Here is a 120560-nt window from a genome sequence, read left to right on the forward strand (position 1 = left end):
AAGAAAAAGGTCTGGGCTACATTTCAAATCATTTCCCACACTCCTGGACAGGTTGGCTACAATTACTCACCATTTATCCCAGACATGAGCTTTCTTTTACCATCTCCTGCTTATCTTATCATGGTTCTGGAGTGAAGTAGTATCTGTGCTGCCCACGACACCAGTACACAAACAGTGTTGGGTAAGGAAAACAGAAAAAAAATAGGACATTGGTTCCTTATGTTCACTCTTAGCAGCCTTTAACACTGGTCACTGACTGGATCCAGTTTTATTCCCTTGTCTTCTTCCACTTCGATACAAGTTGAAACCACTTGTGTATCTGAAAGCTCAGCTCAGGATCAAAACACATACTCCATGAAAATTAATCCACACAAGCAAACAAAGAGGTGTAAATATTAAAGATAGCTCCTCCAAGATGTCTCAAAACAGCAGAAATAAAGCCACAAGTCCGAGTTTCCCCCGATTGCATTAGTCAAATGTGCTGTGACATCACATGAATGTAATATAAGGCTCCCATTGCTTGTGCATTTGAGGCAGGACTGAAGATCACCAAACAACCAACAAAGAGCACTCTGTCGGTCCTGAGAGAGTTTGCGATCGACTTGGCTACAACATCTAACTGGTAAGTGTCAGCCGCAGCATATGATAGGAGACCAATATTATATGAATCTCATCGTAACAGGAATGAACTGTCATTAGTCAGGCCTGTGCCCCGCTTGTTGTGTGACCTGAGAAAAAATGATAGTTTGTCTATTTTCCAGGAGTTCAGGCTTTGTGGTTCGTGGTTCACTGGTTTTAAAGTCCTGTATGTTTGAGTATGTTGATGCAACAGAGCACATGGTGATCAAGTGATCCTTGGGCTTGGAGGGAGGATGAGACAGGAGAAAGGAGTAGTTGTTAACAGGGACAGACTGGCTGAGGGGAAGGGGCTCCCCACAACTGACTTACAGAGTAGGCGAAAGATAATCAATGAATGCAAATTCCATTGAGCTCTGCAGTGGAGTTAACTGTAGGAGTCCACATGACCTGAAGGAGAAGAAAAGCCAGTTTTGTACCGTGTTTTATCAATGCCTCACACCTCTGTGTGATTTTGCCTTGTATTTCTGCTCCCTCTCAGTATCACAGCAGAAAAAATAACATATTGGTGTGTTCTCACACAGCTGCGCCACCATTATAGGGTGATAACATTAGCTCCCTCAGCCATGTGTCTGGCTAGCATGTCAGATGATAAGACAACAGCAGTTATATGTTGTCAGACAGACGGGGGATGAGGCCAAAGACAGGAAACAGACTCATGGTCCAGATCATTGTTCATTGTTCACCATTTTCTGCTTACTGGCTGAAAACTCATTAAACAATTAGACAATCTGATGGAAAAGTTTATCTCTGCAACAAGATAATTTAGGTTTTGCCTTGTAACAACTGCTATTATTCCACCTCCTCCCACTGCCACTAATAATACACTTTTTGACCACGAATTATCATCAGCACCATAACCATCAACATTTTATACATGAGAGTTGTAACTGCAGTCAACAGCACAGGACGATGTTCTTCAAGGAATTAAATACAAAACATATCCAAAGTTAGATTAAATATGATGCAGGGCTTTTATAAAATTCACACTTTTTAATCAGTGAATGGAGCACTTATATTAACAGGCTTTGAAATGCTAACATCATGTCTTCATCATATAAGCAAAATATGGAAACACAAGGAGACTGGATTGGCACGGCACCTAATAAATTTATCAGGTCACATGAAACCAAACTGGCAAAAGATGTGTCATAAGACCTTGTAAATCCTAACAGAGAGGAATTTATCAGTTTGTCAGGCTCAGTTCTGCTGTGATGCTGATTATCCTAAAACAATGATCACAAACACCGTTCTTCTAAGGGTGAGGTGTTATATCTTAAATTCAAATAATCCATTCATTTTGCACGAGTGATGAGAAATACTGAGGTAAATGCTGCTGTAGTGATACAGCTGTATCACTCTTCCGTACAAAACAAAGGATTTAACTTCACAAATTGCTGCAAAATCTTGTGACTGTAATTTGTTGTAAAGTTGAGCAACTGTGGACATTGCAAGTGCGTGAATAACCCAACAGAGGCTATACTATAGCAGTTAAGGTCATAAGATACTCCAATTCACCGCTTCATGAAAACGGCTCCTGTGTGACGAGGAGTTGTTTACTACATGCTACATGGTCTCTCCTTAACACTGAAACCACTTCTAATGTGCAGACAGTGATGTTAATCCCAGGTGTCTGCTCCTCTTCTCTTTCAGCAGCTTCCAGTTTTCAGTGTATTATTCAAAACAGAAAATATTAGTGGGGATGTTCAGAATAACAGAGGCTGCGGTGGAGAACAAACCTCTGGGCTGGCATTCTGAACACGTGGCATGACTGAGGGGAGGATTTTGTCTTTTGTTGTGACGTTAACACCATGATTTTCTCCACAGAACAGTATGGGACAGAACCAGGATAAACTGGAAGGGGAAGAGCAGGCCCTCAGTGAAGGGCTGAGCCCTGACGCTGGAGGTGCAGGCAGTCAGACAGGTGATGTCATGGAGGGAGGAAGCTCCTGTGAGGAGGAGGCTGGTAACGCTGGGAAAAATTCAGGGGAGCCAGACGCTCCGGATCTGGATGGGAGCCCCAGCCAGGAGCCAACAACACCTTCTAGAGAGAAGCACATAAATCCGTGTGCGAGTCCTTTCCCTGCAAGGGAGGTGAGACAGGGAGGGGCTGCAGGAAAGGAAGGAGGAGGAGGAGGAAGAGGAGGAGGAGGAGGAGGAGGAGGACAAGGAGGCAGGACCACTCTACTGGTTCCACAGGATACAGACAAGAACCAAAAGAGTAGTGTGAGGACTGAGGAAAGAGCCAGATCATACAAGCTGTTTGAACAAATCAAAAGAGAGGAGAAGAAGACTGAGGAGGAGCATCGCGCATCCTCAGAGATGGAGTATCAGGAAGAAGGAACCGTCCCACATGAGGAGACCCGAGACGAAAGCTTCTCAGCTGGAGTTTCATTTGAAAAGTGCGGCCTTGCTGTTACCTCAGAGGATGCAAACCCACTTGAACGCACTGAAGAGGACTGTGTGATTGTTAAGATGAACAGATCTGGAGCTCATGCAGGAAGTGAGTTACCGTCTCTTCAACAAGATCAGAATGACACCGACATGGGTGAAGTCGTGGATGAAGATATAAAACTCTGTGCAGGAACAGAGGGCCGCTTGAGCGAGAGGAAGGGACCGCCCACAGCTCAACTCCAACATCCTTTGAAAAACAGCCCGCAGAAAGAGTCTCTATCAGACATGAGTGATACCATTCACTTTAGACCTCCGCAAGAGAGAACAGAAAGCAATACAAAAGAGGAAACGCCACCACGTGAGGTGAAGCCAGTTTTTAATGACCACTCTTCAACAAAACCAAAGGTCACTAACGCTGATGATCACAGGGAGTCAGTGAGGCCTCATCTACAAATGGACACAACTGCAACAACCACAAATCAAGAGACAGACTCACATTCAGCATCAGATCCAGCCATTGAACCCAGTTCTATCTTGGAGAAGCTACTAAGGAGAAATAGAAAGGAGGCAACCGAAGCTCTTTCAGAAATAAAAGAGGTTGACATGAACGACAAGGAGAACATTGCAGTGAGGAGCCCAGAGAGTTCAGCAACAGAGCTATCCACTGATAAAATCCATCAGTCAGATGTAAACGCATCTTTGTCTGTATTCGACATGGGGGGGTTGAAAGAGAAACTACCTGAAGAGAACCTCCCAACCAAAGATCATCACATGAAGGACCTGGACACCAGACAGACAGACGCTGCTGAGAGTATGACCTCAGACGTACTGTGTTTTCAGCCTGGAGTGATTAGAAACACTGTGTGTGAGAGTGCGCTCACAAAATCACATCATCCCAAAGCTGATTGTCAGAGTTCAAAGAGGAACATCAACTTAAAAGATGCTTCAGATGTGGAGTTAAAGCCTGATAAGACCTTCCCTGCAAACCTGCACCCAGACAGCTTACAATCAGCTGTTTCACATGAAAGAGCGTCATGTGAAGTGAGCAGTGTGATTGCTGAGGAATCTGCACCTATCATGGTGTCTCCACCAACAAACACTGATATGCAAATAGCAGACTCATGCCGATTACTTACTGCTGAGAAGACAGACATCAGTGCTGTAAGACCACCTCTACAAATAAAAGGTAACAGTGAGAGCAAAGCTGATCTGCCATCATCTGGCTCTGCGGGCTCAGATGCTCAATCTGTGAGGAGGAAGAAGGAGAGGGACTCCTCTGAAGAGACTGCTGCACCGATTGTGGATGCTGGCTCAGTTTTGGTTGCAGCCGACACAGTGGTCTCAGAGGAAAGCCACCAGGTCACAGCAGGCATGAAGCAGGATCTTCATTTGACGCTTACCACAGAAAATACCATGTCAGAGCAACCCGATAAAAAACCTGGCCACGAGAGTGATGACAGTGTCTCAAAGAGGGACACATCCCCAAACACTCCCAGATCGAGGCCTGTCTCAGAACTCATAAAGGAGACCATGCAGATGCATGAGAAGCTGCAGCATCAGGAGTGGCCAAAGCCAACGGAGGTTAAATCTGATGAGCAGGGCCAGTCGGTGAAGGTGGCACAGATGAAGGCGGCTTTCGACTCAGCTCAGAAATCCCCAGACAAGGCAATCGAGAGGAAACCATCAGTGAGAAAAGGTAAGGGTAAAATCAAATAGTAGAAGTAGTAAGTGCAGAACACACAGGGACACCAGGGCAGAAGGTAGATTAATCAGTGAGTCAGTTGTTATTGAAAAAAACAATTAACCAATGAAGTGTGCTGTGCTGGTCCATGACCCATGAGAATTTGGGCGGACAGATTCACCACAAACACTTGCATCAGCCCTCATCTACAAGACTGAAGGAGGGTGAAGAAAGCACAGATTGGATGATGGGATACAGCTGTTTTCTTCTGTCAAAGTCTGCATCTCTGGATTTGTGAAATAACGCCATCTTGTGGTGCTGTAATACACTTATGGTACACTGTGTTCTTCAGGAGAATTTAAACACATTCTTAATATTACACAATGGTATTTCGGACAGTAATCTAATATAAGCACGATCTAGTGTTTCATTGCCTATCACACTCTGTACGTTATAGTTTTTATTGATTAATATTAGAAGCAGCCTGCATAAGGGATCAAGAAATCACCATTCAGCCATTTACACTTGTATTTCTCTCCACTTGTATGACTCACCCACAACTGCACATTAACACATAAACACGGCCTCTCCCTACCCAATTATTACCCCCTCACCCTGATTTTCTGCTTTTTAATACAATGGGTCCTCCTGGCTCATTTAGTTGCTCCTAAATCCTGAGAGGTGAGTGAGTAGGACGCACTTATACATGGATAAATCTTATTAATTGTAATTTGTGTACACAAAATGCTGCTTTTCTACATTACACGATTATAATAAAACAGGGAGATAATGATAAAAAAAACAAGGTAAGAGATGATCAGAATAATACCAGAGGAGATTAAAATGTCAGAAGGGGACACAAACACTATCGATGGTGATCTCTTCCTCCACTGGGAACCTGAAGAAAAGAGGCGTCAGTGCTGTTCCTTGTTATCCGACGCGTCGCTCTGATTGGCTGACCGAGCTGTCCGTCAAAGGCCGCCGGGCCACTCAGGGCTCGCCAAGCCGAAGCAGTGGGCGTGGCTGGCGGCAGAGTGAGGAAAGAGCACCGAGCGCGAGGGAGCAAGTGGTGTCAGCAGCACAGCGGCGGCTCCGGCAGAGGGAGGACCACAGCGGGATACGTGTTGGGCTGTGTTATATCATTAGGATTCCGGGAATACTGACATTTTCCTCTCAGGAGGTAGGTTACAGATTATTATTTGGGCTGTGTAGGGTCTTGTTTTTCCCTCTTTAGTTGGGTTGCGGCGGTCTGCGCGCGTCCACCTCACGTTACAGCCACCCAGACGGGAAAGTGCATGCGCTAGCTAAAATGAATCAGGATAGTGTGAAACGTTACAATGTGTGTGTGTGTGATTTTTAGCTAGCTGTAACTTAATGTTAGCCTCCAACGGCTGTTAATCGGTAATGGCAAAAAAAAGAAAGTTTCTAATCGATTACTTAAAAAAAGAAGCTGTTTTCCAGGCAGGTTTTTGTTCCCTCCTGGTGCTGGGTGGGTTTCGTGGACGTGAAATGTGCTGTTGTAGGTTATTGAGCGGGGTGGGGTAGCTAACCACGGTGCTGCAGGAAAACTTATCTCCCAAACGAAAGGCACACATACACGGAGGTGCAGGCAGCACAGCCGCGCCCTGGCCCCTGGCACTCACACTCTTTTAGTATGGACTCCTCAAGCTGAATATTAGGATCCAAACATTAAACATGTCCAAGAATTACCCCTTTCATTTCAGCAGAGAGGGTGTATTTAGATTAAAATCCAGTATCCGCAGTATTCAGTATGGTGCCATGCTCAGAAGTGACCCACTAACACACTGGTATGGAAAATACACGGAAAAGGGTCAGAGCATAAAGGAAGACGCTGCTTCCAAGCTAGCAGCTTCAAATGTGACCCGAAATGCATAATCGGTGTGTCCTCCACCACCTCTGCTTGTTTGGCCACAACACGTGGAGAATCGTCAGCATGAAATTATGCAGAAACCCTGCAGATAGATTAACTACCTGGACCCGATCTATTAGTCAGAGCCAATAAGGGCAGATATAGAAATGTGGTGCTGCAGCTGCACCTGAGTGTATGTCTGAGTCCATCACTATTATGGTGACAGCTGTTTTTAATTACAGTCCTCTTACATGAAAACATATGCTGCAATTAGATGGAGTTTGCGCGTTAGTGGATGCTTTGACCGAGAAATTTAATCTGGGAGTGTGTCATAAGTGGGGCTGCAGCTAGTTTCATTATTGATTGACGTGTCCAATATTTTGTTTTATCCTGTTTCACCATCAGTCCAAAGCCCATACATGTTCAGCTAACAGTGGTACAAAACAGAGAAAAGCAATTCACCCATGTGCACCATAGAGAGCTGTTGGCTGATAAAATGACTACTCCTAAGCTAATCAATTAAATGACTTAATTCTTCTAGCCTTGCTCAGAAGTCTCATGAATTTGTCTCACCAAAATTTGACTTGGAGACGCAGCTAATGTGTGTCTGAAATGATAGTGCCATTCTGGGAAAGCAGTATACTGAAAATTGATCCAATAATGGAGGTTGTGGGAGGATCATTAAGGACTTGATGGCGCTTCCCTTCCAACTTGGTAGTTGTAAATAGTCCCTGCAGTCGAGTCCTGGTGGCTGGGTGATGACCCAAGTAGTCCTTTTGTGTGACCCCTCTGTACGCCATCACCTGCTCATTTGCTTGCTTGTGACAATAGGGCAGTTTGATTTGTAATGGCCATGCTTGGTGTGCCAAAAGGGCAGCATGATTTGCATATTTGACCTTTTTGGTTTCTCAGTTTCTGTGCGTGATCAGCTTTTGAGTTGCAGAAGCTTCCTTTGCTGAGACACGCTGTGGGATGCAGAGCAGGTGGAGGCTGACAGAGCGACCCTGGGGTCGACAGTCAACAGTGCTACAGCTGTGTTTGGGCTTGCTAACCATTCCAGACGCATCAACCTCTGCTGGTTGTGCTGCAGTGTACGGTCTTTAGAAGTGCGCAGCCTGCCTTCGTATGGCTGGGCTGAGAGAGGAAGTGGGTCAGGAAGCAGAGGGAAACTAAGCATGAGATGTGAAGGAGTGCTGGTTCCTATCAACTGCAGCAAGGCATGCTGGAGTGGGCTGTGGTGAACCCTTGAGTGCATTTTAAACAGTTTGAATTGTTATCAGGAAGATCATTATGATTTATATCCAGCATATCTATCCATTCCATTTATTTATTCAGTGTTGATGGAGGTCTGGCTGCTGTTCCCTGCTCGCCATCTCGAGTCCCTCTTGTCCTGCTGAAATTGTGAAGAAGTAGCACATCAGGCTCGGGCTTTGGTCTGTGGACTAAGGAGTCTGTACATTAGATGTGAAGTAGGTCAATAGTAGTTTGATATCTGTTCTGTTATAGTTGGTTCTCATGTCACTCTGCTGGAGTAATCAGCTTCCCGTGGAAAGAAGCTGGCCCACAGTTTGGCCTCTGCAACTCTGTTCGATTCAAAGATCGCATTCTTTCAACATGTCTGACGTACCTCCGTTTGTGTCCAGTCCTGTCTGTGCAAGCTGTCTCAGTCCACACATTCAGGAGGACTCTCTGCCAGAAACTTTCAGGATGACTTGCCACAACTTGAAAATTCAACAGATTTTTGGGTTTGTAGTGTGACAAATGTATTTATTTTTTCTAGACAAGATGTTCTGCATTTGTTTTTGTTTTTTTTCTGAGGACAGGTGGGAAGAAAGATCTCATTAACCAACCACCTGCTTAGTATATTAGTGTGCTTGCTTGTTTGTTTGTTTGGACCAGCCTCGTGATGAAGAGGATCACATGTCTAAATCCGTGCCACTGCTCGCTTGTACAATAGAAAACTGACACACTGTCAAACAATTTGATTTATTTCCCTCTTGTATCACTGTTTAAGGGTTTTTATAATTAAGTTTGTGTGGAATCATAATCAAAGGTGTCGTTCAGATGCAGTTGCTTCTGTTTTGACGAACCTCCTCCCAACTTTCTGATGCCTTGTAGGTTAGGAATTCCAGCAGATGCACACAGACTAATACCATTTCTCCCACTGGTCGTTCCCACCACAGCTGACAACATCTGTTGAAATGGAGCAGTGGTTAGCGCGTTGCTCATTGGGGGAGGGGGAAGTAGCTGATCAGGAAGAGGAAGGGACATGCTTTGTACTCTCAGGCTGTAATACTTCAGGGTTGACTTATTTTTTTAAATTGAACAATAGGCAGGGTTTAACATTTGCCCTGTTGAGTTGTCACCTGATTGGAGTTTGTGTTGTGGATACAAATATACCCCTACACACAAACACACACAAGAACTGGAGCATTTCCTGTTGTGAGTAATTTCATAGGATTTCGAAGTGGTCTCTTTTTAAATCTTGACTTTTTAAGTAGGATAAGAAGTTTAGGAGTTAGTCTTTTAAGTCTCACAGCAGAGTAATTGATAGAGTTGGGAATGGTGCGGGGGTGCTGGAGTACAGTTTAAGGCATGGTCAGCATCACACTAAACACACAGACACTTTCCGACACATTTATGTTTCCTATGTCTGAAACTAAGGAGTCAGTTTTTCCTGTTTTGGAATGAGGAAGTTGGCAAAAGCTCATCGTTTGGCTTCTGCTGTTGAAATCTTTTCATCTGCACACACCACATGCTGTGGATACATGTACATAACCTTTTTGTAGTTTGATGAATTTGATTTGAGCTAAAGTATTTGGTTCTGTGTACGTGTAACTAAGCACTGAGTGGGACTTTAATTCACATTGCTCTTGTGTCTGCAAATCTAATTTCCTCTACAAAGTGTAAGAGAATACAATAGCATTCCTTGAAACACTGGTGCGTAATGTATTGTGCTCCAGTAGTATTTAAACTGAGCAGAGCACACACTGCGTGGTCACTTTGAGTTGGAGAGAGGGGTGAAAAAACAACACCTTATCTCATTGTTGCAAAAAAAAAAGCACTGGAATGCAGCTGGAATCTGATTACAATGGTGGTCCGTGGCCTTGGTTACAGGAAGGGGATTTAGGTGGCGTCTCATGCGGTCTTGGTGACAAAAGGCAAAAGGCAGCCAGTGTATGGGGAGCAGTGAGGCGACATCACTGGTGTGTGTGTGTGTGGGTAGTGGGGTGGCATGTGTAGTAAAGTGTGGGAAAGAATAGTCTGTGACCATTTATAGCATTTGAGTCACTCAAGTTACAATATAATAAAACTTTCTGTGTAAAATACCAATACTATAGAGGGACGTACCTCACAAGCATGGCCAGCAGCGACCTGGACCAAAATGACGCTAGCAGCTGCATTGCAGGGAACAACAACAACAACAACAACAATGATGAAATGAACTAACAAAGAAAGGAAAACCAAAACCAAATGTAGCCGATAAGACCTTTTGGGAAACGCAGTTGAGCCTTGTTTTATTTGCTGATTGCATGCATCCGCTGTGACCTCAGCTTTAGAGTACATACCATTTTCAAGATGGAGACAAACAAGACAACCACAGGAGACCCTTCTGCTTTACAGTCAAAAGATTTTATTTTGTTTTAAGTGTAATTGTGCAGCAGCAGCTGTTTGTATATTTTCTAGAGCAGAAACAGTCTGAGTCATCAGTTAGTCAAGCACTTATTCTGAAAAGGTGTGGTTTTTTTTAGTAACCAAGGTAAGATCCCAACCGTGCTTCTGCAGCCTCAAAGTTCTTTTTTGTTAATCACTTAATTTGTCATTGTCTTTGCTGCACCTTAAAGCTGTGGGACGACTACAAGGTTTTTGCTGCCTAGTCGAGCTCAACTTGTTGTAAAAACAGGTCTATTTTTCTGTCAACATTACAGCTTATACCCCTTCAGGGCAACAACCTTGGAGAGAACCATTTGAGAAATACTTACAGTGGGCATATTTAAGAAAAAATGATTATGGAATAGTAATGGGGATGCATGCATGCAGTCAGTTTTTCTAAAATAACTCTGCTTTGGAGACTGTTTGGGCTTTCTTATAATTCTGCTCTAATTCTGCTGCCCCTCCCTCTCCCACATCAGCTCATCCCGATTTGTGGCTGGGATTTTGATGTTATGTCACATCTCATTCACCAAGCGCACTATGAAAACACCAAGCATCAGGGACAGTCTAGCACCCCAACAACAAGCTGGTGAACAGATATATAAATACAGAGTTCACAGTTTGTATTGACAAACCCATTATGTTTGGGTTTCACAGAGCCGTAGCAGGCAATGAGTTTTAATCCTGGATAGGCTGGTTATCTGCCGTAGCGGGGATCTTATAGTCCAAGTGTTGTAGGTAAGCAGTTTAGTAACTCTCATCCATGTCCATGTTTTTCTGTTGGGACTGAAGTCCAAGTTTTGTCCCCTGACGGCTGTGTAAACAACAACTTCTTTCCTACCACTGTGTCTTTATCTTCAGGGTGGGGCAGTGATGTGTAATATTTTTAATTGCCTATGAGCACTGTCGATGAGAAACCAGTAACCACAAATAGCTGTTGACAGATTGGGGTGGCCCCTTGTTTTAAATGGAATGTGCGAACATAACTGACTGTGGCAGGGATAGGCGGCATTAGATGTCATGAAAGTGCCATAGTCTTACATTTTTATGCACATACTTTTAAATCTGTATGCAGCCTGTTTCCAAAGGCCTAATATCCCAGTGGTAGGGACCTCTGATATCTCAGTGGCACTAAGTGTGGGGACATTTTTTTTTCTTTCCTCTGGACAGTGTTCCCCTCCAAGTTGTGTCATTGATCTTAGCATTCAGTTACTGAGGTGCATCTATGACCGAAAGTGACAGAAAAGGTTTTCTTTCAGCAATAAGAAGTGTTATAGGAATGACATTCAGGCACACAGACCAGACATGACCCCTTGCTAGGCTTTCTTAACTTGTTTCCTGCCCGTAGCTGTTTTGCAGTCTTATGTCAGAGCAAAACAATTTTCCCTTGGTTTAATGGAAGGCAGCACTTTGTACTGTGACTGTGAGTTAGAGGTGAGATGGGAACCTTCCATGGCCCAACACAGTGGGCTCAATGGTGAGCACGAAGGGCCTAAATTCTTCCCCTATCACCATTTCCTGTGCTCCTAAAATGTCTGATTGTCTAGTATATGTTGCTGACACACGACAAGACTGCCATTTAGAGGTATGATAATTATAAGGAGAACCACAACCACCATCATTTGTGTTTGTGCTCTTAAAGTATGGTCAGAATAACCAATTAAAGTGTTGTGCTCAATTTGCCATAAGCCTCATATATCCTCAACAGAATAGTCTGATGTAAATGGGGTTGAGGCATGCAGGGAAGGATGCTAAAAACTGTGTCACACTGGTCCCATTTTTCTGTTGGTCATTTCCTTGGGCTGTGGGGTCCTCCTTCTGTCTCTGCACATCAGGGTCAGCTCCACTGGCTCAGGAGGCAATAAGGTGCATGGCTCTCCTTTCATCTGGTTTGCCTGACAGATACTCAAGGTCTTTTTGCTTGAATTACGGCTGGATCGGTGAGCTGTAAGTCTCAGGAGAGTGTCACCGACTAGCATAGCATTCCCCCAAGGTGTGTCTCTAGGGCCCTGTGCAGACATGGCATTAACATGTGTCGACAGTGATCTGATCACAAGTGGACACTTCTAAGCACAGGTGTGCTCCTGAGCTATTACACTTTTTTTTAAAAAATGTAACATTTTAAATAATTGTTCACACTCTTTTTTACATCTGTTTGTACAAATGATGTATATATTTACATGCACACATTCTCCGTTCCATATGCACATGCTTTTTAACACCAGGTTTAAACAGATGCACTTGGATCACTTGTGACTGGATGACCCGAGTTGCATGTTAATGCCGGGTCTGAAAAGGGCCTATACGCCAGAAAAGGGCCAGAGAGAGCTCTGGCGTGTTTATGAGGCTGTCAGACTGGTGCCAGGCTTTTACTGTGTCAACACAGCCCTGCTGACAAATGTCAGCCATGATTATTATGATGATGTTAATGTTTTGGAGAGTGAATAGTAAAAACTGCAGCAGTTAAAACTTAACATTAAATAATGGATTAACAGGATTCAGGATTGACCCTGTAATTTGGCTCCTACTGTTATTTAGTGGCCTTTGTGTTTTATAAATACATTTTTTGTAATTTTGACACATACAAATTCCTCTTTCTCATACAGTTTTAATTTTAACTTATTTATTGTGTCCTCCACCGGATGAAGATAACCACTTGTTCAAATGGTGGTTCTTTACAGATATTTCCTTTGTGTTGAGCATGACTGTTCATAATTAGTCTGGGCTGTCAGTGGTAGCCACAGAAGTGTAACAGGAAGTTGGCCGTTTGGATAAGGCCTATGCCAGTTTTGAGCAGAATAATCCTGCCCCTCTGGATTCTGTGTGGTGCTCTTTAAATGCGTGCTCTTCATCTGCTTAAGTATAGTCAGAATAGTACAATTAAAAGTGTTATGTTTGCTTATTTGTGGTGCATCTTAATTTTTAGAACTGGTTTAGGCTGCAACTACAAGCAGTAGATGGAAACATGTTTTTTTCTTTTTAAGCAGAAGTGACACATTTAATGCTGTGATTTTTAGTGCACAATCAGATCACTTCCGCTGAGGTGATTCACTTCAGCTATGGCAGTCCTGCTGTACACAAAGCACGGTCCAACACCTCCGCTGGTGCAGCTGCCTCCATGCTTCACTAAAATCAAAGACAGTATTGGCGACAGGACAGCTTTGCTTGTCAGTGGGTCCATCGTGCATCCAGTTTTGGAGCAGTTTTACCAACACTTACCTTCATTTGCTGCCCATCCTCGTCTTCTCTGTGGGCTTACTTGTTTCAGGCTCATCCCATCAGGTGCAGGATAAAGATGTTCTTATGTAAGAGTCCTGCTGGATAAGTGAGTTTTTGGTTTGGCATTTGCTCATGGTGGGGTTAAGATCTATCTTTCCCAGTGAAGGATGAGAGATTTGTTCGAAGCCTTAGGAAATTCTGCCCGGGAGGCTCAGCGCAAATCCTGTCATGTCTAGCTGAGTTTCGAGGTGGCTGAGTCCTCTGTGTTAAAAGTGATTCCAGGCTTGTGTTGAGCCTGAAGTTATCAGCATCTCAGTGTGGGTCCAGGACTTGAACAGAACAGTAATGGGTTTATGCACAGGTGCAGTTTATGCAGATTGTCAGGATACACCATTACCACACAACAAGGCTCACTCACTGAGCCTTAGTGTTGCAGTCAGTTGCAGCCCCACCCAGTCTGCTCTGACCTACAGCGTGTACTCTGATAAAGCCCAACCTTCTCTCATAAAGGTTTCATATCCAGTGACTGGATCAAGTTTGTCCGGGGTGACTTTTACACGTATTACTCAATCTGGTGTACATAGTTAAGTCTTTTTTTTTTTTCTTCAAATATCTTTAACTTTAGTGAAATTTGTCAGTTTTGGCCACAATGCACAGGATTAATTGTATATTTTCTGAAACTATATCCTAAGTAACGTGATCTTGGCCATATTGGGAAAGAACAAGCCCTGATTTTTTTTTTTTTCCTTCTCCAGAGTGGTTTGTTGTTGCAACAATAACATACAGTATAATATTGAACATTTCCTGCTCTTTGTAGGGCTCAAGGATAGTGTGACTGGGGATCTTTGTGCAGGCCCAGACTGACCTCAAGAATGCGGTGATTGTTTTGTCTTGGCTAGTCACAGTATTGTGGTGATAAAACAACACATCTTATAAAGCTCCCCAGCATAAAACAATGTACTATTCTGCAAATAATTAACAGAGCCACAGTATGTTTTCAATGCTCGTTCTCTATTAAGAATGTGAAAGTCTTGATAGCATTTATGGGGGTTAGTAATTTTATCAATTGAAATGACCCTGTAGATGAATGGATGAATGGAACAAAGGGCTCAGCGTCTTCTTGAACCTACACTGCACTTGATTTGATCAGATTAGATATACTTTATTGATCCCCCATAGGGGGAAATTTACATATTACATTTGATTGGTTATTTTTGTGTTTTTCTGCCATGGAAATATGTGGTGGCTGTCTGGAAATGACACATTTCATTTGAATAGTCCACCAAAATCAGTTTACATATCAGATGAGAAATAAGCCATGCAGTCATGCTTCATTTTATATCTAAGACGCCTAAGTCATTCTTCTCAAGGTCCAGTAGCAGAGAGGCAGCACGTCAGTGCTCTCTAAAAACTCCAAATACAGCGCTGCTTGTTCTCTTCATCATCTCAGCCTCTTCCTGTAGCTCTGATTGGTCTGGCTTGCAGCTGCTCAGCAGTCCTTTGTCAATGGATGTTTTCCAGACTAAAATCTTGTAGAGAAACTTGAGCTATGGCTTAAATACTGTCTGGATTTGCAAGGCAAGGATTATTTCCAAACTCTGAGATGTAACTAGGTTTAACAGTTGTTTGCATTTTTGACATTATGAGTAACCTTTTATGACATTAGTTTGTATTTTTACTGTTGTATTGTGTTTCTTTCCTGGGTTGGTACTTCCCTGATGTTGCTAAGCAGCGTGTCTGTGTTACTAAACATGTCTGGAGACGGATTGAAGTCGACCAAACACTCTGCAATTGCCAGTGGCATAAAGTGATTTTTTTTTTTTTTAAACCATTTACACATCTAACCATGTCTCGTGCTGCTGGAGATTTAATTTACCGTCGCCCTTACCTGTTGCAGCAGACTAGATTAACCATAAAACCAGCATAAAGAGCAGCGTGCCACATTCGTACTCATTGAGTTAAGTAATTTAATACATTTCACATCTTTCACAGCTAAATTCTATGCAGCTACAACACACTTAAGAGGAAAATGATTAAAACTTTGCCTTTGTTTCTTGTGCCCACTTAACTGTTGATGAACCGGCAATAGCCTCACAAGTTGGTTATTGCTTTAGTCCCCCTCTTTTCACGCTCCTTCCCTTTCAGTAAAGAGCACTCAGTTGAGCCAAGAGAACATATGGTTCCATTAGACGACCAGTAGGGACTGGCTCTAATTGACCACATGCAGTGGCCAACGATTTCTAGCCTGTCAGACACTTGACAATCATTCAATTTAAGATATATGCCAAATTCAACTTCTTTTTCCAATCCCATGGAATATTTTTCTTCTATCATATTTTACAGGGTTTTTATTCCATGTTTGCTAAATTGAGTCATGGAAAGAAATGTGAGATGAGGGTGGTCAGCTGAACAGCCACCCTCATGGCGTTCCTAGTCATCGATGAGTATTTTCAGAAAGACCGTGGACCAAATAAATCGTGGCTTGGTTGATTTGGTCAACTGTTGCATGTGGCAAGCTGGCTGAAGTCCCAATCTGTTCTTTAACTGATGTAGCGTTGTCGATTTACCAGGGGAATCGGTAGATCTTTCAAATAACCAAGGGCCTTTTACCACCGCATCTATCACAATAACACCAGCATATTTTGTAGAGGGGAGTTACTACTAAAGGGCCGACACCATCGTGTCTAACCTGTCTGATTCCTAAAGTACACACACTTTACTTTGGATTGCTGGTAGTACATTTCATTCCCAGCCATCAGCGCTGTGGAAGGCTGCCCTCTGTATGTCAATAGGACAGTAACAAAAGAGGAAAGACTTTACGATGTACATAGTACAATAGTATTCACTATTTTACCTGTAAATAAAAGAATTGTGGTCATTCACAGCAGTAAACCCTGCAAACCTGCAATAGCAGAAAGCAGCAGCAGTATTTTGTGCGTGCAAAGCCTCCCCATAGACAGGTAGCTGATTTAGGTGTCTGTTCACATGTAGCTTCTATTCCAGCCTGATTATATGACAAATCCACAGCTCCAAAGATGAGCAAACAAGCCTCACTCCTCATGACAAAGTTGTCCTTGTTGAGCGTTTGCCCCAGGCCACTTTCACATTACTGTAATGAGGAACAACTCTTCTTTTCCCATTTTTGACATTCTTGAAAAGTACTTGTAACTGATTGATGTAAGGGTTTCACAGCAATGACAAAAGGCTGATTCTTGTCTGTTCTGTCAAAGTATCCAATTCTTGCCATCAAAACTTTTAACTAGTATATCTACTAGGATTTCTGGAGACTCTTGGGTGTCAGTCAGTTGCCCTTGGTCAGAGTCAGCCTTTCACGGAGTAATCAAATTCAGTTTCCTAGACAAATGCACTTCTCATCCAGATAAATTCAGAGGATCTTATGTAACTCAGTGAAAACTGGAAAATCTTCAGTTTAAGGAAGATTAACACTTGTTTGCAACTCTTTCATCCAATTTGAGTAAAAATCACCAATAGCGTTTGGAGACCTCAAAACTAAATATGACCTGACGTGTTGTACCGAAGAGCCAGGCCGTTAGGGCACTCCCACATCCCTACAGGAAGAACTTCCTGCTTGTGTTTTGATCTTTGTCCTGTCGGAAACACGCCATACAAGTTTCTCACTCCCTCTCGTTCTCTCCCTTTTTGCTCTGTCTCACTGTCTCTCTTACACACTCACGCATGCACGCGTACACACACACACACACACACACACACACACACACACACAATGGAAAACCACCTCCAAAACATATCCCACATCCTGTGCTGTGATTTTATCACATTGGTGATTCAGGCTGGGAAACGGTTACCATGTGCTGTGTCAAAAAAAAAAAAAAAAAAAAAAAAATATATTTTAAAAAAAGGTTTGATGAGCTTCACCCAGACCACTGAAGACCTTTTGTCTTTCTTTGTCGTAGGTTAGATTGGGCTCTGGTTCTGGTCGTGTTATGTGAAACTGGCCAGCTTTTCATTATCTTTGGAAGTGGTTTGTTTTTGTAAGCACAGCACTTGGACTTGTAGCTTTTGAATGGGCTTGTTTTCCAAAGCTCTCTTTTCTGCCAGCAGATTCTTGTCTTGGTGAAGATTTTAGCTGAACCAGCTACAAAGTCTGTTTTTGTTTGGTTTGGGTATGTCCCATTTTCCTTTGGAAGTGGCTCTTTTTAAGAGCGCCACATATAAAGAGTGTTAATATTTGAGAGATTTTAATATTTGGCACTACTAAAGATGAAAAGGCCCAAATAGGCAGTGGAAGTCATCAAACATGTATGTTTGTTGTTTGAACACATTTTTATCAGTTTTTCTAGGCTATCAATACCTTGTTGGTGTTCTTCAGAATATATTGTCACACACATGCAGACTAAATGCTCATTATGTGATCACAGGGCCAAGGAGAAGTGAGTGTGTGTGTGGGGGGGGGTGCTGGCTTGTTTTTGACTTGAAATGATCTTGTTCTCCACCATCCCCATCCTGTGTACTTGTTATATTGTTACAGAGATTTTTAAACCAGTCACAGATGCCTTCGATTCAACTCTCTCTTAAGTTCATTTGTTCATTCATTCATATGTAAAATCTCTGCTCCTCTCTGCTCTTTGCACAGATATGAGACGAGTTGTACGGCAGAGCAAGTTCCGTCATGTCTTTGGCCATGCGGTGAAGAATGACCAATGTTACGATGATATCCGGGTGTCAAGGGTCACATGGGACAGCGCCCTCTGTTCAGTCAACCCCAAGTTTGTTGCTGTAATTATTGACGCCAGTGGTGGTGGAGCTTTCCTCGTTCTCCCTCTTCACAAGGTAAGTTTATGGTGTGTCATATACGAGTTAATGCCAGCTGGCCTCTAAGACAACTGTATGGTCCCAGATAGGAGATTGCTTTGATATTTGTAGTACAAGTTCATGCCCTTTTTTGATTTTAATGAGCAGGGCAAACTGCACACTGAACCCCACTACTGGTAAAACTTTAAGGATGACAATATTCTCAGTATGTTGTCTTTTATATCTAAAAGCTTCTTTCTGTAGAGTGAAATTAACAATTGTTGATGTTACATTCGTCACCCACAATCTGTCTGCATATTGGCCACCAGGAACACATGGGTGATCAGCAGTGTCTTAATGATCTTGTTTTTTGGTAGTTATGTTGACCAACAGGCCGATCACCATAAGTATTTTGATAGAAAACTGGTTTGAGTGTAATATGCTCTGTCCTTTTTATACTGTGAAAAAGGCTGCATTCAAATGGTGTAACGCTAACCTTTTAAAGGCATTGTGTGTCTTTTTAAGTGCAGACATGCATGTGATGTTTTTGTTACAGATGATTTAAGTGGATCAAATTACGTCTGGATATTTTTAGATGGGGGCTGCTGGGGGGTGGTCTTGATATTGTCCTCACGTTGGTGATGACAAAGGGAAGAAAAGCCATGCTCTCTGAGGCATCTTATTTGGACCGACATGAATGCAAACAGAAAGCACTTAAAAATAGAGTTGAAGTAAAAAAATCTTGATTCCTGTCTTGATGCTTTTTGAGGCTGACTGCCTGTTTCCCATGCGTTGTGTACAGTAAACGATCATTTGCATTGAAGATTGAACCTCTTCCAAACAGGACTGTTGACTCGTCTTGTCATTGTACCTTTGGATTAATGTTTATCAGTGGGATGTTTCACACACCCTCACGTGTACAACAGAAACTACTCCAAAGCCCTGGAGCGAGCGGTCTCATGATTCTTGCCTCCATATAAGGAATCGCAGCTCTCCAACCAGAATTACTTTTGGGTTGGGCAAGACAGCATTTGAAGAGCTTTTAGCCGTAAACAAGCTGGGTGAATCCCTTTTGTTCTAACCTTGCTGTCATAAATGGGCTAATTAAGGTGCCATAGAGGTCAGAATTAATCCAACAAGGGTCTCTGGCATGTGCCCCAGAGAGCCCTTGGGTGCCATTATGTTTGATAGTGGTGCATTGCAGGCTGCTGGTGTTTCTGTTTGGCAGCTCCCAGCAATGGCCAAGTGGCAGGTCCCGACACAGTGAGTGACATAAGTACCGCAATACTGTTGACAGATCTAACCTGGGCCTGTAATTAGTGTACACCAGTGCGCTGCCATGTCATCTGAGAAGACTCTGGCATTGGGGACCGGATCCTTAGGCCTGTCATCACACAGCTTAAACCTCTCAGCGCCTCATTGAATACAGAGCTTGTACTGGAGGTGGGCTACGAGCTCGACTGGTTTCACACTCCTGCTGCTCTCCTTTCTGAGCCTGCGTCTGAATGAGCTGCCCTCTGCATACCATGGCCCAGTACAGTAATGGTGTGTCTGCTGAACAAAGTCTACTTTCACTACTGCACTAAAAGCTGTGAGAGACTGTGGTCTTTATGTGCAGAGCAAACCTCGGGCAATTTCCTCAACTGAGAAATTAAAAAAGGTCCTTGATATTTTATTTTATTTTTTTTTTAGATCTTCCCACATGCAAGCTGGCAGCCTTGACACAAACTAAGCCTTCAGATGTAGCGTTTTCCTCATTTCAACAAGCCGTGCATTGAGACACTGGAACTGAATACCATGTTATTTAAGTTTGTTATAGTTTGCTGTGTGTGTGTATGTTATACTTTGGACAGTGTTACCAGTATATGTTACCACCAAACCAGTTTTACAGCATAGCATGTGAAGAGAGAGCCAGTTGCTGGCATGTTGGAACGACATTAATATTAGATCTTTACGAATGGACATTACCTTTTTGAATTATTTGTTTTTTCTTTTAACATCTGCTTTTGGCATTCATCACCAATTTCATTTTCCTCAAATGGGTATTCTCAAATGAATTTTTTTTTTTTCTGACAAAGCTGGTCCATCTGGAAATCTCAGTATAGCCTCAGCTGGCAGTGCAGGTCTCAAAAGTGGGGCGAGTCTGTTGTTGGAAACAGCATGCCTAGACTGCACTGCAGTGGATCAGTAATTCAGAGCTGCTCTCAGCACCTGAGAACATTTCTAATAGACTGAATGGTTAAATACATTTGTAGGTGGATCAGAAAGCCTTTCCATTTGTTGTGGTGCGGCTGTTCAAAGTGTCTGTCTTTTCGGCCATATATTTATATTTTGCTATTGCTATTTTTTCTTTTACTATTGCTTCTTTTCACTCTCCCTGTTCTATTGTTGCTGCTGTAACATGAGAATTTCCCCCTATGGGAGATCAAATAAAGAAAAGTCTAAAGTCTTACTTTGTGAGCTTTTGCCAGACTCGGCTCTGCTTTGTGGATTAAACTGCTGGATTTAAGGACAGTTGCAGTTTGAATCACCTGGACCTCATTTCATTTTTGTTTCAAGGCCACACATCTCCTAAAAAAACCCCACCCTACCACCCCTCCCCGTCCCTAATGTGAGGGTGCATCTGTCCGGCTAACCCATCTGCCTATGCTGTGTCGCTCCCAGTCTCTGTGGGCAGCCAGCTGCTCAGGGCCTTTGTCCTGCGCTTACTCCCAGAGCAGCCCTTTGTCGTTACCACACTTTGGCTGGGGGGAGGCAGAAGTGTGATGATGCTCCTTCCCCCTTCACAATTAAGCCATATGCAGCCGTGCACTGCCTTTGTTGAAGTGACGCAATAACGGTAGGAGAATGAATTACTGAAATTATAAGCCCTCAAAGAAAGCGTTGTGCTCCCCCTGCTTACATTTCGTCATCAGATTGTGTATCTGGATGGGAAAAGCATCTCTCGGAGTTCAGAGGTTGATGTTGTGGATCTGTGACTTGAGCTGAGGTCTGAAGCACATTTTGAGGACTCAAGTATCGAAGCCATCTCTTTGTGTGACTCAGTAGGGTGAGGTTAGTGCGGCAGGCCGCTGTGACTCAGCACAGCCGAGCGTATTGTTGCTCCCTCCTGTCAGAACACAGGGATTTATAGAGAGGGCATCAGATGTCCAGCTCACCACGTCATTCCCCTGCCTCATGCTCTCAATCTCCCCCTTTCTCTTTCCTAGCAGGATGCCTGCTAATTTATTCCTTGATTTCCATATGAAGGAAGCTGTGGGAGTGAATGCAGCAGCTAGCAAGTGTTCAGTGAAACATTCCTGATAATTCCTCTCTGTTTGCTCTGCATAAGAGAAGGGAAGTCCCAGTGAATCATTACAGTTGCTGTGATTTGTGTTACAGAAATCTGACTTATCCAAGCATGCCAAAAAAAAATCCATGTCAGTCTACCCTGTTTTTAGCTAGTTTATTTTCCATGCAGACTGTTAGTCCCTTTGTGTCAATTGTTAGCACACATACAGCATTGCTTAATGTTGAAGGCATGTCCCACGTTAGTGCTTCAAACGCTGCCTCTGTACAGAAAGGATGATCAGATGTGGAGTGTGTGTTTGATTTGGAATCAATCCCTCAATGCACCATTCATTCAGTGCTCACCCTTTGGTGTTAGTAATCCCTGGGTGTGTGCACAGTGACACAGTATTTCTGTTCTGTCTCAAATACACCAGTTCGGCTGCTAACTAAGCTACGCTCTGTCTTTACAAACAGAAATACACTGGGTGTGCATAATGTCCATGGTCTTTCCCCATACTTTGGTCAGTTTGTGTTCCAAGACCTCTATACTGCTCAGCTGCCTCTGTCTCTGCCGCTTCTGCCGCTCAGTCCTGCTGACTGCAGATTTTACCATATATGGTCATTCACTGCTCCCTGCCTGACAGCCTTCCAAGACCATTTCCTCCCTGCCCCGCCATTGGCTGCTTCATGCAGTGTCGGTACACATGTGAATTCTGGGATAGGCCGAAATGTGAAGAGCGGCCAAGATGAGAGAACTGGGTTGAAGTCAGATGTTGTCTGTATCACTCTGTGTCTCAGTGCCATATTAAAATAATTATTCTAATGTGATGATCACTATGACTGCTGGATTACTGAATAATATTTGTAGTATGATAATATAGAGCTGTGGGCCCTTTGAGGAAAACAGACGTCCTTTAGTTTCCCAGTTTTAGTCATGTGATGCATTTTAAAGTCTACTGCAAATGAGTAATCAATTCATTAATTATGGTTGCATAATCTGGCAGACATAATTAAAAAAAAAAATAAAAATAATAATAATAATTGTGGACAGCCTTAAATATGTTCAAGTTCTTTCTAAAGATATCTTTTCATATGCTCTCTGTTTCTCCAGTTGGTCATTTTTCAGGCCACAGGTGCTGGACTGTATCACAGCATGCACCGGCGAGACAGGAGGATGTGGAGACATCCTTCACAGGGAATACAATATCTACTCTAGATCTAGTGTGGTTTTGAAGAGATGACAGGGCTTGTGTGGATCTAATCACTCCTCTTGTAGACATACTGGAAACACTGATCCCGTCATCAGCCGTCAGCAACTACCGCTTAGACTGAATACACTTTTTTGTTCAGTGGCCTGATCTTGCATTGCAGGAGTGACCTAGATTCACAAGCCCATGTACCAGAATTATAGAGTACCACAGTATACACTACTCACAAAAAGTTGGGATATTTGGCTTTCAGGTGAAATTTCAGGATGAACCACCACCAATACATTTCCTGGTTCAGTTAGAATTGGTATTTTAACAGTCCTCCTCATGCTGTTCACATTCTGACATCATGAGACCAAGACGACACCTAACAGTTGATCAGCAGCACCTCAACACTGGAGGCTTCAAACAGGAAGTCCTCAGACGGAGGTGTTCACTGAGCTTAGAGGGTCACAGAGTGTCATCAGGAGGTTGGAACAGTGATACAGAGACTGGAAGAGTCACAGAGAGGAGAGGAGTGGACGTCCTTTGGCCACATCCCAATTTTACGTTTACCCTCGTTTACCCTCCACTGTTAGATTTTCTTTCAATAAATTGTTTAAGATGGAGAAACTACCATTGGATGCTGATACTAAAATGTCCTACTTTCATGATATAATATCACTGTAGCATTAACTTTTTACATTTTCCATAAATTTCACCTGAAAGTCGAATATCCCTAACTTTTTGTGTACCCTGTATCTGTAGTACGTCTCTGTGAAGCGTATGTCTGCTTTATCTCTTTATCTCCATATAGCTCAGGTTTCCAGGCGTTCAGCGGTCTGCTTCACTGTATTGTTCCTGCCGTATCATACAGATGCAGAGACTTGTAAAAGTGGAAATTTCCATGGAGCTCTGAGCAGCACTGGACAGCATGCAGACCCTTTTAGTGGTGTGCATGTGTGAATCACATGTTGAGCTGCAAGGAGAGGAAGTGTGCAGGCCTCTTGTGTGAATGAAAAGAATGTCCTCTCTTGCCTTGAGGGAATGTTGTTCATCCATTTTTGTTGTGTTTCAGTGCTTTGTATGTATCGCCGTGTGATTCACTCTCATTTTCTGCAAGCTTACTTGTTGCTACGCAACTGGTTGTTTTCTAGGCATCAGACATTCCTGTTGAGGGATACAAATGTCTGTAGAGTAGTTATGGACATGTTGGGTATTCCACTGCTGAGTTTAGCCCGTTGGTGTGGGTGGTTCTTTTTTTTTTTTCACAGTGGTGCAGCTATTTTTATTTATTTATTTTTTCTTGTTCTGGACAAAATCAGTCGCAAGTCTTGCTACGCACGCTACTCATACCTGTAGGCTGGTTGCCTTGGAGATGATTTTCTTGCTTGGTTGGTTTACTCTGTTAGGGCCCATTTTTTTTTAAGAAGTGTTGTGAAAGTGTAATGACAGTCCCATGTAAAACTGTTCACCTGCCAGCCAAGATCTTGATTAATTGTATAAACCGTAGGTCCAATTACAACACTAGAGGAATGTTCTCCAGTCAACAAGTAAAAACATGAAGTAAAATCGATATTTATGACTTATTAAATCAGCTAAATTGGAGGTGATTTTCTTGTTATCTAGTTTGGTTTCTTATATAGTCAAATAATTTGACAAGGATTGGCAGCAGGATTGGATTAACAACATTTTAAAGGAGAATCAGAATTGATCCCTAAAATTGTATTAAGATCAAAGTGAAACAAATCTGTTAAACAAGTTTTTTTTCAGTTTTGTCCTGCATTCTTAAATCCACTTTTATTAGCAGTTGCAAGGATTGCTGTCAGATGTCCTTTGCTGGTGAATCTGTGGCCATTTGACACTAATAGACCTCTTCTAGCAGTCAAATGCAGGTTGAATGTGTTCAGTAGAGCGTGTTATAGGAGCTCCTAATATGAGACTCCTGTCATGTTAATCCCTGGTCATTACTTTCCGAGTCGGAGTCTGCAGCTGTAGTTTCAGTTAAACCACTGAATATTGGCATTACTGCATTACTTAAATTAAGTTTCAGTTTGGTTTGACACCTCTCTCTCGTGCTGTCTTTCTGATTTCAGTTTTCTTTAGTCAGAGTAGGGTGTTACATAAACTTTGTTTTTAAAATGACTGTAACATTAAATCTCCCAAGTGAAATGATTACTGGAGCAGAGTGTTGTCCAAAACGTGTTTGGCTTGATGTGAAAGCAGTTTAAGTAAGTCAATCAAGACCTGTTCTAACCAAATCTAATATATTCAACACATTTTGTAGAGCTCCACTGGTCTCAGGTTTTAGGGAGAACCAAGGCTCCAAACATTAATCAATACTTAAGTAAAAAATGAAGCCATCATTGAGCTCCCAGTTGCCCACCAACAGTTTTACAATTTGAGTGTTTGACATAGCCTCAAGACTACTCATCCCCTGGTGATTAGTCACTGTTACTGTATCTGCCTGTCCTGCGTGACTTCTCTCTCACTTGTGCTGCACAAGTGAGAGAGAAGTCAAATGTCTATTAAAATGTCTCACTTTAAGACAAATACAGACTTGCAAATTAGCTTGAAGCTCTGCTTTTCCAGAGGGCCGGGGGGGGGGGGGTACAACAGGTTGGCACAGGTTGGCACAGGTTGGCACAGGTTCACTCACCTGCACTCCTCTTAAGTGATCCCACTGCAGTGATGCTTGTGTTGGGAGCTACCTTTTGTAAAACTATGTTTTTGTTTTTTTTCCCGTTCGACTATTAATGGGCAACGCTAACCACTGTAGTGACCTAACTTCATGCAAGCTGCGTTCCTGCCTCGTGTATCATGTTATCAGATGTTTATGCAGGCCTGAGGCGAAATCCACTCACTTTGCTCTTCAGACCCTGGAATTTGTAATCATGTATATCAGACACAAACGGCATTAACACCTCAAAGGGTGTTATATTTGACACCTTAGCAGCCCTCCTGCTCTCATTAGTCATGCCCATACCAGAGCTGCCTGGGGCCGAGGTGTGGAATGTGAAGAACGCCTGGCTCTCTGGTCGAACTGCCGCCCTCCTCTGCCCGGCCCGGGCTGATCAGGGGGTCAAGCCCCAGAGCTTAGCTCAGGTCTTATGGGGGTTTTGTGGTTCATTGCTACAAGTCAACCATAGAAGCTCTAATTTATTTACATAGTATAGAATTATTTTGCTTTTGCTAGTCATTGAAAAGGGTTGATGGAAAATAGTGGAAAACTGAGACTAATAAGAGTCTTTATAGCGTGTCCGAACTGGAGTTAACATGTGGGATGTCTCTCTTGGTGTTGAGCTCTAAACACTCACTGCTCCCAGAGGTGGTCTTAATCTTTCTGGGCTCTCTCACCCAGGCATCTGCAAGCTGGGACAGACACAAAACATGAATGTTTGCTCATCAGAAATATTCTGTTTACATAATTGCGTGTATGAACAAGAAAAGTCTTCAATGCTTCATCAACAATGAAGTCAGCTTCTTAACACATTGATTGCTGAGGTTCAGATAAATGAGTTTACTACATTTGTAGTAAACAGTTAGTCGCCTCGCTTTTTATCTATATCTCTTGCAATTATACGACACAGTTATAGATGTCAGTTTAAAGCATGGTTTGCTGAGGACAACATCCACCCATCTGGGTCATAAGCCATCGTAGTGACAGACTAGGGACTACTATAGTAGTACTGCGCCAATTGATGTTGAAACAGTTAAATGACAGAACTGGTTTGACAGTGTTGTTGATAATGATTAGATAAGAGTGATGCGTGTGTTTTGTGGGCGAGCGAGTTTTTAACTTGGCTGAAAATGACTGACTGATAATACTTTGGATATGTTGATGTTGTGAAGATTGTGTGAGGTACTGTACTGTAAAAATAGTGGCATTATTGAAAAAAATTAAGTTAAATGGAAAATGGCTTTAGATCGTCGGCTCGTCTCATCTCCGTGATCAGTTTGCTCTTTGTCAGACTTGTTCCTGTTGCTACACCTGGTCATCAGTCTTCCTGTTTTACATCCTGTCCCCACTGTCTTCAGGAAATCATGTGCAGGAAAACTCTGAAGTCCTCTGTAATGTACTGTCTACTGTCTATATCTGTACTGTATGAGATAAAATTAACATGCACGGATATCTATGTGTCCAATATTTCGCGTTTTGTGATCCACTAAATAAAACTTGGGATTTAAAGTAGACGCTGCTGCAGAGACGTGGTCACCAGTCTCATATTTAATGACAATGTTATCTTATACCAGACGGTGGTTCATAGATCCCAACTGACAGCAGTGTCAAAGTCTGCTTTCTTTACGCTCAGCTTCAGGGTATTTTTCAGGGTGTGTTCAGCAGTCACGGTAAGGTTTAGACAAGATCTTGTGATTTTCACACACACACACACACAGAGTTCATTCTCACATACACTGGACTTTGATCACTAAACTTGGAGTTGGAGTATGTGTCACAGTCCAACTCTGTATCAGTCAGGTGACTGCGTGGTTACAGGTCCTATATTTTCATATAGCACAGAGTCACTCTTTTATTTGTATGGGTGTCCAGCCATTGTAGGACTGTAGTAACCCAGTGAACCAATGCCTCTGTCCAATCTCACAGAGATATGATTTGTGTTATTCAGAGATATCAGCCACACCCCTGTGGAAGTGCACTGTAATAGCAGCCAACTTTAAGTGCCCACTGCTAGGCTGACAAGAGCAGACATACCTGGCCAACTTGACACTCATAACCTGGACTGAGCTGTCCCTCTAAGGCCCCGGCCACCATCCTCTACTAGCCTTTGGGTTTTTGTTTCTCACCCTGTTTGTTGCCAAAATTCAAAAATATTTGAGTCACCCTGTCAGAAATGTGTGTCCCACAACCACACGTCAGGTTAGTTTAATCCAAACTTTCTCCAGTTAAACAGTTGATGTTAACATGATCTGTTTGCTACAAAAGCCATTTTCTGCTTTCAAATTCAGTACAGAGTCCTTGTGTGCTGCAGACAGTGAATGGCACTAAGAGGCTAACGGGCCATTATTTATACCGATCTCTGTATTTCTCTCTCTGACAGGTCTGTGCCTTTGAAAGCTTTAAGCCACTTGTAATCACTTGGCTACAAAAGCCATAATGTACAGTTTGGGATAATCCTGGTCTCTTTAAACTTTTAGACTGTCATTTTATTCATACCAGTAGCCCTTCCTTTCGTAGCCAGGACTCGCTGACTTCAGTAACATGCAGTTTTTGTGCTAGTTCACGCCACTGCTGCTTTACAACTGGGATGTAATTTAGCTTTTTGTTAAACAGGTTTTGAATATAATGCTGCGAGTGAATGCTGGTGTACTCATTGGTGTCCACACTGGATGGAGGCCAAGTGGGAGAAGACACGACTCAGAAGTTTGTTTTTTCTTGGTTACAAAAAAAAAAAGATAAATAGCTTCCAGCAGCCACTAAAGAAACTGAAACAATTGCATAACATGCAGCTGCAAGTAAAGGTGTACCGGGGGTAAAACTCATCTGCATTCTCAGCTGATGTCCAGTGCAGGCCTTCTTCTCAGTCAAAAAGATGTCATTTTGCTTATGGAAACTCGAACTGTGTTTGCAGTAAACTGTCACTGTAAATTCTATGAGCACGCCGTTTGTACATTTTGTACTTCATACACGGTACGAGAGGTACTCTATTATTTGCTTTATCATTAGTAATGGCTTCGAGTTGCGGTTGCTTAAGGTTTAAGTCCAGTTTTGGTTGTGCAGTTGTTAGATTTAGTAGCTCTCTCAAGCCATTATTGTTTCTATTCCATTATAATGGCAGAATAGCTGTGAGCAGTGAGTGATTCTTCTTTTTGTATTAGGGATGCCATCATGCTTAAAATAGGGCTGCTGCAGCAGGACTCTTTTCTCAGCAAGTGACATCATCTCTCCGGCCCTGTGGTGGTACTTGCAGTCAGCAGCAGGCTAGGGTGTGCCTCAGGCAGCCATCCACTACAGCATGGGTTTTGCTGGGGTCACCTCACCATGTAGAGAGAGCACCTGGCTCTCCTGGCTCAGTGCTCAGAGGTCAAGTCCACCTTCAGGCTGATTTCAGGAGGATAGAGGATGATGAACAGTATAAATGAAGGTGCTTGTGTATGTGTGTTTGTGTGCATTAGAAATTCATCCAGTCCATTAGTTGTCTAAGTAGGTTATGTAAAGGGACAGTTTAGTGTTGGATTCAGAGTTGCCATTTTAAAGTAAGGACATGCTTTGGAAAAACGAAGTATCTGTTGGCATGCGTCTACTGTATAATGACATCACCACTTATAACTTTCTTTAATTACGATGGGTGGTCCAACAGAGGCTAAATCTAATCTCAGTTTGCCTCTGTGTAGCACCAATAAAAGTGTAGCTTCTTATTTGGCTGGTGATTCTCTGGCCTTAAGCAGTCGAGTTTGTTCGTCTCTGTGCCCATAATTTATTAATCAGACATGTAAGGAGCCTCAAAATGTGGATTTTAATGTTCAAAATGTGTGCTCGTCTACAGTGCTTGGCTGGAGTTTTTGTGGGACTGGGATTTCCACTCACATCTGAAGAAAATTTCTAACCCCACACAGTTCATAAAGTGCTCTCACCCAACTGGGGTGAAATGTGGGTAAAAATGGTTTGTTGTGAAATCAAATCCTAAACGGCTCATTTTCCGTATAACATGATCTGTCTTCAAACATTTTGAGCTATGATTGTGCAGGAGGTTTGTTCTGGTTTCTTTAAATACACTTTGTTTATTAGTTTATTCTTATTAAATGACTTTGCAAGGCTCAAATTGAAAATTAAATTAAATAGAATTCAATTGAAGAGGTCAGCAACATTTTTTTTTTTTTTTTTCAATGTATTTTAGACATGCATTAAATTCTGCCTGGTTGCCCTCAGCTCTCATTCTCTGTACATGTAGTTTCATGAATGAATCTGTTAAAATGTCGTGCGTGTGTGATCTTAATTTTGCAGGTGAGATTCAGGATTACACTGTAATTGTTCTGTTCAGCATGGACAATGCTCTCTAAGCAGGACCAGACTAAGACTAATCTCATTACTCTGTTGTTTATCTTTGTCTTAACAGACGGGACGCATTGACAAATCCTACCCCACCGTGTGTGGTCACACAGGTCCGGTGTTAGACATTGACTGGTGCCCCCACAATGATCAGGTCATCGCCAGTGGCTCTGAGGACTGCACAGTGATGGTAAGGTTTGCCTCCCCTTTACACCTGAACTCAGACCTTTTTGATTGCTCACATTCTTGAGATGATAGGTGACAAGAGAATACATGCTTTTATTGCGAAAGCCCGAGCTGTTCTAACACAGGGGTGGCTGCAGATCTTACCCTCTGGATTAGATTAGGCTCAAATATGTGTTGTAGGAATAAGAGCTGGGGAATGATGTAGCTGTTTATTGAGCTGAGGTCACTGACTTTTTTTTTTTTTTTTTTGAGACTGTAGTTGTACTTTTCTCCATATGTCCTTATTTGGGCTGTGAAACGCTAGCAGTTAACGCCTGTTTGTGTTTGCTACTACCATTTCCTCACCTGAAAGTCCTGACTTCCTGTTAAACCCACTCTGAATCACTGCCATATTTATTTCATGTTTACAGAAGTATGAGCCATGAAAAGAGGAACCATTGATGGTTCCTCTCTTCATGGTATTTGACTTTGAATATCAAATTTAAGAGTTCACTGCCTAAACAGGCTCTCTGTGATGTTTTGTTAAGATTAGATGGGAGTGGGCGGTATATCTGGTGTGCTTACAGCAGACTGTACGACGAGTGCTGCTGTTAATGTTGGCAGTGCCACTGATTGCCTGTTTAAAAAATGTGAGCATAGGGTATCCTGAAACAAGCCAATATTAGCATGCTAAGAAAGGAGACAAATGCTACAGAAGTAGCTCTAAACAATGGGGGGGGAAATGGGATGCCTCAGCCATAATTTGGCCTTTGGTGAATAGAATATGCAGTTGTTGCCAGAGACGGTATATAACGGCAACCTTTTTATCACCAAACATGTCCATAAGTACAAAGGCTTTTCCCCAGAATGCCTTTTGACACAAGTAACTTTACTACATAAAAGTAGTTTGAAGGTGATGGCAAAACACTACATAATAACCCGCAAACATTTAATCCAAAACAAAATCCTGTTGTACAGCAGCTGAGAAGGTGGAGCACATCTGACTGTACATCCCAGCTGTCAATAAATCATATGACTTTGTTGGCAACTGAATTGTTGGTCACTACTGCCCCCCTCAGGCACCTTTTGGTAGCTACCATTTGTTGGCGTCCTCTGTGCAGTGGTACATCTGGTAGTTTGGGGTTGATGGATTCACAATGAAGTCATTCATCATTTTGTCAAATGCAAAATGCTAAATCCTGTCCTGTTCATGTCCTCCACAGGTGTGGCAGATTCCTGAGAATGGCCTCGTCACTTCCATGTCTGATCCAGTGGTGGTGCTGGAGGGCCACTCCAAGCGTGTTGGCATCATCACATGGCACCCAACAGCACGCAACATCCTTCTTAGCGCAGGTAAGACTTCCCTGTCTGTAAAGCTTCAAATCAACGCTTCAGTTATTCTCAGGGTTAGCCTTCGAAAGTTGCTGAAATTTAATTTGAACACAGTTCTTCAAGCTATAACATCTCATCTTGATGGCAGCTTAGACAAAATATTGCGTGTGACTTAATTGTGCTTCTATCCTGCTCACCATTACTTCACACTGTTGTCAGGTTGTGACAACCAGGTCATCATCTGGAACGTGGGCACAGGAGAGGCTATGATCACCTTGGACGACATGCACCCTGATGTCATTTACAGTGTGTGCTGGAACCGCAACGGTAGCCTCATCTGCACCTCCTGCAAGGACAAGTCCATCCGCATCATCGACCCCCGCAAGGAGGCCATTGTTGCTGTAAGCAGTCTTCAAAGATTTCTTTGTTGTGACATTTTATTGTATCTGCAGTAGCTGTAGGTGCACTGAAATGTGGTTGGTGTAGGGACACCGGAGCAGGAACCCTTTCTAAATGAAGAGCCTACGCTGTTGAACAATAGTCATATATAAAGACATCAACATAGGAATTACAATTAAGTACAAGTTGACCAGTGTCGTAGGATTAGCAGTAAGAAACATAAGTAAAGTGAACAGACTGAACTGGCAGACAAGTGCTAACTAGTGTAAACTATACTTCACAGGAGAGGGAGAAGGCACATGAGGGCACTCGACCCATGAGGGCCATTTTCCTTTCTGATGGCAACGTTCTCACCACAGGGTTCAGTCGCATGAGTGAGAGACAGCTAGCGCTCTGGAACACGGTAAGTTCATCAGTTTAGTGATTGTGGGTTTTACATTGCGCACGACTGCAAAATTCAATTTATGTAAGCTGTGAAGGTCTTGAACTTGCAATGCTTGTTTTCTACCTCATTCTTTAGATTATTCTGAGAGAAATGAAACAATACATGCATGTTAAATACAAAAGCCACATTCATAACTTTTGAATACAATGATGTAGCAACAGAAAAAAGCAGCTGTTAGCCAAAGTGGTTGTGTTCTTTTAGTAGCTGTGAGTAATGTAGCAGTTTCTCCAATATACTCCAAATAATAACTCCAATACTTGGATTTATCATTGTTTTTTTGTTTTTTTTCTTCAGCAAAACCTGGAGGAGCCCATGACTGTTAATGAGATGGACACCAGCAACGGCGTGCTCTTACCCTTCTATGACCCAGACACTAACGTTGTCTACCTCTGTGGGAAGGTATTATTCTAACAGTGCAAAATTGGAAGCCTAAATTTGATTTACATATAGCTGAAAATGGAAATAAAACGGATCTTTTTTTTTTTTTATTGACAGGGCGACAGCAGCATCCGTTTCTTTGAAATCACAGATGAGGCTCCATATGTTCACTACCTCAACACCTTCACCACCAAGGAGCCCCAGAGGGGCATGGGCTACATGCCCAAGAGGGGCCTTGACGTCAACAAGTGTGAAATTGCGAGGTAAGCTAAGCTAAGATGGATGACTAGTCGTCATCTCCAACACCAGAATTCACTTTGACTTTTGATGTTGGTCAAAGTGGTCTAATCTGGAGTTCATAGCTTCGCCACTAGGAGGCAGAGCGTAACCATGACATAACTTCTAATCTCTAAACAATTCTGAAAGCCTGTCTGTTGCCTTTGTTGTTTGATAATTCATTGAAGTGTTTGTAATTGGTTTGAATTTGTACGTTTCCAGGTTCTATAAACTGCACGAAAGGAAGTGTGAGCCTGTTGTGATGACTGTACCTAGAAAGGTGAGTCCTCATCCCAAGTGACCACTTAGCACAGTTACCAGACCTTTAATCTGCTTGTTGAAGCCAAGTGAGGCCTTGTCTTACAAATATCCAGGTTGGAGAGTTTTCCTCACAGCTTGTCACTCTGTCCCTCCCCTTCAGTCGGACCTGTTCCAGGACGACTTGTACCCAGACACAGCTGGACCTGACCCTGTCCTGGAGGCTGAGGAGTGGTTTGAAGGGAAGAATGGAGACCCCATCCTCATCTCCCTCAAGAACGGCTACGTCCCGCTCAAGAATCGCGAATTCAAGGTTGTCAAAAAGTGCAATTTGGACAACATGGTGACCAAGACCTCTGAGAACTCAAGCCCTGCCAACAAGTCTGCCTCCCCAACTCCATCGATTGTGAGTATTTGTCCTTTCTGATAAATGTAGTGCAGAATACATTAAACAGTCGTAGGAGAGATGGGCAGCTCTGACATGCATCTCACTGTCTTTAAAGATTCATGGTGGACTGCAACTAAAAATAGTTCTCATCATCATTATAATCTGCCAACTATTGTGACGTCTTGGACTATTGGTCGGACAAAACAAGGATATTCAGTTTATTGTCATAGGGGGCAAAGCAAAGCAGCAAATCCCTACAACTAAGAAGCTAGAATGAGGGAAAGTTTGGCTATTTTGTTTTATTTTTGTTGATTGATGAACTGTTTCAGCTCTACACTGCTAGAAGATATTGGCAAGTCTATGAGGACATGTCAGCTTTTTACGCTGTTTTATTTACACTGTGTTCATTTAGAAAAATAATAGTCTAAGAACAAGTCGTCTGCCACGATCCACCACCAAATAAATCCCTCACATGAGGAGGATAATGAAACCGTTAATACTAATATAATTCCTAGTCTTACCACTTAGATAAAACTGTGAGTCAGTAGATATCATCGTCTGTTATCCTGAGTCAAGTTAAAGCCCCTCGTCAGTGCCTTCATGTCTTTTGCTGGGCTTCACAGTGTTAAGCAGACAAATTGTATGTGTTCAAAGCAGGGCAGATTGCTGGTTGTCTTCTTCATGAGGTGGTTTGTAGATGTTGTTCAGCCCACTCTCTGACCCACAAACTGAGGGGTCTGCTGCCGCTCTGGGCGCCTGCTCCCGGGCGTCCTGCCGCACCTCACCCACAACACAGCCACCCGCCCGGGACCCAGCCCATGTGTGTCTCTCTGGAGTCCTGCTCTGTAATCACAGCCCACTGGGCTCCAGCGCTGGCGAAACATGTTAACCCCCAGAGTACCAGACCCTACCGCCTGGCATATACAGTATAATCCAAGACTATAGGTAGCGGTGTTGGGACAGGAAATGTCTTGGACACTGGTTCAGATGTGACTGTGCTGCTGTGTTTGTTTCATTGTCATGGTCTTTTTCTGTCTCCCACAGAAATCTGAAGCCAAGCTGGAGGAGATCTTGAAAGAAGTCAAATCCCTCAAGGACCTGGTCAGCAGTCAGGAGAAGCGAATCATCACACTTGAAGAGCAAATGTCCAAAATTGCCATTTAGGGACCCTTTACCCAACCCGCTACAATTCAGGACGTTCCATTGGCTGGGGGGTGGGCGGGACCAGTCACTGCCTATCTCAATGACAGTGTTTCGTCTGAGGCCTGCCTAGCAACGATCCCTAGCAACATTCCAGATGAACTTTTTCTTAGCCAGCCCCCGACCCTCACTTTAACACAGGTGGAATAAGGACGTGTGGCAAATTTAGCAGAAAATACTCTCACTTTTTGGTGACAAAATTATGTGGCAGTCATTTTTTTTTTAATTTTGTCTACTTGCATAAAAAGAGGTCTTCTATATTCTTTTGCATTTTAAAAATATGACCAAGAAAACTCAAGTGTCAATAGTCCCCATTTACCACTGCAAACCCCGATATTTGAAGTATCAGTGTTTAATCTTACCATAGCCCTAAATTAATAATGTTGCCAAATTAGACATTTTGTTTACACCCCCTTAACAGTATTTCTTTCTCTCTTTGTGGGAGGATTCAAAATGCAAACAGGAAAGCTCAGTGCAGTAGACTGGTTATATAAGGAGGATAATCTCATCAATAATTTACAATGAAATTAAACTAATTTAAATAAATTGCATAGTCATGCAAGGAAGACTGAAATCTCTGTAATTAGGAGGAAACAATTCTGATTGAAGACACATTTAGCTGCCACAGTCTTCACCAAATACACCAAGACATTACAGAAATGACAAAGCTGCACAAACTAACTCCTGCTCTCTGTCGTTTCTTCTCGTTCCTGCTGCTTCCTGTCATTCTGACTGTGATCAACAGTCCATGTAAACATGCATTCCTGTCTCTCTTGCTTCATTAACATTCACTATGTGCTTTTTGAAGAAAACGACACATTCCACAGATCTCATTGGCAGTTTCGTGATGTGGGGAAAAAACGACTTCTGTAAAGTTCCTCTTTCTGTAAACACTCTACTGTAGTGACTCATTTACACTGGTTGGTTGTCATTGTGACATTTCTGTGCTGCTCATGAAAAACTTGTGGATTTTCAACCTCAGCTCTTTTGTTTTTGTGAGAGGTTCAGCCACCAACCTCTGTGTTGGGTATCCACGGGTTTGGTTTTGCCCAACACACAAGTGCAGTCAAGTATTGTGGGATTATTTTTTGTCTCCCGTCCTTTGCGTTGTATGCCATCTCAGACCTGTACAAACAAAATGGGAATATATATGAAATGACACCAAGTAATCACACGTTGACTTGACTGCTCAAAACCAACTGGTGATAAAACTGGAGATTGCTACAGAAACTGTTCATGATCGACTTTAAAGGCCCAGATTGTGTGTGTGAATATGTGCCTCATGTCTTTGGTCTTTTGGGTACCCGTCACTATGAATATTCCTGCTTTGTTTCTTATTTTTGGAGGGGAGGGGGGTGTTGCGAAATGGACTCACAGTAGAGTGTCTAAGACTGGCCTCTAACTTTGATGAATTGAATAGCCGGGTTATTGCTTCACTGTTAATTTCAGCCTGTTTCTTGTTCCAGCTGTGCTTATATCCCTCTTAGCACTTCCACTTCTTGGTTTTTTTTAAAGGTTATTTCTCAGATGCCCCTATCCAGTGTAGTTATTACGAAATCAAGGAACCATTGAACTGTCCGGTCTGAGCTGCATCGATCAGACCGCTATGATTTAAAAAGAAAAAAAGAAAAAAAAACTCTTCCTGATGTTTTAGATGTGCTTCCCAGTGGGAGGCTGAGACGGGTAATGGTTCAGTCTGTTGTTTGCCTTTAATATTTGTTACCACTGTAAAGACCTGAAAGTGCCATAGAGGTGACCACAGAAGTGTTTGCAGGGGACTATTGTGAGAGTAGATGTGTGTAGTAAGTGGAAGAGTTGATTGGTGCCCGGATTTAAAACCACTTTGAGGTGCTATCCTTAGTGCAAACGCTATGTTCAAAGGACCCTGTTCCGAAAGTACTGTATGTCAGCCTGCTGGGCGACATCGAAAAGTCCTGCCAGTTCATCCCACGATACACCAGGCAGCATTACTGCACCTAAAAAGCATTGTGCCCCTGGCATTTTGACACTTTCCACCTCGGTACGGGTATTCAAAACATCTTGAGAAATGATGTCAAACCGAGGCGCTGTCGGCTGAACGCACAGCCTTAAAAGTCACCGCGGCTTCAATATGCAGTTTGAGCAGCGAGTCGTAGAATATTAGTTGCAAGAAATCTATAGAGTGCTACAGAAATGTGGGTCTGATGCAAATTGTACTGCCCCATCTTGTATATCAGACGGCCACTCTATGGATTCTTTATAGCACTGTTGGCACGAGAGCTAAGTTTTGAGGAGTAGTAGTGAATAGCGATCCAAAGGGACTCTGTAGGTTGGAGAAATGTGCAGTTGAAAGATAGATATGTTTGTAATTAAGGTCTAGAGAAATGAGTGAAAGCTGTGTAAATAACATGACCGTATTTTTCTTTTCTTTTTTTTTTTTTCTTTTAATTATTTCATTTTGGTTTTGTGGTTGTGCTGAAGAGGGTCTTCGTATGGGAGGTGGGTTTTAAATGTTTCCCCTAGTCTGTGTTCCCTGCACCTTGCCATAATGCATCATGAGAAAAGCAGAGCCTCTGTTGCGTTGGAGGTCTTATGAATATCGAGAAAGAAAATCTGATGTAAACGAACCGAGATGAAACCTCGTGTGGAGGTCTGCTCAGCATTTTTGTTCATTATTCTTGCTTCAAGTATCAAACATTGATTATAAGGAAAAATAATAAAGAATTTTTAAAATGGACTCATTGTACAGTTTTGAATTGGAAATGTAATGATTTGCTTGTGTCTTCTTTTAACATTTGTCTAATATTTGTCTACTGGCTGCAGGGAAACGACTACACACATAATGAAAGGAGTGAACAGTTGCCTGAATTTGAAGCTTTTTGTGGTCTGCAGTACAAAGACAAGATCCCTAGTAGACAGTACCAGTCAAAGGCTTGTACACACCTTCTCATTCAATGATTTAAAAAAATATATCTATTTTGATTATATTATAGTATCAAAGACAAACTATGCAGGAACACATGGAATTATGTAGTAAATGAAAATCAGAATATATTTTAGATTCCTCAAAGTAACCTTTTGATTTGATGACAGCTTTGCACACTTGGTATTCTCTCAATTAGCTTCATGAGGTCGTCACCTGAAATGTTTTTCAATTAACAAAATGCTCCTTGTCAAGAGTTAATTTATGGAAGTTCTTGCCCAGTTAATGTTTGAGACCATCAGATGTGTTGTGCCAAGGTGAACAGTCCTATTCGACTGCTGATCTAATCCATATTCCGGCAAGACCCTCTCAACTAAGTAAAGAGAAACGACAGTCCGTCAATTATTCAAGACATGAAGGTCAGGCTTTGCTGGTGATACCGCTGGTGGTGATTTATTCAAAATTCAAGGCACACCTGACCAGCATGGCTACCACAGCATTCTGCAGTGACAATGAGCCCAAACACCTGCTGCGGTGGTATTTACAACAACGTGTGACACAAAGTAATTAATCGCAATAGAATCCGTGTCTCTAGTTTTCTTTACTGCATCCAAAACCTGGAAGAACTGCTACCTTGTTCACACTTACGGTAAACCCTCAAACTGACCAGATATAATACCAACATCTCAGACCGGCTGTCAAAATAACTGAATGAAATAAGAAAGGAGGCATGAGCAGCCTTAAATAGACACCCTGTATCCAGAGATAAGTGCCTCCATGACCAAGACCATGAAGTTTATATGTTCACCCTGTACATGTGTTTTGCAATGAAAGGGGTGCTTTCTCTCTGCGCCAATCTTGTATGCCCTGTAGAGACAGGCTGTAATCAACTGGGACTTAATTAGAGAGGACTCGGTGGGAGGCAGAGGAGTCTTGGGACTCGCCCCGCCAAGTACAGAAATACCCATTTCCCTACAACATGGGACGGATGGACCAACTGCAATGTCTTTGCACTGAGATTTAAAAAGCACAATGCTCAGTTTATGCTATGAATGATTCATCACACATTGTGGCAAATCACTCTTTCAAGCAAAATAAACCCCCTGTTTTAAGACACTTCAGCATTGCTCCATGTCTGAGAAAAAGTCACTTGGTGCAGAATCACGTCTACATGACTGTGTCCCTCTATCCAGAAAAATGTTTACGTTAAAGAAATAAAAAAAAAAGTTCAATCCCAAACCCCAGAAGTGCAGGAGGATGAAGAAGACGGGGAGGCTGGGAAGAGGGAGGAGAAGCTGAAAATAGAGGGATGGATCATCATTTTGCAGGGAGCAGACTTTTTAGAGCTCAGTAAAAAACGCAGCAGGGAGGGCGGATGCTTGGAAACCCTTTTTCACTTTCCTCTCATTGCTTTGTCTCCCCTTTATTTCCCTCTCTGTCTCCAGCTCTGCCGTGTGCTGCTCAGAAGATAAACCCAGGATAACACATTCTGTAAGTATGTATTTAGATGTGTTGTGTATTAAAAGTAGGTGCTATTAACAAAGAAAAAGAAAAAAAGTACAGTCATTGATTTTAATGATTTTTGGACAGTCTGTGAGTCCAAACTGACAACATGCTGAGTAAAGTTTCAAATGTTAAAAGTTATTTAGTAAAACTGTGGGATGTAACCAAGTACATTTACTCAAGTACTTAAGTGTAATTTTAAGATACTTGACTTGAGTATTTCCATTTGATGGTATTTTGTATTTTGTTACATTTATTTGATAGCAACTGCTTCTTCACAGATTCAAATCCTTCACACAATAAAGTATGGTGCATTGTTACATATTAAACCACACAGCGGTTAACAGGTAGTTAAGATGTTCAACTCAAATCAACACCACAACCATTTAATTTAGCATAGCAAGTACTTTTGATACATTTTTTTGTATTTTCACTTAATTCATAATGCAGGGCTTTTTCTTGTCATGGAATGTTTTTACATTGTTATATTGCTTCTTTTATTGCTTCTTTCACCCTTGCTAACATCCAAGTTTTTCATCAGTTCTATCCTGTGTGATCTCCACTCTTTCTTAACTCTCAATGCAAAGACCTGAGGGACACCAACTGTAGACCAGTTTTATGAAAGAATATGCCTGTGGTCACATCTTTACAACATTTTGTTGTCAACTTGGGCAACCTGCTTACCTTCATCTTAAAGGTGGTTGAGAGTGCAGCTTCTCTAAAACTGCCACGTGTGTCACACTGAGTGTTGGGTAAATGTGTAATAAATGATGGCCAAGACATCAAGGACACTTCTATTTGATGAAAAGATGCTGCCATGAAAATGCGATGGATTTGAATATTTTACACGTTGCAAGCTTTACCGTACAAGATCATGTCTGAAACAGCCGTACAGTGTGTAAATGTAAACTCAAGGAGTTTGAGACATTAAACACTGGAATGTCATGAAATGAATTGCACATCTGGTGTCTGATGGCCTTTGGTTGAAGATAATGTGGATCCTACGGTGAAATACCAGTAATTATAGGTGTAATTATGAGGATTCAGGGGGCAGTGCTGACCCACAGGCTTTACATTCAAGGATGAAGACCCAGCCTACCATCTGGTCCAGCAGAGTACACACTGTATGTTCGACCACACAGGGAGGGGGGTTTCGCGCTGTACGGTGTGAATCAGAGCAGCAGCAGGTTCTCTGTAGCATGATGCTGATTAGAAGCTCGTCTTTACGGTTTAGCCCTTTGTAATTACACACCATGTCAGACTTAAGCAGGTTATGAACGGTAGCAGTCTGAGCTCCACTGTGGGCAGTTTTCATTGTTAAAGCTTGGCCTCACATTGAGAAGGATGGAGAGAGAATAGTGGAGGAAAAGTCATGTTGGACCGAGAAGTTTGTTCAGTCAGTTGTACTGTCAGTAAATGCATGTTTGCCTGGAAGCAGAAATATCTTCATCAGGTCTGTGCTGCTGTGGCCTGGTGCACAGCAGCTGCTGCCCAGTGTAAATATAGAGGCCACAGCCACAGGTCTCCCACGCCTCTGTGCTCCCTCTGGAATATAGCTTCCTCCTGGCTTTGGTGTGGTGGATGGGTGGCCTCCTTCTACTTTACAAATTATAAGGCCTTCAGCACCAAACTCGCTGTCTCCACCCCAAATAAGTAATGGCTACTCTGCTGCCTGCTAAAATAGATCTGTTGCAGGATGGGGAACGGCAGAAAACCTGAGTCAAGATGGATACTTACATTTCAGATGGAAACAGCCCTGAAAAACACTGTTTCATTTTCTCTGCATGTGCCTGTTGCATGTCAGACTGCTTGACATCAGTTAGTAGAAACATCCAAGGGGTCTCTGCTCTCTCAACCATGAACTCACATGCATTATGTGACACACTTTAAAGAAGTAGTTTGACACTGTGGGAAATGTGCGGAGGAAGTGAGTATCTTAGCGTAGTGGAAACGCACTTTTCTGTTCCTGTGCAGATGAAACAAACTGGCTGTGATGTGTTAATTAGTGAACTTTCGATGTGCTGGATGTGTTTCCAGACTCTTGTAAGCTAAGCTGCCCCCCCGGCTCCAGTCTAATAGTTGATACACAAACATAATATTGATCTTCCAGTCTAATTCCAAAAATGTGAAACTATTACTTTAAGGGGTCTCAGGCTTTTTTTGTTAGAGGATCCCTGTAATATTAGATTTGGAAATATTTCCACTTTTGATCCTGAGCTGATTCTCTGTTGTTGCTGCAGGAGGATGAAGTCCTGCTTGGTTTGCCTGGCCGCCTGTGTGACCCTGCTCTCACTGTGGAGTAGTGTGTGTCACGCCACTCCTCTGTTCTACAACGTCTCCATGGACGGCAGTGGGGATGAAGCCGAGCTGGAACTCCTTTTTCCGACCTCCTTCTCCACCCGAGCACCTGTTGATATCAGCGCTGCGACTGGACCTCCCACCCTCACCAACACCATCACCACCACCATGATCCGCCTGAAGGACTTTGTCCTGACCCGAGTAGTGGATTTCCTGCAGGAGAATTTGCTCATCATCATCGTCGTGACCTCTCTTCTCATCGTCATGGTCTTCATCATCTGCTGTGCCTCTGCCATGAGTCATAAGCGCAAACTGGAGGCCTACAAACCCCCTCCCAACCCACCCAGGAAATATATGGCCGATAAAACGGGTGCACACAAGAATTCAAGCGAGTTCCAGGAGAGGCCGTACGCTGTGGACCACGTCAAGAGGGTCCAGACTCAGAGTATGGCCTCCCCCAAGAACCTGCGCACACCCTCCAAGGCTCTGGTGGGAGAGAGGGGGAGAGACGTCAGGTCGTCGCCTCGCCAGGAGGTCAGGAGGGTCAGAGCGGCAGAGGAGGTGGAAAAGCGGAGAGAGGAGCCCAAGCACAAAGAGCAGCCCAAGCACAGGGAGGAGGTGCAGCAGAGCTCCTCCCCCAGCACCAGCTCCAGTCCGCCAACCTGCACCTGCCACCTGAAAAAGGCCCATCACTAGGCCATGTTCAAGGCTGATATTGGTTGAGAGGTGAAACGTTGCAACTATGACATAAAAAAAGAGATCAGACAGGTTGGTCATACCAAAGAGATATGAAAAAAAAATACATATGAATGCATTGTGATTCGAATACTTTTTTACAACTGCCAGCAAGAAATGCATTTCTGAAGCTTGTGCCCTTATATGACAAAACACCCATCGTTCAGTCTGAACGGTTATGAAAATATGAACCATCACCTTGTTTATTGTCTAAAATAAAAATAAATAACACAAAGAGTAGAAATTATGTGACAAGAATTCAAAATACTCAATTATGTTGCTGCATCTCAATGTTATTCATTAACAGTTATAAAAAATTTATTGATTTATTTTATTGTTGCATCCTCGGTAACCACCGAGTCTCAATCATCAGTCACTGCTGCCAAAGTAGCATCACTAGGAAAGGTGGCATGTAGGTTTTATAGGAGAATGACAAAAAGTTACCCTGTAATTCTTTCCAAATCAGAAATAAAAAGTATTCATGTGTTTTTCATATAGAGATGTTTTACTCCATATGCCTGCTAAGACAGAGGAATGAGTCCTGCTGTCCTCCACGGTATCATTTTAGCAGCTCACAGGTTTCGCTGAACCAGTCTGCTGCCATTTAGGGCAAAATCTTTGCTGCTGTAAATTAAGCTGAACGAGATGCCAGTAAACTTGATTTGTTGGATAAGTAGCAAAAACATTCTCTTTATATTTACATTCATATTTACTAATGTTGTTTTATGTCATATCATAATTGTATTTTACTTAAAGAACCCTACTTCACATAGCTTTACACCAAAATTTGCAACAGTGTTCTTTGTGGTGAGCTAAAGTTCAAACTTACATACATCTACAATCTATCTGTCCTCATATTTATTTGGTTGATAATTTCAATTGTTTATTTTTTTGGTATAAAAACTTTGCGAATCAGGGTTTGAGTTTTTTTTAAATAAGTAATACATATATAAGATAACTTATGGTTTTTGTTTTTAATGTCATCATTTGTAATGAGGCAAAGACTTGAGTACAGGGATAGATAGTATGTAATATGTTTAAAGTTGAAGGTACTTCACAATAACAGGCTGAGAAGTTTACATTTGCCGTGTTCATCTGATTTTATTTGATTAAACATTTAAATTACACACTCTCGGACTCACTGTACTCAAGTTATTGACTCAGCATCTGAACCAAGTGTGTGATTTGTACGATTTACCAAAACTTTGTTTAAAAAACTCTTTTCCCGGTGAACCTCAGATTGTTGTCCTCAGATGTTTCCAGACAGATGCTTCCTCTGTAAGTGACAGTTTTATTGTTTACAAAATGACGATGTTGTTTTGCTTCTGTTGAATAAAATTGTTGATAGTGATGTTTCTGTCCTTTTTGAAACGATGTTCCACGGTGAAGGACAAGCACGGCCCTGAGGAAAGCTAAGATTAGAAAGGCGAGGACAGTTTGAAATAATAGACGACGCATTATGTTCAACTCGGGAATCTGTAATTTTGAATTGCGTCCACTCAAGAATCATGGGTAACTATTTTTAAAGTAATTACCCAAATGTCAGATTGGTGATATCTGCTTTTTGGAGACACACAGCTACATCTCAAGGCTGTTGTACTGTGCTATGTACTATGTGTGTGCACACATATAAGACCCACTCCTCCACCTTTTTAGAACTGGCCTTGGTGAGGCAGCTGGCACCTTCACCCCCAAACACAGGACTGCAGAAGGTATTAGAGCCTGGAGATGTGGAGAGCTCCCTTTGTCCCTCACTGGCTACTGTACAAGATTGTTTAAATAATTCATCAGCAGTAAACCAGATATATAGAGGGACCTTTGCTCCAAAACAAAAGCTCATGATTTATCTGTGCAACTCTTGGAGACACTGATTTGTTCCAGAGAAGTTCAAACAAAAATTCATATAAGTTTTGTTTCCCATATTTTGAGCGAGTGATGAAATACTGCCCTCATGTGAACAGTGAAAGTATTGATTTATCAGCTATGTATTCATCTTTGCATCATGTCCCCCGGCTTCATCTCGTGATGAGTACATTAGGACCACATGTGAAATCTCTTGTTGAATTCCATTACCAATGTGTTAAAATGTGATTAAATGTTACTAAAATGGCAGAATTACAGGCCATGCAAATTAAAAAAAAGTTTGATCTGAATCATAGGAGTCAATTTTCCAAAGACCAAACATCAAAGATGACAGCACAACAGCTCAAAAGCAAGTGTAACCCTGCGTAGACTGAAACTTGAGCCCCGACACAGCTTCTCACTGGGGTCAGATTCCCCTCTCTTTGTCAATGAGGTGCTAAATAATTCGAGAAAATACAACCCCTTCACTTTCACTCTTCCCACCAGGTGACGGGAATGCAGAGGGCTGCAGGAACACCCAGAACGCACCCTGACTGAGGCTTGTTTGCTAGATTCACTGACTGTTTGAGTTTTGGGAACCTCAACGTTTGGTAACCTCAGATAAGGGAATATTTGGGACACCTGTGTTGTTACTTTCTTTTTTTTTTTTCTTCTTACACAACATCTCTTGTATTCATGTATTTTGACCCTTTTCACTGTCTGCCACTGACAAACAAAAGGACCTCTCAATCAACTTGACCGGTGAAGAGGATCCAGAATAGGTAATACAGCACCTTAAGGCTGTCGTTAAACTTTGATGAGCATCTGCCTGGAATTCTCAGCAGCAGCGGTGGTTATCTTTAGAGATCATGTAAGGACCACGGGGTGATGAGCCTGCCCATCTCTTCGGAGGAGCAGAGGATACAGGAATATAAAAATGGTAAGTGCATGGGCCTTTATCTATTTCTTTAAATAAATCACCTCAATAGGGTGTTATTATGGTGTTAATAATGGCTTTATAAATGGTTTATAACTCATTCAGTGATCAGAACAACTTTTGATGTCAGGCTATAAAAAAATCTTTGTAGCGAGTCATTAATAAATGTTTCTCCCTTTCTAAAAAGTTGAAGAGGAGTACTAATATTCACATCACATAGGTGCAAGGCTATCACCAGACAGTGTAAATGAACAACATTCACACTTTCTATTAAGACATTAACCTAGTTTTAAATGCTGATTCACTGTTAATTCATTAATAAAGGCTCACAGGTCTCTCATGTCTAAGAGGCCAACAGCCAAAGGTACACTCCTGATCAAAATCTTAAGACCGGGGGAAAAATTACAAGAATTTGCATTTCGCATTGCTGGATCATAAGCAGGTTGGCAGGTTTGGTGCTCCCTAGCAAAGTCCAAACGGGCAAGTTTGTGGCGTGGGAGGAGACGTGGCCTTTGAAGACGGTTTTTGTTCTTTAAGCCCTTCTCTCGCGGATGCTGTCTTATGGTTATTGGGCTGCAGTCAGCATCAGTAACGGCCTCAATTTGGGTCGAAGATCGGCCTGTGTCTTCATGGACAGCCCGTCGGATCCCCCGGCTCAGCGCAGGTGAAATTTTTTTGGGTCTACCACTTGACTTTTTTGTCCCATAACCCTCAGGATCCTTTAAGAAATGTAAAATGACTGTCTTACTGCGTCCAACCTCGGCAGTGATGGCACGTTGCAAGACACCTTGCATGTGCAGCTCAACAATCCTACCACAAGACAGAAAGCCTTTTTGCCTTTGCCATCAGGAGGTCATGACAGTGTTAATGCCTGAATGAAAATGACATGAAAGCCAGATTTTTGTACAGATTTTGACATTTTAAGGCTATGGTCTTCAGCTGAAAACAGCCTGTTTGAGTTTAGATGCAGTTTTCAATAAATTGCCTACTACTTCTTCTTTTTGTATTTTGAAGCTCTACTTGCAACCTGCTTACGATCCAGCAATGCGAAATGCGAATTCTTGTAATTTTTCCCCCGGTCTTGATTTGATCTTTGATCAGGAGTGTACGAATTCATGTTGAGTTATTAATGTTAATCAGTCATTAATAGATGTTTTGGAGCTCTTAGGAGGTCAAGGGTCAAACAGTCCATCAGAGCAACATTAGAACGCCATTAATTACCTGTTTTCTTAGCTAGAGTGAGACATCAGCATGTTTCCTGGTAGTGTTTGCTGTGTCTAATGTGGTTGTTTCCTCCATTCCTTGCAGTGAGTCATGCTTTGGTGCAGATGTGGTGTCCTACTGATTCTCTGCATCTGTCCTCTACCCTGCCTCATAATGTCTCCCTGTCCTCCCGGCTGCTGCTGTCCTCGTGCAGGATTTTTGGTTTTGTGCGAGTCCCTTGGTCTTAGGTCACTTCCTCGTTCGGTCCCTCTCAGTACCTCAGCTCTATCTGTGGCCAGAAACCACCTCTGTAACGTGGACCACCTGCTCCGGCCCTTCTATGGCCTACAGGAGCTCAGCCTCAGTCACAATCTGCTGGCCCGCTTCCCTCGGGGCCTGCCCCCCAGCCTGGACACCCTGCTGCTGCAAGAAAACCGCATCACTTACATCACCACAGGCGCCCTGCGCCAACTGGGCAACCTCACTCGCCTGGATCTGGAGGACAACCGCATCCGTGCCATCCAACCCGGGGCTCTTCAGGGTCTCAACAAGCTGCAGGTTCTGACTCTGAAGGGGAACCAGCTTACACGCCTCCCTCTGAATCTTCCTCCATCGCTGACCCATTTAGACCTCTCAGAAAACTGCATCTCTGTCCTGGACCTGCCCTCGCTGTCCGCCCTGGTCAATCTGCAGGTCCTGAAGATCAACAGCAACTGTCTCCGCTCCGTCCCAGAGAGCGCCTTCGACAGCCTGCGGCTTCTCAGGTCTGTGGACCTCAACAACAACCTGTGGGTGTGTGAGTGTGACATTCTGTATCTTTACCGATGGCTGCTGAGCGGCAGGCTGAAGATGGCCACTGACCTGGTGTGCACCGAGCCAGTCCATCTTGCTCACCGTCTCCTTCTGGACCTCTCTGTCGTGGCTATTTGCCCTCGTGTCCTGAAGCCAAATGAGAGGACACACCAGCTGGACCTCCACTCTGCACTGGAGACGCTGACAGTGAAGCCCACGGGATCAATCTCATTTGATAACAAGAGATATTTGGGAAGCGCGTCACAGGACGTCACTGTTGGACCCCCTTCCAAAGATAAACCCAAGACTCGTGTATCACTTGCACACTACTCTTTAGAGACCCTTACCTATGAGGAGTGTTTATCCTTAAATAACACACAACCATTCAGCCTACCCCATTTAAAAACCACTACTTCTGTCCCCGATGAGGAACACAAATGCAACATCACAGGTCGGTCCCCTCAGATTGATGCAACCTCTGCTGAAGTGACACGATCTTTGCTTTCCACAAACAGAGATGCACTCTGGCCCACTGCTGAGCCACGAGAGCTCAGACAAGAAAACTCTGCAGTGGTCATTTCTCTGCTCGCTGTGTTGTGTGTATTAGTTGCTCTCCTGATGCTGGCAGTGCTGCTTGTACTGAAAAAGGTACTTCTGCGCCAGCAGAGGGTGGCCCCGCTCGATGAAGGATCTGGTGGATGACATCAGCACAGACGCACTGAAAATGTTTTTAATTATTTAATTCACAATAATCACACGTCTCATACAATATTCTGTAGTCTGTTTTTGTATGTGTACTTAAGCATGTCCTTGAGGGACCAGTGATTTTATACACTGGAGCCAAATAAAGCCTAAATGCCAAAAAAATATATATATTTAAACAAAAAAAACACCTCAACCTATTGTTTCTGATTCACGACATGTCTCATCTGTGTTTCATGTAAAAAGCACTGCAAAGTCAGAGAGATGTTGAGATCTGATGAAACAAATCAATTCCATTAACATCTGGCACTTGAACAACATGAGAATCTTAGCTTGAGTTCAGCTTAGCTTGAGATTTTTAGAGGGTATAAAGCTCCCGGAAAGGTGCAAGACCTGATGTATGGCTATGGAAACCAATCTCCAAAACAGCACTGCAGTGAATCATTTCAGGGCCCAGTTAACAATGACGTATTAACCGCTGGCTTGTGCGCGCTCCTCCTTCTTGTCCTGTTTTAGTCGGTAGTCTGACAGCGCTGCTTTTATGGCATCTTCAGCAAGCACTGAAAGAAATGACGTGAGGTGGTGTTAGACGCACTTTGAGTGTGAAATGAAACGGAAAAAAAGGTTTCATCTTACTGAGAAATGTACAGTCAAGTAACAAATTACAGGAAAAACCTGAAACGAAAGTTAAGAAACGTCAAACTGAATAGTTTACACATGCTGTTTTTTTCCATTAATTAGTCATCCGCCCTCATGTAGAAGGTTTGAGGTGTGTGAACAGCTCTGGCTTTGTGTTGGCAGCAGGTTGTGTAATTGTATTGCTTTGAACTTACTGGAGCAATGAAGCTTGACTGGAGGAAGGCAGAGTTCTTTGGCAATGTCTGTGTTCTTGATCTTCAGAGCTTCATCGACCTACAGGATGACAGCAGGCTTGTCAGATCCTCAACAACAACAACAAAAAAAGCAGGGTTTTTGTTCAGCTACTGTTCTCATTCCCTTTTACATCTGCAACACCGACTCACCGACTTCCCCTTCACCCACTCTGTTGCCAGAGAACTGGAGGCAATGGCTGATCCGCAGCCAAATGTCTTAAATTTTGCATCAGTGATCTTGCCATTTTCGTCCACCTGAATCTGAAAACGACACATAATCATACAGGTGTGTATATAATAGTAAGCTGAAGGTGATGGCAGCAGTAACTGAGCTGCTCCTGACCGGTAACTCACCTGAAGTTTCATTACGTCGCCACAGGCTGGTGCACCCACCAAGCCAGTCCCCACATTCTTGTTGTTTTTGTCTAGAGAGCCCACATTTCTTGGGTTTTCGTAATGGTCCACCACCTTGAGGAAAGCCACAAACAGATGACGATGATTTATCGCTTTGTTGTTGAGAGTCGTGTGTTAAAAAGGCAAAGTTAGTTAGCATACAGTGCACCTTACTCTCTGACAGCACGCGCTAAGCTAACTGTTGCTAAAACTCGGGTGGCGTTGGCTGGTAACGATTGTGAATTTATGGTTAAAGACATATTAGTTACCTTTTCGTGATATGAACAAAGAGCATTCAGCTGCGGGTTGAATAACCTCCTGCTAAGTAACAACAGCGAGGACGCAGAGTAACGTAAGGACATCGTCGCCATATTGAGATACCGATGATGACCGGAAATGCACGAGTGAGTACGAGTGAGGACGACCGCTTTGTGTTGATAAACAAGTGAAGACGGAAGCTTTCCCCGATAAAGGAGCCCCTACTAGCGGCTAACAGTTGCTGCTACACTTCCTTGGCTCCACGGTGAGCCCAGTGACAGGCTCCACCTCTCACGATACTCCTGGCTTGTTAGGTTGTTACCAGGCAGACAGCCTTTCCAACATGGCAGCGCCAAGCAACGCAGAGCAAACGCAGTTGCAAGACATGGAGGAAGAAGATGCAGGGATGGAGGAGAGGGAGATGGAGTCGGACGAGGAGGACGACGAGGAGGAAGAGGGCATGGGAGAAGAAAACTCAGACGACGAAGGGGACGATTCGTCGGAAGATGAGAAAGAAAATGAAGCCGAGATCCAACGGCTGGAGGAGCAGGTAATTAGCCCACAACCGTAGCCGGGCTTATGTATCGTTAACTATCGTTAGCCGACGAGCTAATGAGAATGAATGGGTGGTAAACACGTTCAGATACAGCAAGTGGGCAGCTCCAAGGTTGTGAGCGACTCTGGTTCAACAATAACTAAAAACACATTAGTGCTAGCCAGCTGTTGGCACCCAGAACAATTAAACGGGCGCGTATGAAACGACGTCAATAAGACAGCAGTCGTGATTAGCCGACATGCTAATGTGTGATGCTAATGGATTGTCTCGTGTCACGCGCCTTTTTCTGCTATCTCATTACAGCCTCCAGCGTAGTTATAAAGAAAGTACATACATGCGTACACACAAAGTCCATGCTGTCCCAACTTTGTTTGGAATCAAGTATTTAATCTGTTGGCTTGATCACATTTCATAACATAGTTTATAACGTTAGTGCAGCGTTACACTCAGGTACCAGTTTATTAGGTGCACCCAGCTGAGAGCAGTGTATCCTCCCGTCAGTAAGGTTATATTGTTGAATTTTTGTTGTAACTAGTAAAGAGGTGTTCATTCAACTTAATGCTGTTGAATAGTTCTGCATTATTATTGATTAACAAAATAATAGAAACTGAACCTTCATGAAGATAGACTTCATTTTATTAGTGGTAACTTGGTCACTCTTAATAATTGTGTTGATTGTTAAACATGTTATATTGATAATAATGCTTTTTATTTATAGGCGCCTTTCAAGGCAGTCAAGGACGCCGTACAGTAAAAGCAATAAAATACATTAAAATGGCAGAAAAAAAAACTAAAAACAGGCAATGGAAAGTGCAGCGAGTCATAGAGAATATGTAAGTTGGAGAGCTGAAGAGTGAAAGTGAATCAGAGTTGCTGCGATCAGGAGGGAGTGAATTCCAGAGGTGGAGTGAATCCCATGGTGGTGAGGCGGGCGGAGGGGACAGTGAGATGGATGGAGGAGTAGGATCTGAGTGTGCGGGCAGGTGTGGTGATGTGGAGGAGGTCAGAGAGGTAGAGAGGGGCGAGGCAAAGGATGGCTTTGTAGGTGAGTAGTAGAATTTTATATTGAATACGGTGTGTGATGGGGAGCCAGTGGAGCTGCTGCAGAACAGGTGTGATGTGATGAATAGATGGTGTCCTCGTGATGACCCGAGCTGCTGAATTCTGAACCAGTTGTAGTTTATGGAGGGTTTTGTGAGGAAGACCAAACAGAAGAGTGTTACAGTAGTCAAGGCGGGAAGTGATGAGGCTGTGTACAAGTATGGCGGTGGTGTGAGGTGTGAGGGAGGAGCGGAGACGGTTAATGTTACGGAGATGGAAGTAAGATGACCGGGTTATGTTGATGATTTCATGATCTAATCTGTGTGTAACAGAAGTGAGATACGACATTTTCTTGGGCAGTGATACCAAATCCGTGCCAAATATATACATGAGAAGCACGAGTTAATTAATGAGTTAATGTTAAAGTAGATTGTTCACCATCTTACCCCCCTTTCATCTTTGTGTTATTTCAGCTGTCAATCAATGCCTTTGACTACAACTGCCATGTGGATCTCATCAAACTACTTAAGCAGGAGGGAGAGCTTTTCCGTCTGCGAAAGGCAAGGCAGAAGATGAGTGAGCTTTTCCCACTCACTGAAGGTTGGTGTCTGAGGTGGTTTTGGGGTCAGAAGAATCAGCTGACAGCAGCTCTACATCATTTGCAACTGAAAACACATTTTGTTCAATCCTACAGAGATCTGGCTTGACTGGCTCAAAGATGAGATCCGTCTGACAGAGGAGGAGCCAAACAGGGAGAAAGTATATGAACTCTTTGAGAAAGCCACAAAAGACTATATCTGTGAGTGTGCTGCGCCATTGTTACTGCCTTTTATTTGATATTCAGTCATCACAGACACTAATATTTAATCCTTTGTCTTAATACCCAGGTCCAGATATCTGGCTTGAGTTTGCTCAGTATTCAATTGGTGGCATGGGCTCACCAGGTGGGATCGACAAGGTGAGATCCATCTTTGAGAGAGCTGTGACAGCTGTGGGGCTTCACATGACCAAGGGACACGCCGTGTGGGAGGCGTACAGAGAGTTTGAGAACGCCATTCTGTCCACGGTACAGGTCTGTGTTTCCATCACTAGGAAAGATCTTATCCGTGGTCGGACATATGCTCTGTTTTTGTTACTGTTCGGTCACTTACACAGAACACAACTTTTCTTCTGACATAAAGTCAACTTGTATGCCTACAATGTTCAGTTAGTGTCATAGAGATGTTCGTTCTGTGTTTTAGCATTCAGGCCATAGTTAGTGGTAAACATCTCTCAGTATAATGTAGTCCAGTGCAACACAAACTTAAACTAGGAGCTCAGTTATAAAAATATGATTTAATTAATGCAATTCTCACAATGTTCTCACTTTGTAAAGGTATAATTTATAGCTGAGCTGTTATAGATTGATAGGTATGCCCAATAAAGCGGCCACTGTGTATATGCCAGAGAGACTTATTTTGAATGATGAAATTTCCAAAACGGTATAAGACAAAAGAAGATAGACAATTGGTGAATTTAATGATTTAATTAATGAGGACAGTAGTTAAGTATGGTAAAGTTGCAGGCACTATCAGTCTGTCTCTGTCACAATGGCATTGTATAAAAGCATGCCATTGAATTATAATCCACTCACTTACTTTAAAAAATACTTGAATTCTGAATCAAATTCATTTGATGTCAAACGTTTGCTTAATTTTGACACCACTTTCTCTGCTGCCTTCCCTCTCAGCCTCCCCCTGGCAGGATTCCCACCAGCGAGGAGCAAGAGCTGCTGAACACACAGCTCGGGCGAATTCATTCACTGTTTCGCCGCCAGCTGGCCGTCCCCTTAATGGGTGAGCATGACGCCTCTTCTGTCCAGACAGGCTGCTGTGAAATGGGCAAGGTTCCTGTTGTGAGGGCCGTATGTTGTGGCCCACCTGAGCAACTGTGACTTACCCCATTTATAAAGACAACACCGCCTTGTGGGACAAGTGGAGTGTGATGCTGCTTTTGAAATGCCATATGGATTTAGAAAGACAACACTCCTCTCCAGGTCCTGACTACGCTTTCAGTTTGTTGCAGGAGTGGATTAGAGATTGCCAGATGGTCTAGGACTGTTTTTTATTTCATTTTTTGTTTTTTTTTGGTTTGTTTTTATCCTAGCACAGCTGAATGTTGAACTGCTCACTAAAGTATGGCACTAAGATTAGGCAGCATACATAAAACATTTGCAAATTTACACTTTAACCTAAGATCTATACTTCTCTTTGCTTCCTGTAAATACTGTAAAAGTGCCTTTAAACTTTAATTGTGCTCTGCTGCTTTGTAGATATGGAAACCACCTATGCAGAGTATGAGGAGTGGTCTGAACGTGGGGTGCCTGAGACGGTTGTTCATCAGTACAAAAAGGCTTCGCAGCAGATGGAGAAGTGCAGGTCTTTTGAAGAGTCACTGGTAACTGACTTACATTTATATTCTGTGTTCTCTTTGCTAAAAAAACAATATCTGTCACAGTTGTCCTTCCTTCTGACTTTAAATAATGGGCACAGTTTTGCAATGTGTAACATGTGCATGCTGTTTTTGTGCTGCAGCTGGTAGCAGAGCCTCCTAAACTGGCAGAGTATCAGACCTACATCGACTTTGAGCTAAAGGAGGGCGACCCAGCACGGATCCAGATCATTTTTGAGCGGACTCTGGCAGAGAACTGCCTGGTACCAGACATGTGGGCAAAATGCACCACCTATCTTGTGAGTATTGGTCACTGTTTGTGGTGGTGATGTCTTCAAAGGGCTCCCAGTCAGACTGTCATGTTTGCTGTGCAGACTCTGGACTTGTTTCACATGCCACGACCTCTCAGTCTGATTGCTCTCAATCAGAACCTCAAACTTGCCAACTCCATTGTCTCCCAGCAGGGGCCCAACAGCTGTGATCACTGTGTTGCTCTGAGCTTCTTGATTAATTACAGTCAGTTGTTGTCCAACATCTCATTCACATGTCTTTGAACCACTGAAACAACAGATTGATAAATAATTTTACTCATATGAAAAGAATGAAATTATTGCATTTGAAAGGTTTTTTTTTTCAAATGGGCTCTTCCATCTAGTAATGAAGGAAGATCTGATGGGATGTTAGAGAATGTTGCTCATAAAAGCGACTCTTTAAACCCTCAGTAATGTGTCTTTCAGCTTGTTTAGAAGATATTCTAACCATGTTACTTGTTTTATCTGGGCTCTGAAGGATCGTCAGCTGAAAATCAAAGATTTGGTTCTCCCCACTCATGAGCGTGCTGTCAGGAACTGCCCCTGGACCATGGGTCTGTGGAAGAGCTACTTGCAAGCTTTGGAGCGGCATGGAGCTGACCATCAGACTGTCTCAGGTAACAGCTAGAGTGCGGCGGGAAGCTGGATGCATGTTGTCAAGCAGTTTGTGTGTTTTGAAGTTATGTACACATTTCTCACAAACATTATTGAAATGGACCCATATATTTTGCTGTAGGGGACGGGGATTAATTCCAAAGCCTTGTCATGTAGCGTCTTTGTCCTCCTCGCAGATGTTTTTGAAAAGGCGCTGAATGCAGGTTTCATTCAAGCGACGGATTATGTGGAAATTTGGCAGGCGTACCTCGACTACCTGAGGAGACGTGTGGATTTCAGCAAAGGTGAAGCAGTTGTGTGTGTGAGAGAAACAGAATTTGTGTTTGGAAACTATTCAGCTCACCCATTGTCCCCTTGCTAATGGTGTTTCCATTCTTTTTTTTCCAGAATCAAGTAAAGAGTTAGAGGAGTTACGAGGATCTTTCTCTCGGTCTCTAGACTACATGAAACAAGACGTTGAAGAAAGTGGGTGAATTTGAGACAGAAAGGGATCCGTTTTCCTTGTGTTGTTAGTTTAGTTCTCATATAATTCATGGTCTTGTGTCACTGCAGGGTTTGGTGAAAGTGGAGATCCTTCTTGTATCATAATGCAGATCTGGGCAAGGATAGAGGTACACAGTGTTACTATGACAACCCTTTTCTGTTTCTGGTTGAATCATGTTTAACCCTGTATTTAGTCTGTTTCTTTCTGTGTTATTTCACCTTTATTTATTGTCTTATTTTTGTGGGATTTTAGTTTATGTAACTCCTGATATAAACATTGAATCATAGGACAAAGGCAGTGAGCCTGTCCAATTTAAACTCAGTAATAGCTCTCATACTTAAGCTACCATTACCATTACAAGGTAAAGGACTGGTTACTAAACTATCGCAGGAACTGTACTTTTCCCAAAATGTGACAATTTTAGTTGAATTATTCTGTTAGAAATGATCATTTATGTCATAATCTTTATTTTGTTAATTCTGTGTAATTCGGGGATTAAAGGTCTTAGACACCATGCCTGATTTCAAGCATAGAGCAGTTTTAAATTTGTGTAATACTTAATTCTATACATTGTGCACATTTCTTCCTGGACAACTTTCAGGTTCACAAATAATTCCTGATTAAATCCCTCATATTTTTTTTTTTTCTCCATTTCTAGGCCCTCCACTGCAAGAACATGCAAAAAGCCAGAGAACTGTGGGACAGTATCATGACAAAAGGGAATGCCAAATATGCCAACATGTGGCTGGAGTACTACAACCTTGAAAGGTTTGTCAGTCCACGTCTGATGGCTTTGTGACTGATCCTTTTGCCAAAACGTGTATATGGTATCTTTGATTTTTTTGAATTTTTTTTTTATAGGTCTTATGGAGACTCTGTTCACTGTCGGAAAGCTCTCCACAGAGCAGTTCAGTGCACCTCAGACTACCCTGAGCATGTGTGTGAAGTCCTGCTTACCTTTGAGAGGGTGGAAGGTGAAAAAGAAATCAAAGTTGACATTAAATAAATAAATGAATAAATAAATGCCATGAATTACAGCACGTGCATTTTTCCTCCTCGCCAACAGGTTCTCTGGCAGACTGGGACGTGGCAGTGCAAAAGACGGAGAGCCGGCTGAACAGGATTAATGAGCAACGAGCAAAGGTAGGAGCACATATCGGCATTGTACTGAGCGGGTGCATAATTTAGCTGCCTTTGTCTAATGTTATCATGTTCTGTCTATCTGCTAGGTGGCTGAGAAAGAGGCCAACATGGCTCGCCAAGAGGGGGAGAGAGCTGATCAGCGGCGGAAGGCCAAGTTAGACAAGAAGTCTCAGAAGAAGATCCAGAAGGGAACTCGAGCTGGGGAGAAGAGGAAAGCAGAGCAGGATGATTATCAAAATGACTGGAATGAGGACTCGGGTAAATTAAGTTTGTATGATAGACCTTCTTATTTTTGAGTAAAAATGAGGCGTTTCTTGACTTTTCTTTCCCCCCTGTGACAGAACAAGCTCCTAAACGGCACAGAGGAAATGGGGACCAAACCACGGAGGAGTACATGGAGACAGAGACGGGACTCTTTGGGAGAAACGCTCCCCCTGGCTATAAGCCTGCTGGCACTAAAAGGGCCCAGCAGGGAGCTGAGGCCGCTGCCCAGAGGCACAACGATGACAAGCCAGAGCTTCGCAACGATAACAGCAGCGTTTTCATCAGCAACCTGACATACACCCTGCAGGAGCCAGAGGAAAGGCTCAGGACGCTGTTTGAGACCTGTGGTCCCATCAAGCAGATTCGCCCTGTCTTTAGCAACAAAGGGAGCTTCAAAGGCTACTGTTATGTGCAGTTTGAATCCCCAATGTCTGTCTCTGAAGCCCTGAAGCTGGACAGACACGAGGTGGAGGGCAGGCCCATGTTTGTGTCACCCTGTGTAGACAAAAGCAAAAATCCTGACTTCAAGGTAAATATGACCACAGACATAAAGGATTTTCATCCATTTAAATCACTAATTTAATGACATCTATATGGCATTATAATAATTTAATATTAGGAAGTATTACTCTCTGGCTGGTGTGACTGTAACTGTGTGATAATTTGCTATACGAGTGACCACTTTGTGTTAATGTCTCCGAAGGTGTTTAAATACAACACATCCATGGAGAAACAAAAGATCTTCATATCTGGACTGCCGTTCTCGTGCACTAAAGAGCAACTGGAGGAAATCTGCAAAAGCCACGGCACCGTCAAAGAAGTTCGTCTGGTCACATATCGTTCAGGAAAACCCAAGGTGAGACATGAAGAGCACAGCGTCCAGATGTTTGGCTAAAAACAGTCCCACTGATTAAGCTAATGAGCACCACCTATGACCATGCAGATGCTGAGGCCTCGGAGTAGAGTCTGTCGCTGATGTGTTAACCCTCTCTTGCTGCGTGGCTCTGCAGGGTCTGGCATATGTCGAGTTTGCAGACGAAGCTCAGGCTTCTCAGGCAGTTCTGAAAATGGACGGCACGGATATAGAGGACAACAAAATCTCTGTTGCTATAAGTAACCCTCCTCGCAGAAACATGGATAAAGCTGGTTCCAACAGGCCCATGTCAGACATGGCTCCTCGCCAGGTCTATGGATCGTAAGTCTGTCGACGCATTTCTCTGTCATGCTAACTAAAATAAAATCAGCTGCTGAAAGTCAGTGTTTTTTTTTTACGGTAACAAAACGTTCTTTTTTTTTTTTCTAGGAGAGGAAGAGGACGCACCCAGCTGTCATTACTCCCTCGTTCCCTGCACAGACAAGCCGGGCCTGCAAGCAAAGTGGAGAACGGGACTGCAGCTCAACAGGTGCCAGAAGCAGCCAGCGCAGCATCGTCTGCAGCTGGAGAGACGAAGCCTTTGTCAAATTCAGACTTTGCCAGGATGCTTCTCAGTAAGTGAGAGGATGAGCGAGGGAATTCCAGCCGACTTCACACTGAAAGCCATCTCGTGTCCTTACAAATTAGTGTTGTTTTTTTTCCTGCGTTTTGTTTACCAGGCCTCCCTTTAATCTGAGTCATGTTCTCATCATCCCCTCTGTGAGATTTGCCTTAATCGCCGAGCTCCATCACCAACCCTCCTTCAACCAAGACTTTTCACCAGTGTGACGGATGGTTTTTGTTTGGTTTGTCTGAAGGTGGCTGACAGGCTATTTTATAAAAAGTGTATCATATTTGTGTGTAAATATACTGTATCTAAAATTGTACGCCTCATGTTGCAAAGTGTCTTTTGTTGAGTGATGCGAAAGGGATCGAAGAGAAGCATATGGGAGAGTATTTTTTTAAATATTATGAACAGCCAAACGTGTGAATGTTGCTGAAAAGGGTCATGCAAAAGTTCAGATGTGGTGTAATATAATTGGTGTGTGTGTGTATATAAGTGGGATGTGCTACAGTGATGAAAAGATATTCTCCAGATGTTTTTAGAAAAACTTCAGATCTTTGTTGTGTAACTTATTTTGAGCTCTGAGGACACAGCTAACAAGGCTAGCAATGGTTTTTTTCCTGACTGTATAACACAACTAATCAATTAGTTTTACATGTTACCATCTCTCAGTTACCATCAGCTATTAATCACCAGTTGTGTGCTGCTATGGACTAGAGGGGTCTAGCAATTTATTTGTTTATAGGCTTCATCTTGGCCTGAGGGCCTGTTGTTACATAATGAAAACTCCCCTGACGTCATGTCACACTGTTAACGCTTGATATCGGTTATAGTATTTACAGAACTGCTCTCAGTATACAGTCTTGTGGTTTCTCTGTTTTCATACATGTCTCTCATCTCTGTTAATGTGACCTGTCTGTTCAGGGTAAAAACATCCATCATCAAGTCGCAGATGTTGTTTTAGATATCAGTCTGATTTGTGTGCTGTGGACCGAAAGAGAGGTCCGGAGGGAAATGAACCGTATTCCCTTCGCCTAGTGAAATTCAAATGGTGCACATGTAACCGTGGTGGTGATGATGCTGAAAAAATGTGTCTAATTGGCTGCTTCGGTAACCGTACACATCCCCGACTCGTTATTGTGTGCTGTAGTTTGGTTTATAAAAACAGTCTAGAGCCAATTAATTGTTTTGTGGAGTTCCAGCTATTTGCTACGTCCAGCATCTCAGATGTGGGAATTATTTGCATTTCCTTTTCTTACTGTTAAATTGAATGTATTTGGAGTTTTTTTTTGACAAAACAAGACATTTGATGACCTGACCTTTGGCTCTAGGAAATTGTGATTTTTCATTTTTCTGAGGTTTTTGAAATGGCGGTGAGTTGAATCATAATTGCAATAATTGGCAGATTAATCAGTTGATGTTTAACAAAAATAACAGCTAATTGCAGCCCTGCAAGAAATAAATGAAGACATGTATAAGGTGTTAAAAAAAGGTAGAATATGGCCATAAATACTAGGAAGTACCAGTGGAACTGTTGTGTGTGTGTGTGTGTGTACACTGTAAAGGTGAATCCTTTGTGTGTGACAACCTAAAACCTAAGTCGTTTTATAAATGTGGTCTTTACTGGTTTTGTCTGTTCAGCAGAGTTGATTTCACCCTCTGAATGAACTTGGTGTAATATGAGCCACAGTTGGCTGACAGGTCTTTGGTATTCTGGTTAAGAGGCTGTTTCTGTCATCTCCATATTATTATATCGGTCTGCAGCTCTCTTCTTCTACACAAGAGAAGAGAATCTATGCAGTTTTTCACCGTCTGTTTTCCCCATGTAAAGCGTCCACCATTTACCCATTTGTCTTGTTTGGATATTAATAATTCTGTGTGTGTACATAATCAGTCCAATATTTCAAGAAGGTCACCATAGTTTGTAATAAATATAAATCTTTACATCTAAAAAGTTTTCAAAACAGATGGAATACAAGCTATATGTATTGCTCTCACCACAGTGGCCTAATCTAAAAAAAAAAAAAAACAAATCTGAATACGTTGGTCTCTAGAAGTCACCTTCTGTTTTATGTCCAATACTAAAGGGTGGTATTTGTGCATTGCTGTTTTGTATAATTTCTATAGTGCGTGTTTAAATTTGGAATAGCGTTAAAATAAATGGTTATTTGGGGATTTTTTGTTCAAATACAATATTCATTTTCCTGCTTGTGTCATTATCTACCCTTGTATTTTTGGGTCCTGTTAAAAAAAAAAAAAAAAGATCGTCAAAAGTTATGTCATTTTTTTCTGGTCTAAAACTTGTTTAATAAAATCCTGTATATCTTTGACCCACACAGCTTTGTTCAGTCTAAACAAATTTATATATACACATCATGAAAGTTAATAGAACACTTTTATTGTAAAATAAATAATCAAATACATGAAAGTCCTTTGCAGTGTGATGAGAAACCATCTTTATCCCAAAGATGATGAACTAAACATTCCTGCACTTCACATCTCAAGTCAAACGACATGATGGTAAAGCTTTCTTTCCTCCTCCGGTCACCACTGGTCAAATTTCAGCCCAATGGGATCATGGTTACAAACTAAAAGTGGGGAGAAGGTTTGTACGAAAGCAAAAATCACATTTAAATCAACATCCTGCAGCAGTTTGAATTAATTCAGCAGGTGAAGAACCCAAACTGAAGCACGGGGACGTTAAGGAAAGAGACAATTCAACACATTTTATGATAGGATTGTTATTTAAAATCTTAAAAGCAGTCTCCCTGCTTTCTAAGTGTCTCGTGCGCCCTCTCTCCTCCCGCCTCCAGCTCAGTTGTGGACCGATATGGTCTGTTTGCAGTCGGGACAGGCCTGGTCCTGGCTGGCTGCTGGCAGCCCCACAGCGTGCTCTGTTGTCGAAATCAACAATGTGTCCAGTGTCATCTCTGTACATTTGGCTATAAAGCGAATGAAGGGCCTTACATCGCCCTCATTGGCTGTGTCTAGAGCTGCATAATATTCAGCCCGTTGTTCTTTGCGAATAGTGATGGGTGGGTATCGTGCCTGCATGAGCACAAGGTTCATGAGCAGTCGTGATGTGCGTCCGTTGCCGTCTACAAATGGGTGCACATAGACCAGTTTGTAATGGGCGAGAGCTGCGTACTCCACAGGGTGCAGCTGCAGGGCGTCCTCAGAGTTGAGCCACTGAACGAGCTCCTGCATGTGCCTCTGCAGGTCCCGAGGGTGTGGGGGAATGTGGTGGCCCACAAACACCTGGTTGGTGCGCAGCCTGCCTCCCTCCACAGGGTCCACATAGCCGAGCACCCGCCGGTGAATCTCCAGGATGTCGCTGACAGTGATGGCTCCTGTTCTGGACAACAGCGTGGTGTTGATGTACTTCATGGCTGCGTCCACACCGATAGCCTCGTTCTGCTCCAGCAGACTCTTCCCAGGGACGGCGTAACGTGTCTCGATGATGTGACGGATCTCGGACAGAGTGAGCGTGCTGCCTTCAATGGCCACTGTGTGGTAGATGTGGTGGTAGTAAGTCTCCTCCATCACTCGGCGGAGTGCAGAGTTGCCTTTAGGAATAGACATAAGCCGGCGTACTTTACTGTCAATGATGCCAAAGTAACGCTGGTCGATCTCTTCCACTAAGGGAAGAGTTCGATCTCTGCTGACCAGAGCTCTCTCATCACATGGCGAGATGGCCAAGGCTTTGGTGTAGAGGTGGTCTGCCTGGACCACATCCTTTTCCTCCTCCAGAATAGTTCCCAGCTCCGTCAGGGCATCCACGAAGTCTGGATTCATATTGAGTGCATGCACCAGCAGCTTGTGAGCCTTCTCCCTCTTCCCCAGTTTCTTCATCTCCAGAGCCTGCTGCAGTGCCGCTTTGGCCTCCAGCTCCATCTCTGCAACCACAACATGGTGGACAGCTTTATTAACATTAACATTAACATTAACATTATTATTATTGGCCTTATTTTACAGTGAAATCACAAAGCAAAGACAAACTAGAAGTGGCATTTTCAACAGATTCAGAAAACTAATATCCCAAAATGAGTTTAATACAACATATGAAAAGTTGTGATTAATTCATTTGCCTTATTAAATGTAAGGAAATTGGGTGAAAGTTAACAATCCCAGACAGAATCATCCAGATTTACAGATGGTGTGTCTCAGAGGAAGGCTGATCTCCACCTCTGGGTGTCTAACATATGGTACTGAGCTGAGCTGAGCTGAGCTGTGACTTGAGTGAATCTGTACCTTTGCTCGGCTTGGACTTGTGAGGCAGCAGGTCAAGGGCAGTGAAGGGGACAGTGAGGCTGGTGGACTGCACAGCTGGAGGCTGGTGAGAGCTTCCCCAAAGCTGACAGCGGAGCTGAGCGATGCCCTTCAGGGCGGCGCAGCACTGGTCCTCCACCCCCACCAGGGGCATCAGGATGGCCACCAGAGAGCCGAGGACGACGCACAGCAGCGGGCCCCATCCTCCCAGGACACGGCCGCTGGTGTAACGCCACACCGACACAGCAGCCATGATGACCCAAGCTTAAATCCTCCATCCTATAATAATACGGTCCCCCATGTATATCCACTCCAGCTAGGAGAGCCGAAGGGCGGCTGACAGCAGGGGAAACACGGCAAACATGACAGCCGGGAGTTACCAAAGCTGCCGAGGAAATTCAATTCAGTCACCCGACGGTTACAGCTCCTTCGTTAACCAGGTCTCTGTCGTGTCTCTGTGAGTCTAAACTGGAGGCTAAAACACCGACAGAACTGACGTTTAGACGGCGGTTTGTTTGTTGTCGGCGTCAGTACACTTGTGCACAAAATATACACATCATCTACTTCCTCGGTCTGGACGTGTGAACATCCTGGAATATGATTGGTCAGGAGCACATTGAAGGGCGGCGCTGATTGGCTGAAAATGCAGCAATACAACAAATGGTTCGTAACCGCCTCTGATTGGTTGATTAGGTTCATTGTGCCCTAAGTTTGGTCTGTCAGGCACTACTGACTGCCACACAGCAGGAGCATAATGTACTCAGGCAGCCTCATCCTAGATCTAAATTTGACATATTTTCTACTGATTTAATAAAAAAAATAATTTGCCTTACTGTATTTATTTTTGTTTATATCGAATTATAAATTTATGTTTCTTTTATCTTCTATTTACAGTTCACATTTTTACTTTTTCAAAGATTTCTGCAGCCTGTCAGAGGGAGGTGGGATTTGTCCCAAGTTCACATGAAGGTTGACCTGAGAGGTTGTGCTCTGGGATAAAGCCCCTAACAAAACCTGCAACACTTTGAGAACTGAAATATTAAAATAGACAGCTCTGAATATTTATGGAGCTGGTCTGGACTGATATTATGAGGCTGGTATTTACTTTAACAACCCCAGTTCAACACAAGTTAGCCAATGGTTTTACCAAATCATCCACAAAACCATCCAATGTGACTCTTCATGCACTGCAATTGATCATCATTGGCACCCCCCCCCCCCCCCCAAATATGTTCCAAGTTGTTTTTGCTATGGTATTTCTAATTGTTAATTGACAGCTGCAGCTTCACTGCTGGTTGTGCCGTCATTTTAGTTGTCCATCTTTTTAAATGTAGTAACAAACAGAAGAGGGCAGCATTGTTCTGTTATACAAACATCTCAGTGCATCACATCCTCTGAAGACTGCAGTAGCACTCTTGGCCTCAAAATCACTATAATCAAGATTTATTCTTATGCCATCCAGTCTTTAGGAGTCTTTATGTGCCTCATGTGCAACCTCTTTCTTCTAACATTGGGTAACCATTCAGTTCCATTTATTCTTGTCCTTCATGTCACTGGTACTTTGATATTCAGTTTGTGTATTTTTATTTGCTTGCAGCTTTTAATAAAAAAAAAAAAAATCTATTCATAGTGAATTTTCCTATTTCAGAAATGACCACCAGCTGGGTACAGCCTGTGGTGATGAGGATTGATTCCTGGCCGCATGCCAAAGCCAACACTATTAGACACATCTTCAGCAGATGGCGGACTACCAGCTCTATATAGCTGATATTCACACACAGCCTGAGACTGTCTCCACAGACAGTGCAGATAAAGTTATGAATGAACAACTATGTGGATCATTTTGTGTGGAGTTAGAGATAAAGTAAGTCTGTCATGAAATGTGCAGTTTTGAATTTGTCAAGTTATGTTGCACATTGTGCTCACAGTGAGCTCTGGGGCTGCTCGCTAACATCATTTACCACAGAGTCCCTCTGTGCTGCTCTGACCCTCGCCAATTTCACCTTGGAAGATAATGGAGTAGCCTGTTCGAGTGTGCTTGAGCTGCATTATTTCCTTTCTCCTGTTATTCATGCACTCTCTCAGACATTTTTCAAAGCAAAGAGGAAGCCAAGAGTATTTTCATTCAGATTTCTCATGCTCAGAGAGAAAGAATGAAAGAAAGAAAGACTGAAAGAAAGAAACCATGGGGGAATATTTTATCAATATGCTGCCAATGATTAACTGTAATGGGAGGAAGGACGACCAGCCGCTGCCCTTGGGATACAGGGTCTGACAGGCTCAAATTACGCTCAGAGTTGTATATGTTTGCCACCACCAAGACATTTTTATTGTTTCCCTTTGACTCATAAGCAGCTTTCATTCCACATTGCATGAAACCAGGCCTGTAGCTGGTTGCGGTGAGGCTTCATTGATTTGGATTCACATATTTGTGAAAAATGAACAAAAAACAAAAAAAGTTTTCCAATCCTCCCCTTCCTGAAAACTAGTCAAGATGATTTATGGTCTTTAATGACTCACTATCAGTGCCAAATTATTGATTATTTTTTATACATAATAGAATGACTAATTTGTAGTATACAATGTACCAATGTCACGTTATGAATGACAGTAAAAGCTGAATGAGGTGCCAGCATAATTCAATATGATCAGTGTGTCAACAGTGAACAGTGTCTGGGGGTGTGCAAGTGCACTGAAACTGATCAAATATTATCATTTTAGAAATATGAGTAACATGATCAGAGGGTGTCAATATGATTATGTGTATCGCAAATTATTTTAATGATCTAAAACCAAAGATAAAGAAAATAAAAGCTGAAAGACACATGGTTTTAAACTCAAGCTAAAAGTTACCAACCAGTACATAAGTGTTCAAAATAACAGTGTCACATGTTTAAACAGTAAGCCAGTCAGGCTGCGATCCTGAGATGTCTCCAGTGAGGCTATAACTCATGAAGGAAAGACTCCACCTCGGGGGGATGGTGTTATCGTCCAGACTCTGGCCTCCAGAGCCTCACAGGAAGGGCTCGACCATCAGTGATCTGTGGCAGTGCAGTTTGTATGTTTACCAGGTGTTTGTTGGATCGGTCACAATATCTCAGCTTCCTCTGTTTCAGTTTTAATCTAATCTCTTGTGAATCAGAAGTTGACTGTAATTGAGATTTAGTTTCTTCAAAGTGAAAGGTCCATTTTTTTTTACTGATGTGGTTTTCCCAAAGTGAGGTGAGGAGGAAATTAATTAAGATCTTTTTTCCTTAAATTGAAGGTTATAGCTGAAGCTTGCTCTTCACTGAAGGCAAAAAAAAGCGGCAGATTGAACTATCAGATGTGTGTGGAGCCAGTGTGTAACCTTGCTGTGAATGAATAAATGAAACAAATATAAAATCCATATTTATCTATCACGCTTTCTAATGTTTGCATAACACTAGTGGGTAGAATTTAACATTAATTAGCATTTTTATTTCCTTGTTAGAAACCTGGCTAGTGACATCTTGGTCACTTCCCCATATAAACCTGCACAACAACTGAGTTTAGACCCTGTTTTAGCAGACAGGCAAGGACAAATTTGGCAGAGTCGGCGACTGATGAAGGAAAAATGATGGCATGAAATGAGCAGCCCTCAGGTCATATGTGGACTAATTCTGTGCCCATCTGGCATATGCTCACATGAACTAAAAACCCCTCAGCTGTGGAAACAGCCAGAAAATGCATGAGTCTGAAGTTAAAATCATTGATGAGTGCAAATTCTGTTTTCGCTGTGTTGATGCAATTAAATGCCTCATGTCACTTTGGGATTATTACCAGAATGGAACAGCCTCATGAAAAGTTAGCCGTCTGTTATCTTGAATGCATTCCTAGATAATGCTTTTATCTCGTGTATCAGTGTTGTGAAATAAGTGTGATGCACAGAACATGAATTTACAGACTTTCTCATGATTCTGTGTGAAAACAAACTAGTTTCCACTTGTTTATTATTTGCAGATTATTTAAAGGAAAGTGTTTCTAGATGCATCAGCATGATCCTCACACCAGCTGACATGTTAACTTGACACACACTCCAGAGATCTCTTGTCACTAACTATTAAAATAACACCCTGTCTTTTCACTACTTGCAGGAACTGTTCTTCAAGTGGAAGAAAATCCATCTGCCCACCTGGAAAAAAAAGCAACCTGTCAGGGCGGGAAATAAATCCCTCTGGCGCAGACGCATCGCCTCCTCCCCTACTGGCTCGTGCTCCCCTCTCCAGCCTCTGTGGAGCCGTCAGTCTGCTTGCCTTTCTGTCTGAGAAGAGGCTTTGTTCTGGGTGACAGAGTTGGGTGTCAGAGATAGAGGATCTCGTTAGAAAGTCAGAGGGAGAGGGATGGTGGCTCTCTTTCCACTCTCTGAGTATGGATGGCTCAGAGAGCAGGGATCAGGGGGCTGTAAAATGAATGTCAGAGTGAAGGAGAGCAGCACTGGGAGCAACAACTGCCCTAAACTGTCAGCATCTAAAATGCCTATCTAAATGGAAGGCTTGTTCCAAAATGCAAGATCCACACACTCATTGGGCAGACTGACAAGTGCTGTTACAAGACGATTTGGGAGGTCAGGACGTCTTTCTTCCTCCATAGTGATGGCAGCGAAGGACACAGCTGCCTTTGGTGGCCCTCAGCCTGTCCAGGAGCTCCTCCATGAAATCAGAGAAATTAATGCACCTGCATGAAAATAATTAGTTTACAGGCTATGGTAATCTGATGTTTCCTCCTTCTCCTCCTCATCCAGCAGCCTGGAGAGCCTCACAGTGCCTGCTGAGGATCAAATGGACACTTACTGGATCTCTGTCCCTGCAGTTTTCCTGCATTGCAGTGTGATGCTACATATAGAAACAGAATTTATGAATGATTGATCAAAGATGCTGATCCTTGTTTGTGTGCGAGGGAAATATTTGTTTTGTGGCAGTAAGCTACAATAGACAGGCAGGTCTTCGTATTTGCTCTTAGGTCTTGGTGATAGGCCTGATGCATTTAACACTGTCATGTTTGCCTGTTTGTCAGCTGTAGCATATACCCTCAGATTGGATACTGTCCCTCAGCCCCAGTCTCACATGCTCCATCAGGTCCTGCTCGAGGGCCTCAGCACGGCCAACCGGTGAGTAAATGATCTTGTGGAAAGACAGGCGACAGAAATAATTAGGTCTCCACTGAGGGGCAGCCATTACCAGGGACCTTCCTCAGGCACTTCTTGATGTTTCACTTATTATCTCACTTCCACACTGGCCTGTGCTGTTCAGCGAGGTGGGTGTGCAAGCCGCCAGCTCTGTCAAATGCACCAAATCCCCCACTAACAGGCATATCTTACAGCACGCAGCCATGACTCAGCAAGTGTGGGCGGCTCATTATTTTCTTCACCCACCTAGAGATGACTGGCTGTTGACTTTGTTTGGTTTCTTTGGTAACGTACAAGGGGGAGTGCAACATAAAATGATTGCACCTTATAACACGATTAAATACAACATGGTCCATCGGATGACAATGTTTGCTTGTGTGTCGCCTGAGACTGCTCGCCTGTAGCTGTCCTGTAACTTCTTTATGAGACTTAATAAATGCAAGCTGATGATTTTGTGGCAGGAGAAACTAATCACTCCATCTGAGTGGAACTGCTCTCACAGCCACAGTCTGGATTTCTTTTTAAATGCAATATCATAGTAGTCTGTCATGTCGTCTGCATCAAATGCCTGCTGCCTTAAAAGTCACAAGTCAATCTGTGTTACCAATCATCTGCCCATTGATTAAGTAAATTGTATGATGTTGATTTTATTGATGGTTTCTTATTGCCGTGGTGACCCCCACTTGCAGGTTAAAACTCTGATTTCTCCAAAACTTTGATTTATGACAAAAAAAACCCTGCCAAACTATTTGATCAGCCTGAGCTGTACTGTGCGTTTAGTGCTAATCAGCAGATGTTAGCATGCTAACATGCTGAACTAAGATGGTAAACAAGGTGAACATTATACCGACTAAACAGCAGCATATTAACATCATCACTGTTAACATATTAGCATGAAGATGTACGATCAAAGTTACATTTCTTTACATTTGCACAGAGCAGAGATTTTTTTTCATATCTCATTTGAAAATAACATTTGCAGCTGTGAATTGTTTTGTGGCATTTTCAAATGTAGGTTTGCTTAAGTTTTATTTTCACTCTGAACCACATCAGGCAAGAATGCCTCATGAAAAGGCTCTCATATGAAAACCATCATGCTCCTTCACATTGCAGAATGATTCGCATATGCTGCTGGCAGGTGGTATTTGTGCTCCAGAGGCAACAGCGTCCACATCTGATTAATTATGCTGGGCCCATGTGGTAATCATACAAGGACCCCATCTGGAGGCTGACTTCAACATATTAAACAAAAAGCAAATAGCCAGCGGCACCTTCCTCTCCATCCTTTCCCTCCAGCTTCACGAGCAGCAAGTCCTGCATGTCAGGATGTGGGTGCAAGAGCTTCATTATCAGCTGCGTGCTTCAGAGGCCTCGTCACAACTCTTCATGAACTCTTCTTATTTCTTCTCATTGAAACTTCTACCAGATGACCCTTTTAAACATAGTAGCATTTAAGAGCCTTGGAGTACTCTAATTCATATGATATCACAGATGAACCAATTATTATCATCTAACTGATAAACCATCTGGGCACACAACCTAAAGCTGGCACTGTGATAACAAGCCAAAATCCCATGACCATGAGCCTGGATCACTGTGAGGATTAATGTGTTAATTGACTTTTTCAGAGCCATAGGATCTGTCTGATCATTTAACTGGATTTAGATGGTTAAAAGCAGCGTGGATGATCTCATAAAACCACAGATCCTGGACCATATTGGATTATCATAGCTGCATCATTTATGACATTTCTGTTTTATCCCATTAGTTCAGTTTCTATAATCTAAAAGCTAGTTTTTCTAACGAATACTTCAATTTTTATTCTGGGATACGTGTGAAAAACTGGAGTGATAAATGTGGATATGTTGCATTTATGTAGAACATCTGTCTTATCTTTTGAATTTACTCTGTGCACAACTGCAGGAAGTATTTTAGTGTGCTCAATAACATGAAGTATACTGGTGTAGTATAGTCCAAACATTTTTACAGGCAGATTTTCCAAACAGTGAGTGAGGTGACATGATATCTGAGCTTTTTTTAGATGCAAAGATAAAGCAAGGTAATGCTAGATACTTTACTTGATATCTTGAAAGATAGAAAAGCTCCTGATATATTTTGCCTTTATCATCAAGCTAATGAAGTAAAAAAACATCCAGCAAGACAGAGGTAAAAAGATGCAACAAATGTGTTGGAGCAGTTTTATATTATTACAATACAATTCAAGACAATACAATTACAAAACAATTATTCCAGTTTTGTACTAGCCGCAGACTCGAGCTCTGTATTCACTCTCCCTGAAGCTGTATACTGATATGAAGGTCCATCAATGGTCACCATTACAGACCGGCCTGTCTTTTGGTATCAGCCCTGCTTTGAAGCTGTATTTTCCTTTAAAAGCAAAAGCATCAACGGCACCAGGTCAGTGAAGCAGTCAGACTCTTGCTCTTTTCCAGCTTTTCAACCTCTTGTCAACCAAGTGTTTTCTCTTCAGCTACTCCTGCGTCATATGATCTCCACTCCCGCAGGGGAGTTCACAATCTCTTATTGTTCAGACATTTCTGGTTTGTCACAATGAAAGGACAACAACACTTGCAATGTGAAAAAAAAACATGCTCATGCCTGCTATATACGTTAGTGAGGGAACTTTTCATCTCTCTGTCAGATGAAAATCTTATTGTTGTCATATAGTGGGTAAATAATAGTAAAGGATTTACTGTGTCTCGTCTGAATGAGAAGCAGACATATCTCTGAGCTCTTCTTATCCATCTGTGCCCTTGATGGATAAAACCCTGTAAACGTAAAGATTTAACATGGATTCATGTTGGTCCATCTGTGCATATCACTGTTGGCATGCAGCCAGCTCTAATCCTCCTGAGCATAGAGTGTGTATGTGTGTGTACAGCCACATATGTCAATGCGTGTGTCTACTCTTTTCCCCTCTCTTCCCCGTCAATACAATATCACATAGAAAAGACAAATAATCACTCATGACTGAAGCCTCTTGTCACCTTGATTTTCTGAAAGTGTATCATTTCCTCCTTTATGACTGATGTACAAAAACAATAAAGTATCATTGGATTTATCAGCATTCATGATTTTAGATTATTTAAAAATATACAGCTTCTATTGGGCATCAGAGGTCAAGTAATGCTAAAATGACTATTGACTAGTATCAATGATCAAAGTTATTACAATTCATCCTCTGTGGACCATAAATGTTTTATTTTTCCAAATTTCACACCAATCCTTTGTTCAAATCTTTTGATAAAAACCACCTGATCGAGCTGGAGAAAAAGTCAGAGGTTCACCAAAGACAAACTGATTCCTCCTCTGGGGAGCATGAATGTTCCAACAGTAATCCATCCAACAGTTGTTGAGATAATTCACTCTAAACCACCAAAGTGGTGGACCGACCAACCAGCACGCTGACATTATCCCCTGAGCCACGTCATTAGCAAGGCTGGAAATAGTCCTGTGGCCAATGGCATTTTTCAGATAGTAAACAAAAGCTAATAAGAGATGTTGCCAAGGTTTAAAGGATGACTTTTTTCCACACAACATCCAACTACCGGCCTATTTCAATTTCGGCCTACAGTCAATGACACTCATGTCACATTCGGAGGAAATCAATAATTCTGTGGTCAGTAGTGAACTGGCATCCAGTGATTGACTTGCCTACAGTTGTATTGATGACAGGCTCTCATTAGTCAGACATCCATCCACCCACCCATTGTCTATATCGCTTATCCGTCAGGGTCGCCAATCCCAACTGACTTCAAGAGGCGGGGTCACCCTGGACACGTCGCCTGCCGACTCTATGCAAACTCTACCCAGAAAGACGTGTGTCCAGGTTCAAACCGGGATTCGAACCTGGAACCTTCTTGCTGTGCCGCAACAATGCTAACCACCGCACCACCATGCTGCCCCTTCAGTCAGACATGAGTGCAATAATATATGCAAATAGATCTTGACATTTGTTTATCAGCAGGACCCTGGAAACACCTGAATGTTACAGAGTCATTTTTAATGTTAATTAATGTTATGTAAATGTTGGCTGTGAAAAAGGTCTGTTAGAGCCCAACTACTTCACACATTCAAATATGTGCTGTGTTGCATCGCTTCAGACAAAAATGCTGCCAAATTATTGTGGATCTAATAATAACTGGTGAGTGATTGAGACGTATGAAGTTATCACTTCCTGAGATTAATGCCACTGCTTTGTTCCACAGATCTTTTCAACATGATTACTATCTATTTCTGATATGGTGACTCAAAGTCACAGTCCATTTTAATCCTCATTGTGGAGGTGGATTTTAGTTAAACAGATTTATGATGCTGAATGGAGCATCTCTGCTACGCTCTGATCCATTAACGGGTTGCAAGCAGAAGACTCTAATGTAGTGATAACGCTCAAGTTACTTTTAAATACAATTTAGAGGGCACACTGGCTGGCAAAGAGTGGAACCTGATACTGTACGGTGGAGACCAGCAGGGGAGGAGGTAAGGACCCGTCCTGATTGCAGGAATAAAAAAGTGTTCAGTGGCTTTTTGCAATGTGTGAAAGCTTGAAAAACACAGTGGCTGATTGGCATGTTTCACACAGGAAGGTTTCATAAATTTGTTTTATTCTTGTATAAGATGTAGCTGTCATGGCCAAGTTTGAGAAGAAATGGTTTAAAGCATAAAATCTGCCAATAGATGAGTTATGCAGTGTGTGAACTATTATTGTAAACCATGGAAACAGCAGATTTAAAGTCATGCAGTCAGAGCTTGTGAAACAGAAATAGTCACTTTCATTTGGTGAAAATATTTCAAGCCAACACTGACTTTTATAATCTGAGGAGGAGAAGTTAGAGTGCAGCAAAGCTTGATGTTCTCAAGGACGCTCCATCAGGGTACAGACGTTGCTTGAACTGAAGTCATGTGCAGACCCAGAGAAAGATTATACCTTTTTATTGTGTGCATTTGATTATTTATAACCTCGGCCTTCATCAGGAAATCTAATCTGCAGGGCGCCAGCAGGTCTGTGCATCCTCTGCAGTGAAGGTGATTTTGCTAAAATGGATCTAAATAGGTCAGGTAGGCAAGCTGTATGCAATTAAATATTTCCTAATTTACTAGAGAGCTGTATGTGGTTCAGGATTGACACGCATAAGCTCATTTCATGAACATGTGTAATTTACTTGTTCATTATAATAATCAAGAGAATGTGAAGACACTCAAGGAAACTCAGAAGAACTTCGCAGGGTGCGACGAGGGGCTCCGTTAGTTTCACAAAGAATTATTTTCTCCTTCGTGTGTTAGAATAAGGTTCCACACTTAATAGTAAAAATGCAATTACCCTGCTAATTTGAACAAAGTAAACTGTAGTCGAGCCAAATGTATATCAAGCACACAACATGTACATGTTAACTGTATGTGATTATTGAATCTCTAAACACATAGAAGAAACAAATACAAGTAAATAAGGTTTCATCAGTTTCACCATAAAGGTTCTTCCTGCCTGGATAAGCATTCTTGTCAGTAAACCAATGTTACACTTGAGAGCGAGGCTGTCCTCCTCTCTCATTGTAACATCTTTGCCATCTGTGGTTCTTCATCTTGCTGCTTCAGATGTATGACTCCATGATGCAGGAGAGAACTGATTCAGTCTGCAATGACGGCAGCAGTGTTCTGTGTTTCTGTGTGTGTGTGTGTGTGTGTGTGTGTGTGTGTGTGTGCACGTGTGTGTTGTTATTAGAAACATCTGCAAGAAAAACTGGAGTTGAAATATCAAACTAAAACCAGTGTGTTTATTGTCTGAGAACGCTGTCGTTTCACCTCGTGCTTTATGGTTTTCTGAATTCTGTGGCCTACATGCCTGCCTCCCCTGACTGCTTTGAACAGTTACATCTGGCCTTTGACAGACGCCTGGCAGAGAAAAGGGTAACATCATAGCCTTATCACTCACTAAAAACATACTTCTCTTTTGCACATTCTGGCAGAGGAACTTAAAGGTTCAATAAAACAGAATTAATATGAAGTAAAGCTGTGATTAACAACAGTAGGAAAATGACTGAATACGCTTAATAACAAAATCCTTTTTGTTTGCCGGGATTATGGATCAATATGGAATTTAATATAATTTCTAAGAGCTTTAGTTTGATGTCTGAAGGGCTCGGCGATATTCTTGTACGCTGTCACTATATATATAAGTATAACTATAAGTCCGCTATCGATCATTTGCCATGTGCAAAGTGCATTTAACACCCACAATACTTAAACAAACATTCACAAAACAAATGTTATACAATTTTAAATGTGAAAATGCAGTACTGAAAGTATTCAGGGGGTGTTGAGAAATCACCCGGTCAGCTGATTGCTAAGCAGATGTGTTGTGTGGTGTCTCTTAACACGTTTTAAGAAAACACCAGACCGAGCTCTGGACACCATCAAGTCAGCAGCAGGGGAAGGTCTGTGCTGCAGGTATGACGTCTTTCAGTGATCTTAATATTATCCAGGAGTTGATTTAGAATCAAAAACATTTTTCATTTAATAACTTTTTGTTAATTGAAGTTAAATTTGATAAAATGCTGGTCATTTATAATATTTTCCTTTTTTTCCCAGAGAAATCTCTTAGACTGTCCTGCTCTTCAAGCTGAAATGGATCATACAGAATATGCAGAGTATAATTATAATTACAGTTATGATGAGACTTTTCTGCATGAGGAGCCAGTTTTTCAACACGAACCGAAGTGCCTGAAGGAAGTCTTATGTGTGACTTTACTCGCAGTCAGTGTGGTCATTTTTCTACTGGGCTTCTGTGGAAATGCCTTGGTCATCTGGATCTCTGGATTCAAGATGAAGAAGTCCATCAACACCACCTGGTACCTGAGCCTTGCGATCTCTGACTGCGTCTTTTGCACCTTCCTACCGTTCAGCATCACCTACATGGCAATGGAGGAGTGGATCTTTGGCTCTTTCTTGTGCAAATTCACCTCCTTTGTCATGTTCGTCAACATGTTCAGCAGCATCTTCCTCCTGGTCGTCATCAGTGTCGACCGCTGTGTGTCAGTCATGTTTCCAGTGTGGGCCCAGAACCATCGCACCATTAAAAAGGCGTCCATTATTGTTCTCCTGGCCTGGCTCCTTGCCATCGGACTGAGTATTCCCTCTGTGATCTTCCGTAATGTTGGCACTCACCTCGGTAGGACCATTTGCTTCAACAACTATACATTAAGCCCAGACAGTCACAAGATAGTTGCACTGTGCCGCTTCTTTGCAGGGTTTATTGCCCCTTTTATCATCATCATCATCTGCTACTCTATCATCATCCTCAAACTTCGCACCAACAGGATGACAAAATCCTCCAAACCCTTCAAAGTCATGAGTGCTCTGGTCGCTGCTTTCTTCACCTGCTGGCTGCCGTACCACGTGTTCGTCCTGCTTGAGCTGGACCACCAAAACTACGACCACAACCTTTTAGCAACCGGACTCAAAGTAGGCACTGCCATGGCAGCAGCTAACAGCTTCCTCAACCCAGTGTTATATGTTTTCATGGGCAATGACTTCAAGCGGAAGTTCAAGAGCTCTGTGCTCTCAAAGATGGAGAACGCGATGGCAGATGAAGGCCGCACCACCAGCCGATACCTGTCCAGAACCAGCTCCATGGACGGCAGAGCTTCTACGCACATCTAGAGGTGTCAATCATTAATCCAGAGCTGCTTCACTCGCTTTACAACAAAAATCCAATTAATTAACACAAGACTTGAAATATTTTGTTGCCTGCGAAAACACACTCATGAATCAATCTGTACAGATTGACTGTGCAAATTAGCCTTTTTGTTGCAACAGTTGGCAGGATTGAGAAAGCTGTTGCCAAAGCACACTCACAGACATATAATGTATTTGCAGAATCTGCAAACTTGAGCCAATATCTAAACATGTACTTAGCTCATTTTGCATTGCAGGGTGGGTGACATCAATCCCATCCAGCAGGAGTGTTTTCAGAGCAGTGTCTGTGGAAAGTTTTGCAGGGAACTTTAATTGCAGTACATAGAGGTCGTAAAAAAACAAGAACTGTATATTTTCTGATAATAAATAAAAAAAATGCATTATCATTATATTAAGCACTGTCTGAAATTATATTAAGAAAATGAACATTCGAAGGGCTCCATTCATCAAAATATCTGCAATCAAAAATGTTGCCAGCATTATGTTTCACAAATGTTTGTTACTTGTTAATTACAGATTGCATTTGTTTTGATAAGGGAATGAAGTTAAAAATCAACAGGAGAGGAAGTAATCTCATGCTGAAAACTGCAGTTTGTATGTTGCTTGTGTGGCTTCCGGGAGTATTCGCCCCTTTTGCCATAGACCTGATTGTTGTACGGTTTTAATTTGCTTCCCTTCACCTCCAAACTGATGCCTCGGACTGATCCATCGGACTGATCCATTGGCCTCATCGACTGCTGGACTCTTTATTAGATTGTTTGTTTGCTTACACTTGTTTATTTCAGTGAACTTTGTAAAGCACTATGAGACACTCTGTTGTGATATTGGGCTATACAAATAAATTGAATTGAAAACTTGAATTGAAAACTAAAATAATAAGCACAAGGGCCCACAATTAAATAAACCGAAGATAATGAAGTGCGCTAGTCAAAGGAAAAGAGCTGATAAATGATTACTTCTCTTCCATGCACATAAAACCTCAAAACCCTTCACCCAGAAAAGGGATACTCTATGTGCAGTGTAGTTAGTTCTCATGACTTGTGGAGAAATATCTAGTGTCTTCCACTGCATGCTACAATCTATACTGGACAGCTTATTGTGTGAGATTGTATAACTCTAAGAGTACAAATACCACTCATGGACATCTGTTTGTGTTATATCATGTGTGAGATCTGTGCGGTAAATCTGTTTTGTGCAATACATGTATGAATGTGTTTCTCTCTTTTTTTTCAAAAATAAAGCTGTATTACTATTACAATCTTTGACGTATTCATTACTCAAAGCTGATTTCCTCAATAACTTGAAAATGTTCCCATATTTATTTATAATTTATCCAGAGACATGGTAGTGTGATCACGTTCAGAGGAGAACTTTAATAGAAGTTAAATGACTTAAGTTAGATTGGACAAATAAGAAAATGTAACTATATTTATTATCACTTGCAGTAATAAATGTGATGCTATGACTCCTATCACCACTGCTCACCAGCAGTCAGTAGACTAGTGGGACCTCTTCACGCAGCATATTCAGATATATTACACAGATAAAAGCAGAAAGTGGAAAATATGAGCTCAGCTTGTTTTTAACAAAAAAGTAAAATGTTGCAACATCTCCAGAGCAATGCTGCTTTTCCTGAATATGTACAGGACATGGTGCAAAAGATAGATTTTATGAGCATTTGTTGTGAATAGGGAACCTTTGAGTGGAAGCTCTCTCAAGTAGCTCACTTTCTGTTCATAATAATATATGAGGAATCATAACAAGAAGCTTGCTTGGTGATTTTTTTTTATGTTGAAACAGTGGACGGAGGGGAGGAGACTAAACTTCAAAGGTTTCATGAGACACTGGCAGTGAGTCACAGGGAAACTTTGAAAGTTTGCCTGCATTCATCAACCTTTTAACAGCAGTTTGACAACATGGAAGTTAGAAAGGGCACTCTTGAAGTGACAAACCTAAATACATAATCATCTGCAGAGCAGACAGTCACCATCTTGTCGGTGAACACGGTAGATTATCGGTGACTGAAGAGTCAGATAGCTCCATTAGTAGCTGGTGGAGACCAAAACAGGGCTAAAAGGAGAGTGGGTATTGGACTTGTATTCATAAAGTAGTCAGAAATACAACTCCAAATGAGCGCTAATGTTGCTCCACATCTGCTGGATGTGTAGATAGACAAACAAAAAGAGCATGTTTTTATAGCAGGCACTTACCAAAAGTATTTATTGTAAGTGACCATCATGTTTGCAGATAAGATAAGATAAGAGCCCACATCATGCTGAAATATTACCTTAACTGTCACCTGTGTACTTTTTGCCATTTATCCTCATTCAAGTAGGGATGAGTTACCATTTGTTAGTTGCCACAAATTCAGATTTTTCTGATCTGGCATGACTATTGACTATTGACTATTGTGGATGGCAATATCATTCAGTCTGTGGATCACTCTGTCCTCGTCTTTGTTGATTTGAATGGATCACCATGGTAAATTGGCACCGCCAATCATGTTCCTCTCAGGATGACTTAAAATAACATCCCTTAACTTTTTAACCTTGATCTCACACCACCAGGACCAAATTATAACTTGCTCTATAATTCGGTTTATAGCCAAATGGCTGCAAAGCAAATGACATTCACATCAGCCATAATTGTACTTTTGTGTTTAGTGTCATCTTAATTCCAAGGTTTCTTCAGAAATTCAACTGTAGCACATCATTTTATGTATTCATTTATTGGGTCTTATCACGTACATTCATTCCATAGAAAATACATTCAAATGTGACACCTATGTTCAGAAAGTGCCGCCTTGTCAATGAAAGCAAGAGTCAATAAAGTTTAAAGCATGTGTTAAAAATAGAAACAACCTCTCCCATTTACTTGTTGCAATACAAATATTGTGTCAGGTACATGTGTCAGCACACACTATAAAAATATATTTATATGAAAATGGAAGTCAATTCATGTTTCCTGGCTCTCAGTCACCAGTGTTTTATGTTCTATTTATCTATATATTCCGTATTTATTCATATATTTGTTTATTCTAAGCATATGGCATAGCACATTGAGTACTGTTATAAGACGTGCTGCTTATAAAACCGGAGCAGATTTTTTCACATTTCTGTGGTGACTGTTTTTTTTTTTTTTTAATTCTGAAGAGTAAGACGATCAACAGCCTTTAAGTTTCATAGCTCTTCTTACAACAAAGCAATGAAAAGAAACAGTTTTCACATTCAGTATGATTAACTGTAAATAAACGATCGCTACTGCTAAAGGTAACTTCCAATCTATAACAACAGTGTAATGCCTAATTCCTCGGTGATCTTTGGGGCAAGTGTTGCACAGCGAAGTGCTTTTTGGATTTCTGCGTCAAGTCCAGTGTTAAGAAAACATATTCACAACCAAATTAGTCAACATGTGCACTGCACACCAGAGATAAATAAACGCTGTCGAGATAAATCCTCTTCTCTCCTTGAGTCAGTGCCTTCAAGAGGGATTATTCATCTTCTTGAATACGAGGAGCTGAGAATTGAGTCCTTTACCTCTTCATCATTGAAACATGACTTCTCTTACATACAGTAAGCTGAATAACTTATAAAAACTTGGAAACACACAGTATCATTATCAGGTAGTTATAGCCTGCATATTGCATTTTTCCCTCAGAGAAAGGGCTGAACCAAGTTTTCAGTAAAGTTCATGTATAAAATAGTATTGTTCTGTAACTGTGATAGCAGCAGAAGGTTAGTAAATGTTTTGATTTCTCTGAATCCTTCTACACAAAATAAGCTCATACCACACATTATGCAGTATTGTATAATATCTTTTGGGTCAAATGTTTTGTCACTGGCAACAAATCACCCAGCACAGTCAGAAGAGCCTATCTGTAGTCACAGCTATTGTACCATCTTCATATTAAGGCATGTGCACATGCCTACGCTGCACATGTGCATAGAGCAGAATAAGAAGCTGCTGAAGTTCAACAGAGAATGAAAAAAAGATTAATATAAAGTAGAAAATGGGGGGGGGGGGTAAAGAGAATGCATTCTTCTCACTACAGCTTCAACCTATGTGACTTCAGAGAAAAACAATTGAGAAAACTATCAAGGTCATGTAATCCTACAAAATATGGCGCAGAGTCTGGTGACAGTCCAATTAAAAGAGGAAAGAAAAGGGAAAAGGGAAGTGAGGAGATCACGTATATCATCTTGGCATATATTCCTCTGGAACTCCTGACATCTTCCTTTTCTTCAAAGCAGCGTCTACTGTTCTGATCAGTTCATTGATGGTCGCTCGCATTTCAGGAGTATAGGGGTCATATTCAAGCTTCCGTAGCCCTGATCGCTTGAAGTTTCCATCCTTCTGGCCTTCGACGCAGAGCAGGCGGTCCTCAGAAACCTTCAAACCCAGAAACTCGACCATCCCCTTCAGCTGGGAGAACAGGTCCCTCTTCAGATTCTCAAAGTGGACCACCTGAACAGTCTTCCCATAATTCAGCCAGTCCAACGTGTGGGACGCCCACCAAGGAGCATAGTTCCTCACAAACTCAGGCCACTCTGCAGGACAAATGACAGTACAGAAAATGAACAAAGACCGCACTGAATAAAGTCCATTATATTGTGCAACAGAACAAACACTCAGGCCGTATAAGAATTGCACTTTGAAATGCCAGTAAAACATTCGGCTTCTTCTCTTTAGTGGGCACATTAATCACATGTATGCCCTGAGCAGGAATAGTTCATCTGACATCTACTTTTTTGTTCATTCTAAAAACTCTTTCACGGTTTACTCTGCAATTAATGTGTGAAATTAACAACAATCCAATAGATCTATAAATGTATATAAATGGGGACCAAATACTAAGAAATTGGCTAAAAAAAAAGGGGGAAAAAGAAATCCAAACTCGAACAGATAAGAAATGTGTAAAACAGCTATCAGGGAGATCATACAACAAGGAGACTTCATCACCACTGTGACTAAACACAGACAATGACGATGCATGGAATGTGACTGCAAACAAAATCAATGCAATCTTTATTCTTGTTGAAATTTTAAAAAACTAATGCAACAGCTTTTGCAAAGAAGCTGTAAAGATGAATATTTGCAATAATTTGCAGCTTTTCTTACATAGGTGTCTAAAAGTCTAAAATTGCCTTGACCTCGTTTGAAGAGCAATGAGATGTAAAATAAATAAATTAAAAAAACCAATGCGGGGGCTGAATGAAGGGAAACGAGAGTCACGATAAACAAACCAAACACTGATGTCATTTAGCTCAAGAGGTGTGTTGCAATTCATGGCTGGGTGTATGAAGTCATTTCTAAGCCGTGTGGACAGTAGAGTGGACATTCCTGGTTGTCAAACTGCAGAGGTGCTGTAGGAAAATCCTTTGCTTGCAACTTTTACTCATTGATAATCTACTGGCCCATAAAAGCAGCCGCTGGCAGGAGCTGTGCTGCATTAGCATCTTTACTGTTAGGGGAGGTTGTCGTTAAAGTTTAAAGCCTGCTGAGTTTGGAGTGCTGTCTCAGAAACCAATGAGAGAGACAGCTTTAGGACCACAGAGGACAGAGTATTATATACTGCATCCAAAAACACAACCGGCTCTATAGAAACACTGAGGAAGTGCATCTTTGACCGTACCAGGTCTGACCTCCATCTTATCAGATTTCTTAATAAAACTGGAACCTAAAATAGGAAGGGACAAAACATTTGTCGCTCTTCCCCTGAACACCCTGTTCTGTTAATGTTTGACTGAATATCATCATTTAGTTAAGATACTTATGTTCTTGTTAACAGCCTCTAGCTCCCTCAACCAAATAACACTGAAAACTCCACTTTGTAAAACGACATGCCCTTCAAAATAAGTTGCTCGTGCGCCTGAGTTGACCTTATGGGGCCACACTGGAAGGCATCAGTGTCTATAACATCATCCGAGCCCCACGATCTCCCTCTGCAGAGGTGAGTGCATCAAATCGTACATGTGGCTCCCCCGAACACAATGTCATGCTGTCTCTCAAACTGGATCCTCTTGCTGCGTATTCGAAGTGGCAGCTGTCATAAAGCCTTTCTCTTTACTGATGTCACTGCATTAATTCCCCACCGACAGACGGAATAAACATTCATTGGAGATAGCAGGCCAAATGTGCTGATGTTCTCACAAGGACAGGCAACTGCTGGGTCGGCAACTCTCCAGCCTCTGGAAAATCGATTAAACCTCACAGAAAGTCAGATAGATGATACGTGAAAAAGACAAAACCAGTTGCCATGGTTACCAGGACACACCGAGGTGGATGAATGTATTCAGAAAAACAGATTATGCATGAAATATAATTATATTTTAGCACAGCCCAGACATTTTATAGACAAAGAGTTACTGGACCCAAAGGTTACATTCCTTTAATCTAATAACCTCTTTAGCCACCAAGTGGAATTTAACTTGACACATGACACACAAGCGGTTGCTCAATGCAACGTGCACTGTCTGAATATAGTATATAAATCAGCAACATCATAAATCAAGTAAATAATTACCATTATTACAGAAACGGGAGGGTGTTTTGTTTTTCCTTTCTTATACTTGGATACGTATAAATGCTGGAGCACGAAGAATCAGTACACAATTTAAAAAAAAATCTGTTCCCACTTGCTGGCAACTTTCTTAAAGGAACAGTTCGACAAATAGATTCACTTTGTGACAGAGAGTAAGATGAGAAGACTCATAGAAGCGCAGAACACTCACTTCTGTCCTATGAAGCTGCAGCCAGCAACTCATTAACTTATCTTAGCACAAAGCAGTAGTCTGCCTACCAGTAGCTCTAAGCTCGCTAAGGAAAATGCCTCATTTGTTTGATCCGTAGAAAAACTGAGGAGAAAACATCGCAACTGGCCGTTTGAGAAGGGCTGATGGCCGGGAGCAGTGACCGACTGAAGTCTCTGTGGCTCAGAGCCAAAGATATAAAATGTTAATAAAAAATGAGTGAGGTTTAGAGGTGCTGGACAAAACCAGGCTAACTGTGTCACCCTGTTTACGCTAACTAGCTGCTGGCTGTAGCTCAGTAACAGCCAGATGTAAGACTTATGTTAATCTTCTCAGGAAGCCAAAAGTACTCATGTCTCATCTACACACACACACACACACACACACACACAGTCCATACACACATAGATTTCCTAATTAAATGCAGCACGAGAGTCTGAGGAAGATGCTGGATTTACCTGGTGATACACCCCATGACACAACTAACTCAAGTGACTGAGGCTGTGGTTCATTGACTAACAGTTTCATTTCTCTTTTCTGAAAACAGAGAGAGATTGCGCCTGACGTTCTTCAACTTGAAACGTCGTGCTTTGCCACACTGGTTTATAAGGTCAAACCCACTAAAACAGCCCTCTGTTTATTGCTCATTTCCTTAATTTCCTGACCATCCTACGTCACCATATACCTAGTTTCTTGGATATTACCACATACTTCCTGCGAAGACAAATTTAGTTTTCCATTCAATTACGTAGGGCTGGGGGAAGTTTTCAGAGTTTTTGTCATGTAAGGGTTATTTTAGGGGTCCACATGTGGAAGTATGATGGCTGGTGGATGATGGCCGAGATTTGGATGGAGAGATTCTGGAGAAAAAGATATCAGATATTCTTAGAGTTTGTTTTGTAAACTGTAAAGAAATCTCAACTATCTTGCTTTCAGTTATGTTTCCACAACACAAAGAGTTTTTCTCTTTCCTTACATTACTTTGCAGGATACATTGGTACAAATACCGTATGACCCCGTAGGTACAGCAGCTCACCTTTCCCTTTCCAGTGGGCCTGGGAAGCAAATCCAATGTGGCCGCCATACTTTCTGTTAAATTCTGCCATGAGGGCTTTGTAGGGGTTTCGGATCATGAGGATGCTGGAGTCAAAGGATTCAATCTCTTTCTTGCCGCTCTCATGAGTCTTGATGCAGATTGTCCTCCCGCTCCGCCAGTGGTCCCGCTCCCCTTTAAATCCTGTGAAAACATGACATCCCACAGTGAATATCTATATCTATTTAATCCACGGAGGTGTATTCATGAATTAATATGTTTGCGAGTCATGTCAGCTCAAATGTTGAAGCCTACCTTTATTGTAAAGGGAGCCATCAAAGTAATAGCTGCCGGTGTAGAAGCCAGTGGTGAGCTCTATGAGGTGGCGAGCCCAGGTGTTGCCGGCTCCGGGGAAACTGGCGAGGGCCACCAGCTGCTTGGCACGAGTTGGGAGGAAGTGCCGGTCCATGCAGCGGTTATCTGACAAAACACACAGACCTACAGGTTATAGTACTGATTTATTGTATGTGTTGAAACATCTACATTGATAAAAACAGGAATGATCTGCGACGGTGTCTCCGAACGTGAGGTGAACTATGACTCTGGATCACAGTCAAGCTTCAGACAGATACTGAAACTTAGTCACTTTTGGCTATAAATGCTGATGTTAATGTACTGGAGTAAAATAAACAACAGGTGCAGTTTCTGAGAACAATTGCTTTAGGTTCACTTCCCACTGCAGCTTAGCACTGAACCTCCTTTTTTCAGTTACTGAAACTGTGTTTTTTGCTAATCCAAGCCACAGCTGCCTGGTGCATTGAGGAAACACTGCCCACAACAACACATATGCAAGAGAGAGGCAGACTTTATATAGACACAAACAAGCATAACAAACATAACAAACAACAAACATGTTTTTTTGTTAAAACCTCTGAAATTTGACTGTTAAAGGTTGTGATCAAAGTATACTGTATAACTAAAGTAAACTAAAGCAATAACCCATTATCACAGATGGCAGGAACAGTAACTGTATAATGTAAATCATTATTATATCATACATTATTGTAAATGGTTTAAAACAGAAATAAAAGTAAATAAAGATAAAGATGTAGGTCAGAGAACAATGAGAGTCAGGTATTTGTTAATTTACAAGAAGTCAGCAGTTGCTACTTTTTCACACACTGTGCTGTCAGTAGATGTTTTTCCTGCACGCAGGGCGCAGCCTACACTCCGGTTCCCTGCCATGTCTCTCATTCGACTGTGCCTTCGATATAATGCTTTGACTGCGCTGCCGGATGTGAGCCACCAAACATCTACCTTGAACCTGCGTCTGGTACACCACAAAGTACTCGCTGTTCCCGCAGCTCTCAAACTCTTCCCCGTAGCAGCGGTGGAGACACATGCCCTCGTCCTCCAGCTCATGAAGGGTGAAGAGAGGAGTCGGGAAGCCGCAGTAGCATCGATCCCCAGCCAGGACGGCCAGTGATTTCTCCTGAAATATAGCAGCCATTACACCCTGAAGACACACTCATGTGCACCAGTGTACAATGCATGAACACACTCACTCCCTCACCCTCTCTGTGCACAGGTCCACGCACTTGTCCACGGACATGTTTTGGATGACCGAACTGAAGGGAAGTGCCAGAGTGACATTGTCTGGCCTGCGGAAGCACCCTTTGAAAATGGCACTGCCATCTGAAACAGACAGAACAAATGTGATTCACCAGTAGGAGGAGAAAACACAATATACTCCAGTGTTATGGTTTCTGAGCACAACTTGGCCTCTCTTCATTGACCCCTGATGAAGAGATCCCACTGGAGCTGTCCCCGAGTCTACTGAGGCCCTGACCTGCCGACGGACTCGACCAACAGCAGCACTTACATCTCTGCAGTATGTTGATGACCTTTAACCTCCTGTCCTCACTCTGGTCTGACTCATGGCCATATATCACAACCATCTCCTCTCTTTTTCTGCTGCTTCTGCACATTCATCTTAGCTTAATAACAGAATGACTGGACAATTATTAGTTTTCAACCTCACGACTATTCAAACAAAATAACCTGAAAAGTGGTTTTAAAACATTGGCTCAATTGTTTACGATATGCAGCCTGTGACAGGAGAGCAGCATCCGTTTGTTAGAGGTTGAAAACCATTGTGAAAATTTAAATATCCATTTCACATTTATTTCAGGCTGTCAACGTGTCAGGCGTGCTTATATATATATAAAGCCGTCCCTGCTGTCTCTCTACATCTGACTCATTGCTAACAGAGGAAGGAAACCAAGCACTTAAAGCTGTTTACTGTCACCGTGATGAAGTCAGCATGCTTATGAATGCAAATTGGGCTGTGCGTCTGTCGTATTCCTTCCTATTTAAGTTCATGCTACCAACACCTCACCAAAGCCGTTGAGATGCTGTATGACTATCAATGCTGTGAGGCATTAAAATAAGGTAACACCTCTTGTAAATTAGCTCTGGCCATGTGTGTGTGTCTGATGTTTTATTTATTTTTGACCTTTTTCTCTGACTAAAAGTTGCATTTTTAATGTCATGTCCATGTTCTCTCCATTTCCCTGCAGTATATCTTCAGTGCACCTTCTTTCTGTTGCCCTTCTTTGTCCTCACATGTGGCTTTTTAAACAAGCTGAAATGCTTTTTTTGTGCTCTGTTGACTCATACATATGCAGCATTTAAACATACAGTATATCATAAACGAGGTCTTGAAAGGCAAATAATAGATCACTGAAGCTAACACGCAGCTGAGTGAATTCTTCATGGTTTTACAGATGGGCTTTAAAACAACGAGGCAAAGGAAATAAATGCAGAATAACATCTATGCAGAATTGGCAAAAAACAGCCACCTCGACACATTTCCTGCATTTCCTCCTCACATGACGGAGATCAGGGTCAGAGGTGAAAATGCAGACATGAAGAGCTTATTCAGCAGTCTGATATAAGGCACAGAGGACAAAAAGCAGAAATGAGAACAATAATAAACAAACAACTCTGGACCGGACTAGGAAAGATAAGTTTGATAGATTTAGATTCATTTAGCAGAATATTTCTGTGAAGTAGCAGGCAGATAAGAAAAAAGAAGAACAAAGGGAAGAAGGTCGTTGCGCAAAGTTACCTCACCTTGTGGACTTTTTTAAATCTCGCAGCAAAAAGCACCAAAGAAAGGAGCCCACGCTATCTCGCAACAGTCTTCAACAATCTCAACACACAGATCTTTTTCACTTCTGATTATCAGCCCGTCCCTCACTTCCCTTTAGTTTTTCAGCAGCAGGGTGTTTAGGATGCAGACCACGGCTGGCTGGGCAACGTAGGTAGCACAGCTCTCCGGGGAAAGAGGTAAACACAACAGAGCAGCCTGCTCCCAACTGTGGCATTAACCCAAAATAAAGCAAATATCCTCCCTCAATACATACAATTTGTGTCTCAGTGGATCCAGTTATACAGTAAACTCAGCTCAGATTTTTTGGACCAAATTGTCATTGAAGCTACTGAGAGAAATGATTAAAATCTTAAATGTGATAGTGCCCTCGTATTTGCTTGATAGGCCTGTGTGGAGCAGCATGTGGTTCCTACTGTGTGAGGCCCGGGGGAGGTTTTTTTTGTGTTGCAGTGCATCCGACTCACAGCGGCGCGCTGACTCCTGGCTCAGCTCCAGCCTATAGATGGACAGTCGGTTGGCTCCTCCGCACATGTTGCTCTTCTCTCCTTTACAATCCATATTGCATTCACTCTCTGAGGTATTGGGTGCCTGGATCTTGTGGCCACAGTAGCACTCCGCTCCGAACTCCAGACCCGCAAACATGTAACCTCTGGAGGACAGAGGGAGGAAAAAGGATTAGCATCGTTAGTTAAGGACGACAGAGCGGTTGGAGATTGGACGTCGATTGTTCTGAGCCTTCATTACGTGTCTTAATCCTTCACAGGCCAATAGAGACGACCATTCAGAGCAACTGGATGAGCAGAACCAAAAAAATTATGCACAGAGGATGTTGAAGTAAAGATGAAAATACATCCAAATATTACTCTGGAATAACACGTCTCCCTTTGGTGAAGATGAGAGAAATTGCACAAGCACAAGAGAAATTGCAAGGCTCTAATGCAAAGCCAATTATACATATACTTGAAGATTGAATCCATCAGAGAGGGCCTCCTCTCTGCTTCCTTTTTTTTCATGGAGGATTTGACTCCCAAGAGGCCGTTTGGATGCAATTAGACGTCTAACACCCCCCTCACACAGGACAAATCCCCTGGGCCGTCAATCAAACCCAAACCTCTGTGCGCTGCTATGTGCTGTTGCCCCTCATTTGTTTGTCTGTTTTTATTAACTCGCTGCTCTGAGAGAAGCACGAAGCAAGAGGAGGAAGGAGCTGCAAACAAGCGCCTCTCTCTGTTCCTATTCTCCGCTCTGTGAATCAGCGATGGGTGTAATTCAATGCATTCGATAGAGCCGTCCCTGGTATTCCTCAGGGAGGAAAAAAGAGGTGAGAGAAGAGATAGGGAGGCAGCAGAGAGAGAAAGACAGGATGTGAGGAAACTCCTCCAAATGGAGGAGAGGAGCTGTGAGATAAATGCTTTATACAAAATAGTTGCATTTAAACCCCACACAGAAACACCGGGATCAATAAATATTGGATTTTTCTGTCAATACAGATATCAACAGAAAAAATTGAATTATAAAGTATCATCAGATGTTGTTATGTATAAATACATAAATTAAAATGAATGGATGACACCCACATATGACCAAAAACTGTGGGTGTTAATACAACAACCTCAACTCTCAAGAAACAAGATGTTTGGAAGCTGGCTGCAGGTTCAGTCGGTTCTCCAGTTCGTCCCAAAAGTGATGGATACAAGGCTGGACCATCAAACCGTTAAGGCAGGCAAACGAAGCCAAAGAGAGGGCTAGCACTCTTAAATCCAGGCTTTTCCCAAGATAGTGTTGACTGCATGTGGCCTAAATCCACAGTCCCATTTTATAAACAAATTGTTTGCACACTGACAAAAGAAGGTGGCACAATGGCGACACTTTCTGGCACAATGTGTTAAACTCATAAATTGATGCTTTGGTATTGGTTGGACAGTACTGTTACTCTTCAGTGTCGTGTTTTCTGTGCAAATTGGCAATTCAAATATCAGCTTGAGGCCCATTAACAAGCCGTCCTGAAGCTTTCTTATGCATCACATGATCGTCCTCTATTGACGCATTTGGCTCAGTTGTACACAGATGTTCAAATTTCCATTCTTTTGAGATTGTTTAAGCCACATTGTTGTTGAATGCAGTTTTCAAGGTCAAAAACTGTTCAAACTCAATGATGTAATATGATTAAAAGCCCCACAACAGCTACCAATTGGGCCTTGAGGTGAGATTGTTTGTTTTTTTCCTCCACTCTAACCTTCTTTTATTATTAGTATTATCATTATTTTGCACATAAAGATATATATCGATGTTAATATCTGTGACAAGCCTGTATTGGTCAATAGCTGCCATCAGATCGTGAGGAAGGACCCTTCAATCACTGTCAGTGTTTTTAATTTCCACATGAACTCTCCTGCAGTTCTGCTTTATTTCTCAGCCTGACAGCAGAAATAGAGAAAGAGAGAAAAAAGGGAGGGGTTTTTTGGTTATTTGCTGCTCTCATACCTTTCTGCACAGTTGTCCTGGCATCGGAATACAGTCATTTTTTTGTAGTCAAAAAAGGAAACTCCTCTCAGCGCTCTTTTCTGTGTGTCATCAATGTAGCAGCCGATATACTTTGCTGAAAAAGAGAAAAAATACACGTTAGTTATGGATACAAAAAAACACATTTTAAAAAGAAAATCCATAGATACATACAGTCTATGATGTCAGTGTCTGCAACGCTAGCCTCTGTAGTAACAGAGCCCACGAGGAGTCCAAACTGGGGCAGAATCTTTATTTATTTATGAAGACACACATCCCCTTCTAGTGGCCTGTAACTGTAGTGGCAGCCATCTCTCTGCATTATTTCAGAAGTGTGTGGGGGTTGGGCTTCAGTGAACCTCTGCAGAGGCAGCAACCCTTCACTAGCTCCTTCCCTCCCATTAAAAACACTGGTTCTCTTTTTAACCGAGCTGCACAGGCTCTACTGTATCTTTAACAAACAAACCTCTCACCATCTGCGCTGTGCCATTACCCCTCTGAGCCTCTGTTAATAGCTAAATGAGTCCTAGTCCCCTGCATTACTTTAATTGTTGTGGTCTGAAAGGCCTGCGTTTTAGCAGCATGTGGTGTGCTGCAGGACTCGGCTGTAATCTTCCTCCTAACTGTTGTCGAGCAGGAAAATAATCTGCTTTGCGATGAAGGGAAATGCTGATTTAAATGAAGCTGGAGGTAAAGGATGAAACAGCAGATGCAACTGATGTGTTCATATTATTATTAGCAAGTCTGTTTTCACTGTGCAAACATTGCACAGTAGCCTCCCTGTACCTGGTGCAACACATTAACTAATGTCAACAGTCTACTCCTGTTTTCCCTTCTGTACAGTATGTTTCTGTGCTACTGCATCACACAGTGCAAATGTGTTTATGTGCTGCAGTCGGCATCTTATGCTGCAATATTTCCTCCAAATTAAAGTCAGAGCCTGTGAGAAGAACAGCGTTTGCAGTGAGAGGAGAGGAGAGAAAAAAAATCAAACAGAACAGGCTTCTGAAGATGGCTGAGAGTGCTGAGTAATGAGTGGTGCTGGATGTATGGGAGCAAATTAATGCTTTGAAGGTACTAATTACTCTATTATCACTTTCAGCTGCAGTCCTGTGAGGTTAGCGTTTCAGCGAAGGGAAAATGGGAGGGGAGGACAGAGCCAGACTGAGAGAGACCCTCATTTGATCAGATAAACCAAAGCTTGAATTGACATTGTAAACATGTTTGTTTTTCTGGCCCTGTATTGTGAAGAAATAGCTCAACACTGTAGTAGTAAAAACATTGCTTTTAATATTCTACACTCTAATGCGCAGCAGGATACTACCCTGTACTATGACTCCGTTTTTGTAATAGAATCACTTATTTATTTTCTCTTCTGGCTTGACCCTCTTCAGGCTCAGAGAGGTTGGCGTCGGTCCCAGAGTAGAGTGTGTTAAAAATCAGGAAAAAGCAGCCTCCACATTTTGTCACAGCACTAAAACAGACAGAGCAGCAGTCACTCAGACTTATGCTTCATATTTATTGGCGGTTTTGACTCTCCACCTGCCTCAACTGCACTCTGGAGGGAAACCAGAAAACCCACATAAGCACAATGTATTTAAAGTAAAACCCTGGAGTTATTTATGATCATTCAGTGATTATTTGAAGACATTACTGATATGAGTGAATATTAGCACGTAAATAGCATGTCCTGGTTTCCTGAGGATTCATCTCCATTACAGCTGAGTCATATCTGGACCAGATGTTGGAATACTGGTGGAATAAAAACTAGGAACATTTACACAGGCATTGTTATTACTTTGCACTATATTGTATTATTCTAATCATACTTATACTATAATACATTATACTCAGAACATTTGTCTGAGAGCTATGGTTACTTTGCAGATTAAAATTTACATTAAAAAACAACAACTGTCCAACAGTATGTAAAATAGTTAAAGTATCAATACAATATAAAAATGCTGCTTACATTTTAATGTATATAATACAATATAATATTACTATATATACATATATAGTATTTTACTCTGAAAGGAGTTATTCTGCATGAGTGCTTTAAGTATATTTTGATGAGAAAACGTTTTACTGTTGAGAATACTGTTGCATGGTGTGTGTGCATGGTGGAGATCCACTGTTGACTTTGTTTTCAATAGTTTATACTTTATCCAACAGTGCAGAGAGGGTGTGATAGGGAAAAACAGGGAGCAGGAAGAGGGAAGTGAGCGAGCAGTAAATGATATCCTCTAATCAGCTCTTTGATCATGTTTCAAAAGGAATAAGTAAGCAGGATATTCATGCCATCCAAGGTCAGAGGTCTGGACAGACACGGCCCGTCCTCATGCTGTTGTTTTCAAAACCTTGATGTGATTTGATAAGATGTCTCAGTGCCAGTCAGGAGTTTATGTGTAAACCTTTTCTGACAGGACTGTGTAGTCACCGCTTATAAACAAACAGAGGAAAAAATCCCACCATCATGAAACCTCTTGGACGTTGTGATTGTGTGAAGGCTCCAGTGTGGCTGAACATGTGCTGAGCAGCACTGAGCGAAGCTGCAGCTGCAGCACTGTGGGTGAGACCCTTGAAGAGTTCACCCTGAGACACCACAGACGATTTAATAATAATCATCATCTCTCTACACTCAAAAGAGATTTCCTACAGTACCAATTGCAGCTAGAAATTCTCCATCTCCAATGCCATTAAGGCTGTGCAGTTTGTAATCAGGAATGGCTTTGGGTCAATTTCATTTAAGCATGGAGTTTTGGAGGGACAAGTGCTGTGTGTTTGCCAGTGGATGTGCAGCATACGTCAACCAATAATCACAGTTTTATTGGGATGTTATTATAATAAGTGTTCTGATAACAATTTACACAAGAATCCAGTTGTGCAGGCTGAGAAGTCATTATTAGTGTTGCAACACTGCAATTATTCTTTAATAGTTGGCACATAGTGTTAATATTTCCTCATTCAATTTACTCTATTGTACCAGTAAATTCTATCTGTGCCTTTGGTGGTCTGCACAGGTGCTCACTGCATTGCAAGTTACCAACTGATTTTGAATTTTGAGGCTGCTGTTTAAACTGGAAAACAATACCATTGGTACAGCATAGTTAAGTGTGTAGTCTTGGTGTAACCCACCTCTTCCGTCGTCCATGTCTTTGGCATTGCGTCCTTTAAGTGCACGGTTCCAGTTATTGGTGTAGTCCCCCCCCCTGCGCACCGTCTCATGGTCCGCATGCCTGGTCTTTCTCATCCACGGGGGGCCATACCTCCGTCCAGACCTGCGTGTCTCCTTAAACACTCTACTCATGATGCCAAGCCCCCGAGTGTCTGACATTGAAGTCCGGCTGCCCATCTCTGCAGCTACCACAGAGTCCCGGCCCCCTCTGGCTCCAGAGCTGCTGTCCCCGACAAAGCCAGAGTGCAGGAAGACGAGGCTCCCGGCGGTTAGGTAGAGGAGGATGAGGGAAAAGAATCTGACAGGTTTCCTGCGGAAATAGCGCTGTATCTTCAGCAGAGGCTTGGCCATGCTGGCTCCCCCTGCCACTCAGACACACTCTGCCAGTGACGAAAACTCATACAGCAGAAGAATCAACACCAGCTTTCCCACCACACAGCCCCAAACTAAATGAAGAAAAAGTCAGTTTAAGTGTACAGTAATCCTGTTTGAGGGTCATGCACACAATAGCATGACTTTCCCCTCATGTATGCCTCTTCAGTGTCATGAGGAAGATGCTTGACACCTGTTCACTGTGTAGCTCTGCCGATCTTGTCCACGTGAGAGTCTCCCTGCCTTCCCGCTGACAGTCCAGCCCTGAGAGCTGGCTCGGGGGCCACGGCATGAAAGGTGAGTGGCTCCAAGTGAAAGATGATCGCCCAACACTGCTTTCACTCCAATTATCAGCCTACAGAGATGCCTCACCAGCACAGCAGTGGCACTTTCTCCCACGCTGTGCAGAAGGAAGAGGGTTTTATTTAGCGGCTGAGCTGAGATCCTGTCGTCTTTGTGGGCCCGGCTATTCACTGAGGCGATCCGGGGGAGAGAGGGCGTGACTCACCATCTGCAGCAAAGACAAGCACACAAAAAAAAGGATGAATAAGCGTACACCTGAGTAAGCTGTATCTCACGTGGAGAATAACATGAGCAGGCTACCAAAGAAAATACATCTCAAAGCTTCCTGCTCAGCTTTAAGACAATCTGAGAAGTGTTGTCAGAGACACAGAAACTGTGCATTCACACAATGTTGTTCAAACAATGTAACATGGACTCGGGCTAAATCGTCCTCATTCGTGCTCTGTCAAACTCACATTAACAACAATATAAATTGGTACAGAGATAAGAAAAGGAAAAAATAGGATTAAAAGCAATCAAAGGAAACTTATCTCTGTTGTTAGTTTGTTCACCAAACAGCTGAAAAAGCTTCACGACAACAAGCTCACAGCTCCACACTATCTTTAATAAATTAGGTTAAGCCGAAAGGGGAAAAACAGAGACAAAGCTCTACCCTGCAGCATTTTCACTGATGTCTTTGGAAACTAATGTGTGTGGGAATTGAAGGGAATTAAAAACACTACTGAAGATGATCTAAGCTGATGATAATTTGTGTGAATATGTGACAGGAAAGAGCAAACAGGCTCACTTTCAAAGAATGCAGAGGTTAAAAAACTCAGTCTACTCATCCATTTGATGTGGACCAATTTCTCAGCATAATTCTGTTTGATTGCTGCATTTTTTATGATGGTTGAATCCAGACTTCCCAAATTCTCTGCAGCCTCTCTCAAAGGAGTCTCTGTTCTGGGACGAGCCTGGGAGGCTACAATTGGAAGGTGTAACGCAACACTCCTTGGGGGTCAGGGAATTTTCCAGAACATTCGAGGGGACGCTCGCCCTTGTGGCTCTCTGTCTGCCCCGAGACAAATCCGCAGAATACTTGTCACCTGAAACCTCAAAGGCACTGTAGACCCGCCTTGGCTTTCCACCCCTCTACTTTTCCCTCCGGTAGTCTGGGAAGAGTCTGAAACGCTCAAGGAGAAATGGATCACATTCTGCTCATGAGCTTCAACCTGGGCACAAAGACAATCCTCATCCTGTCTGACTTCTCAAAACTTTGCCTCTGTATCCTGTTCAGTCATTTCTATATACCTGCAAAGACGGCTTTCATTACCGATAGATATCTTTTAATTATTCAATACTTTGTTCATTTTCAGAGCAAATCTCTTTTCCCAAGTCGGATCAAGTTCCAAAATGACAAACACTAAATGTTCTGAGGTATAAATGAAGGGTGTTGCTGCTCTGATGCATCAAAGTTAATAGAAAACTAAGTATAGTACTACATACAAAACCTAAAAGACAAAAAAAGGTTTATTGCAGGATTCAAAGTTTAAGAATGAGGAGACAAGTGCCGTCAGAGAAATAAATGTGCTATGGTGTCTAATTGTTAGAATAGAGCAAAAGCTTACAAATTACCCAAAACATGCACAAATAAATTTGCAACATTTTGAAGGAATTGTTTAAGACTTTCGGATTTGCATTCGCTTTTTTGTGATATTAGTGATACCACTCTCATTTCCATACGCTAAATTTAAGAGGAAACAGCTCGCCTCGATCTGTCCTAACTTCAAAAATACCTTTAAGGCTCCCTGATTACCATGTTACATTGTGGTTTTAGTGGGAGTTTGTATTTCTTGTCACTCTGTATGCTAAGCTAAGCTAAGCTAATCAGCTTCTGCCTCAATGTTTATATTACACATAGTGGTATTGATCGCTAATGCTCCTCCCAAACAATTAATTTAAACATTTGTATTTGAAATGTTTCATTCCCATCAAGAGCCTCTACTCACAGGGACTCACACAAACGCATTGATAATTCTTCATTTCTGCAGCTCAGCAGCTGTGTAAATAATAGTGACCCACAGGCTTATCTGTCACCCTGATGATTTTTCAGTCCAGTGTCAGGATTTTGCTCCTTGTCGATTATTCATATTTCATGATGATACAAGATACAATAACTCTCAAACAATCTAGTCTTTGTTTCAAACTGAATAATCTGTTTGCCGTAGAGAAATACAACCATATGTAGGTTAGGTTCCCCACAGGGTTACAAGGTCTAAATACAAAAATAATACTGCTTACTTTAACTTGCCTCTTACTGCTAATTCACTATGGAGGGAAACAGTACACCAAAAATGTGTAGTGGCATCTTGGTGGGACTGAATTGCTGTCAGCAAAGATGCACAAGAGAGCATTGTGTTACGGTTGTGTGTGTTTATGTCACGTTACAAAGAATACAGCTAAGATGAAGAGAGGCCCTTCTGTTCTGACACAGGACGACAGCAAGCAGGCTTATGAGGGTGAACAGATGGAGAAAACGCCAACAGGGCCACACACAGGTTAATTACTGGTGTTAATAATTCATATCCCCCCTCAATTAAGAAAATGAAATTGAACTCGTGGCTAATTCGCAGGTTCAAATGACAGTAACAAGCGTGTGGATGTACTCTTGTTGCAGTTGTATGGAGCCTACATATTGTATGAGAGTGAGAGTCTATCTGTGACACTGAGCTTGTAGGCACAGCTGTTTCGGTACTTGATTTTAAAATACCCTTAGCTTTACGGGTATGTCGTCAGAAAGATAGTGTATTGTAAAAGTGTTGATGATGACACTAGATTTAGTTTAGATTTAGCTTTTACACGTGCTGCAGTTCATCCTGTGGAGGATTTTCAAAATCATCATTGTCTGGAGATCATACAAATTTTATGGGCAGTCCATCCAATAGTTGCTGGGACGTTACAGTCTGAACCAAAGTGGTGGACAAAGCGACTGACAGTCCAGTTTTTGCTATTAATGGGACCAGTGGCTAAAAATCAGGTGTCACACTAGCAAACAGACAGATAGATGAAGAGGAAATGCAACAGACAAGAGATGGGAGGTGCTGCAGAGGTCTATTTACCAAATCATGGCAATTACTCAAGTAGAGCGGACATGAACTCACTGACTGACCATTAATACACATTCATATTAAATGAGCCAGCAAATATTTAATCAGGGTGGATTTAGGGGAGGAAACGTCAAAGTTAATCTTTGGTGAGCAGGCCAACAGCCAGCTCAGCTTGTGCTGCAGGCAAATGTGTCCACCAGTCAGTCCATAAATAATCTTCATATCTGTCCTGGGACTCATTGACCGGGGACGGGGTTAAGCGAGAACTGTGGTCAACTCTGTGACACCTCTCGAGTTCAGACAGAACACCTTCAGCAAACCAGGAGTCACCTTGAGCACAACTGTGACGACAGACACAATAGCTGCAGTAAAAAAGCTTTGTGATTTTGCATTATTTTCTGTTGTTTGAAGGACAGAAACTTCCAAGAAAACTGATGTCATATGTGGTAAAAAAGACACAAAAGAGAAGGAAAACATTAGTACTATTACTAATAGCACTAATGTTTTTCTTCTCTTTTGTGTCTCTTTTAGTGCAAACACTGTTATACAACACTCCTAAAACAAGATGTGAAATCTGAAGGGGTTGGATACTGAGAAGTTGGATATTTTGCCAGGATCGAAGCGGATAAAATATTCAGTTTTGTTACTAGGTTCTACAGATGTAATCCATTTCCTTTCTCTCATTTGCCAAAAAGCATTTTTCACTTGAACGTGGGTGAGGCTGCAGTGCAAATCACATCAGCTGAAATAAATTAACTGTGATATCTTCCCATGGTTTAAAACTGTGTTTGTTTGCTTTGTTTTCACAGTGGTAAAAGTTACAAAAATACAAGATAACGACAGTATAGTGAAATGTCACTGAGGTTATGTTTGGTTCACAGTAAAACCAACATTGATAGTCATTACCAGTGGGTTTGTTGAAGGAGGAAACACACTATTGCGGTAGAAACTGTCAGTATTAACAGTGGCAGGAAGAAGAGGTTATCCGGTGCCTCAGTGGGAAAGGAAACCATTTGAGTCTTGTCTTATTGTCCTATTTTCTAACACCATGTTTGCATTATGTGCACACACACTCAACTTTAAGCCCCATCCTGTAAAAGTACTGTACTGTAACATGTGTGATGTCTTCAGCAGCAGAAGGGTTAACAGCGTTAACCACAGCAGCCCTGACCCTCCGCTCACCCCGGGGCCTGTCTTTTTCCGCTCTCCTAGTGTGTTTGGCCTGCCAGTGCGCATTAGCTGTGTTTGTCAAATCAAATCAAACTAAAGATCACATTCCTCCCCCGGTGATAACACTGGTGATAACACTGGCCATGCTTGTGTTTACGGAGACTGTTCCACGCCATCCTACTTGCAGAGTTGTCTCACTACTGATCCAGGACAAAACTCAAGAACACCAGACAGCAGCAAGGAGCATCTCTGAATGAGCACTGAATTGTTTTGCGCTAACATCTTTAATACCTAAGCACAAAACAATAAAACGTGTTGTGCAGGTGAACCAATAATATTAATGAGAGAAAGACTGCCGTTCACACGTAAAATGGAGAAAGTAAAAAAAAAAACTAGTTAGAATTTTTGCTGCTCTGCAGAACAGATTTGAGCATCTTGCTCAGAGCAGATGGCAACTCTTAGGAGTGCGTGACCCCTGAAAACTGGAGTGAGGCACAACTTCTTCCAATAACCACAGGATCACACTGCAAGCAGTTTTCTTTGCTTAGCGTTTGGCAAAAGTTACCACGGTATGCGCAACAATTTGGCTTCCCATTTTCCTTTCTGCCATTTTAATTAAGCCTGTGTTTGATCTCAGTGTGTGCCCGCATTAGTGATTGGCTTGATGCCCGATACACTTAATTAGTGGTGGCCACTCCAAAGGAAGCTCATCAGCAAAGATGTTTGCAAGAATCTCTGTACAGCGACAGATTATATGAAACTAGGAGAGTGGTTTTCAAGCTCCTGACAAGGATTTTGCCACAAATTGTTCCTTGTTATACAGACAACATCCACTTCCGCTTCAGTGAATACAATTAAGTGCCACTCCACAAACCCTGTGATGAAACTTGCGTTCCACAATACAAATTATTGTTTATTGTGTGTTATTTATCGGTAGGTCACATCTGAGCATCCTTCCATTAATCCCTCGTTAACTGTCTACTTAAAGGTTAACTTTGCAACACGTGATTGAAAATGTCTTAATTTTCAGTTTAGATTGCTTGTGTGGTTTCATTTTATGGGATCCCTCAATCTTGGCCACCAAACTGCTGAATAAACTTGTAAAATTTTAATGTAGATAACACTGTACAACTGAACAAGTTGTACTGCACATTAGCAAAAAAAGCAGCAGCTGTACTGTGAAGCTCAATTTTAAGTATAAATGCTGCCAGTTCTGGCCTCAAGAGAACAGAGAGGAAAGTAATTCCACTGCTAATGGTAAAAACAAAGCACACAGACAATATTTTTTTCAACCAAATGGTCTGAAAGAAGAAGATTATGCACAAATTGCAAAATACTGTTTTTTTAAGTCTCAATCCATCAAAGGTTTTCGTCACCTTTTCTACTATAAAACATTTGGTTCGTGTGTTGGTTTGACATATTTTCAATTCCTTCAGCAGCCGAGGAGCCAATCATTACTTTAGGATGAGGTGGGAATGAAAACAGACCTTGAATTATGTAGGTGGGGTGACACACACACACACACACACAGCTTAAATGCAACACATCTGTATTCATCTTTCATTGTATGTGGAAAGAGACTTCCCAGCTGGTCTTTTACTTATTCAGTTAAGAAAAGGTCAACACACACACAGACAACACATAGTATTTTTTCCATGGGGGTTCACAGAAGCAAATTCAGGATTCGACACTGTTGTATTTCACAGCATCAATACCTGTCAACTCTTCAGGAAAGCAGCAAAGTGATCACATTCACTCCCCAGATCAGCACATCCCAGCTACAAAACTCCATCTCAACCGATCATCGGAATAGTCAATATTACAGGTTGATCATTAGCACAGATACATCAGCATCAATGCGTATGTCGGCTGAAAAGGTTTGAGTAAATCTGAAAAAAAAAAAAAAAGTCAAATGAGGACTGACAAGTTCATGTTTCAAGTCTAAAATGTGTCGCTCTAATGCTGGCGTTACTTGACAAAGGGAATAGAGGTTGTACCTTACATGGAATAAGAAGTAGGCGAAGTGTTTGGTTAAACTGGCTGTGATTGTAAAGTAATCGCACCAACGAACAAATGAGATTTCAGACCCCGACAGAAATCACGAGCTCTGACCCTTGTGTTGTGTGTGTGGTAGACGGGGTTTACATTTCTTGTTTTTTGTTTGTCTGTTACTGAGATTGATTCATACTGTCTGCTGCAGTCATGATATGATTTTTCTGTTTAGCTCTGTTTGATATTATCCGCCCAAAGCCTTGGAGTAATTGCAAATACTGCATACATGCATTCGGCTTGGTAGAAGTTGAACAGGCCGATCATTTTTAAGCACACCCTATAAAGCTTAAAAATTAAGCCCAGGATGGCAGGGAAAAAGCTCATTGTAATCCTGATAATACTCAATGGTCCATTAAGCTCGGTGGTGACCTTTTAGTCTGAAAGAGAAGAGGTAAATTAAAAGGTCTAAAAATAATGTAATCCTCTTCTTTGACTGGTGCACAGTAGCGTTAAGCTGCAGCATTGAAATCGAGTGACCGAATATCGTGAACATTTCCACCAGTATCCGGCGATAAGCAACTCAAAAGAACAGAGGAGTGAAGGAATAATAGGTCCATTGTGATTGTGGACACAAAGCAGAAGAGTTCAATTAGGCATGAGCAAAAAGACAAATACTGAACAAGCCATTTGCACCAAATCTGGATTAGAGCTAATTCTTTGACTCGCAGACTAGTTTGGTCAGGCAGTATGGAGTCTACTTGTAAATCTGAAGGAATGAAGGAAAGGGAGAAATGAAAGAGGAGAGGCTGAAAAGAATCTTTAATGCCAACAGAAAAGACAGTCCCGGCGCTAATGATGTGTCACAAAGCTCCAAACTGAGAGAAATTCTTGTTGTGTGCGTTTCAGACCTTCCCTCAGTGGCTGCCACTCCCAGATCCCTCTTGGCCACATAGATGGACATTTGAGTAACAATCACTTCAGTCTGTCTGTCTACTTCATAAAAGAAGTGATTATTCTGCAGGGGGGAGTGGAGCTGTCAATGGGAGCTCAAATGATGTCTTCCTCTATCCAACCCTAACAAAGCTCTTCATTCAAGCCCTTACAGAATATCTGCACTTCAGTTTTCTTAAACAGCAAAAGAGCCCGCTCCTCTTTTTTCTTCTCCCACCTTCACTAAACACAGAAGATCTCTTTGCTTTAATTAAAAGTGAATTCTCCCGGCTCAGTTCTGCTGTGAATCTCAGACCTTTCTGCTTGAACAGCCTTGAGAGGGGATTGCAGAGGGTTTCAGCAAATGTTTAGTTGGTGAGGAGGAGGAGGAGGAGGAGGAGGAGGAGTGAGGAGGAGGGAGGGAATAGGAAAAATAGGAAATGCCTCTATATGGAACTTGAGGCAATTTTCAACAGCACAACACACACACTTGAGAAACACAGTTATTTATTAACTGACAAGGCACCTTTTTTTCCAACAAAACCTGCATCTTACTGAGTAGAAGCATTTATCGCCAGAACCAAAGTGGGTGTTTGTATTGGCTAGGTTATCTTTAGAGGAACTTACTAACAAATATTTTGAATATTAATGTGACTCAGTATTTGCCATTTGTGAGCTTGGACGACTGTTGTGTAAAACAGGAGGCCAGAAAAACACCACTTTAATCTGTGGATGCATCCAAATCTGAAAATACACTCAATGACACAAACAGGACTATGGAGACTTAAATAGTCACATTTACTCATCCCTGGTTCCTAGAAATGATGTTTGCATGCTTATGATTTGTTTTGCCAATTACATTTTGAGGGGAAATGTAATTGCTGCCTTGATCATGTTCTCTAGCAAATGTTTCCTTTAGTGGAGGAGGTGGGAGGTGGTCGGAGTAGATGGGGGGGTGCACAAAACTCATGGGTTTTGCCGATAGTTAGCTGTAGCACCCACTCTGCTGAAGTGTCCTCAAGCAAGAAGCTGAATCCTCAAGCACTGTTGTACTGCAGCTAACCCCTCACCCTGACCTCCCGTCATGAGAGAGGAATAAAAAGAGCATTTTGTATGTATTTTCAAAGCAGTATAACGAATTACAGTTCAGTCTGAAATTACTCAGCCAGAGGTACCGACCATTACAGTAAATATGTGCTTCAGCAGCTCTGAGCTGAAATGAAATGACTGGTTGCATCTGAAGTTATGATGAGGACTGAAAAAAATCTCAGATTTAAAGTTAAAGTTAAAGTTAAAGTCTCCTCTTTCGTTTTAGTGAACTACATTGTGGTCTCACAGACTAGACCGACAGAGCTGATCCAGTTCCAACCAGAAAAATCGAGCTTTGCCTTGTTGATCCGTTTTGTCAGCTCAACACATTTAACAGTTAAGATTTCCAGCATTGTATGAGCTTGAGAGCTGCATGAGTCTGCGAACGTTCAAACCTGGGAAAAGAGAGGATTAGAGAGGCCGCTAAATACGTGGTCTGGAGTAAAGGGGTGATCCTGCCCTCAGCACCTCATGCTGGGATCACTTCAGACAATCCAAGATCCAGAAACTGTAGGTTGTTGTCTCAGCATGAAACCCAGTCAACAATAAGCATTCAGTAAAACAGTCAAGTAGTTTGTACTTGATTGTGTGTGTGTGTGTGTGTGTGTGTGTGTGTGTGAACAAATACAAATACGAGTCATTGGAGTGGCCTACCGGTTTAAACCGGAGATTTAAACCATATAACTGCTTATAACTTCTTGCTTGAATATATATCATCATAAATATATAATACTACCATCAGTGTCATCATTATTTCTGATGCCTGGGTGTTTAAATGTTAAAAAAAAACGGATAATGAGGAACTAATTTGAACAACTCAGTTGTGTAGAATCTGAAAGTAACCAGTACCTCATACCGTCGTGGAGTAGAAAGCACAATATTTCCCCTAAATGTTGTGGAATAGAAGCATAAAAAGCAACCGAAACCGTACTTCAGTACAGTACTTAAGAAAACATGCTTGTGTTGTCTTTACCACTGAAATATGCTGATTTTGGATTGAATACTAATTTAAATACAGACTAATCCACTGTAAGACACTTTTACAGTTTTACAAACACTTAGTGATGCTTGGGGAAATCTCTGGAGCTTGATAACAAACATTTGATAACAGCTGTGATAGTTGACAGCTGTATGAGCAGAAATCAACCACAATCAACCACAGACTGTGGCCTCAACAGAACAGAGTATAACGCAGCCAAAACATGTGTTTTGATTCATGATAAAAATCTTTTTTTTTCTCCACTGGAAAGACACATTCTCTTGATGTTAGTATGCAGTCTATATTTCTTTTACCGCCTACACATACAAGTCACAGAAGAATCTAAAGTATCTGACGCCCATGCTCGTGGAGCTGTTCAAAGTCTGTCTGGGAAATAAACTCTAATGTAAGTGAAGATGACACAAGCTGGAGAAAAGTAGGTACAACAGACAATATCTGAACTGCTCTGAACATCACAACCACACAGACTTTATTTTCCTTCAATGAAAAGAGACTGAAAGGATAGCATGAGAACCGGCAGCTCGTCTGTCACTCTGAGCGTTGTTGTACACAAGCTATTTAGCTGTTTTTGATGAGCTGTTCAATGTGCACAATCACGAAGGGCAGCGAGCTGTGTGCAGTGGTCTGGATGCATTCACTGGAGGAGCATGAAGTGTGTATGGGTAGGCTGCTCTGTAAGCATGCCATGCAAAATGTGTACTGAACCATGGGCCTCATCAGCAACACGCAAATCTGCCTGCAAAGGTTGAGCAGCACCAGAGGCCCGCTGTCAACATATCCTGTCCAATTAAACATGAGCATCATTAGAGGCCTATTTTCAGTCAGCTGTTGTTGATGTTGATGTCATCTCGTCCTCGTCGTTGGTGCCGTCAGCTCAACTTCAGATGACAATTCCATGACAAAGCAAATGAACACGTTGAAGTCTGCACCGCTCTACTCGCAACTTAAGCTGGTCTTGTGTAGCAACGTACTTATTATGTATTTGAAGTCTAGACAAACACTCGGTGAGTTTAATGTGTGTTTGAGCCAAATCTTGAAGTAATGAGAGTACATTTTGATTCTCTTGGAGTAATTGAGTTTTATACATAAGTGTATTTGTGCATGAGTTTACGATATACTCTGTTTAAGTACAGATACCATATATTTCTTACATGTAGCTATGTGTATGTTTGGATCTATTAAAGAGAATGTAAGGATATACCATTTTATGTCTTAATGCTCAATTCACTTATACCTCTATTTATCCTATGCCATTTTTACTCATATTCTCATTTTTGTTGTTGTTAGACAACATCTAGTATCATTAGTAATGTTCTCACTGTAGGGTTCCAGTGTTACAGCATGAACCTAAAAGCAAAAAGAAACTGCGAAAATGTCACTCAAGCAATTATGGAAATGTTGCGTGTACACAGTATGTGTACACAGGGGAGCACCATAGTATGCAATTAAATGTGCCTGTGTGTGTGTGTGTGTGTGTAGAGGTAGAAATGAGCAAAGTAACTGGGGATTCAGGCTTCCTGACAGATGCCTGCTTTGGGCTCGTAGGAAGAAGAGAGCCTCGGTGCTGCAGCCTCTCCTAAGATGAATAAAATATGACAGGCATGCAGTAGTGTTTCACTGTTGCTCTGATGCAACATGGACAACAGCTCAGAGTGAACGGAAAAAAACACAAGGCGGTGTGTGCACATGACTGGGTGTGTGAGATCTACAAACAGAAAATCTAGGAGTGTGAGATGGCTGCAATGTTCTTAATCATTTTCCTAAAAGAATACTTGCACTTAAGTCAAATAAGGATGTGGTTGAATTTACGTAAAGAGTCAATCCACCCACGTCAAGAGGACATTTTGGCTCACTTCCCTCCAAGTGTAATAGTTCCAAAGAAAACTTTTCTCCATGAGCGCTGTGGATTTTGTAACCGAGGCACTATTTATGGAGAGACATGTTACTGCTACCTTTCTCAATGCTGTGAGCACCAAAAACTAAATTCTCTACACCTCAGTTATATTGGAGTGGAGGCAGGGATATCGGCGGAGGAAATACAAAGAACTGAGCTCCTCTGATGATGACTTTTGGTACAATTATTGTCACAACACAGACCAACTGCACATGACTCCCAGCAACCAGTCAGCTGTAACACCATCACAAGCAAAATAAGCAAAACAGCAGAAATGAACACCTATAAGTCATAAATAAACGGTTTAAATGTCCAGCTTATGCTACTCAAAAATGAATCACCATCAATTCCAGGATGCCCTTTACATAATGCCCTTCTCATGTTTTATTTGTGCTGCAATATTATCTAACAATTCCATTAAACCATCCCGTCCATTAGAAGAGGCACAGTGAAGGGGAGCTTGAGACCATGTGGTGCTGTGGTGGAACCACTACAGTCTAATGCAGTCTGTGTTTTGGCCTCAACCCTTCAGCCGGGCCGCATTCAAGTTGCCGCGGTTCACTGAGGAGATGTTCTGAGCCAGGAGTCTCTGAAGTGGGCGCTTGAGCTGAGTCATCCCACCCTGAGGCAACCTGGGAAAGACATCTGCACAGTCACTGAGAGAGTGGAGGTGATGAGGGTTGACAGGGCGCGGCAATGGGCTCGTGGCTGACCAGGCGTGCTTCATTTACTGCATGTGATAGTTCCTAACATGACGGCCAACCTGGGCAGCTTTCTGACAGACGGAGAATGTTAGCGCTGCGGAGGAGCTCGTGTGTGCGCTCTGCTTACTGCCAGATTCGGAAAAGTAGCTGATAAGGGGATAGGCTTAAGCGCTCATCCTGCTTGCTGCTGGAAATTAATGGAACAACATGTAAGGCTGAATGCAGGAAAAATAAGCACTTACTTAAAATGTGTATAAATAGACGAGGCTTGGTTGCTGTTGCACATCTTTCAGTTGAAATCCCAGGAGATGCAATTACTGAGCGCAAACTATCATGAGAATGTGCTACTGTTTACCCTTTAATGACATATTCCCAACAGGAAATAAGCAAAAGTAGTTTGAGTATCCTGTTATTCCATCATAATCACAGAGGCAGAGGAGTGGTTTGGGGAGGAAGGGAGGGTCTTCTTATGGCCAAGTGGTTCATTTCACATCAACCTGACAAATTTCTCTTTTAAGCGCGAGAGCCCAATCAGGCTCCAGCACACCGAGAGGAGACCTGACGCCACTGCTGACAGTGACAGCCCAGGCGGACAGACCCGGGGGGGGACCTCACTCCCAATGGCTCGTTATCACAGGGGATATTGCGATATTGTTAGGACAGGGCTTATTAAAATCTCCTGACATCCTGCTTGAAGAAGACACCTGTCTGTTTCTTCACAGTGCAGTCTGGATGAGGGTTGATGTGTTTTCACAGATTGACAAACACTGCTTGAGCTGAGAAAACACCACAAGCTCAGTAGTTCAGTAATATGGATAAAATATCTACTTAATCGACCTAATAGAGCTTTAAAAAGACTTATTTATATGTTAGATTAGATTGTGCATCCCAGCCAACCTTCTCAGAATCAGAGGAAACTGATTGTGACTTATTACCTTTATTGCTTCATTACTCAGTTTTTTTTTATCTATTAGGATATAGGTAACATAAATGTGAGAACTCTTTTACCATTTAGTCCTCCAGTTTCCTCGAAGTGGAGTTGGTAAACTAAATTTCTCCATTTAAATGCTCAGCTGTTGCCAAGTTGGAGCTCTGTTGGTGCAGCAGGTACAGAGAACAGAGCTCAGCAGTTTGACACCAACAAAGGCCTTTTTGTGCAGGAGGGATCAAGTTGAAGAAAGGACAAGGGGGTCTGCTACTGGAGGTGAGCAATTACAGCGGTGATGTGCTAATCTCGGCCACTGGCACCGTCTCAAGGTCGGGCATGGACCACAGAGAATGTAGCTTTTATATTCACTGTTTTCTCCTTATCTTCTGTTCCTCATCTTTTTTTATTTCCTCAATTGCTCTCACACTCCCCTCTCATCATTCTACCTCAAACACACACACACACACACACACACACACACACACTGTCAAGGCTTCTGCTTCCCCTGAGCAGTTAATGTTGGACGTCCACACAGATGTGAGTCACTCTGACCGTGTGGAGGGCAAACAGAGGGTTTGGGTCAGACTGAGGGGACCAGAGTTGATGCCACAGCTGAGATCCTCACTGACCTACTGGTGATGTTGTGATAATCCATGAATTGCGGAGCTTTAATAATGAATATGCCGCTGCTTGAGCACAGTCATTTTGTGTTCTCAAACTGGGGGGAAATATGGAACTGATGGAACTAGTAAAAGTTACTGTAACACTTCACATGCATGAGTCGCTCTGTATTACCAACGTGTGAGCAGATTGTAATGGTACTTGAAAAATTACACCTCCCCAAACGTTCTCTGTTGCCTCACCATGGCACCAAGAATGCTCACCACAACACAATGTCCATGTGAGCAATAAAAAAAGTTTTATCTGGTAAATGGGAAAGTGTTTGAGTTCAGAAGGAAACCAGGTTCAGCATCAGCAGGGCGTACAATTCATCGCTAGCAAAATACTATCTGAGTGCATATGTTAGGTAGCTAACTTGCAAGATTGCTTCACCAGCTGATGTGATTCATGATATCAACTTATGTATTATGACAAACAGCAAATGATGTAACTGTACAAAGCAACCAGGAACGATTGCTTCCTACCAGCCAAGAGCGATGCAAGGCAGGGACGGCCAGCTAGCTAACTGTGAGCTAAGCTATGCTAAGGTTAGCCAGCTAGCTGTAAGTAGCTTCATGGCATGGATGGATAATGTCATTTCAATTTGGGAACATCATTTTTTTTTTCAGCTTGCAAAAAAGGAGCCCGAAAACAAAAGTTGAAGAAACAGTAATTAGATAGCAACAGATATTTTATTCCACCATAATAATTATGTCCATTCAGTCAATGCAGATATGAAAATGTTACAAATAACAATCCTGGATTAGGACTCAGTCGCCATGTCTCCAAGGAAAATACACCCAGGATGGCCTTTCACCTGCATCACAGGTTAGGAGTTACACAAACACACACACACACACACACAGTCCTACACCTCATATTAGCCTTGTTTGGATTAAACGACATTCATGTGCTCAGCAGGGCGTCTGTCTCAGTCTGAACAGCAGGTCCTAGTTCAAAAATATAATTGGCTATTAAACTTTTGTTCAGTCTCTGCATACTGCATGTAAGCCGTCTGAGAGGTTTTCCTCACATGCTGCACATTAGGATGCAGACAGAATAAGAAAACTTCATACCTAGCATTTGATTCTTACAGTAGGTGTTTTATACAGTGTTGGTTTTCTTTGTCAGTTTGTTTAAGCTCCACTTTAGCTTAACATACCAACCAGTATTTCCTTACCACCTGTCAAGGCCGTGATTATCTGGATACGTCTTGCAGACGAGGTCCAGTTTTGTGAATAATCCTCCTATAAGCTGAAAATCTGGCCGAGATGTGCATGCAAAGAGGCTGACCCACTCCTTGGCTCTTCTTGTCCATACCAAAAGTTTTACAGATTATCCTCTTTCTAAAATCATCTTCTCTTTTGAGGAAAAGGAAAATAAGACCATTTGCGTTTGAAATCACACCAATGAAAGTAGAATTTTTAGCCACTGAGCGTGAAACTACTATTCTGCCTTTGAGTGTCAGACACTATATAAACAGTCAGCACGTCTTTGGCGAAGACAGCAGAGTATTTAATGCCAAGCTATTTCTGTGGGAGCTCTAATGAGGATCTTGACATCCTCTCTTGATGGTGATATATCAGGGCCAAGTACACCGCCCAGCCTACACACAGCTCGCACTGCACCACTGTTATTTCACTGTAATGGCTAGCGCAGGCATGCAAACTGTAATTATTGTCAGTTCCTCTGGCGATCTTCAAAGCTGGCGGCCATTGGACATGATCCATGGCACGTCCCTGAGAGGTCGCCAAGAGGATGAAGAGATAAGCTCTGGAGGAATTCAAAGCCTTCTCACTGTGCTGCTGGCCACTCCGTCACCACACAAAGGACATCATATCTGAGCCACTTTCAAGTTCTCTTCTGCAGCCACAGTCAGGCCTGCGTGAAATTCAACATCACATTCACAAAAGCATTTCTGTGTTTCAGGATTTAATCTTTATGGTGCAATAGCAAAGGCTGATGCCCCACTTAAGTCCCGGAGGGGCTCCTGGTGATGCAAAATGCTGCGACTTTGACCCTGATAATTCACTAAATGAACAGCAGCACTGGGGGGAGCGCCGTCTCATTCTCTGGTGTACATATATGAATTTCAGTCGTTGCCATAGTTCGCTGACGTCTGTTCCCTTCTGCCTCAGGGAGGACTGAGCTCATGGGACAGCACAGCCGCTGTTAGCAACAATAAAATCTGTGTGATTTTATTTTTCAAATGAGGGTCTGCATACACTGAAACCAGCTGAAACCACATTACTGCACAATGTGATAGAGACTCCCATTACCAGAGGGTTAGAATAGAATTAGGAGGGGGGGCATTCATTTGTATTTTACAGTGACATTCATAGTATTGATCAGTTCTGCTTGGTCTAGATTCAGGAGCTATGAACTGAGTGCTCCCTCTGCCATAACTAGAGCCTTGTCCAGCTCTATGCTTTTTATTTACTGTCATGCCAAGTGCCGAAATAGCGGCAGCATGAGCAATTAGTGGCGTTCATCAATTGATTTTAACAGCATTGTGATCAATCTTCACGACCATTAATGTTCTTGTTCCTCTACTTCAACACCTCATAGTGAGCAGCAGGTTCAATACAGTGATGTACAATACGCCGAGGTCATCAGAAACAATGACAGGGAGAGGAGGCTGCTGAATTCACATCATTTCAATAAAATCATCAGGAGAACAGCTGAGGATGAATAGTGTAACAAATTATTGATTCATCTCCAAATTATGTTCTCAATTTTTTTTTTTTGGATAAAATGTCAGAAAATAGTAAAATACATTAACACCTCCTTGGAGGCCATGTCGATATATTCAAATATCTTGTTATGTTTTAAAACTAAAATACATTTAATATACAATGGTACAAAACAGAGAAAAGCAGCAGGTCCTCACATTTGAAAAGCTAGAACCAGAGAATACTTTTTCTGGTAAAAAAAATTATTAATCACAAAAGACAAACACAAATAATAAACAAACATTAATAGATAAATGCAATCTGAGTAGAAAGAAGCGTGGCTAATCCAGAAAAATCTACGTATTAGCTTCTTAAAGCAAAGAAACAAATGAGGGGATGAAATGCAGGTTAGCTTCTGCTTGTTTTCTTAGTCTGATTTGCAGCTCTGGTTAAAAATTTGCAAGAGTGCTCTAACTAAAGTCCACTGACTTCACACTTGGGGGGAAACGGCTCAGTCGGTGGGCCACCAACAACACACCTGGTTAGAGACCAATGCATCTTCACTGCCCAGTGAACATGATAATGTACTGAGTAGAGAGCTCAACATCTGTCACACAGCAGCTACAAACACTGCAGCTGCAAATATCACAGACAAATATCAAGATGAACCTCTCAGTTGGATTCGCTGAACACTGTAGGAGCTAAATAAATACGAAGATGGAAAAATAATGAATACATTCTGAAAGTGGCTGTGTGCAGAAACAGACAGGGAGGCACCTCCGCTTCACTCAGGTATTTATGTCACCTGAGGCTCAGTCTAATCACAACATGTAGGCCCAATGCATCTGCTGCTCAGGGTTTCCTTTAACAACTAGTAGCTTCTTTATACATGAGCAAAACAATAAAAACACTAAAATAAACCCTGGACAAGCGATTTCTGGGTTTGTGGCTTTTGGTCTACTTCAGAAATGTTAACCAGCAGCAGTGCTGAGTCCACACAGACTTCTGCACCAACACATGCACAACCTGAGCTGCTACATTTAAGCTTTTCCTTCTGGCTTTTTATCGAACCAAGTGCAATGCTGGTGGTGACTTCACCTTACCTCAGACACGGCAGGAGGGCTTGAGCGGATGGTTTGATGTTGCAGCTCTCAGGAAGAAACTCAGCTGAGGATGGTTCATCTCTCAGGCTCAGGCATGATGTTTCATCTCCACGGTCATTCAGCCAAATATGACCAGCAGCATGTCCTCTGAATCACTGCTCACTCCCTGCGCTTTGATCCGCACATAACTAACGCTAGTTTATCACTCTCATTAGCTCACACAGTCTGTTCAATAATTTACCGTGGAGCACCGCAGACAGACGGCTACGCATTTCCAGCCTCCAGAAGGAGGGAGTGATGTTAACGGCCCCGTAGGCTCACTAGTCCGCACCAGCCCCGCTCTCACCGCTTCCTCCTCGGTTCACTCGCTCCAGTCAGCTGTTCGGGTCAAAGCGTGGATGCGACGCAGACGGTGTGTCGACCTGTGTTTTACTGTCGCCTGTCCCGGTGAGGGGGAAGCCTGCCTGACGCTGCGGAGAGGCAGCGCCGCACCGTGCGCCCTGCGCTCCCACACGGACCAACAGCACTGCCTGCTGTACTTAAAGAGACACAGCAGAGCTCGGAGAGCTGCTTTCTGGGCCACGCAGAACAGGTTTGGCGCGGTGACACACTCCCTGCTGATTGGCCGATTTGAGTTTGATTTCGTCGGCTGAGGACTTCAGTCAGGATTGAAATCTAAATGGTTAGTTTTGCGCGTGCCAGCTCTCGTCCACAGGTCTCTTTTAATTACAAATCATCACAATATCCCCCAGATACTGTTGATCTGAAGAGGAAAGTTGAACCACCATGTAGTCTCATCAAGCCTATATTAGCTCTCTGTGATCTCTCATCTCTCTCATTAGTAATTATAGCAGTTTGCTCGGTTAGTTTAAAGTGCAGTTGGACCAGATTTGTCTGTGTGGAGAAAATAAATGCTCCACATACCATCACACATAACATCTACCTTGTCACACTAATACAAAACATGCTGTGGACTAAACATACAGATTATTACCATGTGTTGTTTAAAGTATGGCCATCATTTTAGTTTTTATAATTTTATACACCTCTTTCAGGGTCCTTATATACACAAACAACCACCACCTCAGAGCTGACTTTAGATAAACTGCAGAACGTCTGTCTGCAAGAATCCAAGAGTTGTGAGAGATGTGAACTTTCTCTATGAGTCAATAGGAGCTACAAACACACTGATACCACTGTCACGTTTTGATTACCACTGAGTGTTGTTGCCTGCTCTGCGTTCTGATTTTAATCCGTTTCTGCTTCACCCCATTCAAACCCACCTCCAGATGTTCAGCTGCTGTGTGTTTCCTTGCTGCACGCAGGATTTCTAGAGTGAGGTCGGGGTGATCATCCATTCTGTTTAACTGCAAATCTCCTTGTGTGTAAACTGTGTGCTTCAATCAGTTTTATCGTTCTGGCCCTGACAGTCATGGCTGTTAAATCAATGGCTTAGACCAACTGCATTACACAGATCTTTAAAGGGCATGTACACAAATAGAGATTCACATGCTAGCAGAGCCCACGTAAGAACACAGATAGGTTGAAATAGAGTTTAGAGTCTCCAGTACACTTATCTGGAGTATTTTTGGAAAATAAAAATCGTTAAGAAAAGAAAAAAAACATCATGCTGAAAGGATGTTGTGGGTTTGTGTCACCTATGAGGTTAGTCATAGCCTACTTCCAGCGCCAGCACCTGCAGTCTGAACGAGCCCCTCACTTATTACAAGCTTAACGCTGGTCTGTCTCTAAGGGTTGGTGTGCTGACACAACAGAGATGACTCTGCATGTTTCAGCAGCATCAATTCATGGGTTGGTTGCTGTCTGTGCTGTCGCCTGTAGCGCTGTCACCTACAATTACTTTCCCCTACATGGTGACTCAGCGACAGGCTCCAACTTGGAGGGGCACTCTTGAAATGGGCAGTGTTCAGCAGTGATATTACTCATGCTGAATCAGGCAGACAGGACCGGACAGCAGAATCCTAAAACTTTCTGGCTGATGTTTGAGAAAGACACATGGATTTTGTGGGTTTGTCTAGATAAACTGTGCCGTAGAGTGCTTCCGATAGAAGCAAAACATCTCTCCTATTTTTATGTCTTTTTCAAGGATATACACACATGCATGCATTGTTAGAGGTCAAAAGTGGGGGGTAAATCATGTGGTGCAGGAGATAAAAATCCAGGCCAGCCAACGCAGCGTCAAACACTCATAAATCTGCATCACAAGCCAGCAGTCACTTCATTGTGTGCACTGTGCGTTGGCCTGTGTGTGACCACCACTGGTTAATCCCCTTCAGATCCAGAAGACAGAAGTAAATAGACGATAATGGGCTCATTGTGTAAATCTGCTCTCTCATGGGGATGAGTAGGCGGCGGTAGGAAAGGGGGATGGAGAGAATGTTCCTTTATTTTCAGATTGTGAAAAGTTAAATCGTCCTTGTCAGAATATGACAAATGGGAGTTGTGAGCCCAGATAGCACACGATCCAAATAATAAGAATACAATGTGAAATCCTGCTGCTGGATCTCTGCCTCTGTCAGTGGAATATGTGGACATACATTCCAGCACAACATATCTCAAACAAAAAGCATGAGTCTGAAGTCTATCACAGACATTTTTATGGATAATCCCCCACAGTACCTGCTGGATTCGAAGGGAGGATGCTCCCAAAAGATCAATCCAGCATTCGTGCTGCAAACAGAGTTTCAATATGGGGAGAACTTCTGTTTTCATGAGAAACAGTTCTTTGGCACATTTTTGCAACGTGACTGCTGTTCATACTCTTACATGCTGATACAAGAATGCTAAATAATGCCTTTTGGTTAGCTGTGAATGGCAGGCAGAGACTCATACTGGTGTCAGGAGTCAACATGTGCCTCGTCGTCACTGGTGATCATTCAGTTTAAGGTTTCTTAAAGGAAATTCTCACATAACGAACATCAAAACACCCACAGCTTTCAGAAACACCGTCGTCAGAGAGATATACTTGTTTGGAAGGGCTAAGTTTCCATTATTTGTCACATGAGATCAGGATCAGGTAAAGCTCACTCACGAATGTCACTGTCGCCTCCGGCACACTGGAGACAGTGAAACGTCAGCTGTGTAACTTTAGCTCATCGTCCACAGAGCAAAGTTGAGATCAGCTCTGCATGCAAACATCCTTTTGTGGTGGGTTTAGAATTTCACAAGCATGTAACAGACAGACAGAGGCAGAACCATGAGGTGGTGAGGAAGTCGTTTCCCACATCACAGCTACACATGAGACGGACATCAGCTGTAACCACTTCTTTGTCAAAAAATATCTTTTAAAACTGTCAAAGAGAAACATCTTTAAATTTCTAATTCCAGGTTTTGGTAATAATACTTAGAACTAATAATGTACAACTAAGAAAAGCAGCCAGTACTCAGAGTTGAGAAGCTGGAGGTGGCAATTGTGTGAACTTTCTGTTTGAACAAGACTACAGTGCACAGCCATGTTAGCAACTCTGTGGGACTGCAGGCCACAGCAGCGCTTTGGGCTAAATGCTAGCACACTAACAATGAATGATAATGTACAATACTGATGTTTAACAGGTATAATGTTCGCCGTGCTTGTTGTCTTGTTGTGTTAGCATGTAAACGTCATCAGCACTAAATACAATGTACAGCTGATGGAGAGGTCATTAATTTTGCAGCATATTTGGTCGTAAAACAATGTGTTGGAAACATTTACAGTTTGACCAGGTGGAAAGTCAGAGGATCACTGGAGTTATTACAATTCATCCTGACGGGAACATGAATGTCTGGACCAAATGTCACAACTTGTCACAACAAATATCGGCCTCATGTCGACCTCAGAGAGAAAGTCTGAGCATTACGGTCATTAGGATTTATCCTCTGGGGGACATAAACACAAAATCTAATAGCAATCCTTCAAATGGTCTTTTTAACTAAGTCTAATTTATTGATGAGTAAATAGTTTCAGACTACAGTAATTTTCGCCACTGTAAATATGCCTACATTAACAAACTATAAACTTTTAAATCTAATTTAATTTTTAGTTTTAGTTTAATTCGTAATTCAGTATAGCTGTACACTAGACTAAAGAGTGCACTCTATAGGTCTAAAACAACCATCCAGCTAACACTTCAAACTGTGGCCACAAACAACAAAACACAATTGATGCGGTTTTCCTTTTCTCATTTTTTCTCAGATATTGGTGATTGTGCATCACCACCAACTTTGCATGCCAATCAACTGATAATCTTGTGTCATGTTTATCGACCTGCAGAGTGATTTATTATCTGCCTGGCGATCCTGTGCCCACGCGACCAATCAGTGATTCTCCATGGGATCAGCAGTGAAACCTCCCCAGTCTGGCACATTTACAAAAATACATCACTCGGCTATGTTTAGGTTTTTTTCTGCACCGTGGTAATCATCTCTATCTAATGAGAACCTTATAATTCCTTTCTGGAATAGTTCTTATTGATTTAACCAGGGAGTAATACGATCAATAAGTGTAGTTGCTGTGCACTATGTTTGACCTTTAAACCAATAAACACTTGCTTCACACTCCGCAGGCAGTTTTTTGGCAACAGACACAGTTACATAAGTGAGCTTTATGTTGTGAGCAATTCTTTTGTTAAATTAAATAAATTTCAGTTTACTTTGCAGGGATTCAAGGATTCAAGGACATTCGTGAACACTTTTCGCATGCAGCACTGGAAGGATCTTAAGCTCAGAGTTTCCACACACTCTAGGCTCATTCACATTGCCTGAACAACTTGAAATCTTACTTTGTGAAATTTAGAAAAAAAAAACTTCCTTCTGGGAACGAGGCAGATGTATGGCTGAAGTTCTTCATTGTTCTTACCTTGATGTTGCCCCCTCGAGGATTAAGATGCAGCACAGACTCATAAAATGCTGTTCCGACTCCCACATGGTTTCTCTGTCAACTATAAAGGGATACTATTATTAAAAAAGCACTTCTGCTCATCAGTACTTGATGAGTGATTAAAGAGAAACACTGCTGCTGCTGCTGCTGCTGCTGCTGCTAACGATTGTTTTCGTATGACTGTTTCCTACTAATAGTGGTTTCATTACCATGTCCTGTTTTAGTATCTCATCAGAAGAGATGGCTGAGACGTTTTTGCACATACACACTGGCACTGGCTTCCTGTCTCCATCATAGATATTGCAGCGCTACGGTCGGGCTGCACCCACAGGGAGACAGATACAGTTTAAATCAGTAAATGTTTGTCATGCGGTGAAGCGAGTATCCGTTTGCATCATGATTTTCATCAATCTGTATTACTACATCACTGTCATTCCATATTCTGTGTGTTGTTCGTGACAGTCTGGATAAACTGTAATCCTGTGACTGACTGGAAGTCATGCATCAAGTACCGGTGACAGATAGCGGCGCTGACTTATTTTCTGTCAAGCTGTGCCCTTCACTGAGGCTGTGTGGGCCAGGATGGGACTGATAAGCTTCCCTTGGCTCCATTAATACCAACAAATGTCCTTAAGTTTGTTGCTTAGAGAGTTTATCGTAATCATGGATGTCCGATTGAGAGTATGTTCTGTTTCTGTGAACACTAACCACTAGCCAGCATTGTGAAACCTGCTAAGGCCTCAGTCAGACAGCATAACACAGCAGCATGACATATTGGGTTGTAGTATGACGAATAGTGATGAAATGTCCTCTGATACGGATAATGTTGTAGACGAAGGTGTGAAAGAAAGCAGGTTCTGGCTGGTTTCTCTTGAAGGAGCAGGTGTAGCAGCATTTGATGAGGTTGCAGTCCTCTATTAAAACTGGTGATGGATGCTGGCATAAATAATTCAACAGTCTTTCTGAAAACTACCAAAAAAATAGATCCTGCATTATTTAAAGGGCACACTGAATTAATTAGAAATATGAATTAATGATGAGATTATCCTGAGCATTCAACTTAAATCACTGGCAGTAGCACTCCAGCAATCAACCAACGAATCGGTCTTTGCTGTAGATTTTCCGCACAAAAAAAATATTCTGCTTAGAAGATCAATGCTGTGAAATCAGCAACACACTGTAATTGCTATTCAGGGAGAGTCTCAATGTCGTTGCGGCAGCCCGGGGTAGTATTACCAGAGACCTACATCTTTCAGTCACCATAAAAAAATAATGATTCTTTCACTGAGTTTCATTTGATCCCTTTGACTCTGCCGTGTGTCGTATCTCATTAGACACATCTGACACAGTTTGGGATGTTTTGGTCAGTAGTCTCATTTCCTCGGCCCTGCTATCAGTGTCACGCGCAGCGCTTCGGCTTAAACAAAATCACACTCTTGAGGAAAAACACATCCATGCGTTCTGTTTTTGATGATAGTTTCTTATTATTTATAAGTGGTGTGAAACTTTATGCCTGACCATGAGGACGTATGCTCAGTAGAGATGTGCTCGTGTTAAATGCTCCGTACTCTACTCTGTTCTCTATGAAGCAGTGTATGCAGATGTTATTAGTAACCATCCTTTTACCAACCAGCATAACACGATACTTCAAGTCTTCAAAGACCAAAGGCATAAAAAAGGGAGGAACTGCAGACATTGACGAATGTCATTGACTGTGACACATGCACATAATTTCAAGTGGCTTTGTTGCAGTCCCTCACATCTGCCAAACTGTCTCAAAGCTCCAGCTCCTCTCTTATGTGTCCATTGTCTCTTGTCTTGTATTATTAATGACTGCAGTGTGAATGACAACGAAGACAAAGAAGAGTTGTAGAGAATGGTTGTGTGTGTGTGTGTGTGTTTGTGGCTGAAATAGCGATATCAGGGGATATTCTGTTCAGTTTATCTCTTTTAGAAAGTTTTAAAAACAGACTGTGGCAAATATCACTACAGATACTCTGTAAACGAGTTGAATATGTTTAGATTCCCATGATTTGAGGAGCTCGTCTGAAGCTGTTTGATGTCTCCCTAATTGCCTCTGGGGATAGCGACTGAAAATAAACTGCCTCAAATACCAATTCAAATACAGCATTTTCTGACTTCCTGTGGATATCTGAGTTTAATCCAAGTCAGGTTACTTTGCACAAACACTTCCTGACATTTAAAAATACCCCCCTTTACGTAAGCATCAACCTCAGTGAAGTTGAGCAATAGCGTCAAAACCCTACTATTACAAAACACTGCTGCAACACTGTCCCTGCCTGGGGGAATAATGAGGCTTTTACTTTGTATTTAAAAACCAACTGTGATGATGCTTCCCAATCCAAAACCAATTCACTGACTTTAACACATTTGCCATTCCCTAACCTACAGTGCATTAACCTACATTACAGAGAAGGATTTTCTGTCCGTGCTCATTGGTGCATTTGTTTGTTTTTGAACACCGTGTAACAAAAACTCATTCTGGTAATTGGGGCTTGTGTCTCTTCAGGAAATTACAGGGTGTCAAATTGTTTAGCGAGGCCCAGAACCAGACCGGTCCTCTACTGATAATTATACATCATAGAAAATCATTCACACACACACACACACACACACACACACACACACACTTACCCTCACACAGACATGCCCAAATTCATGGAAATACCTCCTCACACACACACACACACACACACACACACACACACACACATATATACAAATTCACACAGTGATTTTTGGTAAAGGTCAGCCTTTTGCTCTGAGCACTCACATTACACTTTCTATGGGCGTCTGTTGTTTATTAAAACAGAATAAAAAAAAATACATATATATATATATATATATATATATATATAAATTTCGAGACAGCTGTCGAACGGCAGCTCACTTGTGTCACCATCATCCATTCTGAGCATACCCAAGAGAGTTGACCCACTTTGTGGTGCAATTCGTCTCAGTGACATCCTCCTTCACTTCTGTCTTTTACTGCCACTGTCACCATAAATAAATTCAGATGACCTCAAAAACGAAGGAAAGTTCATTTCTGTGTTTTTTCTGTTCATACTGACACTTTAACACATTAAAAAAGTCAGTCAGGATCAACAGTAATCTACACTGCTGTTTGTTTGACACAGTCAATGGGCAGCGCAGTCCTGGACCGTGCTCTGTTGAGAATTTTCAGTCCAAATGATGATTCCTTTTTTTTGTGTCTGCTATAACACACATGTCTGCTCTATAATTTGTCTTGTGTCCCCCTGTGAGACAAAATCTGAAACCAATAGGGAGAAATGAATCATTATATCCACATGTTCAGTGATGTGTGCGTGTGGTTATCTGACTGTTCGCGGCTAATCCCAAAAACTATGGGACCAATCAGCCTAATATTTTTTGTGCATATTTATGCCTGTTTGCTGAATGACCTCTTTCTGAAAAAGAAATACTATCTTATTGACTATTTTATACCATCATTGACTTCTGGCTGCAAGTCATCATCCACTGCTTCAGTTTGAAATCATAGAGCAAAAGGCTTTTCCAGCACTAGGGTAGTCTTAAAACAGGTAGCAAGCAGTGGTGGCAAGATGAGCATGCTAGCTAGCCTTAATAATCTAGTTTTTCCAGATAGCGAATGAGGCTACTGGTTGTATGTGCAAAAACATACAAGGAAAGCAAAATATATCAAAATTAATTGGACACAGTGCGATCGTAGTTCGAGTTTTTCTTTAGGTGTCACTGAGGGATCGCTACTTGGATCCGTACTGCTTTTACCTTTTGACTTCAGACCCCAGTGTTGGGTGAGATGCTACAACATTATAAGGCTTGATTTGTTAAGGACTGTGCAGACCAGCCATCTGCATGTGGCCTTAACAAGCCATGTGGTGTGTGAGGATAAGAAATGGACTCCAACATTATCAGTAGCAGATGACAGTCATGTTCACAGTGTGTGGAGGCAGAGCAAGCTGAGTGTGTGTGCTCATGTGAGATTAGATGTCCTTCCGTACCGCAGATCAGGAGGATAATCTCTATTAAATGAAACAAAGGATCATCTCAGTTACAAGTATAATGTTGATATTCATTTTAACCAATCTTAGTCATCTAGTACAAGAATATTTATGACTGAGAGCAGAAAAAGTAATGCTATGATGAGAGTGTTGGGCAAGGTAAGCATTTGTTAGAGTGGTCCCTTCAATTTGAATAAAGATAAATCACAAGAAAGAGATTGATAATAAATTATACGGGAAAAAGAACAAGACTGTATGAAGTAGCACAGCATCTTACAAAATCAATTTCATCTGAATAAAGGAACATGTAACACCATCCGCAAGTCAGATGGGGTGCAAGTGTAGATTAATCAGCCTCAGGTCCAAAGTCAGTTCCCTGCCATCTTCATGAGAACAGACTAAACATAAGCTACTGAAATATCTGTGCAACCTCATAAAGTTTAGCATGGAAGAAGCATTTTATTCCTGCATCAAAAGAGACAAGAAAAATGGGGGGGAGGGGAGTCTTTATTGTGATGATACACAGAAAACACATCAGACATCTTGGCTTTTTCTATACGCATGCCAACTCACAACATCTATTCCAGCCTTATTCAAAGTCCAGTGAAATTCTTCAGAGGAAAACTGGATGAGCTGCAGTACTGCTGATTTTTTTATGCCATCCTTCAGGAAGCACAAAACCAGGCTCCCTCGCTGTGCACAAGATTTTATTTGGATATGAAGTGGAGCCATATTCAGTGAGATATGCACAGACCCCACACAGACATACTACCTATCATGTCTGTCTGTATACAAATAAGCCAATTCACCATCAATAACAGAGGTATGGAAAAACATCTGCCACAAGTTGAACATTATCAGATGAAGAACGGTTCAAAATGTTCCTGCCAAATATTTCATACCTAAAATACATGTGACTAAAATACATGCGTTTGCAGGTATAATCTGGTTTAGACTGTTTAGACTGAGAGAAAACCTTTGGATGGTGACAATAGAAGAGATACGAGCACCCTCTCCGTTCTGTGAAAAGAAAATGGACTCTCCATAAGCTCACAACAGCAGCTAATTTTTGGGAGAAAGGCCAACTAATGCCGTGAGCTGTGGCCTCATTACCAGCAAGAGGTGAGCTTTATTTAGGGACAGACTTGTTATGTATGCACATCTCAAACAGCCTGAAAGAAGCTCCAAAAAATCCTCATTAAACAAAGGCAACTGGTGCAGCAGGGGCACACTGTAGCATCCCAGCCTCAAAAGCTCTTATCTGCATATGAATAGCTGGCAAGATATACTCATTAGCATATTAATGGGTTGAAGAGGAAAACATAAATAAACAAATATGCTTATTCATACATACTGGACAAATCCTGTATGCATAAATATAAAGGTTGCACATGAATATATGATGGAGGTTGAATTAAGCAATTTACAGCCTTATCCTCTGCACTGTACACACAAAACATTTGAACCTTTGTTCTGCAAGTTTTTCTATACTGATTGCACTGCGTCGCTATAGGTAACTGCCACCACACACCGGCCAGATGTGTCAGCTCTGCGTGGTGGCTGTGCAGATAAGTGCACATCAAGGAAACCACAAAATAGAGCAAATCTACAACAAGCTCTGCAGGAACAGTGAGATCTGTTTCAAGTTTTGTTTCTGAGTGAAAAAATGTCAGAGCTGCTACAAAGAAGCTAGATAAGAGTGTAAACACGCATCCGTAAACAAAAAAATGCAGCAGTTTTAACTTGTGAACATTTTTCACACATTTGCAAAACTGATGTTTTTTTAATGGGGGAAAACACCACACAAACCTTTTCTATATGATAAATAATTAATTAAATTAACTAACTATGTCTATACTGGGTCTGTAACCCTCAAACTAACCATGTTTTAACTGTATAGGTGCCATAGTGAGAAATATAATAATCAAACAATTAAACAATACAGTAAAAAAATACAAAAGAGTTCATAGAAAAAAAAGAACAAAAATGAAGAATGAATTTTTAATACAGTGAAGTTTAGTTAGCATTTACATCAATTCATCGGTGGACAGGACAGATGCATATATACTTATATGCATCTATAATGTAATTAATAATGCAGTCTTTGTTAAGTTCTTTGAGACTTTTACTGTAAGGTTATGAATAGAATACATTCAAGTTTAATGCATAGAACTTTTGCACACACAAAGGTTTTGTAGATCACTAAAAATGCTCCTGTCCCAGTTCCTTCCGTCATCCTTCCATTACTGCAAGTAATGTTTTATTATTCTTCTCATTATCTTATCTATCAGGAAACTCCCCTCTTTGGCTGCAGCACTGGTATTATTCTTTGTGACTAGTAGCACTTTATAATCAACCATGAACTCTGCTTCCTTCACTTTATCTTTGCACACACATGAACACACAGACACGCACAGACCGCACGCTCACTCAAATTAAAAGAGATGGGATCCTCATTTCTTCACACAATACACAGCAAGTAAAAATAAGAGAGTGGGGCAATAGAGGAACAGCAGGGGAAATTTTACTTTTTCAAGAAAAATTGTTAAAACACAATCATGATATGTTTGTGGAGCAGGGACCATCAAATCCACTGATACTGCTGGATTTCTGGGACCACAGAAGATCTGAAGAAGCTCCAACATGAGGCTCAGCTGCTGGTTTAACTCTTTGCCTGGCACCGATAAACGTCTTCACACCC

The 120560-nt window shown here is 42.1% G+C and overlaps 7 protein-coding genes across 8 annotated transcripts; 4 read left to right on the forward strand and 3 right to left on the reverse strand.

Moving 5' to 3' along the window:
• Nucleotides 1-5774: 5774 nt before the first annotated feature.
• Nucleotides 5775-37250, forward strand: coro1ca (coronin, actin binding protein, 1Ca). The gene is made up of 11 exons (XM_070833250.1): nucleotides 5775-5891; nucleotides 18070-18266; nucleotides 29761-29883; nucleotides 31082-31211; nucleotides 31410-31591; nucleotides 31873-31992; nucleotides 32329-32433; nucleotides 32530-32675; nucleotides 32911-32968; nucleotides 33110-33352; nucleotides 34379-37250. Exons 2-11 carry the CDS (start codon nucleotides 18072-18074, stop codon nucleotides 34496-34498), a joined length of 1422 nt encoding a protein of 473 aa, XP_070689351.1. The 5' UTR covers nucleotides 5775-5891; nucleotides 18070-18071; the 3' UTR covers nucleotides 34499-37250.
• Nucleotides 37251-41183: 3933 nt separating this feature from the next.
• tmem119a (transmembrane protein 119a) lies at nucleotides 41184-41933 on the forward strand. The gene has a single exon (XM_070833078.1). It carries the CDS (start codon nucleotides 41184-41186, stop codon nucleotides 41931-41933), a length of 750 nt encoding a protein of 249 aa, XP_070689179.1.
• A 5538-nt stretch (nucleotides 41934-47471) lies between these two features.
• Nucleotides 47472-49121, reverse strand: iscua (iron-sulfur cluster assembly enzyme a). Its single transcript, XM_070833956.1, has 5 exons — nucleotides 48983-49121; nucleotides 48675-48788; nucleotides 48471-48581; nucleotides 48282-48360; nucleotides 47472-48008 (listed from the first exon to the last, which is right to left on the reverse strand). Exons 1-5 carry the CDS (start codon nucleotides 49082-49084, stop codon nucleotides 47920-47922), a joined length of 495 nt encoding a protein of 164 aa, XP_070690057.1. The 5' UTR covers nucleotides 49085-49121; the 3' UTR covers nucleotides 47472-47919.
• A 193-nt stretch (nucleotides 49122-49314) lies between these two features.
• Nucleotides 49315-57615, forward strand: sart3 (spliceosome associated factor 3, U4/U6 recycling protein). Of its 2 annotated transcripts, none has more exons than XM_070834136.1 (19): nucleotides 49315-49521; nucleotides 51042-51168; nucleotides 51263-51367; nucleotides 51456-51640; nucleotides 52298-52403; nucleotides 52880-53004; nucleotides 53142-53297; nucleotides 53788-53926; nucleotides 54101-54208; nucleotides 54312-54389; nucleotides 54477-54535; nucleotides 55067-55176; nucleotides 55270-55382; nucleotides 55475-55551; nucleotides 55638-55809; nucleotides 55893-56344; nucleotides 56519-56671; nucleotides 56826-57010; nucleotides 57119-57615. In XM_070834136.1, the coding sequence occupies exons 1-19, from the start codon at nucleotides 49315-49317 to the stop codon at nucleotides 57309-57311; spliced, it is 2850 nt and encodes a 949-aa protein (XP_070690237.1). In that variant the 3' UTR covers nucleotides 57312-57615. The 2 variants fall into 2 exon arrangements, with proteins under 2 accessions (XP_070690237.1, XP_070690238.1); XM_070834137.1 differs by having other exon boundaries at nucleotides 55899-56344.
• Nucleotides 57616-59669: 2054 nt separating this feature from the next.
• On the reverse strand, nucleotides 59670-61815 carry ficd (FIC domain protein adenylyltransferase). The gene is made up of 2 exons (XM_070834037.1): nucleotides 61545-61815; nucleotides 59670-61189 (listed from the first exon to the last, which is right to left on the reverse strand). Exons 1-2 carry the CDS (start codon nucleotides 61813-61815, stop codon nucleotides 60108-60110), a joined length of 1353 nt encoding a protein of 450 aa, XP_070690138.1. The 3' UTR covers nucleotides 59670-60107.
• Nucleotides 61816-73135: 11320 nt separating this feature from the next.
• cmklr1 (chemokine-like receptor 1) lies at nucleotides 73136-75659 on the forward strand. Its single transcript, XM_070833751.1, has 2 exons — nucleotides 73136-73173; nucleotides 73317-75659. Exon 2 carries the CDS (start codon nucleotides 73351-73353, stop codon nucleotides 74383-74385), a length of 1035 nt encoding a protein of 344 aa, XP_070689852.1. The 5' UTR covers nucleotides 73136-73173; nucleotides 73317-73350; the 3' UTR covers nucleotides 74386-75659.
• Nucleotides 75660-78090: 2431 nt separating this feature from the next.
• wscd2 (WSC domain containing 2) lies at nucleotides 78091-91430 on the reverse strand. The gene is made up of 8 exons (XM_070833746.1): nucleotides 91019-91430; nucleotides 87863-87977; nucleotides 85843-86027; nucleotides 83777-83898; nucleotides 83521-83695; nucleotides 82519-82683; nucleotides 82207-82407; nucleotides 78091-78968 (listed from the first exon to the last, which is right to left on the reverse strand). The coding sequence occupies exons 1-8, from the start codon at nucleotides 91407-91409 to the stop codon at nucleotides 78616-78618; spliced, it is 1707 nt and encodes a 568-aa protein (XP_070689847.1). The 5' UTR covers nucleotides 91410-91430; the 3' UTR covers nucleotides 78091-78615.
• Nucleotides 91431-120560: the final 29130 nt, after the last annotated feature.

Source organism: Pempheris klunzingeri, chromosome 7, assembly GCF_042242105.1.
Source record: "Pempheris klunzingeri isolate RE-2024b chromosome 7, fPemKlu1.hap1, whole genome shotgun sequence".
Taxonomy (NCBI): Eukaryota; Metazoa; Chordata; class Actinopteri; order Acropomatiformes; family Pempheridae; genus Pempheris; species Pempheris klunzingeri.

Bases quoted from the DNA above. Each gene is read 5' to 3' on its own strand.
- wscd2 (XM_070833746.1), bottom strand. From the start codon at position 91,409: ATGGCCAAGCCTCTGCTGAAGATACAGCGCTATTTCCGCAGGAAACCT. The intron at 83,899-85,842 runs GTGAGTCGGATG...TGTCTGTTTCAG, and splicing joins CCAGGAGTCAGCGCGCCGCT to ATGGCAGTGCCATTTTCAAA. The intron at 78,969-82,206 runs GTGAGCTGCTGT...TTTGTCCTGCAG, and splicing joins GGCCCACTGGAAAGGGAAAG to AGTGGCCTGAGTTTGTGAGG.
- sart3 (XM_070834136.1), top strand. From the start codon at position 49,315: ATGGCAGCGCCAAGCAACGCAGAGCAAACGCAGTTGCAAGACATGGAG. The intron at 49,522-51,041 runs GTAATTAGCCCA...GTGTTATTTCAG, and splicing joins TCCAACGGCTGGAGGAGCAG to CTGTCAATCAATGCCTTTGA. The intron at 55,383-55,474 runs GTGAAAAAGAAA...CCTCGCCAACAG, and splicing joins TACCTTTGAGAGGGTGGAAG to GTTCTCTGGCAGACTGGGAC.
- ficd (XM_070834037.1), bottom strand. From the start codon at position 61,815: ATGGCTGCTGTGTCGGTGTGGCGTTACACCAGCGGCCGTGTCCTGGGA. The intron at 61,190-61,544 runs GTACAGATTCAC...TTGTGGTTGCAG, and splicing joins CAAGTCCAAGCCGAGCAAAG to AGATGGAGCTGGAGGCCAAA.
- coro1ca (XM_070833250.1), top strand. From the start codon at position 18,072: ATGAGACGAGTTGTACGGCAGAGCAAGTTCCGTCATGTCTTTGGCCAT. The intron at 32,676-32,910 runs GTAAGCTAAGCT...GTACGTTTCCAG, and splicing joins AACAAGTGTGAAATTGCGAG to GTTCTATAAACTGCACGAAA. The intron at 33,353-34,378 runs GTGAGTATTTGT...TGTCTCCCACAG, and splicing joins CCTCCCCAACTCCATCGATT to AAATCTGAAGCCAAGCTGGA.
- cmklr1 (XM_070833751.1), top strand. From the start codon at position 73,351: ATGGATCATACAGAATATGCAGAGTATAATTATAATTACAGTTATGAT.
- tmem119a (XM_070833078.1), top strand. From the start codon at position 41,184: ATGAAGTCCTGCTTGGTTTGCCTGGCCGCCTGTGTGACCCTGCTCTCA.
- iscua (XM_070833956.1), bottom strand. From the start codon at position 49,084: ATGGCGACGATGTCCTTACGTTACTCTGCGTCCTCGCTGTTGTTACTT. The intron at 48,582-48,674 runs GTGAGTTACCGG...TGTCGTTTTCAG, and splicing joins GCGACGTAATGAAACTTCAG to ATTCAGGTGGACGAAAATGG. The intron at 48,361-48,470 runs GTGAGTCGGTGT...GTCATCCTGTAG, and splicing joins AGTGGGTGAAGGGGAAGTCG to GTCGATGAAGCTCTGAAGAT.